Source organism: Coregonus clupeaformis, chromosome 20, assembly GCF_020615455.1.
Source record: "Coregonus clupeaformis isolate EN_2021a chromosome 20, ASM2061545v1, whole genome shotgun sequence".
In the NCBI taxonomy this organism is placed as follows: Eukaryota; Metazoa; Chordata; class Actinopteri; order Salmoniformes; family Salmonidae; genus Coregonus; species Coregonus clupeaformis.
In genome coordinates, this window is record NC_059211.1 from 20,980,161 (window position 1) to 21,088,842 (window position 108,682).

At 44.4% G+C, this 108,682-nt stretch overlaps 3 protein-coding genes across 9 annotated transcripts; 1 reads left to right on the forward strand and 2 right to left on the reverse strand.

The window, feature by feature from the left end:
- Nucleotides 1-2,455: 2,455 nt before the first annotated feature.
- On the reverse strand, nucleotides 2,456-18,123 carry abhd8b (abhydrolase domain containing 8b). Of its 3 annotated transcripts, none has more exons than XM_041840545.2 (5): nucleotides 17,759-18,123; nucleotides 9,371-10,160; nucleotides 8,523-8,693; nucleotides 3,610-3,826; nucleotides 2,456-3,506 (listed from the first exon to the last, which is right to left on the reverse strand). In XM_041840545.2, the coding sequence occupies exons 2-5, from the start codon at nucleotides 10,156-10,158 to the stop codon at nucleotides 3,276-3,278; spliced, it is 1,407 nt and encodes a 468-aa protein (XP_041696479.1). In that variant the 5' UTR covers nucleotides 10,159-10,160; nucleotides 17,759-18,123; the 3' UTR covers nucleotides 2,456-3,275. The 3 variants fall into 3 exon arrangements, with proteins under 3 accessions (XP_041696479.1, XP_041696476.1, XP_041696478.1); XM_041840542.2 differs by having other exon boundaries at nucleotides 9,371-10,165; XM_041840544.2 differs by lacking the exon at nucleotides 17,759-18,123 and having other exon boundaries at nucleotides 9,371-10,264.
- Nucleotides 18,124-19,799: 1,676 nt separating this feature from the next.
- On the forward strand, nucleotides 19,800-22,565 carry dda1 (DET1 and DDB1 associated 1). Of its 2 annotated transcripts, XM_041840547.2 has the most exons (5): nucleotides 19,800-20,167; nucleotides 20,849-20,929; nucleotides 21,038-21,089; nucleotides 21,246-21,307; nucleotides 21,503-22,565. In XM_041840547.2, the coding sequence occupies exons 1-5, from the start codon at nucleotides 20,159-20,161 to the stop codon at nucleotides 21,605-21,607; spliced, it is 309 nt and encodes a 102-aa protein (XP_041696481.1). In that variant the 5' UTR covers nucleotides 19,800-20,158; the 3' UTR covers nucleotides 21,608-22,565. The 2 variants fall into 2 exon arrangements, with proteins under 2 accessions (XP_041696481.1, XP_041696480.1); XM_041840546.2 differs by lacking the exon at nucleotides 19,800-20,167 and having other exon boundaries at nucleotides 20,611-20,929.
- A 3,618-nt stretch (nucleotides 22,566-26,183) lies between these two features.
- On the reverse strand, nucleotides 26,184-104,646 carry ano8b (anoctamin 8b). 4 transcript variants are annotated; one of them, XM_041840551.2, is made up of 21 exons: nucleotides 104,216-104,646; nucleotides 56,350-56,460; nucleotides 55,649-55,781; nucleotides 50,531-50,669; nucleotides 49,950-50,046; nucleotides 48,067-48,183; nucleotides 47,246-47,373; nucleotides 46,638-46,799; nucleotides 46,055-46,207; nucleotides 44,087-44,213; nucleotides 43,368-43,423; nucleotides 43,187-43,261; nucleotides 42,789-42,923; nucleotides 42,243-42,281; nucleotides 41,336-41,583; nucleotides 36,316-36,847; nucleotides 35,623-35,814; nucleotides 35,155-35,286; nucleotides 29,450-29,560; nucleotides 29,242-29,326; nucleotides 28,883-29,041 (listed from the first exon to the last, which is right to left on the reverse strand). In XM_041840551.2, the coding sequence occupies exons 1-21, from the start codon at nucleotides 104,385-104,387 to the stop codon at nucleotides 28,926-28,928; spliced, it is 3,060 nt and encodes a 1,019-aa protein (XP_041696485.1). In that variant the 5' UTR covers nucleotides 104,388-104,646; the 3' UTR covers nucleotides 28,883-28,925. The 4 variants fall into 4 exon arrangements, with proteins under 4 accessions (XP_041696482.2, XP_041696483.2, XP_041696484.2 ...); XM_041840548.2 differs by lacking the exon at nucleotides 29,242-29,326 and having other exon boundaries at nucleotides 26,184-29,041; XM_041840549.2 differs by lacking the exons at nucleotides 29,242-29,326; nucleotides 42,243-42,281 and having other exon boundaries at nucleotides 26,184-29,041; nucleotides 104,216-104,645.
- Between the last annotated feature and the right edge of the window lie 4,036 nt (nucleotides 104,647-108,682).

Consider the following 108,682-nt stretch of genomic DNA (forward strand, 5'->3'; position numbering starts at 1 on the left):
TGCCAAATACTCGCTACTTGTAGCTTGGCAAATACTCACTACTTGTAGCTTGACAAATACTCGCTTAACAAACACTCACTACTTCTAGCTTGACAAATACTCACTACTTGTAGCTTGACAAATACTCACTACTTGTAGCTTGAAACGGCATGTGATTCTAACACAGAAAATACATTTGTAACACCTGGCTTTTAAACATTTAAAATGATTACATGGTGTAATATTCCTCTGATTTTATTTTGGTGAACTGAACATTCTTTCAGCACTCCATTTCTGAAATCAATATCAAAAGCGAACACAGTAACACATTTAAAGACGCACATGTGCACAAATGGGATACTGATAGTCTACACAGATTCAGAACCATTCATGATTTCAATTCTGAGTCGAGTTCCAATGAGAACATAACTGAGGATCATAAAGCTAAACACATTTGACTAGCGAGAACTCAATTCTCAATTTGATTCATTCACTCCTGTTCACTCATTTTCAGCATCAAGACATATATAATCATCATTATTTGCAAGTAAAAGTTGCATATTGTATAAATATTATACTCACGGCCCAGTGAAGCGTTTATGTTTTCAAAATGCATATTGCTGTTTTTGGGTGACCTACTGACCACAGGAGGTTGGTGGCACCTTAAATGGGGACGACGGGCTCGTGGTTTCCATGTGTTTGATGCCGTTCCATTCGCTCCGTTCCAGACATTATTATGAGCCGTCCTCCCCTCAGCAGCCTCCACTGCTACTGACTGTTCTATAACCAACAGTAACAGAGGGCTTTACACTGCTACTGACTGTTTTATAACCAACAGTAACAGAGGGCTTTACACTGCTACTGACTGTTCTATAACCAACAGTAACAGAGGGCTTTACACTGCTACATTACAGGGGTCGACAAACGGAAATGGGTGATTGTTTTGAAGCAACTGGACTGTTGCAGTGGTAAGACCAGAGTTAAACCAAATAGTTTCAGTAACAGTCTTATTGGACAGGACAGCATCCTGACACCACCTGTCCTGTGGAATACAGGTGGAGGTCATCATTCAGAGGAGGTTGGTGGCACCTTAATTGGGGAGGACAGGCTCGTGGTAATGGCTGGAGCGGAATAAGTGGAATGGTATCAAATACATCAAACACAGGGTTTCCATGGTTTCCATTTGTTTGATGCCATTCCATTCGCTCCTTTCCAGCCATTCTTATGAGCCGTCCTCCCCTCAGCAGCCTCCACTGGTGCACACCTAGCTAAAGAGTAAGGGGTTGATTCAATCCGTAGCGCTGAAGATCCGCACTGTAGCTCAATTTAAATGTAAAGCTAATTTTCAATTGAGCCGACATATGCAGCGTTTACCATGAATGCAGCCTCCGCGAATGCGGGAACATTGCCTTTAAATTTCTAGAGCGCTGTAGCGCGGATCTTCAGTGCTACGGATTGATTCAAGGCCTAAAGCTATACAGTATTTTATACACTGATGTTATTCAATGCAGTCTTTGTGACACTTATCAGACACAAAACAGCGCTTCTCCTGACATGTTCATCCACCAAGGGATGCTAGTTACACGACAGAGAGAACTTGCTATGTGGCACTGAAGAATTCTCAGATTGTAAGCAATTTTTGGTGTACCATATCATTTTCATAGCTTATATTACTTTTACCTGGAAAACAGGCAAACAATCATCATTGTTTAGCATAGTTTTGGTGAGAAATATAATGCTAGGATTCAGTATAATTCTCCTTCTTAAAGGGCCAAAACACACATCTGCCCCTGTGTGTTTCCCAGGTAACCAGCAGCCAATAAGAAACATATTTGTTTCCCCATAAAATACAGAAGGAGTCTTTGTAGGACAGTCAAACATTGGTCTTTCTCCGGTCCCTCAAAGTTGTTACTCTGCATCTTTAGATAAAGCAAAACATAGTTTGCTTTTCCATTGTAATCATTCTGACAGGGAAGTGCTTTTAAAAACTGTATGAATGCTGCATAAATAAATTGTAGTAGGCTAGTTCTCAAAAAAGCAGCATTGATCGTCATACATAATTTTAAATGGTCTCATTCAACTTCAGTCACAATGTTGTGAAGTTTTAAATATTTAACCCCCCATGTGCAGAAGTACTGTAAGGAAACAGAAGTTGGTTCTGGGGTTTCTGTGTTGCTTGTCACAACCATTGGATCCCCTTTGGCATGAGTAGTCTAAGGGCTAGATTCAATCAGTTCTGCCTTAACCCGCGATAACCAACAAACTGCATAGCAGTTGCATTGTTTTTAATTTAGGCGATGTCGGAGGTGTAACTGCGTTGGAGCTGTCAAATCAGCAAGCGGCTCCTGGCGTTATACCCATCGTGGACATCGCCATTGGATGTGCCGAGTAGCATTAGTAATAACCCCATGCAGCCCTGTTACAAGTTGGAACACTGGGATGAGATGTAATCTACACCTCTAAGACTGATAGAAATCCTCATTATTTCTGAACATCTAATGTGGGTGGGATTTAAGAATGTGTGTGGTTTTGTGACAATGACGACAAGAGCAGCCGCTCACAGATTTGACAGCTCCAACGCAGCTACACCTCTGACATCGCCTAAACAAAGACAATGAAACAGCTACGCAGCAGTTGTCAGTTATCGCGGGTTAGCCCTGGAACTGACTGAATCTGGGCCTAACAAGCAGTCTTCTTGGCTAGTTATTTTCCTGTGTCAGTTGATCCCTTCCAATACATTATTTTTCGCTCTCTGATCCACCCATGTTCTGACATTCCCACTGGTTGGGCAACTGACAAGCCATCGCAGGGGAGAGAGTCTACACCTGGGTCCTGGTACCACACAGCGGCAACACACAAAACCAATACCATTACCGGATTGACCATGACCATCCTCCCCAACTCAGCACCTCTTCAGAGCTGTCTCCAGCCCCAGTCAGGGACCAGTCACTCAATCAGAACAGGACCAGGAACAATACAATAGTTCCTGGTCCTGTTGTCCTCATTTACGTCCCTCTGTCCATCCATACCTGCCAGCCCTCCTGTCCTTCCTCTCTGTTGTGGCGCAGTGGCTCAGACCCAATATGGTCCCGTCTGACCCTGTGTGCTGTGTTCCACCTCCTCAAATCCCACCTCAAACCAACTCAGAACCGGTTCAAACCAGCTCAGAACCAGTTCAAACCAGCTCCCTGCACCTGAGGAGACATGCCTAGCACAACCAGCCATGGTCGACAGTCACACCACTGGCTGTGTCAGCTTTGACTGGAGTCAATAACACACATCCATCCCCCTCTGGGTTACTTGGTCTTGGCTTTGCTTTCTGGTGTTGCTCCCCCGTTGGATGCGGTGGGGATCTTGGCGGTTTCGGGTCTCTTGGCGGCGATTTCGGGGCGGGGTTTGGATTTGGGCGGGGAGTCAGGCTCCCAGAGGAAGAACTCGTGTAGGAGGGTGTTGACGCTCTCGGGACACTCCATCATCACCATGTGACTGCCCTCATTGATTATCTTCAGGAAGGCCAGCAACAGGATCTGAGTGGAGGCAGGGAGGTTAGATTAGGTTCAGGTTTTATGTTTAAACCTAGGCTTAGAGTTAGGTTTAAAGTTAGGGTTAGCGTTAAGGTTTTCCTCTCACCTCTGCCATTCGTTGATCCTCCTCCACGGGCACAAACTTGTCGTACATGCCGTGCACCAGCAGGATGGGCACTGTGATCTCTGCGTGGTACACCTCGTCGCCTTCAGGCCAGTACTGGCCACTCATCATGGCACGCAGCACGAAGGAAGACACGTTGAAAGCATTGTTGTCTTTCAACAGCTGCTTCTCCTTCGCACCCTGACGGGCAAACCCAGCCCTGAGGGAGGCAGAGGAGAGAGAGAGAGTGGAGGAGCGTAAGATATCATACTTGAGGAGTGAGAGAGAGTGGAGGAGCATAAGATATCATACTTGAGGAGAGAGAGTGGAGGAGCGTAAGATATCATACTTGAGGAGAGAGAGAGAGTGGAGGAGCGTAAGAATTCATACTTGAGGAGAGAGAGAGAGAGAGTGGAGGAGCGTAATATATCATACTTGAGGACAGAGAGATAGTGGAGGAGCGTAAGATATCATACTTGAGGAGAGAGAGTGAGTGGAGGAGCGTAAGATATCATACTTGAGGACAGAGAGAGTGGAGGAGCGTAAGATATCATACTTGAGGAGAGAGAGTGAGTGGAGGAGCGTAAGACATCATACTTGAGAGTGAGTGAGTGGAGGAGTATAAGATATCATTCTTGAGGAGAAAGAGTGAGTGGAGGAGCGTAAGATATCATACTTGAGAGAGAGTGAGTGGAGGAGTATAAGATATCATTCTTGAGGAGAGAGAGTGAGTGGAGGAGCGTAAGATATCATACTTGAGGAGAGAGAGAGAGTGGAGGAGCGTAAGTTATCATACTTGAGGAGAGAGAGAGTGGAGGAGAGTAATATATCATACTTGAGGAGAGAGAGAGAGAGTGGAGGAGCGTAAGATATCATACTTGAACAACATAGGCTGAAAGCTCTTTATACAGAAGTTTGACTGTATTGAAGTAGGCCTGGGCAGAGGCTCCTCAGAGGAGGAAGGGGAGCACCATCCTACTCAGGACATTTCCTTTTTTGTTTTTGTGAAACATTAACAAAAGTTATCCTTTTTAGATAAAACTATACAAAATATATGTCACCAAATAACTGATTAACACTGTTTTGCAATGGTCTACAGTAGCCTCAACAACACTCTATAGGGTAGCACCATGATGTAGCCGGAACACAGATATTTTCCGTCCTACATTGACTTCAATACAAAACCACGGCTCTCACCCCCTTCCATAGACTTACACAGTAATTATGACAACTTCCGGAGGACATCCTCCAACCTATCAGAGCTCTTGCAGTATGAACTGACATGTTGTCCACCCAATCAAAGGATCAGAGAATGAATCTGGTACTGAAAGCATAAGCTACAGCTAGCTAGCGCTGCGAAAGACAATAGTTGAACAGTTTTGAACAAATTAAGTTTGAGGGAGAGAGAGAGAGTTTTTGTATTTTTTCTTCTTCAGAGTTTACCTTTCACTTACTTAGCTAATGCAGCTAATTTAGCCTACTCAACAACCTGACTCAAACAGAGAGGAATGCTATTTATGTTAGCTAGCTGGCTAAGGCTATCCAACACTGCAACTCTTCCAAGTCAAGGTAAGCTTTCGGTTTTATAAAAGTATTGCCACCAGAGGCCCGCCGGGGTAACTGCTTGCTGTACACTGTACTGAGTGACTGTACACATAGATTAGATTGTGGGTTTACTAACGCGTTAGTTCTAGTTTGTTAACTATAACGTTAACATTGTGACAACGATGTAGGCTGTGTGTAGCCAACTCTCACGCATTGGCCATAAGACACACGCATTTGACCCTCTTCACATGCCACACCTCTTATATACTACATGACCAGAAGTATATGGACATCTCATTAGAAAATCATGGGCATTAATATAGAGTTGGTCCACCCTTTGCTGCTACAACAGCCTCCACTCTTCTGGGAAGGCTTTCCACTAGCTAACATGCTTCAATTCAGCCACAAGAGCATTAGTGAGGTCGGGCACTGATGTTGGGCGATTAGGCCTGGCTCGAAGTCGGCGTTCCAATTCATCCCAAAGGTGTTCGATGGGGTTGAGGTCAGGGCTCTGTGCAGGCCAGCCAAGTTCTTCCACGCCGATCTCAACAAACCATTTCTGTATGGACCTCGCTTTGTGCACGGGGGCATTGTCATGCTGAAACAGGAAAGGGCCTTCCCCAAGCTGTTGCCACAAAGTTGGAAGCACAGAATTGTCTATAATGTAATTGTATGCTGTAGCATTAAGATTTCCCTTCAACTAAGGGGCCTAGCCCGAACCATGAAAACCAGCCCCAAACCATTATTCCTCCTCCACCAAACTTTACAGTTGCCACTATGCATTCGGGCAGGTAACGTTCTCCTGACATCCGCCAAACCCAGAGTCGTCCGTCAGACTACCAGATGGTGAAGCGTGATTTATCACTCCAGAGAACGCGTTTCCACTGTTTCAGAGTCCAATGGCGGCGATCTTTACACAACTCCAGCCGACGCTTTGCATTGCACATGGTGATCTTAGGCTTGTGTGCAGCTGCTCGGCCATTGAAACAGTTCTTGTGCCGACGTTGCTTCCAGAGGCAGTTTGGAACTCGGTAGTGAGTGTTGCAACCGAGGACAGATGATTTTTACGCGGTCCCGTTCTGTGAGTTTGTGTGGCCTACCACTTCGCAGCGGAGCTGTTGTTGCTCCTAGAAGTTTCCACTTCACAATAACAGCACTTACAGTAGACCGGGGCAGCTCTAGCAGGTAGACCGGGGCAGCTCTGGCAGGGCAGAAATGTGATGAACTGACTTGTTGGTGACAGTGCCACGTTGAAAGTCTATGAGCTCTTCAGTAAGGCCATTCTACAGCCAATGTTAGCCTATGGAGATTGCATGGCTGTGTGCTCGATTTTATACACCTGTCAGCAACAGGTGTGGCTGAAATAGCTGAAACCACACATTTGAAGGGGTGTCGACATACTTTTGTGTATGAGTGTATCTCCCTCATTGAAAAGTACTGCTTTTATTGTCAGTGCATTAACTTTTCAACTGTGCTGCCTCCAAGTCGTTTTGAAATCGGAGCGTCTGAGCCTGCAATGTAACATCATGAGCGGAACCTGCTTCATTGTCCTGTCTTGTCACAGCACTGTGAACCGCGGCACATATGATTGGTCTAGTTATGTAAGGAATCAAGTGGATTGGATGCGCATTTGAAAGAAACACCCCTCGAGAGTAAAGTGGAGCTGAATGGAGAGAGAACGTTCTCCGCTGAGTTTATAAAACATTAAAAAGAGCAGCACGGTAGCGCTGTTTTATGTACAATGTTATAAACTAAATTAGGTTGCTGTTACTCCCGTCCCTATTGCAGAATGCAGCCATTTGATAGCATGTAGTAAGTCGATTTAATATACACTTGCATTAGTCCTCTCGTTTGGTGATTGGCATTAGGCTGTGACAATGAAAAGGCAGCAGACAGACCTACAGGATGTTTTAGCAGGGAAGTGTGGTAGGGTGACCTGACTTGTAACTATGACAATTATTTTGCCAAACAGATTGTGAACCCAAAAGTGTTTGATTCTAGAGGAGGGACAATAAATATATATTTTTAAATGGTTAGGGTGTAGGGGCAGATTTATGTCATCTAGTCTTCAGGAGATTTTAATATCTATTTACTTTATTTAGTCTGATCAGTGGAATTACAATTCTTAACAAGGGCTAAAATATTGGTTAATTAATGTGTGCTTGTCAGCAACAACACTACTGGTATTCACCAGACGTATTGTATTATTCCACTACTTCCCAATGTTGCCAGTGTAATCACATATTTGAAATCTGATATGCCTACTTGTGTCTTTGATAATGAATTATATGAGGCTATATATTTTTACAGCTATTCATGGACAGTTTTGAATAAGTCATACAAATAAGCATTGGATGTTAAATGCTCCCGGCCACAAATTTAATTTTTGACATTTTAGTTTGTGCACATGCTAGGCAGAGATGGTAGGGGGACTCCCAACTCATAAACGCATCACATTTTGATCACAAGATCAGTAGTCATAAACCATCTGCATATTGATCTATTCGATTTTTCTTGAAGGTTGGGTGATTTTGAGAAATGAACTGTTATAACAACAACATTTTTAAACATCCAGCACCTGGGAAACATAAAGAGAGAAATATTATTTTCCACCCTGGTTATAGGCCTAAGCCATGTCAAAATACATAAAATATAAGGAAATGAGCTTTAAAACAAGCGTTTTCCTGGAGGAGGACCCCAGACCTCCGTCTAGGGGTTGTGCCAGGAGGCAATGAAATTCACATAGCAAATCTCACTCCAAAATTTCTTCAAAAGTTGGCAGCCCTGGTTTAGCGGTTATGGTATGACGGTTTGGCTTGGAGAGGTTTTTGCTCCTGATCACAGACAGCTGATGTGTTGTGCACTGAAGTCCACAAGCGAAGGGAAAAGGTGAGAGGAGGAGAGCGCGTAGATGTGATGTTGCTGTATGTGGCTGCTATGAACGTGAACTGTGTGTGCGGGTGATCAGGGGTGTATTCATTCCGCCAATTCTGTTGCAAAACGTTTCTTAAATGGAAGCAAACGGAACGGGGAGGGACCTAACTGAAAAACAAATCGTTTTGCAACTGTTTGGACTAATGATTATACCCCAGATCAGCTAGATGCAGGCAAAAGTGTGCAGGGCAGTATTGAATGTGCCACTGTCTGTCACCTTAATTACCCCAATTTATCTCTCGAACTGTGCACCTACGTTATAAACTTTTATTTGTAGGCTAGGTTGTAGCAACCTCATGATGGGTATACAGCGAAACGTACCATGTAGCATTGAGCCGGGTGAATGGAATATGAATGACAGTCATCCAATATGCTGTAAAATGAAACGGCACTGACCCCCACTGGCTGGGAGGGAAGGCTCACACACTGTTTCTTACTTGAGGAAGCTCCATGCGAGGCAGGGGGAGAGACAGTGCAGGACACAGGTGGGCAGGTTAAAGATGGAACAGAGGCTGGGCTCCAGCGCTGTGGGACCTCCTCCGTTAATCATCACTACCTTGTGGACCTGGTCTGGGTACTCATGGGCCAGAAACGTACAGAACGACACACTGCAGACAGACAGACAGACAGACAGACAGACAGACAGACAGACAGACAGAAAGGGGGAGAGACAGAAAGGGGGAGAGACAGAAAGGGGGAGAGACAGAAAGGGGGAGAGACAAAGAGAGAGAAACAGAGAGAGAGAGACAGACAGACAGAAAGAGAGAGACAGAGAGACAGAGAGACAGAAAGAGAGAGACAGAGAGACAGAGAGACAGAAAGAGAGAGATAGTTGCTGTTAATGGTAATCCCATTTCCACTACTACTATTATTATTGCTGTTGGTCCTACCATTTTTGTTATATGTATACTTTGTTTTGTTCATTATGTAGTGTTCATTATGTCGTGTTCATTATGTCGTGTTCATTATGTAATGTTCATTATGTAGTGTTCATTATGTCGTGTTCATTATGTCGTGTTCATTATGTCGTGTTCATTATGTAATGTTCATTATGTAGTGTTCATTATGTCGTGTTCATTATGTCGTGTTCATTATGTCGTGTTCATTATGTCGTGTTCATTATGTCATGTTCATTATGTCGTGTTCATTATGTCGTGTTCATTATGTCGTGTTCATTATGTAATGTTCATTATGTAGTGTTCATTATGTCGTGTTCATTATGTCGTGTTCATTATGTCATGTTCATTATGTAGTGTCTGTAGCTAACACACTTCCGTCTTCTCACCCGTAGGAGTGTCCAATGAGGATATTCCTCTTCCGTGCGTATCTCTTAAAGATGGCCCTCATGTCCTCAGCCAGGGCGTAGAAAGTGTACGCTGCCGCGATCTGAGGCGCCGAGCTCGCCCCGTGACCCGCCAGGTCGGGCGCGATGACCTCATAGCCCAGACGGGAGAAGAAGTCCAGCTGGCTGCCCCAGATGTCGAGGGAACCGCCCACGCCGTGCACGAAGAACAGTGCCACGTCCGCATGTGTCCCCTTACACGACGTGATCTTCCTCTCGCTGTCAATCACCACTGTGCGTTTGGGCTTCCGCCGCCGCTTCTGGGGCTGCTGGGTCGGATCTGGGGCTGATCCGAGGGTCGGGGCTGGAGATGTCGCCGCTCCCCCTGTTCCAACCACTGACCCTGTCTTGTCCACTTTGGAGTCAGGGGTGGGAGTTGGATTGGAAGGTGGATCCGCGAGCTCCACCTCCACGGTACAGTTGCGTTCTGTTTCTCCGTTCTGGGCATGTAACAGCTCCTGTCTCACCGCGTCCCCCAGGTTCTCTATCAGTAGCTGTCCGTTACGGTACACTGTGATCTTTCTCTTACAGTGGACGCTTCCCCCCGGCCCGCTGGGCTCATCCACCACCTCCCGCTCTGGGATGATGTGTCGTACCCTCAGGACACGACCCGGTTTGACCTCCACGAACTCGTAGCCGTCGGCGGGTTCCGAGGTTTCTATGGGAACCACGACGTTGGCCGACTTCCCTGTCAGGCAGCAGAGGAGGCCGTCCATTAAGGTGGTCAACATGGCTGCCCTTGTAGGGAAACACACACACACCAACACACACACACACACAGACACACACAGACAAAAACATCTATTGCATATGACTCATGAGGGTAATAATGTCTGACCCTACACAGTCTGCTGTTTTACTACACACACAACATATGCTCACAAACCCACTCACAGCACGCACACACAAACACACGCTAGTAGGACGATCCCTATTCTAAATATAATAATAATAATAATAATATGCCATTTAGCAGACGCTTTTATCCAAAGCGACTTACAGTCATGCGTGCATACATTTTTACGTATGGGTGGTCCCGGCGATCGAACCCACTACCCTGGCGTTACAAGCGCCATGCTCAACCAATTGAGCTACAGAGGTAAGGTTAGTCATAGTGCCACAGAATAATGAGCACACAATATCTCAGCGATGGAAGAGTGACTCCTTAGACACGTCGGTGACTAGTTAAAGCTTGGCAACATTCCTTCAGACGTGGCTTATTAATAGGCTCTTATATGCAGCCTCTTCCTCTAGCAAGGCCTTATGGGTATTCATAGAAAATACTCTTCCTCTAGCAAGGCCTTATGGGTATTAATAGAAAAGCCTCTTCCTCCAGCAAGGCCTTATGGGTATTCATAGAAAAGCCTCTTCCTCTAGCAAGGCCTTATGGGTATTCATAGAAAAGCCTCTTCCTCTAGCAAGGCCTTATGGGTATTAATAGAAAAGCCTCTTCCTCTAGCAAGGCCTTATGGGTATTCATAGAAAAGCCTCTTCCTCTAGCAAGGCCTTATGGGTATTCATAGAAAAGCATCTTCCTCTAGCAAGGCCTTATGGGTATTCATAGAAAATGACAGTAATAGCCCATGGCTGAGTTAAAGACGGTTACAGTGTGACAATGGGTCCACTCGGTGTCTTCCAGAATCATTTTCGGGCTGTTACAATCTGATTATGGAAAAGTTTTTTTGGGGAGTGGGACTACTCTGAATGAAGCGAAGATTACATGCATTCACACACGCACATCACGCACACATAATCTGGCTCAGAACAGCCTCTGTAAGGGGATTGGGGTGTGGCTCTTCTTTAAGATCCATTTCTTTCAAATCAAATGACTTGAATGTCAAGTGTGTTTGAGGTGAAGATTCATTTAATTGAAGGTTTTATTGTGCTACTCTCGAGGGAGGAGCGTCAACGTTTTAAACATTGTCACAACCTACTGACAAAATGTTCCTGACAAAACAATCAAACCAAACCACATCGTTACAACTACTGACATATTTATTCACACGTTGTCCTCTCACTGATTCCCTAATGTATTGTTGTTTATCAGACTGGCAACAGCAGAGAGAGTCTGGGTCTGTTTCCTGTAGTATTAGTCTGCCTGCTGCTCTCCTCTCCTCTCTTTCCCGGGAAAGAGGGATTATACCTCTCTTTTTTTCTCTCCCTCCACTCCACACACACTGCAATCTGTTTCTCTGTGTCCTTCCTATAAATAAATGTCCTTCCTAGAAATAAAATAGAGTAGAATATAATAGAATCGAGTAGAATATAATATAATAGAACAGAGTAGAATGGAACAGAGTAGAATAGAGTGGAGTAGAACAGAGTAGAATAGAGTGGAGTAGAATAGAGTAGAATATAATAGGGTAGAATAGAGTAGAGTAGAATAGAACAGAGTAGAATAGAGTAGAGTAGAATAGAACAGAGTAGAATAGAGTAGAGTAGAATAGAACAGAGTAGAATAGAGCAGAGTAGAATAGAGTAGAGTAGAATAGAACAGAGTAGAATAGAGTAGAGTAGAATAGAGTAGAATATAATATGCTGGTGATGTCTTTTCATTTGAGGCTTGATGTTGGACCTAGCTACCCACTGGGCAAAAACTGGTTGAATCAACGTTGTTTCTACGTCATTTCAACCCCAAGAAAACCAATGTGATGACGTTGAATCAACGTGGAAAACTGATTGGATTTGCAAAAAAGTCATCAACATAAGGGCAATTAGTCGTTTTTAACCTAAATCCAATGACTTGGTGACATTTTTTGTTGAGCTCAAGTTGAATTGATGTTAGTTGACAACTCAACGACATGTAAATCAAAACTTGACATCTATGCCCAGTGGGTATGCTCTTTGTGCAAATGCAGACTGTTCAACCTCAGCCCTACTGGTCACTGTGATTGGATAAGGAGGATTATAGTAACACTTTCACACATCATTCCTCTCCTCTCTTTTACCCTCTCTTTTACCCTCTCCTTTACCCTCTCCTTTACCCTCTCTTCCCAGTGTTCTGCAGTGCTGTGTGTTTTGTGATATCTGTAGGCCTTGACGTCTGACACATCAGGTTTGAACATCCTAAATCCGGGACAAGGTTTGCCTTGATAGCAAACGTGTCCCTGGCCTTGACTACTGTGGTGTTGCCCTCCGTTTCCTCTCAGTGTAGGTTCAGAAAGGGGGCATCCCGTAAGGCCAGAACGTAAAGACCTGTACTGTGTTTAAGACGTAAATGTTGTTCTACTGTATCTTAGTCCATGCCGCTCTGACATCGATCGTCCATATATGTACATATTCTTAATTCATTCCTTACCTAGATTTGTGTGTATTGGGTATATGTTGGGAAATTGTTAGATATTACTTGTTAGATATTACTGCACTGTTGGAGCTAGAAACACAAGCATTTCGCTACAACCGCAATAACATCTGCTAAACATGTGTATGTGACCAATAAAATTTGATTTGATTTGAATTGAGTACATATATAATAGCTTATTTGTCATCTATCATGTCTACCACAGACCATACACCTTACTGTTAATAAGTAGTCATGCCAGGTCTAATTTGAGGTAGAATATACAGGGCCTTCAGAAAGTATTCATACCCCTTGACTTATTCCACATTTTGTTGTGTTACAGCCTGAATTCAAAATGGATTAAATTGATTTTTTTTCTCTCAACCATCTACACACAATACCCCATAATGACAAAGTGCAATTTTTTTTATTTATTATTGTTGCACATTTATTGAAATAAAATACAGAAATATCTCATTTACATAAGTATTCACACCCTTGAGTCAATACTTTGTAGAAGCACCTTTGGCAGCGATTACAGCTGTGAGCCTTTCTGGGTAAGTCTCTAAGAGCTTTCCACACCTGGATTGTGCAATATCTGCCCACTATTATTTTCTAAATTCTTCAAGCTCTGTCAAATTGGTTGTTGATCATTGCTAGACAACCATTTCCAGGTCTTGCCATAGATGTTCTAGTAGATTTAAGTCAAAACTGTAACTCGGCCACTCAGGAACATTCAATGTCATCTTGGTAAGCATCTCCAGTGTAGATTTGGCCTTGTGTTTTAGGTTATTGTCCTGCTAAAAGGTGAATTTATCTCTCAGTGTCTGGTGGAAAGCAGACTGAAACAGGTTTCCCTCTAGGATTCTGCCTATGCAAAGCTTCATTCCGTTTCTTTTTTATCCTGAAAAACTCCCCAGTCAATTACAAGCATACCCATAACATGATGCAGCCACCACTATGCTTGAAAATATGGGAGAGTGGTACTCAGTAATGTGTTGTATTGGATTTGCCCCAAACACTTTGCATTCAGGACAAAAAGTTAATTGCTTTGCCACATTATTTGCAGTATTACTTTAGTGCCTTGTTGCAAACAGGATGCATGTTTTGGAATATTTGTATTATGTACAGGCTTCCTTCTTTTCAGTCTGTCAATTAGGTTAGTATTGTGGAGTAACTACAATGTTGTTGATCCATCCTCAGTTTTCTCCTACCACAACTATTCAATTCTGTAACTGTTTCAAAGTTACCATTGGTGCCTCATAGTGAAATCTTTGTAATGACTGGGTGTATTGATACACCATCCAAAGTGTAATTAATAACCTCACCATGCTCAAAGGGATATTCAATGTCTTTTACCAATCTACCACTATGTGCCCTTCTTTGCGAGGCATTGGAAAAACTCCCTGGTCTTTGTGGTTGAATCTGTATTTGAAATTCACTGCTCGACTGACGGGTACAGAGATGAGGTGGTCATTCAAAAATCATGTTGCACACTATTATTGCACACAAAGTGAGTCCATGCAATTTATAATCCCGACTTGTTAAGCAAATTTGTACTCCTGAATTTATTTAGGCTTGCCATAACAAACGGGTTGAATACTCATCAACTCAAGACATTTCAGCTTTTAGTTGTAATTAATTTGTAAACATTTCTAAAAACATAATTCCACTTTGACATCCTGGGGTATTATGTGTAGACAGACCAGTGACTCATTTTTTTCCTCTCAATTTAATCAATTTAGGCTGTAACACTATTTTTTTTTTCTCCAATAAATCAAGGGGTGTGAATACTTTCTGAAGGCACTGTAGATAAACAGTGTCTTCCTGCCTAAAAGTATTTAAACCACACCTCCTTTTCCCAGCAGTCTCCCTCAGTGTTCATAATAACTGGGGTTAAAGATACTATGGCTCTAAATTATTCCGAATTCCAGTGGTGCCTGAAAACCCCTCAGACGTGTCTCGTCACAACACTCTGAATGACAAATCCCTGAGTGGGACCTCTTGCATTAATCCCACAGACAGCAACCGTGGGCTGTTTTGTGGTTTGGCAAACAATGATTTGACATCACTCATACTCCTACGCTGTGGATCTGTTCCCGATTTAATTCATTTTGCTGATGTTGACATCATTCATGTGGTCTTATCTGAATAATATGCCTACAGCAATGAGTGTTCAGAGAAACTGCCACCCAGTGTCTTGGCCAATAACGCTGTTATTATGATGTACTCAGCATACCATGCATGAAACTGGCCACGAATAGCAAAAATCCCACTGAAGTCCCACACACATTCTTATTGTACACACTCATTCAAATTACCCCACTGTCTACTTTCTGTCTACCCACTGAGGAACAAGAGCGTACACTTTTTGGCAACTCCAGACAATTTCCTTTGGGTCAAAATCTCAGTTTGATCCATCTGTGATATGCTAATCTTGTCACCCCTTCCAAAATCTCAGTTTGGTCCATCTGTGATATGCCAATGTTGTCACCGCTCCAAATTGGTCAGTAATATATGCAGGGCTAGCAGTAGCACTACACAGCATTCCTGCCAATGGCGTAGTTAAGACAGTGTTACATAAGCCCAGACCAAAGGGTAGTCATCCCTGCGTAGGGATTGGCGCCCAGAAAAGACCATACATCATCAGATGGATTAGAACTCACTATGGCCTCAGAGTGTTGACAGTCTCAGGCCTGCTAAGGGTCAACAAACACTAACAATAATCCCTCTCCTTCTGAGAGGTGTGACTTCAGGCATGCTTCTGTTCTGCAAGATGCATGGTAACCAGCCCAGCTGTCTCCATGGAGATGGCAGCGTCTATAACTACAACCATTTAGCAAGTCGGACATTTCTACGTTTCCTAGTTCCAACTAGCACGTCAACGCGGCAGCATCCTCAGAAGTTGGATCTGTCAACATCTTGTTATCAAGGATGCCACTTTGCTGTACAGAAATACCATGCATCTTGCAGAACAGAAGCATGCCTGTGTGGGAGCATACCATCTTTAGTAGCTGGGGAAGAATCAGCCTTTCAAAGCTCTTCACCACTAAAGGTTAAAGCTACAGGGCAGTAGTCATTGTTGCAGGAGGAGTTGCTCTTTTTAGGTACTGGGCTTATGGTGGACGATTTCCATATTATTGGGATGGAATGTTCTGCCAGAGAGCGGTTGAAGAGCTCACAGAAAACACCTGCCAGTTGCTTATGGCACACATTAAAGTAAGCGAACACTGATGTTGTCTGGCCCAGGTGCTTTGCCTTGTTTTGTCCTTTTAAAACATAGCTTCCACATCTTTTGGTTGCAGCTCGACAATTGTGTAACAGTGTGAGACATGTTAGATAGGTCAGAGATCAGCTTTTCCCTTTCAATTGCAAAGTCATGTGTGTCAAATCTACAATAAAAACTGTTAAGATTCTCTGCAGGTCAATAGTCTTTTTTTTTTTTTTGGAGCAGGGGACAGTTTGGGTGTTATTAAGGCCTGGCAGTGTTTTCACACCCCTCCAAGCCTCTTTATCCTCCTGAAAGAGCCTATCCATCTTCTCCTTGTACACTCTCTTGGCCTGTTTCATCTGCGTTTTTAATTTGGATTGAATTAGTTTACCCTCAACCTTGTTGCCAGTGGTAAATGCTATTTTCTTTTCATTTTAAGTTGTTTTCTGGTCCTTTGTGATCCAGGGTTTGTTGTTAGAAAATACATTTACAGTTTTGGAAGGAACAATAATCTCCTCACAGAAATGAATACAGTCAGTGATAGCTTCAGTGGCCTCCTCAAGGCTTGCTCCCTCTCTGAACACACTCCCGTCTGCAGAGTCAAAGCAGCCCGCCTGCAGAGTCAAAGCAGCCCGCCTGCCGAGTCAAAGCAGCCCGCCTGCAGAGTCAAAGCAGCCCGCCTGCAGAGTCAAAGCAGCCCGCCTGCAGAGTCAAAGCAGCCCGCCTGCAGAGTCAAAGCAGCCCGCCTGCAGAGTCAAAGCAGCCCTGTAAGGTATCATAGTCCCATTTTTTTCTGACCACTTTCTTAACCACACCTTGTAGTTTGGTGCGATAGACTGGCATTAAATAAGGTGTCGAAATCTGGAGTTCAGGCTGTAAATTCATGAACTGTAGGCAATAGGTTCTGTACTAAACCAGAGGCCAAGTTGACCAACCAAGAGAGAAGTCTATTTGGTACTAAAAACACACTAATTTCTAAATGCTGCTGAGAATTTGTTCCTTGTCCTCCAATGGACTGGTGTCTGCTGGAGGGTCCAATCAATACAAAGCAACACATCACTTGGCCTATCGCTGGTTGACATCTTCAAAACAATCCATAGGATAGGAGCTTTGTCTTGAATACAAATCATCTAAAAAGTAGGTCATAAAACCAATCAAACACAGTTGGTGTGACATTAAATACTACAAAAGACACCCTAAAGGTAGTCTGGAACATTATTTTAATGACTATGTATTCTTTATCTAGTTAGTATGAATGTATGCACTCACTAACTGTAAGTCGCTCTGGATAAGAGCGTCTGCTAAATGACTAAAATGTAAAATGTTATATAATTATTATTACAAATTACATTAAATATTTAGCATCCAAGCTTATTTTGAAAACCTCAACCAGGAATGTACAATATAATCTCAGGAAATACCATGCAATATGGCTGTGCAAAGAACAATTCTTGTCTTTACTATTCAATTTTCTAGGTCTCCATTCCACAGACAGAGCGTGCGCAGACTGCGCACTGCCGGTCTGAATGGGCAACTGAACCAGCGTCTGATGCGACAAATATACAGCGAATGCCAGAATGTTTTTCACCTTTTGTTCACCAGATTACAAGATACATTCGATCAGCCATGCCACTTTACACACATGTAATATCACATCCCCATTTTGGTATTTGATTTAGGCTAATTAAATTCTGAGAATTCGTTATGCAATTGGTTTAGCAGATCTGCCAATTTCCCAGTGCGTGTTCTTTTTGCCATTTGTTGACACAACATACCATCATAATCATACATCAAGCTTCATACCCATACATTCTCATTTCTCAATAACGAAGAATCTTACCTTATTTTTGTCGACGTCCACAGGAGTAAAATTATTGGATAATACGCTTCTTTCTCGTATACTGCGTCTTCGAAACAGGAGCTCTATAATCTGTTGCAGCCAATCCAATAAACTAATCTAATTGGAGTCTGCAGCACTGTTCTCAACCTCAACATTCTCACCCGCTAGTTTACATGGCTACTACAATTTAAAAGAAAGGTGCGTTTATCAATTCCATTGCATCTTGGACGTGCCTGTGGACGCATAGTAGACGCGCACGCCAGCTGTCTACATGTGCAAGTTTTTATCTATAAAGCGCACAGTTCACGCTTGTCCAACTGTTCCATACCCTCGTCCTGTATCCGTATCATGGAGCTGCCCCCTCCCGCTTGACTGACGTGCGAGAGAGCCAGCTCTAGACACAACAGCCACCACCAGCCGACCAATCACACATAGCCCCTGTTGCTACTAACAAGAGAAAATCTTTAATACATATTGGAATATGCAGCTTACTTTGCGAGCAGAACTCTACCAAAATCTACCCCTGCAAGACGCATATAATTAAGTATAATAATATAATTAAGTGTAGGACTAATATCCATTTCAAGGTCATATTCTCCCTACAGCGCTGCGTTGTGAAGTAACCAGCCCAGCTGTCTCCATGGAGATGGCAGCCTATACATGATACATTGGGAACAGTGTGTGCCACTTTGTTCACCTCCTAGCTGACACACTGCTGATACAGGGGGAATGTAATCTTTTGAAGTGATAATGCCCGAGAAGCCGGTGTTTGTTGGATATATTGGCACTGTCTCGCCCCGACTCCCGACACGTTCAATACTATGGGACAGCAGGAGGTCGAATTTGAATATTGAAACAATGTTGCAAATGTCGGAGAGACAGACAGCAAGGTTTCTACAAATCTCCACTGTTGAAAACGAAATGTTGGTCTAAAAGAAATGTGAGTTAATGTCTAAATGCTTTTTATAGTGGAGATCAAGTTCATAAAGTCCTGACTGGGTTGATGAGAAAGTGGATTGCGCAGTCTGATGGAACAGTGTAAATAGGCATTTTAACCTCATAGATTTAGCTGGAGGTAATAGACACCGGCTGGAATGCGGTTTCAACCAATCAGCTTTCAGGATTAGACCCACCCGTTGTATAATCATGGATAAACAGTCCCTGAAAAGTGCAATTTCAGTAAAAACAGTTTAGTTGTTTCTGTTTACACTAGAAAATATTTGAAATTGTAACTGATAAAGCCAATACATCCCATTGGTTTCCAAACAAGTGTATAGGGAAAATGCTAAATCTTTCCATAATCATAATACCACCCATCTTCCTCTCTAGTCATCCTCCTCTAGCTGACAACTGCTGCTGATGCAGTTGCTATTGGGTTTGTTGCTAAGGAACAGTTACCAGGGGTCCAGATGCCAGAGAGGCGAGACCAGGCAGACTTCCATACACCAGCAGTCACTCAGAGACAGAAGTATGATGCCCTGGTGACGGCCTATTCTCAGCCATGTTTCACACATAGGCCTACCACAGAAATAATCACAGACTAAGCAGCTACATAGGTCTCAAATAAAGTTTATACATTTGCTGCAATTGCATGTTATAGGCCTTACATCAATTTATTCAAAAAGTATTATGGGATAGCTGTATACCATGTTTATTAACCTATATGTGTAATTAAAGTAGGATATTCCAAGGCCTTTACACAATAGCAGTGAAGCAGAGTGCCAATAGAGAGCAGTTACCTACAAAGCAAACCCATGTCTCATTAAGGTCCAGTATCCTAGCACTAGTGAAGAAAACTGGACGGGTGAAAGCACATTCCATAGAGTCTGCATTTATATGTTAGATCAAGGAGAGAAAGGAATCTACTAGATGCATCACTTCCATTCTTCCCTGCCCTTATCTGTCAACCAAGCCCAAGTTTTTGGGTGGGGCTAAAAAATGATAGGCAGCTTTCTGTCCAATTACGATGCGATATATCGTGGTCTTAGACCACGTGGGATAGGTTGATAGCCAATGGATATGCTAGGGTTGGAGCTGTAAATGCAGCATTTAGCTACCATCATGCAAAAGAGTTAGCCACGAAGCTAAGCTGTTTACATGTATTTATGGCCATGAGCATGTGCCTCACTGTACTTTATACGGTGTTTACAGATTACAGGTGATGTAGTTGGACGCAAGAATGTTTACAACAGCGTGATTCCAATAACAAGTGAATGTGGAGGATTTCATAAACGTTGGCTAGGCTTAAGAGCAACTAGCTAGCTAACTATCCAGCTAACGACCGTTAGCTCGCTAAAACAGCTAGCTTTGGCTAGCTAACGTTAGCTACCTGCCACACTATCTATCCATCTGCAAGATATCAGTCGGCGTCTCGTCGTGGGACACTAAAAAGGGAACACCATGGATAAGGTAGCTAACTTAACAGCAAAACATTGTGTGAAGAGAAAGCCTATAGCTTGACAACTTAGTTATGGCAGTTTGGCTAGCTAGCTAGTTAGCCTAACGTTAGCTAATGTCAATGTAGTGATCTTATCATGTGGCTGTTTATCTGAGTTGTTTAATCGGATGATCTCAAGTAGTTATCTAGCTAGCAATCTGTCTTCTTGGTAACATTCATGTTTCCATTGAAGACTTGGCTAACTTGTATCTTAGCTAGCCAGATAGAATCCACCAAACAGACAGACAGACAGGAAACGCCCAGTGTCAGCCACCATGGATTAGCCCCCGGTTTCGAGCAGGGCAGGGGTGTACCCCACCCCACCCATGGCATGTTGTCCCCCACCCCACCCCACCCATGGCATGTTGTCCCCCACCCCACCCATGGCATGGTGTCTTGGAGGAGGGGACACGTACTCCAGAACGTTAGCAGTGTTCTTTGCTTCTCTCTTTGTCTAGTTTGAACCAAACGCTGTCAAATGGGCTATAGAGCATCCACATTTAGTTAGAGACCTACCTAGACATCCTGCAGGGCAGGATGCTTGGTCACCCCTGAGCTACAGGATGGAAGATGCTCTGCAAAATTGTCATTTTTGGATTCAGTCTACACCTTTACCCATACAACACAAACCGAATACTTTTCTTTTTCTAAAGGCGGATTTCTTAAAGGGTCTCCCCGTTTACAACAAGAGCAACTTCAGCCGGTTCCATGCAGACTCTGTGTGTAAAGCATCGGTAAGCACTGACTCTCAAATCTATCAGAACATTTTCCATGTAAAGTGAATGAGAGATTAACATCATCAGTCTTGCTCCATCTGAATATCTATGAATGACTTTTTACAGAACCGAAGACCGTCCGTGTACCTCCCGACATGCGAGTACCCCTCAGAACAGAGTAATTACCTCCATTCTTAGTAGAGAGAACAGACTTCATGGAAATTCTTTATTTAGTTTTTCTTGGGGAAAAATGTACTGCTAGAAATACATAAATATGTTTTGAGAGGGGGATGAAATCTGAGTTTTGAAATTGAAATTCTCTTTTACTTACCAGTTATTGTCACAGAGAAAACCAATATCCTCCTGCGCTACCTTCATCATCAGTGGGACAAAAAGGTGAGGTTTTGGAGGGGTTCTCAGTCCTGAATAAATAGATGCTATTCAGGTGTCATGCAGGAGTAACAGTTATAACCTGTCACAGACCAGGCACTGGGAAGCATGGTCAGCCATGCTCACTCTTAAACGGAACATCAACTTTGTGGAGCAGGTGTGTGTCCATGCTTTAAGTTTAGTTCCCTCTCTGTTGAACAGAACGCAGCGAAGAAGAGGGAACAGGAGCAAGGAGAGGGAGGGAGTCCAGCACCGCCACGCAAAATCGCCAGGACAGATAGCCAAGAGATGAACGAGGACTCTTAGGAGTGTGTGTGTGCATGGCTACGTGTGTGTGTGTGTATGTACGGATGCGTGCATCTGTGGAGGAAGCACACGGACAAGCCCACAACGACAGACATAAGAGGAGAGACGTGAAGACATACGAAACACGGACAAACAACCTGAGAACAAGTCCCCCCTGGTTTGGGAAAGACAAAACATTTTTTGTTGTTGTTGTTACCTTCTGCAAAGAGCTTCCTGCCAGGTCCAGTGCAGTTTTCAGCTTCACTGCCCAGCCTTGGCCACATGGGGGTGCTGCAACATCTTTCCACACAGTTTGCTTCGGCAGACACAAGTATACATTGTGATTGTGAACCGCTACCTGCCAAAACCCGGCCGCCACAACAGGGGAAGAAACTGCCCCCCCACCCCCCAGACTTGTGTTAATGTTCAATATGCATTATCTTCCATGATTCTGTTTTGAATTTGTGTGTGTTTGAAGTTTGTGCTGGCTTGTTTTACTGTACATTTTAGGACTGAACTCTTTCCTCATGTATTGCCCCCTACTGGTCAATAGGGATAACATGACAAGTGACTCAACAGTTTACTAGCTTAGTTTGAATGTTTGCAGCTTTCTTGCAATGTATCGCTGTTAAACAGGGTATTATAGAATGGCAAGCCAAATTGTTTTTTGTCACCAGGTGTTGACTATTCACTTTACCAGAATTGTTTGGAATTTGTTTACACTGCAATCGATGGACCCATTATGTATGTTTGTGAAGATCTCACCTTACCTGCACAACCAAGTGATAGCAGAGGTAGAGCAAAGAATAGTAGCCTATGTCAATATGATGGGTGGAGAGAGATTGTTGTATTCAGTATTAAGACCAATGAAAATACTATAGCCAGCTGTTAGATATTAAGGTCTCGGCTTTATATTTCTCAAAATAAATGACATTGCATCTGCCTTTTTGTAAAATAAATATATATGTAGCTACATGGATATTATACTAAGTCCTTTGTGTAAATGTTGAGAAGCACTGATACCCGATGGTTGTTATCTTGCCTTGCATGTCTGTTTTTGACAACTTCCCGGGCTGGGGGGCGTTGTGTGGAGAAGAGGATACAGGGATATATACCACAGGAGGTTTGTGGTACCTTAATTGGGGAGGACGGGCTCGAGGTAAAGGCTGGAGCGCAATCAGTGGAATGGTATCAAATACATGAAACCCATGGTTTCCATTTGTTTGATTCCATTCCAAATGCTCTGTTCCAGACATTATTATGAGCCGTCCTTCCCTCAGCAGTCTTCTGTGGTATCCAGTAACAGACCACCTGCCATGGAATGCATGAACAGCAAGGTGCAGTCACCATCCTGCCTTGTTCCAGAAATTCAACTTGTACTTGTGTTGTACTACTGTACAATACTACACTGAATTCTGGAGTTTATTTAGTGAGGTGAAACACTCAGAACGCTGCAAATAGAAATGTAATGAGCTGACATGAGTAGTATCTGCTCTATATTATATATTTCTATAAACTTTTTGTTATGTTGGACCCTTCTGAACAGGCCCCAGACCTTTAATGTTTACACTGCCCAACAAAGTCACAGCAAGTCTCTTTTCCGCTCAGCTCCAGATGCTGCAATCAATGTGTTTCCTACTGTACCTGCCATCCTCTGACTTTGAAGCGTAAAGACATGCTATGCTTCTGCTAGACTAGACTGTTCTGAATATCCACTCTATGCTTCTGCTAGACTAGACTGTTCTGAATATCCACTCTATGCTTCTGCTAGACTAGACTGTTCTGAATATCCACTCTATACTTCTGCTAGACTAGACTGTTCTGAATATCCACTCTATGCTTCTGCTAGACTAGACTGTTCTGAATAATCACTCTGTTTCTGCTAGACTAGACTGTTCTGAATATCCACTCTATGCTTCTGCTAGACTAGACTGTTCTGAATATCCACTCTACGCCTCACCCTGTTTTATTGTGTATTAGGTCAAACATTATTTTCAGCTTCGCTCAAATAAAAACAGTGATCAAAAAGTAATGTCCGTTGTCATGTTATTGAGACAATGTACACTACCGTTCAGAAGTTTGGGGTCACTTAGAAATGTCCTTGTTGTGGGTTCGATTACAGGCTCAAAATGGCCAGAAACAAATAACTTTCTTCTGAAACTCGTCAGTCTATTCTTGTTCTGAGAAATGAAGGCTATTCTATGCGAGAAATTGCCAAGAAACTGAAGATCTCGTACAACGCTGTGTACTACTCCCTTCACAGAACAGCGCAAACTGGCTCTAACCAGAATAGAAAGAGGAGTGGGAGGCCCCGGTGCACAACTGAGCAAGAGGACAAATACATTAGAGTGTCTAGTTTGAGAAACAGTGCTAACATAATTGCAAAAGGGTTTTCTAATGATCAACTAGCCTTTTAAAATGATAAACTTGGATTGGCAAACACAACGTGCCATTGGAACACAGGACTGATGGTTGCTGATAATGGGCCTCTCTACGCCTATGTAGATATTCCATAAAAAATCAGCAGTTTCCAGATACAATAGCCATTTACAACATTAACAATGTCTACACTGTATTTCTGATCAATTTGATGTTATTTTAATGGCCCAAAAAATGGCTTTTCTTTCGAAAACAAGGACATTTCTAAGTGACCCCACACTTTTTGAACGGTAGTGTAATTTGTACATTTGTTTCACACTTTTATATTTTGTGTGTGTAAACAAGAACACATTTCAATTTAAAAATGTTTTATTATCTATATTTCAGATCTTACAAAAATATGACAAAATAAATTAAAAGAAATAAATAATCCCATTTCCCAGTATCATATTTTTCTTGAAAAGATAATGTTTTTGTTTTGTTTTTTTGTACAGTGGTACATTGGAAGAGCACATGATGTCTGGTCAGTTAGTGAGGCTGTTATGAATATGTTTTTGTATTTAGTTAGGACAGCATAAAGGAAAAGGTTCTACATCCTGGTAGTAGGTGTACAGTACATCTCCCCTCATCCACTTTTACTGTCCAGTTCAATGATGACGCTGCAGTTACCCACTCCCCTGATAGGCTATCCCATCAAACCAATACAGTAAAGTATTTTACTGCTTTAGAGGCTGGATTTAGACAACTGTCCCAAACAATGTTTCATTAACAAACTTCACTCTGCTCTCGTCTCACAACCCTTCTAAGCATTCGTAACTAAGCAGTGCAATGATAGAGCATCAAAAGGTAAACTCGTTCAGAGAACTTCCTTACAGTTTGAAAATACATCGTTGCATTGATACTGACATGAGCCATTTCACTACCTCAAAGCAGCTCTGTCTGATAAAACCTAACCATAAGGGTCAACATGTGTCTAGTGAGGCCAAAGGTCATGGACCATGATGGCCGCTGACCCAACAAAGGCTGCATCTCAATAGTCTCACTAACGCCGTCTCCTTTCCTTCATCTGCACTGATCTGAGAAAGGAAGGACAGGTCAAAGCAACATGTTAGTTGCATGCTGGGAATTTGCTTTCACATGTCCAGTTCTTTTCGATCAGTGATGGGGAATAGAGGAAGCCATTCAGAACTATTAAGTTGTTAACCAAGCCAGTCTGCTCCAGAGCCATAGCAGGCAGGTGTACCATGGACGATTGGTACTGACAATGGCCTACCACAGATTATCTCATCAAACATTTGTCTGATTGAGCATCTGCTTCACTACAGTAAATGAGAAATGTCTCAATCATGGCCTAGTTATTAGGCATTATTCCCAAATGAATGATGATGATCGGAACCAAATGGTTTCCTTATTTGTACAGAATGACTTAATTGGCTGTAGAGGAAATGTGATGGTAAGGTTAGACGTCACTCACTCCCACACAAACTGCTATTTCTCTTTCCTTATTGCCTTGAAGTGCCTTTTCAGCTCAAATCCCATGTAACTACTACTACTACCACTACTAGTTCAGTCAGTCAGAGCCGTAACTAGTACTACTACCACTACTAGTTCAGTCAGTCAGAGCTGTAACTAGTACTACTACCACTACTAGTTCAGTCAGTCAGAGCCGTAACTAGTACTACTACCACTACTAGTTCAGTCAGTCAGAGCTGTAACTACTACTACTACCACTACTAGTTCAGTCAGTCAGAGCCGTAACTAGTACTACTACCACTACTAGTTCAGTCAGTCAGAGCTGTAACTAGTACTACTACCACTACTAGTTCAGTCAGTCAGAGCTGTAACTAGTACTACTACCACTACTAGTTCAGTCGGTCAGAGCTCAATACTTAGTGTTGCCACAATGTTCATGAAAAGTCTCATTGCAGAAGCATGAACCATGCCATTATGTTGTAGCTTGAAGTACATTATAGATAGGCAATCCATGCAAAATGAAAGAAGGTCATGTATGTTTTTGGCCAAAATGCATATTTGACAGGCATTTTAGGTAACCTCATCTCATATTTAAACACAGAGAGAGATGATCAGAGATGAAAAGTATAGTGTACCAGGAGCTTCCTAAGATTAGGTTTCCTATTTCAGACAGGAGAGGTGTGTGTGTGTGTGTGTGTGTGTGTGTGTGTGTGTGTGTGTGTGTGTGTGTGTGTGTGTGTGTGTGTGTGTGTGTGTGTGTGTGTGTGTGTGTGTGTGTGTGTGTGTGTGTGTGTGTGTGTGTGTGTGTGTGTGTGTTTCAGCCCAGATGGAGAGAGCAGTGATGAGATGTTCACTATTGATACCCACACTGAGAATCCAGGTCAGCTGGAGATCCCATTGGGTGGTGGAACGCAGTCTAAAGAGGTGGAGTACCAAGGCATGGACCAGTAAAGGACTAGTGTTGTGTCTGTGCCACTGTCCCTCCAACACTATATTATTGCAAAGATCTTAACCAGAGATGAAGTGGAGGTGCATAGTTAATGTTTCTGTCTCTCTAATGCTCCGCTGAATCTCTCTGCTGTGGAGTGCCGTGGATCTTCTTTTCAATGAAGACTGGATGTAATATGAGTTTATAAGCACAGATCTAACATCAGATTACCGTCCCCAAATCCTAATGTTAGCAATAGGGGTGGGGAACGCAAAACTGACCTTGGATCAGTATCCAGGGGCAACTTCCTCCTACTCTAAGTTAGACGTGTAAAGCACTCTCTTGTACTCTGGCACCATCCTCTGGCCACATTATAGAAAATAAAATGGTTGAATAATACCTGTGGACTTGCTTACAAAAGGAATTTAGAAATCTGTACTCTCTGGAAATGTAACTATGCTATCACTGCCAGTGTACTCAGAAAGGTGATGCTTTGGCAACAAATTGCATTGGAAATAAATACAATAAACAATATAAAATACATATCAGCTCTCAAATGAATGATTGGGACCAGCAGCCACCTGGATTTAGGAACTAGGGATGTCGGATGAAATGACAACAGCATCTACAGTATAAGATACTAGCGATAAAAAAAATCCAGCGTTTGCATATGTTATGTTGTGTTATGAGGCAGTCCGGTATAGTTCTTCCTTCCACCTGCAGTCAGAACAGGCCCCGCTGTCTCAGTGCAGAACGTCAGGGTTTAGTGCAAATCTTCTCTCTTTCCGTGTCTAGTCTACTCACTAATCTAGGTCAGATCTGTGTGTCGAAATGGAGTACCATTAGTATCCTGTGTAGAATGTGTCTTTGCAGGCATGCATGGGGACAGATTAGAATGGCACACAGTAAACTACAGTAAGCCAGACTCGCCATAGCACATACTGTGTACTGTATAGTCCACATAAATATCCACGTCAACACCCTGTTGCATTAGTCAAAACAGCTCTCTCTCTCTCTCTCTCTGATGCAAGACAGAGCCTGTCTTTTATCAAACGACTTTCAACTCTGCCTTTCACAACGTCAAACACAACATCCTGTTTCCCACACACTGTGTCAGACATACACTTCAGATATTGCCGTTGTTTTCATGGGAGGTACTGTATATACAAAGCTTTTTGCTTTGTAAATAAAGCTCATGACTCCTCACGTATGCCTTTAAATGGGAGTGTGGGTAAAAGAGAAAGAACTTGACGTGTTTTTTGCAGTACGGCTCAGATTTGAAACACTGATATTGATATTGCTCGGCTAGCACAGCCGATCGGCCGTCACAGTTAAAAATGAGTCTGATATCAGGCCACCATTGTGTGGTGACTATGAAAGGTCTCATTATGCTTTTGATTCACACACACACACCAATCGATTTTTTTCTTCTTACCCAAAACCAGGGTGTTTTGTTTCAGTGGCAAGATGCTTACAATTTTCAGAATAGAATAAATCAAGAAACACTGCTCTCCCTTTTTTAGAAAAGGCTCGGAAAGTATCAGAAATGCAGCTCATGCATCTCTATATGTATTGCAGACAAAAGGGGATTCTGTGTGTGTGTGTGTGTGTGTGTGTGTGTGTGTGTGTGTGTGTGTGTGTGTGTGTGTGTGTGTGTGTGCGTGCGTGACCACGGGTAAAAGGGTGGGCTATGTCTTCACCATTAAGCCTGAAAGTCTCTCAGCAACAGCAACAATGCAGACCCACACATCCCATCATCATTACCATTAGTCCTTTCCCCAACAGCCTCCAGGCAGCGTCTACATACACAACCTCAGACCCAGACAGCATGGAGAGGCATGACCTTTTCTCCTCCACACCTTTTTCCTTCTAGTAGATGTATTAAGTTAAGTTGTCTAGTAGATGTATTAAGTTAAGTTGTCTAGTAGATGTATTAAGTTAAGTTGTCACAGCAGTTCGTCATCTCCCTCTCCAAAGAGAGGCTAGACTTTAGGGTCTGAGGAGTCTGTGTGGTTCTCCTCCTCATCCTCTCCAGGCGAGGGGATCTCGTCCGGCACCCCGTTCAGGTCAGACTTAGTGGGCTGTTTGTCAGATCCCTGGGACCCCTCCCCTGGTCGGGGTAACTGGGACCCGTTCACACAGGAGCCCCCCTCTGACTTCCCAAAGTTAAACAGTTTCCCCGGGTTGAACGACTTGCTCGGCGACTGAGACCGCTCCTGGTTACCGCCGGGGGCGGTCGCGGTCGTCGTGGTATTTGTTGCCGTGGCTGCAGCGGCAGCAGCCGCCGCTTCCTTCTTATTCTCAGGCGACTTGAGGAACTTGAAGCTGAGGAACCCGGGGAGCTTGGGTTCGTTTCCGGTGGGAGACTGAGGGGAGCGCGCGCTGCCGGAGGAGAACTTGCTCTGTAAGGGTGTGATCAGTTTGAGCTTCATCACGTTGTTGTTGGCCAGGAGGGAGCTGGGCCTCTTGGGCTTGTCCCCCCCACCACCCCCCCCAGTGCGGGACTTCCCCCCGTGGCTCTTGTCGTGGTGGTGGTCTCCCCCGGAGGAGTCCTTCCCCTCATCTCTCTCCCTCTCCCTGCGAGCCTGGTGCTCCGCCTGCCTCTGCCTCTCCTCCTCCTCTCTCTTCCTCCTCTGTAGCTGTTGATAGTGCTGCTGCGCCTGCCGCTCGTGTTTCTGTAGGGAGATTAACAACCGTTACAGCAACTCACGCAATCACAGTCTGACAAACATGTGCACACTCTGAACCGTGAAACTATCTGGCCTTGATGGTCATATTCAATCTTAACCTCTACCAGGTACAGCCAGAAGAGGATGAGCCAGCCCTCTGAGCCGGGTTCCTCTCTAGGTTTCTTCCTCCTGGAGAGTTTTCCTACCCAATGTGCTTCTGCTTCTGCTTGCTCTTTGAGGTCTAGGCCGGCTTACTGTTTCACTTTGGGTTACTGGGTCACTTTGTAACAACTGGTGATGTAAAAAGGGCTTTATAAATCAATTTGATTGATTATTGCTCAATTGATAGAATGAACTGCTCACAACACCAATGTGATTCAGGCATTGACCAAATAAGCCATTGAAACAATTTACCTTAAAAGCCTCCCTGCGTTGGTACTCCAGTTTGGCCATCTCCTCCCCGACCCAGCTGGGGATGTCTGGGATCGCTACGTGAATGATATACTTCAGCAGGATGGCAAAGTGCTGTGAGAGAGAGACAGAAAGAGAGAGGGGACGGAGGGAGGGAGAGAGAGGGGGAGGGAAAGAGAAAGGGGGAGAGAGAGAGTGAGAGGGGCGGGGGAGAGGAGATATACAGTATATATACTGTACAGTCGTGGTCAAAAGTTTTGAGAATGACAATAAATACTAATTTTCACAAAGTCTGCAGCCTCAGGTTTGATGATTGCAATTTGCATATACTCCAGAATGTCATGAAGAGTGATCAGATGAATTGCAATTAATTGCAAAGTCCCTCTTTGCCATGAAAATGAACTTAAAAAAACATTTCCACTGCATTTCAGCCCTGCCACAAAAGGACCAGCTGCCATCATGTCAGTGATTCTCTCGTTAACACAGGTGAGAGTGTTGATGAGGACAAGGCTGGAGATCACTCTGTCATGCTGATTGAGTTAGAATAACAGACTGGAAGCTTTAAAAGGAGGGTGGTGCTTGAAATCATTGTTCTTCCTCTGTTAACCATGGTTACCTGCAAGGAAACCACGTGCCGTCATCATTGCTTTGCACAAAAAGGGCTTCACAGGCAAGGATATTGCTGCTAGTAAGATTGCACCTAAATCAACCATTTATTGGATCATCAAGAACTTCAAGGAGAGAGGTTCAATTGTTGTGAAGAAGGCATCAGGGCGCCCAAGAACGTCCAGCAAGCGCCAGGACCATCTCCTAAAGTTGATTCAGCTTCGGGATCGGGGCACCACCAGTGCAGAGCTTGCTCAAGAATGGCAGCAGGCAGGTGTGAGTGCATCTGCACGCACAGTGAGGCAAAGACTTTTGGAGGATGGCCTGGTGTCAAGAAGGGCAGCAAAGAAGCCACTTCTCTCCAGGAAAAACATCAGGGACAAACTGATATTCTGCAAAAGGTACAGGGATTGGACTGCTGAGGACTGGGGTAAAGTCATTTTCTCTGATGAATCCCCTTTCCGATTGTTTGGGGCATCCGGAAAACACCTTGTCCGGAGAAGACAAGGTGAGCGCTACCATCAGTCCTGTGTCATGCCAACAGTAAAGCATCCTGAGACCATTCATGTGTGGGGTTGCTTCTCAGCCAAGGGAGTGGGCTCACTCACAATTTTGCCTAAGAACACAGCCATGAATAAAGAATGGTACCAACACATCCTCCGAGAGCAACTTCTCCCAACCATCCAAGAACAGTTTGGTGACGACTGATGCCTTTTCCAGCATGATGGAGCACCTTGCCATAAGGCAAAAGTGATAACTAAGTGGCTCTGGGAACAAAACATCAACATTTTGGGTCCATGGCCAGGAAACTCCCAAACGTTAATCCCATTGAGAACTTGTGGTCAATCCTCAAGAGGCGGGTGGACAAACAAAAACCCACAAATTCTGACAAACTCCAAGCATTGATTATGCAAGAATGGTGTGCCATCAGTCAGGATGTGGCCCAGAAGTTAATTGACAGCATGCCAGGGCAGATTGCAGAGGTCTTGAAAAAGAAGGGTCAACACTGCAAATATTGACTCTTTGCATAAACTTAATGTAATTGTCAATAAAAGCCTTTGACACTTATGGAATGCTTGTAATTATATTTCAGTACACCATAGTAACATCTGACAAAAATATCTCATAACACTGAAGCAGCGAACTTTGTGAAGACCAATACTCCGACTTGAAGATCACTGACATCATGAGTCAACCTTGTTTTTTTTAAAAGTTCCCAGTTGTCTTGAAAGCACCATAAATCCAGAGAATGACAGACTTTGATGACAAAGTTTGATGACAAAATTAGTTTTGGCATGTCGGTTAGGACATCTACTTCGTGCATGACACAACAATTGTTTACAGACAGATTTCACTTATAATTCACTGTATCACAATTCCAGTGGGTCAGGCTTTAGAAGCTTCTGATAGGCTAATTGACATAATTTGAGTCAATTGGAGGTGTAGCTGTGGATGTATTTCAAGGCCTACCTTCAAACTCAGTGCCTCTTTGCTTGACATCATGGGAAAATCAAAAGAAATCAGCCAAGACCTCAGAAAAACTATTGTAGACCTCCACAAGTCTGGTTCATCCTTGGGAGCAATTTCCAAACACCTGAAGGTACCACGTTCATCTGTACAAACAATAGTACGCAAGTATAAACACCATGGGACCACGCAGCCGTCATACCGCTCAGGAAGGAGACGCATTCTGTCTCCTAGAGATTAACATACTTTGGTGCGAAAAGTGCAAATCAATCCCAGAACAACAGCAAAGGACCTTGTGAAGATGCTGGAGGAAACAGGTAAAAAAGTATTTATATCCACTGTAAAACGAGTCCCATATCGACATAACCTGAAAGGCTGCTCAGCAAGGAAGAAGCCACTGCTCCAAAACCGCCATAAAAATGCCAGACTACGGTTTGCAACTGCACGTGGGGACAAAGATCGTACTTTTTGGAGAAATGTCGTCTGGTCTGATGAAACAAAAATAGAACTGTTTGGCCATAATGACCATCGTTATGTTTGGAGGAAAAAGGGGGTTGCTTGCAAGCCGAAGAACACCATCCCAACCGTGAAGCACGGGGGTGGCAGCATCATGCTGTGGGGTTGCTTTGCTGCAGGAGGGACTGGTGCACTTCACAAAATAGATGTCATCATGAGGAAGGAAAATTATGTGGATATATTGAAGCAACATCTCAAGACATCAGTCAGGAAGTTAAAGCTTGGTCGCAAATGGGTCTTCCAAATGGACAATGACCCCAAGTATACTTCCAAAGTTGTGGCAAAATGGCTTAAGGACAACAAAGTCAAGGTATTGGAGTAGCCATCACAAAGCCCTGACCTCAATCCTATAGAAAATGTGTGGGCAGAACTGAAAAATTGTGTGCGAGCAAGGAGGCCTACAAACCTGACTCAGTTACACCAGCTCTGTCAGGAGGAATGGGCCAAAATTCACCCAACTTATTGTGGGAAGCTTGTGGAAGGCTACCCGAAACGTTTGACCCATGTTAAACAATTTAAAGGCAATGCTACCAAATACAAATTGAGTGTATGTAAACTTCTGACCCACTGGGAATGTTATGAAAGAAATAAAAGCTGAAATAAATCATTCTCTCTACTATTATTGTGACATTTCACATTCTTAAAATAAAGTGGTGATCCTAACTGACCTAAGACAGGGAATATTTACTAGGATTAAATGTCAGGAATAGTGAAAGAATGTATTTGGCTAAGGTGTATGTAAACTTCCGACTTCAACTGTATATGCTGTGTACACAAAACTTTAGGAAAACATTTGCTAAAAAACTGTTTTTGCTTTGTCATTATGGAGTATTGTGTGTAGATTGATGAGGGAAAAAAACAATTTAATCAATTTTAGAATAATGCTGTAACGTAACAAAATGTGGATAAAGTCAAGGGGTCTGAATAATTTCCGAATGCACTGTATATATATATATATATATATATATATATATATATATATATATATATATATATATATATATATATATACTGTGTAAAACGTTGTAGCATTGAAAATAAATGTCTGCTCTCTCTCAAGTGCGCGGCCTTCTTTGAGTCAGTGATAAGCCTACTGCACTCTGACCTCTGCTGCCCTGGAAGCAAGAGGACACAACAGCAGCTGTGAGCTGTTTACTGGCTGCATCGCTGTGCTGTGTTGATTTAGTATGTTGAGACCCACTGGTAGTGTGACAGAGTGGTGGGGATGTCCAGAGATCGTGTAACACTTGACACTTGACCTTTCCTACAGGTACATACAGTCACTGGCTGAGACTAGGGTCCACTTCACTCACCACCCATCTGCCTTATCAACACCCACAGAAATACCCAGGAGTGAACCACCTCATATCAAACTACATAATTTTTTACTGCTATGGGCACTTAGTTGTAGAGTTGAAAGCCGCCTCAGAAAAGGATCCATTTCATTGAGGTAGCTGTGGTTTGCTTCAACATAGTCACGCCTGTTTCTAGGCTTTCATAGACACCTGCTGCTGTCTGGTGAGCAAGACTATCCCTTCTCTGGGATATAAAAACAACTTTGACATCTTTACATAATAAATATTTAGGAAGTTAATGTGAAATTGCAAACAACATGCAATAGGACAGCAGATATATGGCATATTATGATGACTTAATCTCATCTGAAAGCCTGCTAGTAGAGTGCACACTGAGGACAGCTTGACGCCCAAACACATTGGTGCAGGTCATAATACACTTTTGAAATATGTATTTTGGAAGACAGTATGATGACCATAGCTCACTGAGGTGACTTCTAAACAAACAAGTCCATAAGGGCTGCTGGGTTGCTGTCGGTTTGTGAGGTTGAGCTGCTCTGAGATCAGTCTTCCAGCCATATATCTTCACCTCAACTATTAGAGGATGTCATTCAAATCTGATTCTGGACCAGTGCTGAGTGTTAGTCTACCACAAAATCCCTTTTTAACCCTGCCAACACTGAAACAGTGTGAGACTGAGAGACTAACTCATAAAAACATGGGTCTATGCAACTCAAAACCCCATCAGCCCACCGAGCTAAAGCCTAGGCATTACAGTGCCATCAGAAAGTATTCACACCCCTTGACTTTTTCCACATTTTGTTGTGTTACAAGGTGGGATTAAAATTTATTTAATTTGAATTTTTTGTCAACGGTCTACACAAAATACTCTGTAATGTCAAAGTGGAAGAACAATTCTAACGTGTAAAGAAATATATATATGAAAAATAAAACACTAATATTTTGTATCTTGATTACATAATGTAAATATTCAATCCCCTGAGTCAATACATGTTAGAATAACTTTTGGCAGCGATTACAGCTGTAAGTCTTTCTGGGTTTTACTTTAGTGTTCCTTATTGCAAACAGGATGCATGTTTTGGAATATTTTTATTCTGTACAGGCTTCCTTCTTTTCACTCTGTCATTTAGGTTAGTATTGTGGAGTAACTACAATGTTGTTGATCCATCCTCAGTGTTCTCCTATCACAGCCATTCAACTATGTAACTGTTTTAAAGTCACCATTGGCCTCATAGTGAAGTCCTTTAGCGGTTTCCTTCCTCTCCGGCAACTGAGTTAGGAAGGACACCTGTATCTTTGTAGTGACTGGGTGTATTGATACACCATCCAACGTGTAATTATGTTTACCCATCTACCAATAGGTGCACTTCTTTGCGAGGCATTGGAAAACCTACCTGGTCTTTGTGGTTGAATCTGTGTTTGAAATTCACTGCTCGACTGATAATTTACAGATAATTTTATGTGTGGGGTTAAAAAATCCATGGAACTTATTATGTGACTTGTTAAGCACATTTTTACTCCTGAACTTATTTAGGCTTGCCATAACAAAGGGCTTAAATACTTATTGACTCAAGACATTTGAACATCTCATTTTTAATTAATTAGTAAAAATGTCTAAAAACATAATTCCACTTTGACATTATGGGGTATTGTGTGTAGGCCTGTGACCCAAAAATATCTCAATTTAATACATTTTAAATTCAGGCCGTAAGACAACAAAATGTGGAATAAGTCAAGGTGTGTGAATCCTTTCTGAAAGCCCAGTATCTGATGCCAGGTCAGTGATGCTAACAGAGGATGTACCTCGAGGATGATGATGGAAATGATGGCCATCTCAGGGCTGAGCCAGGGGAAGAGGCGCTGCAGCTGACCACACTGACCAATCAGGTAACAGTTGACTATGATGGCGATCAGACCCATGGCCTCCATCGCCGTCTGCAGAGGGAGACACACACCACAGAAAGGTTTACTGTATGTTCAATTCATGATTAGGCTTATATGAAAGGACAGGTCTCTGTTTATGGAATATTAGTGCTGGGCTGCAACAAAAGCCTGTGGCCTTCCATAACCACAGTTCCCCATTCCCACCCCCCATTCCCACCCCTTTGACTGACCTACCTGTCCCTCAGTCCTACCTGTCCCTCAGTCCTACCTGTCCCTCAGTCCTACCTGTCCCTCAGTCCTACCTGTCCCTCAGTCCTGCCTGTCCCTCAGTCCTACCTGTCCCTCAGTCCTACCTGTCCCTCAGTCCTACCTGGCCCTCAGTCATACCTGCCACTGTCCGATGCTCTCCACTCTCTGGCCGAAGGGCCTCTGTAGGCCGGTACAGAGCTTGAAGGCGTCGCTGCGGATCTCGATGATGTTGTTGATGAGGGCACACATGGCTGCCAGGGGGAAGGCTGAGGAGAAGAGGACCACGTAGCCGAACTGGACAAACATCTCCTGGTAGTCCTGGAAGGTGTCCTGGAAGGGATAAAAAAAACACAATGGATAGTCAGCACTGTCTATGACATGAATAGATGATAATCACAACGTTTAATATCTTTATTGTTCCAGTAAGGGCCGGAACAAAAGTTGTGTAAATGTAGTTGTACGTGTATGGGAAGCTAGACTCATGGATAACTTAGCTTTGCACAGTGACGTCAAGAGACCCCCTAACCTAAATGTCAGTGTGTTTATGGTTTAGTGGTACTGACAGTTGATTCTGAATGCATAGTGCCAGACACAGATACGATGTATTTACAGTTCTTGGTGGTATTCCCTAAATACACAGTAATTACATTCAAGTTAGCAAAGTAGTCAATAGAATAACTAGAAGTGTTCTCCAGAAGGTAACCTCAAAACCCATCCATGCCATCCCAAATATCAATCAACAGTTTACTTAGAGTTGGCGTTGTTGACATAGTTCACATAGTGAGTGAGCCTGCTCATTAGTTAGTTTCTGTGTGTGTTCTGTCTTCCTACCTCATATGTCTGCATGCAGCTCTCTATCTCAGCCTGTGTCAGACTCGTACTCTCCTGCTCCTCTGGAGGGTCGATCCATGACTCCCGCTTGGTCTTAGAGTCCACCCTCTCCAAACTCCTCTGCCTTCTGCGATGACGCACCGTCACCGTGCTCTCCGGCCCAGAAGGCAGCGGGGCAGCCGCCATACTCTCATTGGTCGAACCTCCCGTGTCCTTTGTCTCAGTGACGCCATTGTCATCGTCATCATCATAGGTCTCGAACACCGATGCCGGGTCCATCCCCTTCTCCACCATAGTGGGGCTGCCGTCCTCCAGGAAACTGTCCTCCATTGTGGGGACGCAGCCCCCTCCTGACGACTTCCTGTCCACCTTCTCTATGAAGCTGACCTTCCTCAGCTTGAGGCCACAGTCTATCAGACTCTCAGACGATACCTCATTCTCTCCCTCACTGAACCTCCCACTGTCCCCCTCCTCCCTCTCTCCCTCCTCCTCCTCAGGCACCCCACATCCCCCGTTCAGACACTTCTTCTCCCTGCAGAACAGAGGAAAGAAAGGCTGCTGCTTACTGTAGTCTAATCATATACCATCTATAACACTATTGTAGTTGGGTTAGTAATGTAATAATCTGAACATCCTCAAACAAATCTATATATACAGTGCATTCAGAAAGTATTCAGACCCCTTGACTTTATCCACGTTTTGTTACGTTACAGCCTTATTCTAAAATTGATGCAGTTGTTTTTTTTCCCTCATCAATCTACACACAATACCCCATAATGATCAGCTTTAATATTGCAGATAGATTGTAACTTCCATCAATGTAATTGTCTGCATCACTTCCAATCCCCCATATGTTTTTTTTCTCTCACAAATACATATAAACATACACACATATAAATACATATAAATACATATATATATATACAGTTGAAGTCAGAAATGTACATACACCTTAGCCAAATACATTTAAACTCAGTTTTTCACAATTCCTGACATTTAATTCCCTGTCTTAGGTCAGTTAGGATCACCACTTTATTTTAAGAATGTGAAATGTCAGAATAATAGTAGAGAGCTTTTATTTCTTTCATCACATTCCCAGTGGGTCAGAAGTTTACATACACTCAATTAGTATTTGGTAGCATTGCCTTTAAATTGTTTAACTTGGGTCAAACGTTTCGGGTAGCCTTCCACAAGCTTCCCACAATAAATTGGGTGAATTTTGGCCCATTCCTCCTGACAGAGCTGGTGTAACTGAGTCAGGTTTGTAGGCCTCAGTTCTGCCCAAAAATCTTCTATAGGATTGAGGTCAGGGCTTTGTAATGGCCACTCCAATACCTTGACTTTGTTGTCCTTAAGCCATTTTGCCACAACTTTGGAAGTATGATTGGGGTCATTGTCCGTTTGGAAGACCCATTTGCGACCAAGCTTTAACTTCCTGACTGATGTCTTGAGATGTTGATTCAATATATCCACATAATTTTCCTTCCTCATGATGCCATCTATTTTGTGAAGTGCACCAGTCCCTCCTGCAGCAAAGCACCCCCACAGCATGATGCTGCCACACCCGTGCTTCAAGGTTGGGATGGTGTTCTTCGGCTTGCAATCAACCCCCTTTTTTCCAAACATAACGATGGTCATTATGGCCAAACAGTTCTATTTTTGTTTCATCAGACCAGAGGACATTTCTCCAAAAAGTACGATATTTGTCCCCATGTGCAGTTGCAAACCGTAGTCTGGCTTTTTTATGTCGGTTTTGGAGCAGTGGCTTCTTCCTTACTGAGAGGCCTTTCAGGTTATGTCGATATAGGACTCGTTTTACTGTGGATATAGATAATTTTGTACCTGTTTCCTCCAGCATCTCCACAAGGTCCTTTGCTGTTGTTCTGGGATTGATTTGTACTTTTCGCACCAAAGTACGTTCATCTCTAGGAGACAGAACGCGTCTCCTTCCTGAGCGGTATGACGGCTGCGTGGTCCCATGGTGTTTATACTTGCATACTATTGTTTGTACAGATGAACGTGGTACCTTCAGGCGTTTGGAAATTGCTCCCAAGGATGAACCAGACTTGTGGAGGTCTACAATTGTTTTTCTGAGGTCTTGGCTGATTTCTTTTGATTTTCCCATGATTTCAAGCAAAGAGGCACTGAGTTTGAAGGTAGGCCTTGAAATACATCCACAGGTACACCTCCAATTGACTCAAATTATGTCAATTAGCCTATCAGAAGCTTCTAAAGCCATGACATAATTTTCTGGAATTTTCCAAGCTGTTTAAAGGCACAGTGAACTTAGTGTATGTAAACTTCTGACCCACTGGAATTGTGATACAGTGAATTATAAGTGAAATAATCTGTCTGTAAACAATTGTTGGATAAATTACTTGTGTCATGCACAAAGTAGATGTCCTAACCGACTTCCCAAAACTATAGTTTGTTAACAATACATTTGTGGAGTGGTTGAAAAACGAGTTTGAATGACTCCAACCTAAGTGTACGTAAATTTCCGACTTCAACTGTACATATCCTTTTTTAAAATATATTTCCCTTTATTACTTTCCAACCCCACCACCCCTTCCCTAATTGGAGTAAACTAGTGAACAACAATGCTTAGGCCTCTACTTCCAGCTTATACATACTATAAACATTTTATGGACACAGTCAATTTTACAATAATTCAATTTGGTTTGTTTTTACTCCTGAACTTTCTCTACCCTCAACCTCTACAATCATTTTCATGATGTCCATCCGGTTTGCTTCTATATGCCATATCTTTCTAGCTGTTCCTCTTTGCCTCGATCCTGACCAGTCTCCCAGTCCCTGCCGCTGAAAAACATCCCTACAGCATGATTGTGACACCACCATGCTTCACCATAAGGATGGTGCCAGGTTTCCTCCAGACATGACGCTTGGCATTCAGGCCAAAGAGTTCAATCTTGGTTTCATCAGACCAGAGAATCTTGTTTCTCATGGTCTGAGAGTCTTTAGGTGCCTTTTGGCAAAACTCCAAGCGGGCTGTCATGTGCATTTTACTGAGGAGTGGCTTTCGTCTGGCCACTCTACCATAAAGGCCTGATTGGTGGAGTGCTGCAGAGATGGTTGTCCTTCTGGAATGTTCTCCCATCTCCACAGAGAAATTCTAGAACTCTGTCAGAGTGACCATCGGGTTCTTGGTCACCTCCCTGACCAAGGCCCTTCTCCCCCGATTACTTAGTTTGGCCGGGCAGACAGCTCTAGAAAGAGTCTTGGTGGTTCCAAACTTCTTCCATTTAAGAATGATGGAGGCCACTGTGTTCTTGGGGACCTTCAATGCTGCAGAAATGTTTTGGTACCCTTCCCCAGATCTGTGCCTCGACACAATCCTGTCTCAGAGCTCTCCGGACAATTCCTTCGACCTCATGGCTTGGTTTTTGCTCTGACATGCACTGTCAACTGTCGGACCTTAGATAAACAGTTGTGTGCCTTTCCAAATCATGTCCAATCAATTGAATTTACCGCAGGTGGACTCCAGTCAAGTTGTAGAAACATCTCAAGGATGATCAATTGAAACAGGATGCACCTGAGCTCAATTTCGAGTCTCATAGCAAAGGGTCTGAATACTTATGTAAATAAGGTATTTCTGTATTTTCTTTTTAATACATTTGCTTACATTTCTACAAACATGTTTTCGCTTTGTCATTATGGGGTATTGTGTGTAGATTGCTGAGGATTTTGTTATTTATTTAATCCATTTTAGAATAAGGCTGTAACGTAACAACATTTTGAAAAGGTCAAAGGGTCTGAATACTTTCCGAAGACACTGTAGGCTTGTCTACACTCAAAGGGTCTGAATACTTTCCGAAGACACTGTAGGCTTGTCTACACTCAAAGGGTCTGAATACTTTCCGAAGACACTGTAGGCTTGTCTACACTCAAAGGGTCTGAATACTTTCCGAAGACACTGTAGGCTTGTCTACACTCAAAGGGTCTGAATACTTTCCGAAGACGCTGTAGGCTTGTCTACACTCAAAGGGTCTGAATACTTTCCGAAGACACTGTAGGCTTGTCTACACTCAAAGGGTCTGAATACTTTCCGAAGACACTGTAGGCTTGTCTACACTCAAAGGGTCTGAATACTTTCCGAAGACACTGTAGGCTTGTCTACACTCAAAGGGTCTGAATACTTTCCGAAGACACTGTAGGCTTGTCTACACTCAAAGGGTCTGAATACTTTCCGAAGACACTGTAAGCTTGTCTACACTCAAAGTGTCTGAATACTTTCCGAAGACACTGTAGGCTTGTCTACACTCAAAGGGTCTGAATACTTTCCAAAGACACTGTAGGCTTGTCTACACTCAAAGGGTCTGAATACTTTCCGAAGACACTGTAGGCTTGTCTACACTCAAAGGGTCTGAATACTTTCCGAAGACACTGTAGGCTTGTCTACACTCAAAGGGTCTGAATACTTTCAGAAGACACTGTAGGCTTGTCTACACTCAAAGGGTCTGAATACTTTCCGAAGACACTGTAGGCTTGTCTACACTCAAAGGGTCTGAATACTTTCCGAAGACACTGTAGGCTTGTCTACACTCAAAGGGTCTGAATACTTTCCGAAGACACTGTAGGCTTGTCTACACTCAAAGGGTCTGAATACTTTCTGAAGACACTGTAGGCTTGTCTACACTCAAAGGGTCTGAATACTTTCCGAAGACACTGTAGGCTTGTCTACACTCAAAGGGTCTGAATACTTTCTGAAGACACTGTAGGCTTGTCTACACTCAAAGGGTCTGAATACTTTCCGAAGACACTGTAGGCTTGTCTACACTCAAAGGGTCTGAATACTTTCCGAAGACACTGTAGGCTTGGGTCTGAATACTTTCTGAAGACACTGTAGGCTTGGGTCTGAATACTTTCTGAAGACACTGTAGGCTTGGGTCTGAATACTTTCTGAAGACACTGTAGGCTTGTCTACACTCAAAGAAACATGTCTGAAAATGGAAGCTCTCATGTCACTTATTCATGGATGAAGTCGTTGTGTCAACATTACCTGCGGTCAGGCAGTCCCACCCCGGGTTTGGTTCCCCTCAGGCCAGGGCCCGGCATGGCCTGGTCGGCGGGTGAAGCCTGGGGCTTTCCTGCGGCCAGCCGGCAGTACTTGAGCAGGGCTGAGAGGAGCAGGTCCCAGACGCCGCGCAAGGTGAGCTCGCCCAGCTTGTGGCGCTCGTACAGGTAAGGCTGCATCACCTCCTTCACGTTCTGGACAAACTGACGGATGATCAGCAGGGTGGCCAGCATCTGATACACACAGGAAATAGAGGACAGGATCAAGGGTTAAAGGTCAGGGATGTCATGATCTGTCACAGGGTTTAATACCATGCATAGAGATTTCGATAAGTAATCATTAGGGCACCACAGTAAACAAATCAAGTCGTAAAAAATCAAGATATAATATTCCTTTGCAAAAATAAAATATTCAATGAGTACTAAACACAATGGACTGAAAACAACTGTATATTTAAACCGCAAGCAGTTCACTCCCATTCAAATACACACGCTGCTCTGGATCTACTGCCTGGTCAAATGTGCAACATCAAAACCATGACATGAGTTTTGAGTTGAGACCTAGGACACAGAGACACACACATATTGTCCTTTCACTGCAAACCATGACCAAGTCAAAGCACGAAGCACATTTACACACAGTCCACAGTCATCAGTCCAACAGTTCACACCAATGACCACTAGTGTTTATTAAATTCCTTAACACAAACAGAAAGTGACGTATATGAAAACATATGCTGGAACATTTTTGCCTTTCAGAAATCAACACAGAGTTAATAAACAATAAACACACAAGGGGACAGTTATTAGAGATGGACAGAGGGACGGAAAGAAGGACAGAAGGACAGAGTGACAGATTGACGTGCCAGGCATATGACTTTCCCGACACAAACCTTATAGAACAGACGTCCAAATCCACAGATAGCCAGACGCTACAAACCCAAAGCAGAACACTGCTTAACAGACATGTCAAATGCTTCAAAAGTTCCATCATATCCACGACTAACAAAGAAACCAACTGTGGAACATTCTATATGTGTTTTAAATCAACAAAGTATCCACACATACTAGCCTACTTCCTAGTAGGTAACTGGGTATGTGACAAGTTACCAACAGAATCCTATCCTTACAGAAACATGACTACATGTGCTAGCATGACTAGCAGGTTTATGCCAGCAGACAACCTACAACAGACACAAATGTAGCAATCCTGCATCTACCTGAACATGTAAATGCTTTCTATGCAATGCCAAAGATGCATACAGTAAAGGTGCTAAAACTACAAGCACACCAAAAGAACAGACTACAACTCTACAACTCTAAACAAATAAGGCACATGACGTTTAAAGGTCTAAGGTCATGCATGGGGCGCTGGGCAGGTAATGTCGAGATTACTTTGACCTCTAACCCCTAACCCATGGTGGGGGGCAAGGTCGTACTTTGGACCTGAAGGAGGCCTTGATGACCGAGGGGATGGTGACGACCAGCAGCTTGATCTTGAGGAAGAGAAAAGGCAGCATATTGTCCTTCAGCTGCCTGAGAAGACTCTGTCCCAGAGAGAACACCAGTAACAGCTAGGTCCGCACCATGGAACCAGCACCACGGAACCAGCACCACGGAACCAGCACCACGGAACCAGCACCACGGACCCAGCACCACGGACCCAGCACCAATGAACCCACACAACACAGAGACGGATGGAAAAATAGACAGAACGAAGAGAGAGCAACATGTGAAGGGGAGGGAGGGGTGAAGCAAGGAAGACCAGGAAGGTGAAAATGGTTTGGGTAACTTTTTGGAAGGAGTGGAAACATGGTGTGATTTCAGTGTCTCTTACCTCTTTCAGACGCTCCATGTCTTTGAGGTAGAATCCAATGTAGAAAAGGCTGAGATAAGAATTTACAAACTGAAACTGAGAGTAAAGAAAGAGAGAGGAAGTGTAAATTCTGTATTTCAATCATTTGTCTTGTGAAAAGTGAATCCAATTTCCATGTAATAAGGAAGATGACAGCACTCACAAGAACCAATTTAATGATGAGATGTTTCTCATAGGCACTCTGGAGTCTGTAGTTTTCTGTGCGGGAAGAAATATAATGTCAGAATTCACAGCAATAATCATCATCACCAGAATTCGACCCTACGATAGCCACTTCCACCGAGCCAGCTATGCTGCTGGCTTCAGAGCGAAGTGGTTTCCCATAACAAACCGCGTTAATTTTGAGTTTGCACAATTTCACACAAAAGAATGGAGTGGTGTCTAATTTACAAGCCACCTGTAATTGTTTGTGTCCGATTTCGAGGCTTGACACATGTAACAGATGAAATACCTCCCAAATTAAATGTTTAACTGTTACGGAGGTTTATATCTTGTAAAACGACACAGGGAATTTTTCTCATTCGAATTTCATGCTTGTTTTATTATTTAAATGTGAAACATGAATTGCATCATTCAAGTCACGAGTGTGTCCTGAAGTTGATGGGTGTATTTGTTCCCCTCTTGAAGTCACCCTCTGAGTTTCGTCAGCAACACGTGACAATGGAGGGCCCTCCGAGTGAGTAGGTAGGGGCGAGAGGTTGGTTTGGGATTCACGGTAGGTCTGTAGGTGGGTTTTAATTTTCCATGTTAATTACTCGTTCCCCTTTCAGATATACCAACATGCTGGTATAAAGATGCAGGCATGGTAAAATAGTGGGATGTTGGTCTGTGTATGAAAGGGATAAGTGTGGGTGTTCTCACCCATGTCGTTGAGCCAGCAGGCTATCTTCCTGTACACCTCGTCACAGGCTGTCACAGTGATGGCCAGCATAATCTTAGGGATGAACCGGGCCAGGCGAGGCACTTCTTTAATCCCCATAACAAACTCCTGCAAACACCACAACAACAACAACAACAACTTCCTTACTTACTACACACACTACAAACCTGTACAGTACCTATGTACAGTGAGGGAAAAAAGTATTTGATCCCCTGCTGATTTTGTACGTTTGCCCACTGACAAAGAAATGATTAGTCTATAATTTTAATGGTAGGTTTATTTGAACAGTGAGAGACAGAATAACAACAAAAAAATCCAGAAAAACGCATGTCAAAAATGTTATAAATTGATTTGCATTTTAATGAGGGAAATAAGTATTTGACCCCTCTGCAAAACATGACTTAGTACTTGGTGGCAAAACCCTTGTTGGCAATCACAGAGGTCAGACTTTTCTTGTAGTTGGCCACCAGGTTTGCACACATCTCAGGAGGGATTTTGTCCCACTCCTCTTTGCAGATCTTCTCCAAGTCATTAAGGTTTCGAGGCTGACGTTTGGCAACTTGAACTTTCAGCTCCCTCCACAGATTTTCTATGGGATTAAGGTCTGGAGACTGGCTAGGCCACTCCAGGACCTTAATGTGCTACTTCTTGAGCCACTCCTTTGTTACCTTGGCCGTGTGTTTTGGGTCATTGTCATGCTGGAATACCCATCCACGACCCATTTTCAATGCCCTGGCTGAGGGAAGGAGGTTCTCACCCAAGATTTGACGGTACATGACCCCATCCATCGTCCCTTTGATGCGGTGAAGTTGTCCTGTCCCCTTAGCAGAAAAACACCCCCAAAGCATAATGTTTCCACCTCCATGTTTGACGGTGGTGATGGTGTTCTTGGGGTCATAGGCAGCATTCCTCCTCCTCCAAACATGGCGAGTTGAGTTGATGCCAAAGAGCTCCATTTTGGTCTCATCTGACCACAACACTTTCACCCAGTTCTCCTCTGAATCATTCAGATGTTCATTGGCAAACTTCAGACAGGCCTGTATATGTGCTTTCTTGAGCAGGGGGACCTTGCGGGCGCTGCAGGATTTCAGTCCTTCACGGTGTAGTGTGTTACCAATTGTTTTCTTGGTGACTATGGTCCCAGCTGCCTTGAGATCATTGACAAGATCCTCCCGTGTAGTTCTGGGCTGATTCCTCACCGTTCTCATGATCATTGCAACTCCACGAGGTGAGATCTTGCATGGAGCCCCAGGCCGAGGGAGATTTACAGGTATTTTGTGTTTCTTCCATTTGCGAATAATCGCACCAACTGTTGTCACCTTCTCACCAAGCTGCTTGGCGATGGTCTTGTAGCCCATTCCAGCCTTGTGTTGGTCTACAATCTTGTCCCTGACATCCTTGGAGAGCTCTTTGGTCTTGGCCATGGTGGAGAGTTTGGAATCTGATTGATTGCTTCTGTGGACAGGTGTCTTTTATACAGGTAACAAACTGAGATTAATCTCAGCTCGTTACCTGTATAAAAGACACCTGGGAGCCAGAAATCTTTCTGATTGAGAGGGGGTCAAATACTTATTTCCCTCATTAAAATGCAAATCAATTTATACAATTTTTGACATGCGTTTTTCTGGATTTTTTTGTTGTTATTCTGTCTCTCACTGTTCAAATAAACCTACCATTAAAATTATAGACTGATCGTTTCTTTGTCAGTGGGCAAACGTACAAAATCAGCAGGGGATCAAATACTTTTTTCCCTCACTGTATATGGCTTCAATTATAAATATCTAACTATTCTGTATTACATGGCTACATAAACCTATAGAATGCACTGACAAGAACCACATCCATCTTGAAGGAATACATGTTTATGACCGATTCATAATCAAAAGCAAAGTACATCTCCAGTAAGGCCGTTTGACAGTGTTACTAGAAGCTGTGGATCATTCAGTGACCTGCAGCTCAAAGCAGAGGAGCATGGCCAGGAAGACGAAGCAGAGACACAGCATGCAGATGGGCAGGCTGACCAGCCACCTGAACACCCTCCTCCTCCATGGTGCGTAGTAAAACTCCTCACAGCCCGTTATGGGGCTGCACCGCTTCACACCCTGCATAGGGAAAGGGGAGGGGGGGGAGACGGGAGAGAGGGAGGGGAGAGAGGGGGGAGAGAGGGAGGAGAGAAGTGGAGGGAGGAGAGAGGTGGAGGGAGGAGAGAGGGAGGAGAGAGGTGGAGGGAGGAGAGAGGGAGGAGGGAGGAGGGAGGAGAGAGGTGGAGGGGGGAGAGAGGGAGGAGAGAGGGAGGAGAGAGGGAGGAGAGAGGTGGAGGGAGGAGAGAGGTGGAGGGAGGAGAGAGGTGGAGGGAGGAGAGAGGGAGGAGAGGTGGAGGGAGGAGAGAGGTGGAGGGAGGAGAGAGGGAGGAGAGAGGGAGAGAATAGGAATAAAAATGGTTTCCACCTGTTGTCCATCATTTTGTTGTAGCTCAGTGTTTTCCTTTATTCAGTATATTCAGAGATTGAAATGTTCTCATGTCCTCCTCACCCTAAACTGTGGCCGTGGTTCCTCTAGGGACTCGTTAGGGGTGTCCAGCGTACCCCACTTATAGGCTAGCTCCGCCCCCCTTCTCTTCCACCTCTCCAGGAAGAGCGTGGCCCACACCACGTTGAACAGGGCAAACACTACACAGCAGATATCACGACTCGTCTGAGGAGAAAGGAGAATACACAAGTGGACCTTTAAATGAAACATGTGACCTCAATAACACAATGACCAAAGGAGGACTGGAAAAGGATAAAGTATTCTATTCTATGAAAATAAATGAGATCATCATATCTGAGGATCCTTAGAAACACTGTTGCTACATTTTAAAATGTCAACGCAGTTCAATATCTCACTGTGATTCAGTTGAAAAGGCTAATGTTGTTAAAGAAGGGAATGCACTGTACTACAGAGCAGATTGTAGTGTATCACAGTGAATATATCTCTGTGTATCTGTCCTAAATGCGTTACAAACAGTAAGTTGTAAGTAAGTAAGCCTTGTCCGAGCCAAAACGACCCACAGGGCAGGAGCCTGTAGTGTGAGGCAGCCTGATGGACAGTACACCCCCTCCCTGGACAGGACACTTGAAAAAGCCCTGTGTAAAAGTCACCTGGTCAGACTCTGTGAGAACCCAGAGCACGAAGCCGATGACAGCAGGATACAGCATAGACGTGGTGTAGAACCCCAGCCAGGCAAAGTACATGGCTATCTTCACCCCAAAGTAGTCATGGATATCATCTAAAGCCAGCACAGACAGAGGGAGCGAGACCGTTAGCAATGAAACATTTATCATTCACTTCAACACTCAATTCAATGTGTGAAGAAAACTTTTGTGGTGGGTTTTGGCCTTGGTTGACCTTTGGTTTAAAGTCACGTGAACCTCATGAACCTCATGAACCACATGACCCACATGAACCTCATGAAAGAGTCACCCAGCACAGCCTGACTTACTGTAACTAACGATTCATCTCCAGCAAACATTATTCAGTACACAGACAGTTAGGGTAGACATAACGTGTGTGTGTGTGTGTGTGTGTGTGTGTGTGTGTGTGTGTGTGTGTGTGTGTGTGTGTGTGTGTGTGTGTGTGTGTGTGTGTGTGTGTGTGTCCGTGTGTGTGTCCGTGTGTGTGTCCGTGTGTGTCCGTGTGTGTGTGTGTGTGTGTGTTTGTCCGTGTGTGTGTGTGTGTGTGTGTGTGTGTGTGTGTGTGTGTGTGTGTGTGTGTGTGTGTGTGTGTGTGTGTGTGTGTGTGTATTTGTCCGTGTGTGTGTCCGTGTGTGTGTCCGTGTGTGTCCGTGTGTGTGTGTGTGTGTGTGTGTGTGTGTTTGTCCGTGTGTGTTTGTCCGTGTGTGTGTGTGTGTGTGTGTGTGTGTGTGTGTGTGTGTCCGTGTGTGTGTGTGTGTGTGTGTGTGTGTGTGTGTGTGTGCACTGACCTAGCGGCTGTTTCTCACACACGGCCTGCACCCAGGACTTCATCAGCTGACTGAGGATCCTCTGCTCATGGAGCGGAAACACCTGCTGGATCACGCCCCGCCCACTCAGCTCTGGGACTGGTGGGACAGACAGATAAACATTAGCCCCGCCCACTCAGCTCTGGGACTGGTGGGACAGACAGATAAACATTAACCCCGCCCACTCAGTGACAGACGCATACAGAAGCAGGCACATACAGTGAGGGGGGAAAAAAGTATTTGATCCCCTGCTGATTTTGTACGTTTGCCCACTGACAAAGAAATGATCAGTCTATAATTTTAATGGTAGGTTTATTTGAACAGTGAGAGACAGAATAACAACAAAACAATCCAGAAAAACGCATGTCACAAAATGTTATAAATTGATTTGCATTTTAATGAGGGAAATAAGTATTTGACCCCCTCTCAATCAGAAAGATTTCTGGCTCCCAGGTGTCTTTTATACAGGTAACGAGCTGAGATTAGGAGCACACTCTTAAAGGGAGTGCTCCTGTTATCAGCTTGTTACCTGTATAAAAGACACCTGTCCACAGAAGCAATCAATCAATCAGATTCCAAACTCTCCACCATGGCCAAGACCAAAGAGCTCTCCAAGGATGTCAGGGACAAGATTTTAGACCTACACAAGGCTGGAATGGGCTACAAGACCATCGCCAAGCAGCTTGGTGAGAAGGTGACAACAGTTGGTGCGATTATTTGCAAATGGAAGAAACACAAAATAACTGTCAATCTCCCTCTGCCTGGGGCTCCATGCAAGATCTCACCTCGTGGAGTTGCAATGATCATGAGAACGGTGAGGAATCAGCCCAGAACTACAAGGGAGGATCTTGTCAATGATCTCAAGGCAGCTGGGACCATAGTCACCAAGAAAACAATTGGTAACACACTACGCCGTGAAGGACTGAAATCCTGCAGCAAAGCAAGGTCCCCCTGCTCAAGAAAGCACATATACAGGCCCATCTGAAGTTTGCCAATGAACATCTGAATGATTCAGAGGAGAACTGGGTGAAAGTGTTGTGGTCAGATGAGACCAAAATGGAGCTCTTTGGCATCAACTCAACTCGCCGTGTTTGGAGGAGGAGGAATGCTGCCTATGACCCCAAGAACACCATCCCCACCGTCAAACATGGAGGTGGAAACATTATGCTTTGGGGGTGTTTTTCTGCTAAAGGGACAGGACAACTTCACCGCATCAAAGGGACGATGGACGGGGCCATGTACCATCAAATCTTGGGTGAGAACCTCCTTCCCTCAGCCAGGGCATTGAAAATAGGTTGTAGATGGGTATTCCAGAATGACAATGACCCAAAACACACAGCCAAGGCAACAAAGGAGTGGCTCAAGAAGAAGCACATTAAGGTCCTGGAGTGGCCTAGCAAGTCTCCAGACCTTAATCCCATAGAAAATCTGTGGAGGGAGCTGAAGGTTCGAGTTGCCAAACGTCAGCCTCGAAACCTTAATGACTTGGAGAAGATCTGCAAAGAGTAGTGGGACAAAATCCCTCCTGAGATGTGTGCAAACCTGGTTGCCAACTACAAGAAAAGTCTGACAAGGGTTTTGCCACCAAGTACTAAGTCATGTTTTGCAGAGGGGTCAAATACTTATTTCCCTCATTAAAATACAAATCAATTTATAACATTTTTGACATGCGTTTTTCTGGATTTTTCTGTTGTTATTCTGTCTCTCCCTGTTCAAATAAACCTACCATTAAAATTATAGACTGATCATGTCTTTGTCAGCGGGAAAACGTACAAAATCAGCAGGGGATCAAATACTTTTTTCCCTCACTGTATCTTTTATTGGGATTAACAAAGTGCTGGAAATAAACAACAAATGCTGCTCACTGATTGGCTGTCCCTCCAGGAAGTGTATGTTGTGAAGAACCTCCCCCTGCTTGGCGCGTAGATTGTCGAGCCAGAACTTGATGATGCTCTGCCTCTCCTGAGGAGAGAGAGGGACAGGCTGGTCAGACAGAATCAAGTGTTTAGATTCTCAGGCAAGGTTATTAATCACATGAGTCTGTGTGTGAGTGTGTGTATGTGTGTGTGTGAGTGAGTGTGTGTGTATGTGTGTGTGGACGTGTGTGTGTGGACGTGTTTAACTATACTTGTGGGGACCAGAAGTCCCCACAAGAATGGTAAACAAACAAAATTTGACCAACTGGGGGCATTTGTTGGTCCCCACAAGGTAAAATGCTATTTCTAGGGGGTTTATGGTTAAGGTTAGAATTAGTGTTAGGGTTAGAATTAGGTTTAGGGTTAGGGTAATGAGCTAGGGTTAGGTTTAGGGTTAGGGTCAGGGTAAGGGTAAGGGTACAGATTAAGGGTTAGGGGTTAAGGAAAATAGGATTTTGAATGGGACTGAATTGTATGTCCCCACGAGGTTAGCTGCACAAGACTGTGTGTGTGTGTGTGTGTGTGCTGACCTGTGATGTGAAGAAGCATAGTTCACTCTCAATGTTCTCATAGATGTAGTCTTCTTCACAGGAGAAGCTGCGTGTTCCTCCCCCAAACTCTGGCTTCACTGACTTTCTCAGACTCATCTCCTCTGCCCCACGCAACAGACTGAGAGAGAGAGAGAGAGAGAGAGAGAGAGAGAGAGAGAGAGAGAGAGAGAGAGAGAGAGAGAGAGAGAGAGAGAGAGAGAGAGAGAGAGAGGGAGAGAGTAAGGGAAACACGCTTCCACAGGCCCACAAGGCAGGAGCAGAATTGGGTTGGAGAAACACTGTTCTGTTCTCTCTGTTCTGTTCTCTCTGTTCTGTTCCCCCTGTTCTGTTCCCCCTGTTCTGTTCTCCCTGTTCTGTTCTCTCTGTTCTGTTCTCCCTGTTCTGTTGTCTCTGTTCTGTTCTCCCTGTTCTGTTGTCTCTGTTCTCTCTGTTCTGTTCCCCCTGTTCTGTTGTCTCTGTTCTGTTCTCCCTGTTCTGTTGTCTCTGTTCTCTCTGTTCTGTTCCCCCTGTTCTGTTCCCCCTGTTCTGTTCTCCCTTTTCTGTTGTCTCTGTTCTTTTCCCCCTGTTCTGTTCTCCCTGTTCTGTTGTCTCTGTTCTGTTCTCTCTGTTCTGTTCTATCTGATCTCACTGTTCTGTTCTCACTGTTCTGTTCTCTCTGTTCTGTTCCCCCTGTTCTGTTCTCCCTGTTCTGTTCTCTCTGTTCTGTTCCCCCTGTTCTGTTCTCCCTGTTCTGTTGTCTCTGTTCTGTTCTCTCTGTTCTGTTCTATCTGATCTCACTGTTCTGTTCTCACTGTTCTGTTCTCTCTGTTCTGTTCTCTCTGTTCTGTTCTCCCTGTTCTGTTGTCTCTGTTCTGTTCTCTCTGTTCTGTTCTCTCTTTTCTGTTCTGATCTCTGTTATGTTCTCTCTGTTATGTTCTCACTGTTCTGTTCTCTCTGTTCTGTTCTCTGCAGAATGATAGATCCACCTCACACAGATACACGCAAACAAGCACGCCCAGCACATACACGCGTGCACATACACACACACACACAAATACAAACGGACACACACACACACACACATACAAACACACATCTATCATAATGTTATGGGCCTCTGGGGGCATGAATGAAACTGCTTTACAGTAAAGTCCATACTACTGAACTCAACAATTACTGGAACCGATCAACAAACTGACCATCTAAGAAGGATTATATCTATCTTTAGGTTAACACAGGCTGCATTAAACCCACTATTTATTCTCCAGACGAAGCCAACAGTATGTTTTAGAGACGTATCCTGCAATTGCCAAGACTCTTTACGAGGGGCCGTGACTGAACACGTCCAAGCTTCCAAGCTTCTATTGGATTAAAAGTTTATAGCTTATTTTATTTTCCTTTCAAATCAAGAGGTGTTTTCTTAGCGTGTAGTGTCCTGTTGTCATTGGCTGTTCCTAACCAGGGAGAAATAACCCAGTCCTATACTGCTGACAGCTCTAGCCTAGACAGCTGTCCTCTGAATGGCTCTATGCTCATTTAAACCATTATATATCTCCAGTAATGAAAAATTCAGTCGTGCTAGTGGGAATAAACAGCCAACTCAGACCTCTAGAAGAGTGAATGGATTAATGCCATTTCCGGTAGAAATTTTATTTTACCCTTCTATCACACGACATTCCATTCTAAAATCTCTTTAGTCAAAATTGGTTCCATATCACTTTAATGGTTCAACACACAGTTGGATCGTTCCAGCAGCATTAGAGGATATTACATACTTTATCTTTTCACATCATATGCAAATGTAGGTCATCCAATATACCTGAGAGTGAGCGTGCAAGTCTGTGTGACTGTGTGTGTAGTTGTGTGTGTGGTTGTCACTCACTCACACACACACACACAAACACACACACAATCACTCTCTCTCTCTCTCTCTCTCTCTCTCTCTCTCTCTCTCTCTCTCTCTCTCTCTCTCTCTCTCTCTCTCTCTCTCTCTCTCTCTCTCTCTCTCTCTCTCTCTCTCTCTCTCTCTCTCTCTCTCTCTCTCTCTCTCTCTCTCTCTCTCTCTCTCTCTCTCTCTCTCTCTCTCTCTCTCTCTCTCTCTCTCTCTCTCTCTCTCTCTCTCTCTCTCTCTCTCTCTCTCTCTCTCTCTCTCTCTCTCTTTCTACTATATGGTGACGTGTTGAGAGGTGAAAGCCACCGTTACTCTAAGGAGAGGATCGTCAAGAGCCCTTGAAAACTGCTCAGTCAGCACAGCAGACATAATTTAACTCCCAGTGAAGTGCATTGTGGGTAGTGCGCCTAGTGCCCTCTGCGCTCTTGCTTTGCGTTGTTGAGTATTTATGATTAAACTGACCCTGAGTCATCTGTAAATCCCCTGGGATGTATCCAGAGAGAGAAGATAGGCACCACAGCATAATCACTAGCTCGTGTACAGTACTGTGTTTAGAAACAGCCCTGGAACCTGTTCTAGAATTTAAGCCCTTCCAAAATTCTACAACAGACAGAACACTCAAAGGGCTACAGGCAGGGAAGCGATGGCCGATATACATTTCACAGTGGCAGCAGCGTTGCTAATCGCAATTTAGCAATTATGTGTTGGAAAAATGTGGATAAGTGTGCTATTTTGCCGATTACTGTAGTATGATAATGCACTGCTTTATTTAGAACAGCCAAAGGATATCAGAGCTTTTAGCCCTGAGCTTCATATGACCAAATGGAGTTACACTATACTGCACTGTTAGAGTAGCGTTTGACGGGGAACCAGCAGGAGCAGGACTTGAACCAACAGTTCCTACATCAACAGCAGAGCCCTTGAGCAAGGCACTTAACCCCAATCCAGTAAGTCGCTCTGGATAACAGCGTCTGCTAAATGACTAAAATGTAAATGTAAATGTCTGTATGTGTGTGTAGCTAGTTCCTGCACCTCTTTTACAGGGCCTTCAGAAAGTATTCATACCCCTCGACTTATTCCACATTGTGTTGTGTTTCAGCCTGATTCAAAATAGATGTTTTTTCCTCACCCATCTGCACACAATACCCCATAATGACAAAGTGAAAACATGTTTTTATACATTTTTACAAATGTGTTGAAAATGAAATACAGAAATATCTCATTTACATAAGTATTCATACCTCTGAGTCAATAATTTGTAGAAGCACCTTTCGCAGCGATTACAGCTGTGAATCTTTCTGGGTAAGTCTCTAAGAGCTTTCCACACATGGATAGTGCAACATTTGCCCATTATTCCTTTCAAAATACTTCAAGCTCTGTCAAGTTGGTTGTTGATCATTGCTAGACAACCATTTTCAAGTCTTGAAATAGATTTTCAAGCCGATTTAAGTCAAAACTAGGCCACTCAGGTACATTCAATGTCGTCTTGGTAAGTAACTCCAGTGTAGATTTGTCCTTTTAGGTTATTGTCCTGCTGAAAGGTGAATTCGTCTCCCAGTGTCTGGTGGAAAGCAGACTGAACCAGGTTTTCCTCTAGGATTTTGGATGTGCTTAGCTCTATTCTGTTTCCTTTTTATCCTTAACGATGACAAGCATACCCATAACATGATGCAGCCACCACTATGTTTGAAAATATGGAGAGTGGTACTCAGTAATGTGTTGTATTGGGTTTGCCCCAAACATAACACTTTGTAGTCAGGACAAAATTGTATTGCTTTGCCACATTCATTGCAGTATTACTTTAGTGCAAACAGGATGCATGTTTTAGAATATTTTTATTATGTACAGGCTTCCTTCTTTTCCCTCTGTCAATTAGGTTAGTATTGTGGAGTAACTACAATGTTGTTGATCCATCTTCAGTTTTCTCTTATCGCATCCATTAAACTCTAACTGTTTTACAGTCACCATTGGTCTCATGGTGAAATCTCTGAGCGGTTTCCTTCCTCTCCGACAACTGAGTTAGGAAGGACGCCTGCATCTTTGTAGTGACTGGGTGTATTGATACACCATCCAAAGTGTAATTAATAACTTCATCATGCTAAAAGGGATATTCAATTTTTTTTTTTTTTACCTATCTACCAATATGTGCCCTTCTTTGCGAGTCATTGGAAAACCTCCCTGGTCTTTGAATCTGTGTTTGAAATTCACTGCTCGACTGAGGGACCTTACAGGTAACTGTGTGTGTGGCGTACAGAGATGAAGTAGTCATTCAGAAATCATGTTAAACACTATTACTGCACACAGAGTGAGTCCATGCAACTTATTAAGCACATTTTGACATTGACATTTTAGTCATTTAGCAGACGCTCTTATCCAGAGCGACTTACAGTTAGTGAGTGCATACATTTTCATACTGGCCCCACGTGGGAATCGAACCCACAACCCTGGCGTTGCAAACGCCATGCTCTACCAACTGGGCTACACGGGACCTTTTTACTCCTGAACGTATTTAGGTTTGCCATAACAAAGGGGTTGAAAACTTATTGACCTTTTCATTAAATTTTTTGTTGTAAACATTTAGAAAATACTAATTCCACTTTGACATTATGGGGTATTGTGTGTAAGCCAGTGACACAACATATCTGTTTAATCCATTTTAAATTCAGGCTGTAACACAACAAACTGTGGAAAAAGTCAAGGGGTGTGAATAATTTCTGAAGGCACTGTAGTTTACTTTATGAGTCTGGCAGAGTTCCTGCACCTATATATAAACTGTACCGTCACCCAAAATGAGTACCGGCACTTATTTCTGTCCAAGTCAAGCACTGGCTTGAACATGTAGTTGGAGAACACACACTAATAACCTGCACCATAAAGGTCCAGACTGCTTAACAGTGGTTGTAGTACATTCACATACAGACATTTACATTTCAGTAATTTAGTGCCTTGCTCAAGTGCCTTGCTCAAGGGCGCTTCGGCAGATTTTTCACCTAGTCGGCTCTGCTGTTGATGTAGGAACAGTTTCATGTATGGTCAGTCAAAGCCTGACTCCCTTACGTGCCTTAGGGTGAGACAGTAACCAGATGCCTTGTCTGTAATTCAATCTACCCTCCAGGATCTATTTAGCTGGTAACTGTCATTGTCTATACATTAGCCAATAGATGGCCAATGCTAGTGTGGTGATGTTGTCATACCACACCCCTCCCCCCTCGGAGCGGGGTTCTTACTTCTCATATGTTGCCGTGACGAAGAAGGCGTGGACATGCGTGTGTTTGTGATGTCGGATCTGGATGATGAGTTCTGGAATGCCCAGGCGCATGTGGTTTAGTAGCCATAGCAACGTGTGGTCATCTGTCCGGTCTGTCACAGGAGAAGAAACAGACATGTTTAAACAAATATTTGATTTATTTTATATCAGTATATCAAGGTTTTAATGAAAATACCAACCTTCAAGACATTAGCAACAGTTTACAGTGAAATTGTTCCACATAAACCAAACACTGAAACACTGTTTTTAATTTAGAATCATATGTAGCATCATTATCTCAAAAGCAAGAGACATAAATAACCCATATTAGAATCATGACTTTTTCACTAGCCTGGAGCGATGACTGTGTGTTGTCTAATGAGCATTATGCTCCAGTGATGACTGAGCAGAGTAGCACAGACAAGCCATGTACTGGGATGGCTAATGTTGCAATGAAGTTATCACTATTCATGAAGTCAGGGAGACTAAAATGAAAAATTACTTCTGCTTTTCCTAGTGCATGGATGGCTGTACAAATGTATAGGTGAACAATAACGCTGAGTAGTGTGTGTGTGCGTGCGTGTGTGTGTGTGTCTCAGTGTTGGTGTGTGTGTGCATGCGTGTGTGTGTGTGTCTCAGTGTTGGTGTGTGTGTGCATGCGTGTGTGTTTTTGTGCATCACCTGAGAAAGTCATGAGGACGTCACAGTTCTCAGTGGGCACGGTCTTCATCCAGGACTTATGAGACATGATGTACCTCCCAGCCTGCAGCAGCCGCTTCCCAAATAACTTATCTAGAGAGGGAGGAGAGAGAGAGAGATAGAGGGGGGGTACATGGTCAGTTACCTTTCCATAGTGAAACAGATTGACAGACGAAGACATTTGTTGTAGAACTGTCAGTGCTTCCCTTCTCCCACACACACACGTCCCCTTTCCCTCTGCCAGAATAAAATGTCACCATCCTTCACTCTGCAACATGAGAGCGAGCAAGTTGGACTTAACCCCCACGTGTCAGGGACAGAGGGCGTTCATTGTCAATACTCTGTCTCTCTCTCTGTCTCTGTCTCTGTCTCTGTCTCTCTCTCTCTCTCTCTCTCTCTCTTACTGTATATACGTGCATGCATGTATTTATTCCTATAAGTGTGTCTGCATTTGTGTGTGTGACCACACAGTTCAGGCCAGTACACATACACACGTCAACAGTGTTTATATTTAGGTAGAGTGCAGTGAGTGCAGGGTCACGGACACTGGTATCATGTGATTCAAGAGACGTGGGGGTCAATTCCTCCTCACATCCTGACCTGTCCCTTTAGGATTTCACTTCAGCACGGGAAAATTCCTCAAATTCCTCAAATTGAGACGATTGTATTTATAAACCACTGATTTGAACCCGACTGTGAGCACACTACAGAAACCGAGGCACACAGGCAGTAGAGTAGAGACACGATTTCTACACCCAGGCATGTAGTGAATGAAAGACATCAGTGTCCAGCCAAGCATCAACAGAGAAGACAAGTACAGTCTGCAGCCTACAGGCTATTTAGGTGGCTACAGTACGCTACAGAATTGCATAATGTCAGCCTGCTAAGGGAAAGGAACACAACCACACACTGAGATCAGTGGAACTCTTTTAAAGGAGAAGTGAACCAAACGTCTTTGAACAAAGAAAATAAAAAGTACATCTTGTTGATCTCCTTTTCAACGGAGAGCTGGTCAAAGATGGCAGCAGGGGTCAATAGTTCAACAGGAAGTAGATTGTAAACATCATTGTTTTGAAGTGCAGCTCTCTAACCCTAAAGGCCTTGGCAAAGGGGTGAGATTAAAGGGACTTTTCTGACTAGCAAACCAACTAGCCAACATCTAAAACTGACCCTTACCTTTACCCTAACCTTAATCAAACCCTTAACTCTGACCCTAACCCTAATCTTAACTGTAACCTAATTTTAACCAATTCTGAAATGAAATACCTGTTTGCACGTCAGAAAAGTCCCTTTAGTCTGTCCTTTGGCAGAGTTGTCTGAGGACAGTTTGTGCTGTAGAGGACAGTTTGTGCTGTACACTGCTGGCTGAGTCCTGAACAATACTAGTGGGGGTGGCCAGAGAGAATGCCTGTCCCAAAACAGTTCTTTGCTCAGTGAGGCGTAGGTCCTCAGAGATGGGCAGAAAGTGGGCCACTTTCCAGAGATCTCAACTGGCCACAGTTTAAACACTGCAGCCTATAAAGGCACGCACAATCACTTGCTGCAGGAACAAAATGTTGTTTATTTTTAGATGAGATCGTGACACAGGAGGTAAATAATAATATACAATTGAAAAAATCTAATTCTTATTGATTTGAACATGAAGGACAAGATATAATGACAACACAGCAAGCAGGACCATATAAACAGATAAGGTAAGCATCATTAGGTAACAACCAACTCACAGACTAGGAGATGACAACACAGTGTTTTCACAAACCACACAGTGTCCCTACACACGGTGTATGTCCTACATACCCATCTCCTCTCTGTAAAGGCTCTATTACAACTTTGATATTTCCACCACGGCTGGTTAGCCAGAGACGTCAACTACTGAGCTAAATCTGACCTCATATCGGTTACTCACACACACACACACACACACACACAGACAGACACACACACACACACACACAGACAGACAAACACACACACACACACACACACAGACAGACACACACACACACATACTCTCACACACACATACACATACACTCACACATACACAGACACAATCACAGACACACACACACACACACACTCACACGGTGGTCACACACACAAGGTCAAAGTCAGTGTTATGGCATCAACAACCAGATGGTCACCCCACCAGATAGTCTCTTCTATAAATCATAGATCATGAGTTTAACTAGATACCACAGCCCTATAAACACCTGTCACATTTAAAACCCTTCTTCTCTGACCAGTCCTTGGTGACATTCAGCCATTCCACATATCTGATTTATACCAACTGAAGCACACCTTAGTCAACCAGTCAACTAAGCTAATCACCAAGCCCTTAACCAGTTGAATCAGTTGAATCAGATAAATCAGTTGAATCAGTTGAATCAGTGGAATCAGGTGAATCAGTTGAATCAGTTGAATCAGTTTAATCAGGTGTATCAAGTGGGCAATGTTGAAATAAGCTAGGGGTCTGCGTGGACTGGTTTGAGAGATACACTGTTCAGCTCTGTGTGGTTCTTCTTCCTGGAACATACTGATGATGAAAGAGGAGAATAGAACTAGCTACTTCATGGAACAGACTAATGATGAAAGAGGAGAGCAGAACTAGCTACTTCCTGGAACAGACTAATGATGAAAGAGGAGAATAGAACTAGCTACTTCCTGGAACAGACTAATGATGAAAGAGGAGAATAGAACTAGCTACTTCCTGGAACAGACTAATGATGAAAGAGGAGAGCAGAACTAGCTACTTCCTGGAAAGAACACCCAGGGACTGTTCCAGAGAAAAATAGCCCCATACTGTCTACTAACGTATGTCATGAGGTAAAATAAGGTTTGGATTGTTTATCTGTTATAGTCATAGATAACCTTCAGTTTACTCACCTTGCCACTATAGACAGTCTATTTATGGAAGGTTACATTTGGAGTACTTACAGAGAGAGTTAAGGAATTCCATCTTGTTTCAGGATGTTCTTCTATTGCAAATAGTAATTTGACAAATGTAAAAACAATATATTTCATTTTAATCTTAAGAGTTATTATTCACTGTACCCTAATTGGTCCTGTTCCCCATGCAGCTGTAATTTGGCTGAGAAAGACCAGACACCTGCCCCTGAGAAGCATTCTAATGAGGCCTGTATTCACTCCTCTTGGAAGCCAACACCTCCACAATACCTTGATTTATGAGCCTCATTGACAGGCAGATTGGTGTGCAGCTTACGTGTGTGTGTGTGTGTGTGTGTGTGTATGGTTCGTTGTGTGTGTGTGTCTTTGTGTTTGAGTAATACTCAGTGGGAAACCCATTGACATTGGGACACTGGTGGTGTCTCCATTTGGCCACACATTGCCCATTGGGGCTTATCGACAGACTAGGAGTAGCAGGTGTGTGTGTGTGTATTAGTGTGTCTGTGTGTGCACTCTGCTCAAGTGCACCTGACGCCATGCTGCTGAAGGGCCAGAGGACAATACGACCCCTTTCAACAGACCCAGGGTCAGCAGTCACAGACAGGTGTCCATTAACTCAAGCATTTTATTGGGAAATCGCTGTTCTAGGAAAAGGGCTAATTTAGCGGCAGCAGCTCTGTTATTAGTTCTCAGGCTCCACTGATCTATCACCACTCTGTAGAATAATAATAATACATGTAATACTTATAGATATACTGTATATATAGTAGATATGTATGATAATAGCAAAGCAATGCGTAGGACTATATGGAATATACTGTAATATGTAACTGTAAGGAAAGAGCTTGATGTATAACTTTTTTTCTGTGGTATTGTTGAAGAAAATGCAAACAAACGAATGTAAATGGACTAACCTTCCCCCTCCCACTGCTCTGCCACGTCAAATAATGGTTGCACAGCCTAAAGTAGTTTACCAGTCAAATGCTGAGGCCTACATGGTAACATTAGGGTAGTTTACATGCTAGCTTAGCATTGCGCAGTAACGTCAGCTAAAGTGATTCACTTTTCACTGTGACTTGAAGAACAATCACCCTCTGAGCACTACACCTCAGGTTACTGAGGTTAGCAGGATTACCAGACATTTTAGAGTATATTAAGTTGTTGTGTGTGTCATATTGAATCACGGGGGTCGACTCAGGGGATGGTCGGTACATATGAACAAGCTTTATTGTGTCCAGGCCACCCTTAAGAGGGTGGGGTGCTGTGCAAACATGTCACATTAAATCACAGTTCACACAGGACAACACAGCTGGGATGTCAACGGAACACACCTGGAACTAAACGCAACACATGTATAACAACATTCTGACTTCAACACTACCAGTGCGTTCATAAACCTGGAACTGTTCCGACATTGCTCGTCCTAATATTTATATTTAAATATTTCTTAATTCCATTATTTTACTTTTAGATTTGTGTATTGTTGTGAATTGTTAGATACTACTGCACTGTTGGTGCTAGGAACACAAGCATTTCATTTCACTCGCAATAACATCTGCTAAATATGTGTATGTGACCAATACAATTTGATTTGATTTGAACATGTTTTTTACACATTCATAACAGCATTCATAAACTACAAATAGGTCCTGCAGCCACTTTCTCCAGTATAGTTGATGTAGTGACCCACGGAAGGCATTCTCAGTCAGTCCATGGAATATTTATAAATACATCAATGGAGTCTTAATATAGGATTGATAAGCCTCACAGAAACACCTCCAGGGTGAGTTCCTGTTCTTTCTAAGCCCAATGTTCCGCCTAGCAACAGAGACTGCATTACCTCACAGGCAGACCAGGGGGAAGGGAGTGTGTAGAACTGCTTTGAGCAGTACGTGTTTCACATATCCCAAACCCCATGCTAAATCTAAATCCCCAAACCATCCCGTTAGGCACTATGCTGAAGATCTGGACAGCTGCCCATTGATTTGGGATTCAGCATTATTATTATTATTATTATTACTACTACACACACACACACATATCAGACACATACATATGCAAACATGTACACACACACACACACACACATATATACACACACACAAGCAAGCAGACACACAAACACACAAGCAAAAATACATCCATGCATATCCACAGACGGACATTAGACAAACCTGCCATACACCCTAGCTGTCGTATAACATGCAGACAGGGCATCAGTGTTTTTCTGAATCCCATTCCAAACAATCCCATCTAGTGAGGAAAAATGAAGCCAAATATCTGCATGACACATGCCTTGCAGAGATAACAATTCCGAACGGTGGCCCACCCTCTCCCCTTCTCTCTCTCTCTCTTGTTCTCTCTCTCACTTTCTCTCCCTCTCTCTCCTTTCTCCATCACCCAAACACTGATCTGCTTGATTTCTGGTCGCAATGGCCACCTCAGAGACCCCTCCCAAAGCACGCTAGCACACACACACACACACACAGTCTCAGTCTTCTCCTCAGGCAGCTGAATACCCAGACACTTCCAGTCTTCTCCTCAGGCAGCTGAATACCCAGACACTCCCAGTCTTCTCCTCAGGCAGCTGAATACCCAGACACTCCCAGTCTTCTCCTCAGGCAGCTGAATACCCAGACACTCCCAGTCTTCTCCTCAGGCAGCTGAATACAGACCTGTGAGTGGATGTAAAAGTCTCTCTCACACCTTCTTTACCTCTCTTTATCTGTCTCTCCCTCTCTCGCTCACCCCCTCTCTGTCTTTGCATTCCCTCTCTCTCCCATGTTCCCATCCTCTCTTCCCTCCTCTTCCTATCCTCCTTCTCTGTCTCCTTCACTCCCCATCACCTTGTATCTGTGGGGCTCCTGTGGGCACTCCCAGTGCTCTGCTGGGCAGAGAGAAGACGGGCTGGATTGGAAAAGGGTGCCCAGTACAATAATAATAAATAGTGTTCTTTGAATAAGTAAAACATGATAAAAGTAACTAAGACACCATATTCACCAGCCCATAATAGTCATTATAACAGTCTGATGGTCACATGGTGCATTTTCCTCACTAGGATTGTGATACTAGGGTAGACCAGTCATGACTGGTGAGATGACCAGCGGGGCGGCAGGTAGCTTAGTGGTTAAGAGTGTTGTGCCAGTAACCGAAAGGTCGCTGGTTCTAATCCCCGAGCCGACTAGGTGAAAAATCTGTCGATGTGCCCTTGAGCAAGGCACTTAACCCTAATTGCTCATGTAAGTCGCTCTGGATAAGAGTGTCTGCTAAATGACTGCAATGCAAAATGTGTAGTGTTATTTTTTTAGGTGAGGGAGCGCAAAATAAAAATGTAAATGACGTCATCATTTCCTCAAAGTTTGTGCCGACAGATGTAGCCTATTGAATATATAGTTCTATACAATATCATTCTATATCATTATAGAATATGCATAAAATACATCCTCCAATAGCAACGTCTGCCTATACCCACACTGTCTAAAAAATATACATCTATATTTTTAATACCCTCAAACACCAAGTTAGGCCGTACCACATATCAAAATAGGCCTTCATCCCTGTCAATCGTGAATAATAATTATTTACCAGTAAAACGTCCAAACTGCCTCTCCATGATCTTAATTAGTTTCATTGGGAATATGCATTTAGATCTTGAATTACTGTTTCGTGAGCGAATTAGAGCAGATGGTGTTAAACTATATAGCCTTCCTGTATTTTGTTTCAAGCGAAGCATATATCCTGCCCGCTCTGTTGAGTTTTGGCGATTTATTTTTTATTTTATTTTTACTATTGAGCTTCAGCTAACCATCCAGAAATGTCATTAGAAATGAGGAGGTGTTTTTGGTGTAACAGTAATGTTACAGGCTGTCACGTTCGTTGATTGACGGGTCAGACCAAGGCGCAGCGTGATATGCATACATGTTTATTTGAACCGAATAAACAACGACAAAACAACAAACGAAACAAAACGTGAAGTCCAGGGTACACAACCAACATATCTCACACGGAACAAGATCCCACAACCCACTAGTGCCAATAGGCTGCCTAAGTATGGTCCCCAATCAGAGACAATGAGCGACAGCTGCCTCTGATTGGGAACCACACCGGCCAACATAGATCTAGACATACTAGATCCAAACATAGAAAATACAACATAGAAAATCACACCCTGACTCAACAAATAAGAGTCCCCAGAGTCAGGGCGTGACAGTACCCCCCCTCCCCAAAGGTGCGGACTCCAACCGCACAACATAAACATAACAGGGTAGGGGCCGGGTGGGCATTCCGCCTCGGAGGCGGATCCGGCTCAGGGCGTGACGACCTCTCACTCGTCGCCTCCCTGTTGCGCCCCTGGTCTGGTCTGGACCTCGGCGCGCTGCTTCCCCTCTCCTTCCTCCCACTATACTCCAAGCCCTGTCTGGACCCTGGTGTGAGAGACCCCGAACCTGGAGAGGGGCTGACGTCTGGGTCTGGACTGGAGCCGCTGACCGGAGCTGGACTGGGCACCGGTGGAGCGGACTGCTCTGGCTCCGGAGTGGAGCCGCTGACCGGATCTGGACTAGACCCCGGTGGAGCAGACTGCTTTGGCTCCGGAGTGGTGCCGCTGACCGGAGCTGGACTACCCCGGTGGAGCGGACTGCTCTGGCTCCGGAGTGGAGCCGCTGACCGAGCTGGATCAGGCACCGGTGGAGCGGACTGCTCTGGCTCCGGAGTGGAGCCGCTGACCGGAGCTGTACTGGACCCCGGTGGAGTGAACTGCTCTGGCTCCGGAGTGGAGCAGCTGACCGGAGCTGGATCAGGCACCGGTGGAGCGGACTGCTCCGGACTGGAGCAGATGACCGGAGCTGGATCAGGCACCGGTGGAGCGGACTGCTCTGGCTCCGGACTGGAGCTGCTGAATGGTGCCGGACCAGGCACCGGTGGAACGGGCACGGGCCGTGCCGGACTGGACACACTCACCACTGGTCTGGTGCGAGGAGCAGGCACGGGCCGAACCGGACTAGGAACATGCACCACTGGCTTAGTGCGGGAAGCAGGAACGAGCCGGACCGGACTGGCGACACGCGCCACTGCTGCCTAACCAGCTCCTCTCGCTGTGCCTCTACTCTTTCCTTCTCCCTTTTAGCCTCCTGTAGCGCCTCCCTCTGACCGAATAACTCCTGCTCCCTCTGAACCAATAGCCCCCGTAACATGGTGGCCTCCTCTCCTAACCTGCAGATTCGCCCTTCCACGGCCTCCTGCTGCCTCGTCGTCCCACACCGTGCCCCCAAAAAAATTATTGGGGTTGCCTCTCGGGTCTCCGTCGTCGGCACTGTTGGCGCTGTTTCTCCTCTCTATACCGGGCCTCCACTGTCTCCTCCCAAGGACGGCGATCCATCCCAGCCTGAATCTCCTCCCAAGTCCAGGACCCCTTACCGTCCAGGATCTCCTCCCAGGTCCAGGCTGTCTGCTCCTGGACACGCTGCTTGGTCCTCGTTTGGTGGGATCTTCTGTCACGTTCGTTGATTGACGGGTCAGACCAAGGCGCAGCGTGATATGCATACATGTTTATTTGAACTGAATAAACAACGACAAAACAACAAACTAAACTAAACGTGAAGTCCAAGGTACACAACCAACATACCTCACACGAAACAAGATCCCACAACCCACTAGTGCCAATAGGCTGCCTAAGTATGGCTCCCAATCAGAGACAACGAGCGACAGCTGCCTCTGATTGGGAACCACACCGGCCAACATAGATCTAGACATACTAGATCCAAACATAGAAAATACACATTGAAAATCACACCCTGACTCAACAAATAAGAGTCCCCAGAGTCAGGGGTCGGTTCATCGTTATGTGATCTTGCAAGACATTGTTTCAGCTTTGATCTAACTTTACTAAACGGGCACCATTGTGAGAACTATCTATCCCAGTTGCTTTAACCAGCAGAATATCTATTGGCAAAATAAATATATTGCCATTGCTGAATTGCTGTAGGTCAATGCTTCCCATGGCTCCCCCTTTTGGCTATTGGGATGACATTCATAGTGCGGTTTAAAAATGTATTTGGCAAGGTAAACGATCCCGGATAAAATTAATACATTTACAAAGAGAGAAAGACGTAGGACGACTATCCGTCCCAAACTTTAAATTGTATTTCCAGGCTCTAGTATTTCGCCCCATCCTAAATTGGTTTAGACTAGGGGTGTGGCGATCTCGTCATACTCGTAGTAAATTGGTTTAGACTAGGGGTGTGGCGATCTCATCATACTCGTAATCGAATCCGCTTTATCACTCTTGATACTCGTAATCAGATTTACTCGTGATCAGAAAACCCGGAAGTGCGCTTTAAATGCCGGTAAACCCTATACCTTAAGTGCACATTACCGTGCTATCACTCAGATCACATCATTATGTTCCTTCATTACTGTGCTATCACTCAGATCACATCATTATGTTCCTTCATTACTGTGCTATCACTCAGATCACATCATTATGTTCCTTCATTACCGTGCTATCACTCAGATCACATCATTATGTTCCTCCTTCATTACCGTGCTATCACTCAGATCACATCATTATGTTCCTTCATTACTGTGCTATCACTCAGATCACATCATTATGTTCCTTCATTACCGTGCTATCACTCAGATCACATCATTATGTTCCTTCATTACTGTGCTATCACACAGATCACATCATTATGTTCCTTCATTACCGTGCTATCACTCAGATCACATCATTATGTTCCTTCATTACTGTGCTATCACTCAGATCACATCATTATGTTCCTTCATTACTGTGCTATCACTCAGATCACATCATTATGTTCCTTCATTACTATGCTATCACTCAGATCACATCATTATGTTCCTTCATTACCGTGCTATCACTCAGATCACATCATTATGTTCCTTCATTACTGTGCTATCACTCAGATCACATCATTATGTTCCTTCATTACTGTGCTATCACTCAGATCACATCATTATGTTCCTTCATTACTGTGCTATCACTCAGATCACATCATTATGTTCCTTCATTACCGTGCTATCACTCAGATCACATCATTATGTTCCTTCATTACCGTGCTATCACTCAGATCACATCATTATGTTCCTTCATTACTGTGCTATCACTCAGATCACATCATTATGTTCCTTCATTACTGTGCTATCACTCAGATCACATCATTATGTTCCTTCATTACTGTGCTATCACTCAGATCACATCATTATGTTCCTTCATTACTGTGCTATCACTCAGATCACATCATTATGTTCCTTCATTACTGTGCTATCACTCAGATCACATCATTATGTTCCTTCATTACTGTGCTATCACTCAGATCACATCATTATGTCCCTTCATTACTGTGCTATCACTCAGATCACATCATTATGTTCCTTCATTACTGTGCTATCACTCAGATCACATCATTATGTTCCTTCATTACTGTGCTATCACTCAGATCACATCATTATGTCCCTTCATTACTGTGATATCACTCAGATCACATCATTATGTTCCTTCATTACCGTGCTATCACTCAGATCACATCATTATGTTCCTTCATTACTGTGCTATCACTCAGATCACATCATTATGTTCCTTCATTACCGTGCTATCACTCAGATCACATCATTATGTTCCTTCATTACTGTGCTATCACTCAGATCACATCATTATGTTCCTTCATTACTGTGCTATCACTCAGATCACATCATTATGTTCCTTCATTACTGTGCTATCACTCAGATCACATCATTATGTTCCTTCATTACTGTGCTATCACTCAGATCACATCATTATGTTCCTTCATTACTGTGCTATCACTCAGATCACATCATTATGTTCCTTCATTACTGTGCTATCACTCAGATCACATCATTATGTTCCTTCATTACTGTGCTATCACTCAGATCACATCATTATGTCCCTTCATTACTGTGCTATCACTCAGATCACATCATTATGTTCCTTCATTACCGTGCTATCACTCAGATCACATCATGATGTTCCTTCATTACTGTGCTATCACTCAGATCACATCATTATGTTCCTTCATTACCGTGCATATCACTCAGATCACATCATTATGTTCCTTCATTACCGTGCTATCACTCAGATCACATCATTATGTTCCTTCATTACCGTGCTATCACTCAGATCACATCATTATGTTCCTCCTTCATTACTGTGCTATCACTCAGATCACATCATTATGTTCCTTCATTACCGTGCTATCACTCAGATCACATCATTATGTTCCTTCATTACCGTGCTATCACTCAGATCACATCATTATGTTCCTCCTTCATTACCGTGCTATCACTCAGATCACATCATTATGTTCCTTCATTACCGTGCTATCACTCAGATCACATCATTATGTTCCTTCATTACCGTGCTATCACTCAGATCACATCATTATGTTCCTCCTTCATTACTGTGCTATCACTCAGATCACATCATTATGTTCCTTCATTACTGTGCTATCACTCAGATCACATCATTATGTTCCTTCATTACCGTGCTATCACTCAGATCACATCATTATGTTCCTCCTTCATTACTGTGCTATTACTCAGATCACATCATTATGTTCCTTCATTACTGTGCTATCACTCAGATCACATCATTATGTTCCTTCATTACCGTACTATCACTCAGATCACATCATTATGTTCCTTCATTACCGTGCTATCACTCAGATCACATCATTATGTTCCTTCATTACCGTGCTATCACTCAGATCACATCATTATGTTCCTTCATTACTGTGCTATCACTCAGATCACATCATTATGTTCCTTCATTACTGTGCTATCACTCAGATCACATCATTATGTTCCTTCATTACTATGCTATCACTCAGATCACATCATTATGTTCCTTCATTACTATGCTATCACTCAGATCACATCATTATGTTCCTTCATTACTGTGCTATCACTCAGATCACATCACTAGAGCCACTAGAGATCCTGGTTCGAGTCCAGGCTCTGTCGCAGCCGGCCGCGACCGGGAGACCCATGGGCGGCGCACAATTGGTCCAGCGTCGTCCAGGGTAGGGGAGGGTTTGGCCGGTAGGGATGTGGGTTCGTTTCCCACAGGGAATAATAAATAAATAAATAAAATAAAATAAAAATAAAACAAAAAAACATGTATTCATTCACTAACTGTAAGTCACTCTGGATAAGAGCGTCTGCTAAATGACTAAAATAAATAAATAAATAAATAATAAAAATAATTATGTTCCTTCATTACCGTGCTATCACTCAGATCACATCATTATGTTCCTTCATTACTGTGCTATCACTCAGATCACATTATCCAGGCTCTGTCGTAGCCGGCCGCGACCGGGAGACCCATGGGGCGGCGCACAATTGGCCCAGCGTCGTCCAGGGTAGGGGAGGGAATGGCCGGCAGGGATGTAGCTCAGTTGGTAGAGCACGGCGTTTGCAACGCCAGGGTTGTGGGTTTGATTCCCATGGGGGCCAGTATAAAAATAAAAATAAATGATGTATGCACTCTGGATATGAGTGTCTGCTAAATGACTAAAATGTAAATGTAAAATGTAATCATTATGTTCCTTCATTACTGTGCAATCATTCAGATCACATCATTGTGGTCCTCTGTAGCTCAGCTGGTAGAGCACGGCGCTTGTAACGCCAAGGTAGTGGGTTTGATCCCCGGGACCACCCATACACAAAAATGTATGCACGCATGACTGTAAGTCGCTTTGGATAAAAGCGTCTGCTAAATGGCATATTATTATTATTATTATGTTCCTTCATTACTGTGCTATCACTCAGATCACATCATTATGTTCCTTCATTACCGTGCTATCACTCAGATCACATCATTATGTTCCTTCATTACCGTGCTATCACTCAGATCACATCATTATGTTCCTCCTTCATTACCGTGCTATCACTCAGCTCACATCATTATGTTCCTTCATTACCGTGCTATCACTCCAGATCACATCATTATGTTCCTTCATTACCGTGCTATCACTCAGATCACATCATTATGTTCCTCCTTCATTACTGTGCTATCACTCAGATCACATCATTATGTTCCTTCATTACTGTGCTATCACTCAGATCACATCATTATGTTCCTTCATTACCGTGCTATCACTCAGATCACATCATTATGTTCCTCCTTCATTACTGTGCTATCACTCAGATCACATCATTATGTTCCTTCATTACTGTGCTATCACTCAGATCACATCATTATGTTCCTTCATTACCGTGCTATCACTCAGATCACATCATTATGTTCCTTCATTACCGTGCTATCACTCCAGATCACATCATTATGTTCCTTCATTACTGTGCTATCACTCAGATCACATCATTATGTTCCTTCATTACCGTGCTATCACTCAGATCACATCATTATGTTCCTTCATTACTGTGCTATCACTCAGATCACATCATTATGTTCCTTCATTACCGTGCTATCACTCAGATCACATCATTATGTTCCTTCATTACTGTGCTATCACTCAGATCACATCACTAGAGCCACTAGAGATCCTGGTTCGAGTCCAGGCTCTGTCGCAGCCGGCCGCGACCGGGAGACCCATGGGCGGCGCACAATTGGTCCAGCGTCGTCCAGGGTAGGGGAGGGTTTGGCCGGTAGGGATGTGGGTTCGTTTCCCACAGGGAATAATAAATAAATAAATAAAATAAAATAAAAATAAAACAAAAAAACATGTATGCATTCACTAACTGTAAGTCACTCTGGATAAGAGCGTCTGCTAAATGACTAAAATAAATAAATAAATAATAAAAATAATTATGTTCCTTCATTACCGTGCTATCACTCAGATCACATCATTATGTTCCTTCATTACTGTGCTATCACTCAGATCACATTATCCAGGCTCTGTCGTAGCCGGCCGCGACCGGGAGACCCATGGGGCGGCGCACAATTGGCCCAGCGTCGTCCAGGGTAGGGGAGGGAATGGCCGGCAGGGATGTAGCTCAGTTGGTAGAGCACGGCGTTTGCAACGCCAGGGTTGTGGGTTCGATTCCCATGGGGGGCCAGTATAAAAATAAAAATAAATGATGTATGCACTCTGGATATGAGTGTCTGCTAAATGACTAAAATGTAAATGTAAAATGTAATCATTATGTTCCTTCATTACTGTGCTATCATTCAGATCACATCATTGTGGTCCTCTGTAGCTCAGCTGGTAGAGCACGGCGCTTGTAACGCCAAGGTAGTGGGTTTGATCCCCGGGACCACCCATACACAAAAATGTATGCACGCATGACTGTAAGTCGCTTTGGATAAAAGCGTCTGCTAAATGGCATATTATTATTATTATTATGTTCCTTCATTACTGTGCTATCACTCAGATCACATCATTATGTTCCTTCATTACTGTGCTATCACTCAGATCACATCATTATGTTCCTTCATTACTGTGCTATCACTCAGATCACATCATTATGTTCCTTCATTACTGTGCTATCACTCAGATCACATCATTATGTTCCTTCATTACTGTGCTATCACTCAGATCACATCATTATGTTCCTTCATTACTGTGCTATCACTCAGATCACATCATTATGTTCCTTCATTACTGTGCTATCACTCAGATCACATCATTATGTTCCTTCATTACTGTGCTATCACTCAGATCACATCATTATGTTCCTTCATTACTGTGCTATCACTCAGATCACATCATTATGTTCCTTCACTCATTCACACACATTGTTCAAAGGTAAACGACCCTGACAGATGAAAATGCTCATTAGGGCCATTTACTTCCTTAGTCCTATTCACTTATCAACGAAATAGGCTAATTCATGTATATATAATATTGTTTCACTTTCGAGAGGAGCAAAAGTTCTCTCCCAACACTTATGCCACAACATTTGTACAATCAAAATAAACTATCTACATTTGTAATTGTATTTTCTAATGTCGCTCGGTAAACACACCTGGGCCAGAATAAATAATAATAGCAAGCAGCATGGGCTTGGATCATGACATCATACGGACAGACAAAGTAGGCCGACTAAACAACGCCAAGTAGAGACTAAAACAACCATATGGCCTCAGCCAAGTAGAGACTAAAACAACCATATGGCCTCAGCCAAGTAGAGACTAAAACAACCATATGGCCTCAGCCAAGTAGAGACTAAAACAACCATATGGCCTCAGCCAAGTAGAGACTAAAACAACCATATGGTCTCAGCCAAGTAGAGACTAAAACAACCATATGGCCTCAGCCAAGTAGAGACTAAAACAACCATATGACCTCAGCCAAGTAGAGACTAAAACAAACATATGGTCTCAGCCAAGTAGACAGACTAAAACAACCATATGGCCTCAGCCAAGTAGAGACTAAAACAACCATATGGCCTCAGCCAAGTAGAGACTAAAACAACCATATGGCCTCAGCCAAGTAGAGACTAAAACAACCATATGGCCTCAGCCAAGTAGAGACTAAAACAACCATATGGTCTCAGCCAAGTAGAGAATAAAACAACCATATGGTCTCAGCCAAGTAGAGACTAAAACAACCATATGGCCTCAGCCAAGTAGAGACTAAAACAACCATATTGTAATGACGCTCCAGGAGAGTGAGGATCCATTTGCAGTTTTATTACAATCTGGGTCGTACAAACAGGGTCAATCGCCAGCAGACACAACAGTAGGGATAAGGCAACTCGTAATCCAGGTACAGGCATAAGGTCAGGGCAGGCAGCAAGCTTACAAAAATCAGTCCAGTAAAGAATATAGTCCAGGGCAGGCAGCAAAGAATCAAGGAGGGAAAACAGTCCAGAGTAAATCCACGGGCAGACAGACACAGGCGAAAACGCTCAGAAATGATCACCAGGGTAAACAAGACTTCGCAAAGAGAGAGAGTTTGAGAGCACCTAAATAGTCTACTGATGGGAGTCAGGTGCAACGGTAATCAGAGCCAGGTATGTGGGAAATGTAGTTCAGGGGTTTTAATACTCAGGAGAGGTTCCCTCTGGTGGTGAGCAGGAGGAACAGCGGGAGTCTCGTTTGTGACAGAGCCCCCCTGCGAGCGGCTCCTGACGCGAAGAGGCGAACGACGCCGGGGGTCTTCCTCGAGGTCGGGGGCCCGGTTTCTCCGGGTGCGTCCTATGGAACTCAGTCATGAGTGCGGGGTCGAGTATGTCCTCTGTATTAACCCAGGATCGCTCTTCCGGTCCGTACCCCTCCCAATCCACCAGATATTGGAGGAGCCTGCCCCGCGTCTGGAATCGAGTAGATCTCGAACCTGATATGCCTCCTCGCCGTCCACCAAGATGGGTGGGGGGCCCTGATCACTGGTCTGCTCCTCCTCCTCCGCTCTCGGACCACCAGCGGGTTTGAGAAGTGATACATGAAAAGTGGGAGAGATACGATAATTAGAGGGTAATGCCAAACGGAAGGAAACTGGTGTAATCTGTTTAACAATTTGGAAGGGACCTACATACCTGGGACTGAGTTTCTTGCAAGGAAGTCTGAGGCGTAGGTCTCGAGTGGATAGCCAGACCCATTGACCTGGAGTATATTCGGGATTGAGGCGACGGTGACGATTGGCCTGCAACTTCTGTTTCCTGACAGCACGTAGCAAGTGGGTGTGAGCCTGACTCCAGATGTCCTCGCTTCTCTGGAGCCAGTCGTTGACAGAGGGTACCTCGGTGGGTTCCCCTGACCATGGAAATAGGGGAGGTTGGAAGCCCATGACACATTGGAATGGAGTTAGACCGGTGGAGGGTTTCTGGAGTGAGTTCTGTGCATACTCCGCCCACATGAGGAATCGACTCCAGTCTGCTTGGTTCTGATGACAGTAGGCTCTGAGAAACCGGGTGATCTCCTGATTGAGGCGTTCTGTCTGACCATTAGATTGTGGGTGATATCCTGAAGTGAGGCTAATGTTGATGTTGAGTTGTTGGAAGAATGCTGACCATACTCTGGATGTGAATTGGGGCCCCGGTCCGACACGATGTCCTCAGGCAGGCCATAGGCGAAACACAAGGTTGCACATGAGTTCGGCTGTTTCCAATGCTGTGGGCAGTTTGGGAAGTGGAATCAACCGGCAGGCCTTGGAGAAGCGATCTATGACAGTGAGTATTGTGGTGTTCCCATTGGACTTGGGAAGATCGGTAATAAAGTCTATGGCAAGATGGGACCATGGTCGGTGGGGAACTGGCAGTGGTTGCAGTAGGCCCGATGGTAGTTGTCTGAGATGTTTGCTTGTGTTACAGGTGGTGCATTCGTTAATGAATTTTATTGTGTCTGCCCGCAAGGTTGGCCACCAAAAGCTGTTCTGAAGCAGGTGAACAGTGGCAGCGATTCCAGGATGACCGGAGCTGAGTACGGAGTGAACTTGCTGTAGCACTTTCTGACAGAGATCCTGAGGTACAAAAAGTTTTGTTAGGGGGCATTCGGGAGGAGGGGTCTTTTGTGAATTGGCCTGGGTGAGCTCTGTCATGATGTCCCACTGAATAGGGGCCACGATTAATGACTCAGGAAGCAGGGTTTCCTTGGATTCAGTGGGAACTACACCGTCGTGTTGGCGTGATAATGCGTCTGCTTTGGTGTTCTTTGAACCGGGACGATAGGTAACGGTGAAGTCAAATCGTGTAAAGAAGAGAGCCCACCTCGCTTGTCTGGGATTCAGTCTCTTGGCAGATCGCAAGTATTCCAGATTCTTGTGGTCAGTTAGAATCACAAACGGGTGTTTAGCTCCCTCCAGCCAATGACGCCACTCCTCCATAGCTGCTTTCATGGCCAACAGTTCTCGGTTTCCGACGTCATAGTTCTGTTCGGCTGGACTAAGTTTGCGGGAGTAATAGGCGCACGGATAGAGCTTGAGTGGGGATCCGTGCCGCTGTGAGAGGATGGCTCCAATGCCCGTATTAGAAGCGTCCCACCTCAACTGTAAACGGGATTTCAGGATTAGGGTGGTGGAGGATGGGGGCAGATGTGAAACGTGACTTGAGTTCTGCGAAAGCCTCCTGTGCTGTAGTTGACCAGGTGAGGTGTGGTGCATTTCTCTTAGTCATAGAGGTTAAGGGAGAGGCTACCGAGCTGAAATTCCTGATGAAGCGTCGGTAGAAGTTCGCAAATCCCAAGAAGCGTTGTAACTCCTTTAAGGTTACTGGCAGTGGCCAGTCTAGAACGGCCTTGACCTTCTTCTCGTCCATGGCGACTCCCTCCTGGTTGATGATGTAGCCCAAGAAAGACGTGGAAGTCTGGTGAAATTCGCACTTCTCTGCTTTGGCGTATAATTGGTGATCAATGAGTCGTTGTAATACTGTTCTCACGTGTTGCACGTGTTCCTCATAGGTGTTGGAATAGACGAGAATGTCATCGATGTAAACAATTACCCAACGATTAAGCATGTCCCGAAAGACGTCATTGATAACGACTGAAATACGAGACGGACTATTGGACAGCCCGAAAGGCATCACCAAATACTCATAGTGCCCAGTGCTGGTAGAGAAGGCTGTCTTCCATTCATCACCGTCCCGGATGCGAATGAGATTGTAGGCGCTGCGGAGGTCCAGTTTGGAGAAGTACTTGGCTTTGCGGAGTTGTTCTAGGGCAGCTGGTACCAGCGGTAAAGGATATCGAAACTTGACGGTGATGTCGTTGAGACCCCGGTAGTCGATACAGGGGCGTAGGCCACCGTCTTTTTTTAACAAAGAAGAAGCCAGAGGCTGCAGGTGATGTCGACGTTCTAATGAACCCCTTCGAAAGTTCCTCCTCGATGTAGTTGTTCATGGCTTCTGATTCGGGTTGTGATAGGGGAAGATTCGGCCCTTAGGTGGTGTTGTGCCTGGTAATAGTTCGATGGAACAGTCGCTTGATCGGTGGAGGGGGAGTTCCATCGCCTTGGTCTTGCTAAAAGCTTCGATGAGGTCAGAGTATTCAATGGGAAGAGTGGGGGAAAAGGACCGCTCGTCCTTTAGCGTGACGGTCTGAATGGAGAGTGAAGGGCTGCCAGTTAAGCAGTTGGAGTGACATGACGGGTCCCATTTGATGATACGACCCTCCCTCCATGAGATGAGGGGATTATGTTGACGTAGCCAGGGGAGTCCAAGAATAACCGGGTTATGAGGTGATGAGATGACGTAGAAACGAATTACCTCAGTGTGAAGGGTACCGGTCTGTAGTTGAAGGTCCACGGTGGTGTGCAGGACCCTCCCATCGCCGAGAGGCCGTCCATCTAGCGCCTCCACTGCTAATTGAGAGTTACAGGAGATTAATGGGAGTTGTTGTTGTTGGGCAAACTCGTGAGACATAAAGTTCCCGGCTGCTCCTGAGTCTAATAGAGCTGATGTGGATATATGATTGCCCTCTAGAGATAATACTATAGGTACTTTGATGCAAGAACTGGAATGATGTGCTTGAACACAAGGACTCACCGAAGAGGGATTACGAGGAGGTGGTCTTGTGGGGCAAAACGCCCTCAGATGGCCCGGTTGACCACAATAGAGGCAGAGATGTTGACGTATGCGGCGTTCTCCGTTCTTCCGGAGTCAGGTGAGTATATCCGAGCTGCATGGGTTCAGTTTGAGACAGAGTGACTGGGTATTGTGTGCTGGTGGGTACCGTTCTGAGTGGACGACGTGAACGAATCAGATTGTCAATCTGAATGGTTAGTTCGATGAATTGATTCAGCGATTTCCCTTCATCTCGGCAGGCCAGTTCGGATTGCAACTCCAAGCTGAGTCCCCTTGCGAAAAGAGCAGTTTAAGTGTGCTCTCCACCCAGTCGGTTTGAGCTGCTAGAGTGCGAAATGTCAAAGCATATTCTGCTGCGGTATTCCTGCCCTGGCTCAACGCAAGTAGCTCGGTCATCAGCTCTCATACCTCCCCTCCGGGTGTTCAAATATTTCCCGAAGCGTTGAAGAAAGGTACCAAACGATGGAAAAGCAGTGCCATCCTCTCTCCAAACCGCCGTCACCCACTCTAACGCCTTGTCAGCGAGGAGTGAGCATACCAAGGAAATCTTGCTGGCATCGGTGACATACATAGCTGGTTGTTGATCAATGAATAATGAACATTGCAGTAGAAATCCCTTACTTTTAGTTGGGTTGCCGTCGAACTTATCAGGGAGAGCCAGACGTGGGTTAACTGTGAGTGACGGTGGTGGAGAAGCGCCCACACTCGCGTTCGGTGGAGGAGGGGCTGGGTTCGTTAGCGACACCGGCAACCTCTGTAGCGTCCTGACGAGTTCCTCTGTAACTGTAGTTAAATGGGTTAGCTGCTGTTGATGAATGGCGAGTTGGTGAGCTTGAGTGGAGATCTCCGTGGACATCTGAACCAGAGCTGCTGGATCGTGTGTTGGCGAAGTCTTCTGTAATGACGCTCCAGGAGAGTGAGGATCCATTTGCAGTTTTATTACAATCTGGGTCGTACAAACAGGGTCAATCGCCAGCAGACACAACAGTAGGGATAAGGCAACTCGTAATCCAGGTACAGGCATAAGGTCAGGGCAGGCAGCAAGCTTACAAAAATCAGTCCAGTAAAGAATATAGTCCAGGGCAGGCAGCAAAGAATCAAGGAGGGAAAACAGTCCAGAGTAAATCCACGGGCAGACAGACACAGGCGAAAACACTCAGAAATGATCACCAGGGTAAACAAGACTTCGCAAAGAGAGAGAGTTTGAGAGCACCTAAATAGTCTACTGATGGGAGTCAGGTGCAACGGTAATCAGAGCCAGGTATGTGGGAAATGTAGTTCAGGGGTTTAATACTCAGGAGAGGGTTCCCTCTGGTGGTGAGCAGGAGGAACAGCGGGAGTCTCGTTTGTGACACATATGGCCTCAGCCAAGTAGAGACTAAAACAACCATATGGTCTCAGCCAAGTAGACAGACTAAAACAACCATATGACCTCAGCCAAGTAGAGACTAAAACAACCATATGGCCTCAGCCAAGTAGAGACTAAAACAACCATATGGCCTCAGCCAAGTAGAGACTAAAACAACCATATGGCCTCAGCCAAGTAGAGACTAAAACAACCATATGGCCTCAGCCAAGTAGAGACTAAAACAACCATAGTGACCTCAGCCAAGTAGAGACTAAAACAACCATATGACCTCAGCCAAGTAGACAGACTAAAACAACCATATGGCCTCAGCCAAGTAGAGACTAAAACAACCATATGGCCTCAGCCAAGTAGAGACTAAAACAACCATATGGCCTCAGCCAAGTAGAGACTAAAACAACCATATGGCCTCAGCCAAGTAGAGACTAAAACAACCATATGACCTCAGCCAAGTAGAGACTAAAACAACCATATGACCTCAGCCAAGTAGAGACTAAAACAACCATATGGTCTCAGCCAAGTAGACAGACTAAAACAACCATATGGCCTCAGCCAAGTAGAGACTAAAACAACCATATGACCTCAGCCAAGTAGAGACTAAAACAACCATATGGTCTCAGCCAAGTAGACAGACTAAAACAACCATATGGCCTCAGCCAAGTAGAGACTAAAACAACCATATGGTCTCAGCCAAGTAGAGACTAAAACAACCATATGGCCTCAGCCAAGTAGAGACTAAAACAACCATATGGCCTCAGCCAAGTAGAGACTAAAACAACCATATGGTCTCAGCCAAGTAGAGACTAAAACAACCATATGGCCTCAGCCAAGTAGAGACTAAAACAACCATATGGCCTCAGCCAAGTAGTGACTAAAACAACCATATGGTCTCAGCCAAGTAGACAGACTAAAACAACCATATGACCTCAGCCAAGTAGAGACTAAAACAACCATATGGCCTCAGCCAAGTAGAGACTAAAACAACCATATGACCTCAGCCAAGTAGAGACTAAAACAACCATATGGCCTCAGCCAAGTAGAGACTAAAACAACCATATGGCCTCAGCCAAGTAGAGACTAAAACAACCATATGACCTCAGCCAAGTAGAGACTAAAACAACCATATGACCTCAGCCAAGTAGACAGACTAAAACAACCATATGACCTCAGCCAAGTAGAGACTAAAACAACCATATGACCTCAGCCAAGTAGAGACTAAAACAACCATATGGCCTCAGCCAAGTAGAGACTAAAACAACCATATGGCCTCAGCCAAGTAGAGACTAAAACAACCATATGGCCTCAGCCAAGTAGAGACTAAAACAACCATATGACCTCAGCCAAGTAGAGACTAAAACATCCATATGACCTCAGCCAAGTAGACAGACTAAAACAACCATATGGTCTCAGCCAAGTAGACAGAGTAGAACAACCATATGACCTCAGCCAAGTAGAGACTAAAACAACCATATGGTCTCAGCCAAGTAGAGACTAAAACAACCATATGGTCTCAGCCAAGTAGAGACTAAAACAACCATATGACCTCAGCCAAGTAGACAGACTAAAACAACCATATGACCTCAGCCAAGTAGAGACTAAAACAACCATATGACCTCAGCCAAGTAGACAGACTAAAACAACCATATGGCCTCAGCCAAGCAGGAGACTAAAACAACCATATGGTCTCAGCCAAGTAGAGACTAAAACAACCATATGACCTCAGCCAAGTAGACAGACTAAAACAACCATATGGCCTCAGCCAAGTAGAGACTAATACAACCATATGACCTCAGCCAAGTAGAGACTAAAACAACCATATGACCTCAGCCAAGTAGACAGACTAAAACAACCATATGGTCTCAGCCAAGTAGAGACTAAAACAACCATATGACCTCATTCAAGTAGACAGACTAAAACAACCATATGACCTCAGCCAAGTAGAGACTAAAACAACCATATGGCCTCAGCCAAGTAGAGACTAAAACAACCATATGACCTCAGCCAAGTAGACAGACTAAAACAACCATATGGCCTCAGCCAAGTAGAGACTAAAACAACCATATGGCCTCAGCCAAGTAGACAGACTAAAACAACCATATGGCCTCAGCCAAGTAGAGACTAAAACAACCATATGGCCTCAGCTAAGTAGAGACTAAAACAACCATATGGCCTCAGCCAAGTAGACAGACTAAAACAACCATATGGCCTCAGCCAAGTAGAGACTAAAACAACCATATGGCCTCAGCCAAGTAGACAGACTAAAACAACCATATGGCCTCAGCCAAGTAGACAGACTAAAACAACCATATGACCTCCCAGCCAAGTAGAGACTAAAACAACCATATGGCCCTCAGCCAAGTAGAGACTAAAACAACCATATGGCCTCAGCCAAGTAGAGACTAAAACAACCATTGGCCTCAGCCAAGTAGAGACTAAAACATCCTGGCCTCAGCCAGGTAGAGACTAAAACAACCATATGGTCTCAGCCAAGTGAGAGACTAAAACAACCATATGGCCTCAGCCAAGTAGAGACTAAAACAACCATATGGCCTCAGCCAAGTAGACAGACTAAAACAACCATATGGCCTCAGCCAAGTAGAGACTAAAACAACCATATGGCCTCAGCCAAGTAGACAGACTAAAAACAACCCATATGGCCTCAGCCAAGTAGAGACTAAAACAACCATATGGCCTCAGCCAAGTAGACAGACTAAAACAACCATATGGCCTCAGCCAAGTAGAGACTAAAACAACCATATGGCCTCAGCCAAGTAGACAGACTAAAACAACCATAGTCATAGGCAGAACGGTGCCGCCGTAACCAAGTGGTCACATATCGTTCTAGGTTGCACTGCGCAAGAGGGGGTCTGTGGAGTTTTATGAACATCAAGGCAGACACACAGTGAATTTGGATCCTACAGTTGAAGTCGGAGGTTTACATACACTTAGGTTGGAGTCATTAAAACTTGTTTTTCAACCACTCCACACATTTCTTGTTAACAAACTATAGTTTTGGAAAGTCGGTTAGGACATCTACTTTGTGCATGACACAAGTAATTTTTCCAACAATTGTTTACAGACAAATAATTTCACTTATAATTCACTGTATCACAATTCCAGTGGGTCAGAAGTTTACATACACTAAGTTGACTGTGCCTTTAAACAGCTTGGAAAATTCCAGAAAATGATGTTATGGCTTTAGAAGCTTCTGATAGGCTAATTGACATCATTTGAGTCAATTGGAGGTGTACCTGTGGATGTATTTCAAGGCCTACATTCAAACTCAGTGCCTCTTTGCTTGACATCATGGGAAAATCAAAAGAAATCAGCCAAGATCTCAGAAAAGAAATTGTAGACCTCCACAAGTCTGGTTCATCCTTGGGAGCAATTTCCAAACGCCTGAAGGTACCACGTTCATCTGTACAAACAATAGTACGCAAGTATAAACACCACGGGACCACGCAGCCGTCATACCGCTCAGGAAGGAGACGCGTTCTGTCTCCTAGAGACAACAGCAAAGGACCTTGTGAAGATGCTGGAGAAAACATCTATATCCACAGTAAAACGAGTCCTATATCGACATAACCTGAAAGGCCACTCAGCAAGGAAGAAGCCACTGCTCCAAAACCGCCATAAAAAAGCCAGACTACGGTTTGCAACTGCACATGAGGACAAAGATCAGACTTTTTGGAGAAATGTCCTCTGGTCTGATGAAACAAAAATAGAACTGTTTGGCCATAATGACCATCGTTATGTTTGGAGGAAAAAGGGGGTTGCTTGCAAGCCGAAGAACACCATTCCAATCGTGAAGCACGGATGTGGCAGCATCATGCTGTGGGGGTGCTTTGCTGCAGGAGAGACTGGTGCACTTCACAAAATAGATGGCATCATGAGGAAGGAAAATTATGTGGATCTATTGAAGCAACATCTCAAGACCAAAATTCACCCAACTTATTGTGGGAAGCTTGTGGAAGGCTACCCGAAACGTTTGACCCAAGTTAAAACAATTTAAAGGCAATGCTACCAAATACTAATTGAGTGTATGTAAACTTCTGACCCACTGGGAATGTGATGAAATAAATAAAAGCTGAAATAAGTCACTCTCTCTACTATATTTCTGACATTTCACATTCTTAAAATAAAGTGGTGATCCTAACTGACCCAAGACAGGGAATATTTACTAGGATTAAATGTCAGGAATTGTGAAAAACTGAGTTTAAATGTATTTGGCTGAGGTGTATGTAAACTTCCGACTTCAACTGTATATAAGCTGTTATATAAAACGTTCTAGGTTCCACTGAGCAAGCGGGGGTCTGTGGAGTTTTATGAACATCAAGGGAGACACACAGTGAATTTGGATCCTAGATCTCGTTGGTGTGATGATAAGGTGCTAAACCCCCTATCACACTCCGCTGAGCTGCAGGGAACAGCGCTCGACTTGGACTGACATAGGTTCCGGCAGGGGCGCTACTGTCACTGGGGACAGGGGGGACACCCCACATTCTGAAATTGCATTTTTGTCCCCCCCCAGTTTTATCATTGGAATGACTGGATAAAAAAATATATATAATAATCCAAATTATGTCCCCTCCACTAAAACCAAAATTGCGCACCTGGGTTCCGGTACTCATTTTGGGTGCCGATACTGTTTATATTTAGATGCAGGACCTACACAATACTTTTGAGCTAATATTATATAAGAGGAACAGGAGCTCAAGCAGTAGAACATTTGAGGTGCTCAGCTCCGGTGAGCTCCTGCCCAAGTCAAGAGCTGGAGATATCTACAGTTAAGCAGCGGTCTCAGCTCTCAGCTCACATGGCACCTGTTCTCCCCTACTGTGAACAAAGTCCGTAAAGCCATTGATGGTGGAGGCGCACGGGAGGGAGAAGCGTTGGCAAAGGGATGCAAACGTCTTCTTCCTCGAATCCCAGACGGAGAGGCTCTGGCCAGCTCTCTCTCTCTCTCTCCCGGATGTTTGCCTGACGTGTCAGGTGTGTGTACTCGGACTGCACAGCCTGGTCCACTGTGATGTGCCTTTAAAGCTCGTGGTTTTTGTGAACAGGCGGCTTCTCATGTTGTTTATTATGCTCTATAGGAACTGCTGGTGATTCTTTTTCAACGTTCTGATTGGCCAAAGTGGTCAAGCCTCTGCCTCTACAGTGTCCACATGTAGCATACAGTCGTTCATCATTCTGGCCACCGCCAGAGAGAAGACAGCGAAGAAACCACCATGTACCCCTAGGCTGCTATACAGATTGATTTGGTTTAATAATAAATAATAATAATAATAATATATGCCATTTAGCAGACGCTTTTATCCGGCGACTTACAGTCATCGCGTGCATACATTTTTGTGTAAGGGTGGTCCCGGGATCGAACCCACTACCCTGGCGTTCAGCGCCGTGCTCTACCAGCTGAGCTACATAGGACCAGGTTTGTCATTCTATCGATTTTTCATGGAATTTTTGTGGTAATTAAAAATAATTTATTTATAATTAATTTCCCAGTAATAGTTTTCCCAGCTCTGTGTATTCTCAAACTGCTCCCCCGATCTCTGGCAGCACTACAGACAACCCTGGAGATGACAGACAGTCTAGTAGTGACTTAATCCAGATTAGAAATAGCTTCTCTTTCTACATCTGAGAGAAGAGAGAACGTGTCACCTTCACTATCCCGATGAATGGCTATTGAGGACTGGTCTGTTACGTTTTAACAATGACTTTATGTGACAACAAAAACCAGTAGCCGAGAGCTAGAGAGAGACAAGGCCAAATGATAGAGATAGAGATAGCGAGAGGAGATTGAACAGTAACGTAGGCTAATTTATGTGTAAGATGTGGGTCATTTTTTAAAAAGGTATTAAAGCCTTTCACTTTATTTGAGCTAGTTTAACAACAGTATATTTTGTCCCAAAGAAATGGAGGTTCAAGAACTAAGCAAGTGAGTGTGATATCCTCAGGCTTGTACACAACACTGTATATAAAGAAAAGTGGGCTAGATCAGACAGGGAAGAGCTGCAGTAGAAGGTGCAGTCTGAACGGTAAAGTGACAGAGCTACAATGCCTCAGGTAATGATGAAAGAGTGCCAGTGTGGAGCCCCTTTCATACAACTCCATACAGACATACCTTTCCCAGATCCACAGACTGCTGGTTATCTTACCGGCTGAATTGGCCATTGTGATGAAGGGGGGGATTACAAATTATGAATAAGCGAGTGGCTCTGAATACAGTTAATGAATAGCAGCTTTTGTGTGTCCAATTCCAACGGACAGCCTTGTTCCATAGGGTTCACAGCGAAAGCACCAAAACACAATAATCTAATGACCACAGCAACAAAGGGATACAGGATTCTCCAGATCAACAGTACAAAACATGACCATGCCACGCCAGGCCGTTTGGGCATTGCAAGGTATAGCGCAATTTTCTTTTTACGTTGTGCCGTCTAGACAAATCATTGGGGGGCGATAACCAAATGGATGGGGTCTGAGCTACTCAGTCTGATCTGCGTTGACCCTAACAGGGGATTTACACAAGGGAAAAGAAGGGAAGGTGTAACACAAGGGAAAAGAAGGGAAGGTGTAACACAAGGGAAAAGAAGGGAAGGTGTAACACAAGGGAAAAGAAGGGAAGGTGTAACACAAGGGAAAAGAAGGGAAGGTGTAACACAAGGGAAAAGAAGGGAAGGTGTAACACAAGGGAAAAGAAGGGAAAGTGTACAGGTGAAAAAAATGTCCATAAAAAGGAGATCGAGGTTTTTGGCGTGTTTTCAAAAACACAAACTTATAAGGAAACCCGACCAGGGGTACCGAAGGAGGTGAGCAGGACTTCCTAAATCCAGCAGTCTTTCAGTAACAGAGTCTCGTGAATGTTTAAAGGGCTTAGAGAGAGAGGAGAGACGGCATTAGCGTTGGAGGCACTGACCCACTTCAGACTGACAATATTAGCCAGGACCAGCCATTTCAGAAAAGAAGGGATTTAAAGCCATTTCCTTTTAAGGGGCAAAGAGCTAAACCTGTATTATCTGTATAAAGGATTGAAAAACTCAAGTCCATTTATTTCGCTATCTCTATTTTTAGGTTACAGCGAGTGAGTAGAAAACACAATGATAATGCATCGTCCTTTATTATCCCTCTCAGTTCTCATGTTTCCTTTTCACGAGGTCTATAAGGAATCACATAACTCTTATTACTGCAATATGGCATATTTATAGACTTTCCTGTGCATGTACTGCATATTCATATGTATGTATAGCCCGTGGCTCTAGAAGTCATATCACACTGGGCTTTTTTCTCATTAGAATGTAATACTATGGTAGACCAGTGATGAGCGGTGAGATGACAGACTGGTAGACCAGTGATGAGCGGTGAGATGACAGACTGGTAGACCAGTGATGAGCGGTGAGATGACAGACTGGTAGACCAGTGATGAGCGGTGAGATGACAGACTGGTTGACCAGTGATGAGCGGTGAGATGACAGACTGGTTGACCAGTGATGGCGGTGAGATGACAGACTGGTTGACCAGTGATGAGCGGTGAGATGACAGACTGGTAGACCAGTGATGAGCGGTGAGATGACAGACTGGTAGACCAGTGATGAGCGGTGAGATGACAGACTGGTTGACCAGTGATGAGCGGTGAGATGACAGACTGGTAGAACAGTGATGAGCAGTGAGATGACAGACTGGTAGACCAGTGATGAGCGGTGAGATGACAGACTGGTAGACCAGTGATGAGCGGTGAGATGACAGTCTGGTTGACCAGTGATGAGCGGTGAGATGACAGAGATGACAGACTGGAAGAACAGTGATGAACAGTGAGATGACAGACTGGTAGACCAGTGATGAGCGGTGAGATGACAGACTGTCTAGCAGTGACTTCATCCAGATTAGGAATAGCTTCTCTTTCTACGTCTGAGAGAAGAGAGAACGTGTCAGAGATGGCCAAACTGCTGCAGTGCTCTGAGCAACACTACTCTCCCTGCTGTACAACCACACCGATGATAATAGACTAGCTATTTATAGACAGTCATTCTAGGTCTAATTTCCCCTTTAACTCGCACACACTGCACTACACATACTACAGTGACACATAGTCACCTACTGTATGTCTTGCACCCCCCCCGCTAACCCTCCTATCAGCGCTGAAACTGATGCCCTATACTGTAGTATTGATATGTATGATGTCGGTGAGGATGGGGATGTCAATAATAATGGATCTGGGTCCATACTGTAGGAGGGTCCTGTTCTAGTGGTCGATGAGGTACATGAACATGGAGGGTTCCTTCCGCAGGAAGTTGGTGGCACCTTCATTGGGGAGGACGGGCTCATGGTAATGGCTGGAGCGGAATCGGTTGAATGGTATCAGATACATCAAATACACCGTTTTTTGATGCCATTCCATTGGCTCCGTTCCGGTCATTATTATGAGCCATCCTCCCCTCAGCAGCCTCCTGTGGTTCCGATGTAAAGACTAGAGACTATAATATAGATTCACTTCCTGTCTCACTCAACAACTCAATGAGACCAAGTCATCAATGTCATGACTTTCATAAACTTAGTTAGGAAATATCTATACAGCTAGAACAGTGGAGGCTGCTGAGGGGAGGACGGCTCATAATAATGGCCGGAATGGAGCAAATGGAATGGCATCAAACACCTGGAAACCATGGAAACCATGTGTTTGATGTATTTGATACCATTCCACGATTCCGCTCCAGTCATTACCACGAGCCCGTTCTCCCCAATTAAGGTGCCACCAACCTCCTTTGAGCTAGAATAATGCAATACTGTATGTTCTAACACTTGTTATTAAGCTGTAGGTTACTTATTATACTTACAGTATGCAAATTAAGTATTAACAGCATTGATTAAATATAAAGTATCTATATTGCTACATATCAGACATGTAGCTACAATTTACAGTCTTCCAGCTACTGAAAGATACAGCGGTAGTTATGTTGGGAGCAAGCATCACTTCTACTACAGTGCATGAGAGAGTATTTGAGTCTTAGGTTTACAATAATTTAATTAAATCGGACCAATTGAAGTTAATTCAAGCCTCAGCGGTTGAGTCACAGCAGTCAAACTCAAGGGCCTGTTAACGTAGTACCTCCAGTGTTTCCCCTAGATCATTTCCCTGGCGAAGCGCAAAGGCGGGATGATTTTTTTATCAACCAAATAAGCGGTGCAGAGGTAATTGTGTGTGCAAGAGCAATTCTTCTGAGGACATCAACATGAAACACAAAAAAAAACGGAGATACATTTCTAAAGTGGAAATGTAGGGTGCAGGATCAGGGTGGGTATAGAGATGGTGTTACAATGCATTTTCCTGACAGCCTATTTGTGAGAGGCTCTCATGCAACGCTGCACAGTGGCAGGCAACCCTCCTGTAGTATTTCTGCAGAGGGGACAAAAGTGGCACAAGAACCAGAAAGGGACACAGCGAGAGGAGTTTGGTTAACAACAGTATTTTAATCACGTTGCCCATGCACCGAACGGTAAACTAATAGGATAGTGTGTTTATGTTATTATAGACCGTAACTAGGGTCCAGAAATGTTGATGTGTCCGAATGAAAAGAGATGAGAATAAAGTCTCTTTGCCCAGCTATTTGGTTTGTATCTCCACAAATATATATTTAAAAACATATTCAGAACGTATCTAGGGAGCATGGCGTTTGCAACGCCAGGGTTGTGGGTTCGATTCCCACGGGGGGCCAGTATGAAAAAATAAAAAAATAATGTATACACTCACTAACTGTAAGTCGCCCTGGATAAGAACGTCTGCTAAATGACTAAAATGTAAAATGTAAAAATGTATCTATTTTTGTAATAACCAATTAGGTAAAGAGGAGAGCCAGTGATGCGCTGGTGCTGGAATACTCATGTCTGAAATGGACCAGAAAGTGTTCCTCTCCCCTGTAGATTACCTGAGAGCCATTCCGCAGAGGTAGAGGGTAGAGTAGAGGGTAGAGTCGAGTAGAGGGTAGAGTAGAGGGTAGAGTAGAGGGTAGAGTAGAGGGTAGAGTCGAGTAGAGGGTAGAGTAGAGGGTAGAGGGTAGAGGGTAGAGTAGAGGGTAGAGTAGAGGGTAGTGGTAGAGGGTAGAGTAGAGGGTAGAGTAGAGGGTAGAGTAGAGGGTAGTGGTAGAGGGTAGAGTAGAGGGTAGTGGTAGAGGGTAGAGTAGAGGGTAGAGTAGAGGGTAGTGGTAGAGGGTAGAGTAGAGGGTAGAGTAGAGGGTAGAGTCGAGTAGAGGGTAGAGTAGAGGGTAGAGTAGAGGGTAGAGGGTAGAGGGTAGAGGGTAGAGTAGAGTAGAGGGGTAGAGGGTAGAGGGTAGAGTGGGGGTAGAGTAGAGGGTAGAGTCGAGTAGAGGGTAGAGTAGAGGGTAGAGTAGAGGGTAGAGGGTAGAGGGTAGAGTAGAGGGTAGAGTAGAGGGTAGAGTCGAGTAGAGGGTAGAGTAGAGGGTAGAGTAGAGGGTAGAGTAGAGGGTAGTGGTAGAGGGTAGAGTGAGAGGGTAGAGTAGAGGGTAGTGTTAGAGGGTAGAGTAGAGGGTAGAGTGGAGGGTAGAGTAGAGGGTAGTGGTAGAGGGTAGAGTAGAGGGGTAGAGTAGAGGGTAGAGGGTGAGAGGGTAGAGTAGAGGGTAGAGTAGAGGGTAGTGTTAGAGGGTAGAGTAGAGGGTAGAGTAGAGGGTAGAGTCGAGTAGAGGGTAGAGTAGAGGGTAGAGTAGAGGGTAGAGTAGAGGGTAGAGGGTAGAGGGTAGAGTAGAGGGTAGAGTAGAGGGTAGTGGTAGAGGGTAGAGTAGAGGGTAGAGTAGAGGGTAGTGGTAGAGGGTAGAGTAGAGGGTAGAGTAGAGGGTAGAGTAGAGGGTAGTGGTAGAGGGTAGAGTAGAGGGTAGTGGTAGAGGGTAGAGTAGAGGGTAGAGTAGAGGGTAGTGGTAGAGGGTAGAGTAGAGGGTAGAGTAGAGGGTAGAGTCGAGTAGAGGGTAGAGGGTAGAGTAGAGGGTAGAGTCGAGTAGAGGGTAGAGTAGAGGGTAGAGTAGAGGGTAGAGTAGAGTAGAGGGTAGAGGGTAGAGTAGAGGGTAGAGTAGAGGGTAGAGTAGAGGGTAGTGGTAGAGGGTAGAGTAGAGGGTAGAGGGTAGAGTAGAGGGTAGAGAGTAGAGTAGAGGGTAGAGTAGAGGGTAGAGTAGAGGGTAGAGGGTAGAGTAGAGGGTAGAGGGTAGAGTAGAGGGTAGAGAGTAGAGGGTAGAGGGTAGAGTAGAGGGTAGAGAGTAGAGTAGAGGGTAGAGAGTAGAGGGTAGAGGATAGATTAGAGGGTAGAGAGTAGAGTAGAGGGTAGAGTAGAGGGTAGAGTAGAGGGTAGAGTAGAGGGTAGAGGGTAGAGGGTAGAGTAGAGGGTAGAGAGTAGAGTAGAGGGTAGAGTAGAGGGTAGAGTCGAGTAGAGGGTAGAGTAGAGGGTAGAGTCGAGTAGAGGGTAGTGGTAGAGGGTAGAGTAGAGGGTAGAGTAGAGGGTAGAGTCGAGTAGAGGGTAGAGTAGAGGGTAGAGTAGAGGGTAGAGGGTAGAGGGTAGAGTAGAGGGTAGAGTAGAGGGTAGTGTTAGAGGGTAGAGTAGAGGGTAGAGTAGAGGGTAGAGTCGAGTAGAGGGTAGAGTAGAGGGTAGAGTAGAGGGTAGTGGTAGAGGGTAGAGTAGAGGGTAGAGTAGAGGGTAGTGTTAGAGGGTAGAGTAGAGGGTAGAGTAGAGGGTAGAGTAGAGGGTAGAGTAGAGGGTAGTGGTAGAGGGTAGAGTAGAGGGTAGAGTAGAGGGTAGTGGTAGAGGGTAGAGTAGAGGGTAGAGTAGAGGGTAGAGTCGAGTAGAGGGTAGAGTAGAGGGTAGAGTAGAGGGTAGAGTAGAGTAGAGGGTAGAGTAGAGGGTAGAGTAGAGGGTAGAGTAGAGGGTAGTGGTAGAGGGTAGAGTAGAGGGTAGAGTCGAGTAGAGGGTAGAGTAGAGGGTAGAGTAGAGGGTAGAGTAGAGGGTAGAGTAGAGGGTAGAGAGTAGAGTAGAGGGTAGAGTAGAGGGTAGAGAGTAGAGTAGAGGGTAGAGTAGAGGGTAGAGAGTAGAGTAGAGGGTAGAGTAGAGGGTAGAGGGTAGAGTAGAGGGTAGAGAGTAGAGGGTAGAGGATAGATTAGAGGGTAGAGTAGAGGGTAGAGAGTAGAGTAGAGGGTAGAGTAGAGGGTAGAGTAGAGGGTAGAGGGTAGAGGGTAGAGTAGAGGGTAGAGAGTAGAGTAGAGGGTAGAGTAGAGGGTAGAGTAGAGGGTAGAGTAGAGGGTAGAGGGTAGAGGGTAGAGTAGAGGGTAGAGAGTAGAGTAGAGGGTAGAGTAGAGGGTAGAGTAGAGGGTAGAGTAGAGGGTAGAGGGTAGAGGGTAGAGTAGAGGGTAGAGAGTAGAGTAGAGGGTAGAGTAGAGGGTAGAGTAGAGGGTAGAGTAGAGGGTAGAGGGTAGAGGGTAGAGTAGAGGGTAGAGAGTAGAGTAGAGGGTAGAGTAGAGGGTAGAGAGTAGAGTAGAGGGTAGAGTAGAGGGTAGAGTAGAGGGTAGAGAGTAGAGTAGAGGGTAGAGTAGAGGGTAGAGAGTAGAGTAGAGGGTAGAGGGTAGAGTAGAGGGTAGAGTAGAGGGTACAGTAGAGGGTAGAGGGTAGAGGGTAGAGTAGAGGGTAGAGTAGAGGGTAGTGGTAGAGGGTAGAGTAGAGGGTAGAGGGTAGAGTAGAGGGTAGAGTAGAGGGTAGAGTAGAGAGAAGAGGATAAAGTAGAGGGTAGAGTAGAGGGTAGAGGGTAGAGTAGAGGGTAGAGTAGAGGGTAGAGTAGAGGGAAGAGAGTAGAGTAGAGGGTAGAGTAGAGGGTAGAGTAGAGGGTAGAGGGTAGAGTAGAGGGTAGAGAGTAGAGGGTAGAGGATAGATTAGAGGGTAGAGTAGAGGGTAGAGTAGAGGGTAGAGTAGAGTGTAGAGCAGAGAGTAGAGTACAGGGCAGAGGGTAGAGGGTAGAGAGTAGAGGGTAGAGTAGAGGATAGAGTAGAGGGTAGAGTAGAGGGTAGAGGGTAGAGGGTAGAGTAGAGGGTAGAGGGTAGAGTAGAGGGTAGAGTAGAGGGTAGAGTAGAGGGTAGAGTAGAGGGTAGAGGGTAGAGGGTAGAGTAGAGGGTATAGGATAGTGTAGAGGGTAGAGTAGAGGGTAGAGGGTAGAGGGTAGAGTAGAGAGTAGAGGGTAGAGGGTAGGGTAGAGGGTAGAGTAGAGGATAGAGTAGAGGGTAGAGTAGAGGGTAGAGGGTAGGGTAGAGGATAGTGTAGAGGGTAGGGTAGAGGGTAGAGGGTAGAGGGTAGAGTAGAGGGTAGAGTAGAGGGTAGAGGGTAGAGGGTAGAGGGTAGAGGGTAGAGGGTAGAGTAGAGAGTAGAGTAGAGTAGGGAGTAGAGGATAGATTAGAGGGTAGAGTAGAGGGTAGAGTAGAGGGTAGAGTAGAGTAGGGAGTAGAGTAGAGGGTAGAGGGTAGAGTAGAGGGTAGAGCAGAGGGTAGTGGTAGAGGGTAGAGTAGAGGGTATAGGGTAGGGTATAGGGTAGAGGGTAGAGTAGAGGGTAGAGTAGAGGTTGAATAGAGGGTAGAGTAGAGTAGAGAGTAGAGGGTAGAGGGTAGAGTAGAGGGTAGAGGGTAGAGGGTAGAGTAGAGGGTAGGGTAGAGGGTACGGTAGAGGGTAGAGTAGAGGGTAGGGTAGAGGGTAGAGTAGAGGGTAGAGGGTAGGGTATAGGGTAGGGTAGAGGGTAGAGTAGAGGGTAGAGTAGAGGGTACGGTAGAGGGTAGAGTACAGGGTAGAGAAGAACCGATCCGGTGCTATTCCCCATGTCATGACTGAGGTTAAAAACAGCCTTCCTCTCCATAGTTCTATAGCCATTGTACTTCTACTGGCCTTGCTTTGCAACTACAAAAACTCCCCCCTAAAGACGTCCGCAGGCTTCCCTGCCGAAACGATACGGAAGACTTCGTGCATACAGTGCCTTCGGAAAGTATTCAGACCCCTTGACTTTTTTCACATTTTGTTACGTTACAGCTTTATTCTAAAATTGATTTAATTTATTTTTTATGTCATCAATCTACACACAATACCCCATAATGACAAAGCAAAAACTGCTTTTTAGAAAGGTTTGTGATTTATTAAAAATAAAAAAACGGAAATATGACATTTACATAAGTATTCAGACCCTTTACTTAGTACTTTGTTGAAGCACCTTTGGCAGCGATTACAGCATCGAGTCTTCTTGGGTCTGACACTACAATCTTGGCACACCTGTATCTGGGGAGCTTCTCCCATTCTTCTCTGCAGATCCTCTCAAGATCTGTCAGGTTGGATGGGGAGCATCACTGCACAGGTATTTTCAGGTCTCTCCAGAGATGTTTGACCGGGCTCTGGCTGGGCCACTCAAGGACATTCAGAAACTTGTCCCCGAAGCCACTCCTGCATTGTCTTGGCTGTGTGCTTAGGGTTGTTATCCTGTTGGAAGGTGAACCTTCGCCCCAGTCTGAGGTCCTGAGCGCTCTGGAGCAGGTTTTCATCAAGGATCTCTCTATACTTTGCTACGTTCATCTTTCCCTCGATCCTGACTAGTCTCCCAGTCCCTGCCGCTGAAAAACACCTCCACAGCATGATGCTGCCACCACCATGCTTCACCGTAGGGATGGTGCCAGGTTTCCTCCAGACGTGACGCTTGGCATTCAGGCCAAAGAGTTCAATCTGGGTTTCATCAGACCAGATAATCTTGTTTCTCATGTTCTGAGAGTCTTTAGGTGCCTTTTGGCAAACGCCAAGTGGACTGTCATGTGCCTTTTACTGAGGAGTGGCTTCCGTCTGGCCACTCTACCATAAAGGTCTGATTGGTGGAGTGCTGCAGAGATGGTTGTCCTTCTGGAAGGTTCTCCCATCTCCACAGAGGAAGTGCTCTGTCAGAGTGGCCATTGGGTTCTTGGTCACCTCCCTGACCAAGGCCCTTCTCACCCGATTGCTCAGTTCGGTCTGGCAGCCAGCTCTAGGAAGAGCTTTGGTGGTTCCAAACTTCTTCCATTTAAGAATGATGGAGGCCACTGTGTTCTTGGGGACTTCAATGCTGCATAATTTTTTGGGTACCCTTCCCCAGATCTGTGCCTCGAAACAATCCTGTCTCGGAGCTCTACGGACAATTCCTTCGACCTTATGGCTTGGTTTTTTCTCTGTCAACTGTGGGACCTTATATAGACAGGTGTGTGCCTTTCCAAATCATGTCCAATCAATTGAATTGACCACAGGTGGACTCCAATCAAGTTGTAGAAACATCTCAAGGATAATCAATGGAAACAGGATGCACCTGAGCTCAATTTCGAGTCTCATAGCAAAAGGTCTGAATACTTATGTAAATAAGGTATTTCTGTTTTTTATTTGTAATAATATTTATTTTAGAATAAGGCTGTAACGTAACAAAATGTGGGAAAAGTCAAGGGGTCTGAATACTTTCCGAAGGCACTGTATATTATGAAGACATTTTTTCAAGAGGCAAGCTGAAATTCGGAGCCGAAGTCTACGCCCCCTTAGTCGGTGATTGGTTAACAGTAGGGATTCTTCAATAAAGTATTTGTTGTCATTTAATGACTCGTTTTCATGCAGATTCTTTCATTGAGAAATACTGCACCAAACATCTTAGTTAGATGTAAAATTGTGCGACAAAGATCTCCTCGGCAAAAACTTCAAAATGAATGACAGATTTCTTGAGTTATCTTAGATTCATTCTGACTATTTTGAGGAAGTGTATACTAGCTACGGCGCCTCAAAATGGACAAACAGTACTATTGCGTTTTTTTCTCGTTTTTTCAAGCGAAGTAGGGTTGGTGTTGTGGCAGGCTGACTAGACTTCACCCTCAGACAGACAACATCAATGTATGACTAGTGCCACTCTTGCATTGCTCATCTCTGGAAGAACATTTAGTAACACAAGACAGCAACCTGAGACAGAGAATGGGTATGGTAGTCCAGATACTGCTAGAGGACTCCACTAGCTTGCTCACAGATACTCCCATCATCCCTTATATGGCCCTTAGACTGCACAGCAACTGCTATCTTTAATCCAGCCAGTCTTTAGCAATATTCTCCATTTCCTCTGTGAAACCATTTGGTCACTGTCATGTCTTGATATGAACACTCAAGGCTACAGGACCGTCCATGTTAGTTAGTTTGTTCATATAGACAGAGGCTATTTCATTTTGGCACCAACATACAGTATGATACAAAATAACAAAATAAAAATGCTGCTCCCTTTCCTGAACGACAAAAAGAGTGAAGCATATCAAAGTTGACTGGAAGCATGATAGACCTATTAGGAGGTGAAATGAAATCCCAGTCAGCCGTCCCTGCGGCGTGTGGTGCGGTTATGGAAGACTCAGCATCAGTCAGGTCAGGACAGAACAGCATTGGTCATATATTACGGTTACAGCTCAGACAACTATCTGATTACTGGCAGCAAGGTCACCCCACACTTAGCCGTTTCTCAGTTTACTAATACTGATAATGTGCAGCTCAGCAGTATCCTGGAAGAGGATGGAGGACACGAGGAGGAAGATGTCTCAACCTAATACAGGCTCTGCTCTGAGACGGCAGGAAAAGCCATTAGGCAGGAAATCGTTAGGGAACATTCTATCCTGTACCGTATTCTATTCTTATGGAGCTATGAGAGAAGAAGTATGCAAGAATATAATATAATTGGATCAGATAGAATAGAACAGAATATAATTGGATCAGATAGAATAGAATAGAATAGAATTGGATCAGATCAGATAGAATAGAATAGAATAGAATTGGATCAGATCAGATAGAATAGAATATAATAGAATTGGATCAGATCAGATAGAATAGGATCAGATAGAATAGAACATATTAGGATCAGATAGAATATAATTTAATAGAATAGAATAGGATCAGATAGAATAGAACATACTGTAATAGGATCAGATAGAATAGAACATACTGTAATAGGATCAGATAGAATAGAACATACTGTAATAGGATCAGATAGAATAGAACATACTGTAATAGGATCAGATAGAATAGAATTGAATAGAATAGAATAGAATGTCTACTGCAATGTCTGCTGTAAGACGTGTAGCTTTGTCAGGACTTCGGCCGAGGCTGCCTCCCCTCCTTGTTCGGGCAGGCTTCGGCGTTCGTCGTCCCCAGAGTACTAACCACTGCCGCCCCAATCATCATCACAATTGTCTTGTCTCGTTATCACACACACCTGGTTCGAATCCCCTAATTAGTCAGTGTATAAGTGTTCCCTCTGCCCCCTTGTCCTTGTGGGTGATTGTTTATTGTGAAGGTTAGTGAAGCTCGGCGGAGCTCGTGTATTTTGCCTTGTATTTTCCAGTGCACCTGTTCTGTGCCCTGGAGTGTGTTTGACGCATTTCTGCGTAACCCTGTATTTTTGCGGATTAAAGCCAGTTATTCTGTGATTTACCCTCCTGCGCCTGACTCCTTCAACACCACCTCATCACAAGCTTCCTGCTTCTACAAGTGTGGTGGTGAGTTTGATGCTTTTGAATAATTTGCTTTGCTTTTCCGTGCTGTCGCAGAGGATATATGTATTTAAAACAACCTGTGTGACATTGGACCTGTCTAAATCTGCTCAGAAGCAGATCGGAGGGGTAAAGGGAGACACACAGAGAAAGTGGAATCCCTGCCAGCGCCGAGGCTGGGTGGGTGATGTGTGCTGAGTCAGAGTGCTTTAAAACATTTCACTCATGCATTATTGCACAAGGAGAAGTACCTTTATTAATGCTGAGCTCTAAAGAATGAAACTGTATGTTTTCCCTAAAAATGGATCCCTCTAAACCTCCTATCTCACCAAGATCCCAGAATAGATCTGGTGCCACTTTCTGAGGATGTTCGAGTCGGCAGAGTGAAAACAATTCTCATGATCTGATCGTTTTAGACAGGAGGGGTGTTTCTCAATATGCTCCACAGTCTCATGCTCAGAGTTTGTTCTCCAACAGCATTCTCTTGGGTTTAGACTTTACCTGGGGACTGATAACGCTAAGATCAGTTCTTCACTTGATCTATAGAGAGAGAGAGAGAGTAAAACCAATGATAATTGGGAAATATACTTGTTATAAGCACAGACCAAGACCACATTTAGAAGAGTAACCCTCTTAACAACCAATACCTCTTCTATCATGTTAGGGAAACTCAAAACAAACCCCTCTGATGTTCTCGTTGAATGAGTGTCCACCATGAAATCCAAACCCCTCATCTCCCTAATGTAACGGCTCTAAAGCAGTCTGCAGAAAGACACAGTCAGTAATTGGCTGAAACGAAGTACCCTATTCTCTATGTAGTGCACTACTTTGGACAAGGGCCCATTGGGGCTAAGATGACTGTGTTCTATGATGGACGTATAATTAATGTGGAGGACGAGGGAAGGGACCGTGAGGGCTAAGATGACTGTGTTCTATGATGGACGTATAATTAATGTGGAGGACGAGGGAAGGGACCGTGAGGGCTAAGATGACTGTGTTCTATGATGGACGTATAATTAATGTGGGGGACGAGGGAAGGGACCGTGAGGGCTAAGATGACTGTGTTCTATGATGGACGTATAATTAATGTGGGGGACGAGGGAAGGGACCGTGAGGGCTAAGATGACTGTGTTCTATGATGGACGTATAATTAATGTGGAGGACGAGGGAAGGGACCGTGAGGGCTAAGATGACTGTGTTCTATGATGGACGTATAATTAATGTGGAGGACGAGGGAAGGGACCGTGAGGGCTAAGATGACTGTGTTCTATGATGGACGTATAATTAATGTGGAGGACGAGGGAAGGGACCGTGAGGGCTAAGATGACTGTGTTCTATGATGGGACGTATAATTAATGTGGAGGACGAGGGAAAGGGACCGTGAGGGCTAAGATGACTGTGTTCTATGATGGACGTATAATTAATGTGGAGGACGAGGGAAGGGACCGTGAGGGCTAAGATGACTGTGTTCTATGATGGACGTATAATTAATGTGGAGGAGCGAGGGAAGGGACCGTGAGGGCTAAGATGACTGTGTTCTATGATGGACGTATAATTAATGTGGGGGACGAGGAAGGGACCGTGAGGGCTAAGATGACTGTGTTCTATGATGGACGTATAATTAATGTGGGGGGACGAGGAAGGGACCGTGAGGGCTAAGATGACTGTGTTCTATGATGGACGTATAATTAATGTGGGGGATGAGGGAAGGGACCGTGAGGGCTAAGATGACTGTGTTCTATGATGGACGTATAATTAATGTGGAGGACGAGGGAAGGGACCGTGAGGGCTAAGATGACTGTGTTCTATGATGGACGTATAATTAATGTGGGGGACGAGGGAAGGGACCGTGAGGGCTAAGATGACTGTGTTCTATGATGGACGTATAATTAATGTGGGGGACGAGGGAAGGGACCGTGAGGGCTAAGATGACTGTGTTCTATGATGGACGTATAATTAATGTGGAGGACGAGGGAAGGGACCGTGAGGGCTAAGATGACTGTGTTCTATGATGGACGTATAATTAATGTGGGGGACGAGGGAAGGGACAGTGAGGGCTGAGGGGTGAAGTCACAAAGGACAGTGGCTGAATGGATCAAAGTTACTTTAGACTAAACCGAAAGGGATTAGGACGACATGGTGAAGACATGGAGAAGAAACATCCAATCATCCAATGAAACGGAGAGCAGGGCTGAGGGGGAATCAGGCATCAGGACTCAACACACTGTGTGGGGTTGTGCGGCGCTGACAGAGACTGACACGTGAGAAGGCAGTTATGTGATATCATGTTAATCCTGACTAAACTAAGTCCCCACTTCTTCCCAGCTCCAATCTTTCTTCTCCCCCATGAACCAACTGGGAAATACAGCCCATTATAATATACAGACTACACTAATGCTTACAGAGAGAAATCTGTGCAGGATTAATGTTATTAGTAGGCTACAGTGAAGTCAGTCCCCCCATACTAACCCAAATATAGCTACACTCACAGCTCATAATATCTATAGTTACTTTATCATGGAATGCCAAAGACCAGCCCTGCCCAAGTGAAGAGCCACTCTCTTTCACCAACTGTTTGTAGGCTAGTTACCCTGACAAAATATGATCACCTCTCCTAATATTATTGGGGTGGGGGGACGGACGGACGGACTCAGTCAAGGTCTCAACTTACTGTTGAGAGTTAGAAAAGTAGAATACAATAAGGTGCACTTTAGAAATTTGGTTGTGCATCAGCAGTTTCTCTATTGTTATGTCAGTCACTGACAGTCACTCAATTAGCCATGTCAGCTAACAATATTTAGATTGGTAAATTAGTCTAGCCAGCTATCTAAACTTGTAGTAATCATGGCCGAATAGCGAACGGGCACGCAAGGCATGTGCGCTGGAGCCCTGACTTCCAGGGGGGCCCCATTGCTTTTGTTAGTCACTCTCACTTAGATATCATTAACACGGCATAACCATGTTATAGTTATCTTCCCTAGTTATCTTCTGATTATCTCATTTTGCTATTTTGTAGCTTTGTCAAGTATCCTAGTTCACTCCTCTCCCTGTATGTTTTACAGATGCTCCCCACCCCGTGGCTGCAACCCTTCTAATTTGCGCTCACAGCCCATGTGGAATTCCTAGTCTCCGGCAGTGTTTGGAACTGTGATCTGCGGTCAGTATTGCCGAGTTCATCTCAGCCTATGCTGCCCTTTAGTCCCTAAAATCTTTGGCCCGGATGGAGACATGGATCACCTCAGAGAACACTGCTACTCCAGCTTCTCTCTCATCATCTGACTGTGTGTTCTCTCATCGTCCGAGAGCATCTGGTCGTTGCGCTGGTGGCACAGGGCTGCTAATTTCTCCTAAATTGAGATGTTGTGTTTTCCCCTTCTCTCACCTGCCTATATCCTCATTTGAATTCCATGCGGTGAGTGTCACTTGTCAATTCATTTCTTTCCACCTCTTACTTTCTACTCCTTTCCTCTTTTGACCTCACCTTTCCCAGTCACCTCCCACTCACAAGGCAGGCAATACGCTTGACCTCATCTTCACTAGAGGCTGTTCACCTACTAATCTCACTGCAATCCCCCTCCAGGTCTCTGATCACTACTTTGTTTATTTTTCTCTCCATCTCTCCTCGAACCCTATCCACTCAGCCCCTACCCAGATGGTCATACGCCGCCGCAATCTTCGCTATCTCTCTCTCCCACTACTCTCTCCTCTTCTATTCAATCCTCTCTCCCTTCAGCTAGAGGCAGAGTCTCCTGACTCTGCCTCTTCGACCCTTCTCTCCTCCCTTTCCGCATCCTTTGGCTTTCACGGTCCCATTTCCTGGTTGAGCGACTCACTGCGAGCTTAGAGAACAGGGCTGCCGGCAGCTGAGCGGAAATGGAAAAAAGCTAAACTTCCGGAGGACCTATCATCCTTCCATTCCTTCCTGTCTACCTTCTCAGCCTCTGTATTCGCTGCTAAAGCCGCTTTCTATCACTCAAAATGTAAACCCTGAGAAACTCTTCTCCTCCCTTCTTAATCCTCCACCTCCTCCCTCTCCCTCTCCACCCTCTGCAGATTACTTTGTCAACCATTAAAAAAGGTTGACGACATCCGCTCCTTATTCACTCAGCCTACTGAGCCCACTGATCCCACTCAAACAGAACTACCCTACGCCTTGACCTCTTTCTCCCCTCTCTCTCCAGATGAAATCCTGCGACTAGTGATGTCTGGCTGCCCGACAACCTGCCCACTTAACCCCATCCCCTTCTCCCTTCTCCAGACCATCTCTGGAGACCTCCCATTCCTCACTTCCCTCATCAACTCATCCCTGACTACTGGCTGGATCCCCTCTGACTTCAAGATGGCCAGGGCTCAAGAAACCAACACTCGACCCATCTGACGTCAAAAACTACAGACCAGTGTCCCTTCTTTAATTTCTTTCCAAAACACTTGAACGTGCTGTCTCTGACCAACCCTTTCCTTATCTCATTCAGGCTTCAAGGCGGCTCACTCAACACTGTATCACAGAGGCTCTCCACACTGCCAAAGCTGACTCTCTCTCCTCTGTTCTCATCCTCCTAGATCTATCCGCTGCCTTTGACACCGTGAACCATCAGATCCTCCTCTCCACCCTCTCAGGGCTGGGCGTCTCAGGCTCTAAACACTCCTGGATTGCATCCTACCTGGCAGGCCGCTCCTACCAGGTGATCTAGAGAGGATCTGTGTCTTCACTACGTACTCTCACTACTGGTGTCCCCCAGGGCTTGGTTCTAGGCCCTCTTTTCTCTATACACCAAGTCACTCTGCTCCATCATATCCTCACATGGTCTCTCCTATCATTGCTATGCGGACGACACTCAATTACTTTTCTCCTTCCCCCTTCTGACACCCAGGTGGCGACACGTATCTCTGCATGCTTGGCAGACATCTCAGCTTGGATGACAGCCCACAACCTCAAGCTCACCCTCGACAACACGGAGATGCTCTTCCTCCCGGGGAAGGCAGCCCACTCCAAGACCTTTCCATCACGGTTGACAACTCCACAGTGTCCTACTCCCAGAGTGCAAAGAACCTTGGCGTGACCCTGGACAACACCCTGTCGTTCTCTGCTAACACCAAAGCTGTGACTCGCTCCTGCAGGTTCATGCTCTACAACTTCCGTAGAGTACGACCTTTCCGCACACAGGAAGTGGCGCAGGTCCTAATTCCAGGCACTTGTCATCTCTCGTCTGTACTACTGCAACTCTCTGTTGGCTGGGCTCCCGGTTTGTGCGATCAAACCCCTGAAACTTATCCAGAACGTCACAGCCCGCTTGGTGTTTAACCTTCCTAAGTTCTCCCATGTCACCCCGCTCCTCCGCACACTCTACTGGCTTCCAGTCGAAGCTTGCATCATCTTCGAGACACTGGTGCTTGCCTATGGAGCAGCAAGGGGAACTGCCCCTCCTTACCTTCAGGCTATGCTCAAACCCTACATCCCAAGACGAGCACTCCATTCCGCCACCTCTGGTCTCTTGGCCCTACCACCCCTACAAGAGGGCAGCTCCCACTCAGCCCAGTCCAAGCTCTTCTCTGTCCTGGCACCCCAATGGGAGGGCAGCTCCCACTCAGCCCAGTCCAAGCTCTTCTCTGTCCTGGCACCCCAATGGGAGGGCAGCTCCCACTCAGCCCAGTCAAAGCTCTTCTCTGTCCTGGCACCCCAATGGGAGGGCAGCTCCCACTCAGCCCAGTCAAAGCTCTTCTCTGTTCTGGCACCCCAATGGGAGGGCAGCTCCCACTCAGCCCAGTCCAAGCTCTTCTCTGTCCTGGCACCCCAAAGGTGGAACAAGCTTCCCCCTAAAGTCAGGACAGCGGAGTCCCTGCCCATCTTCCGAAAACATCTGAAACCCATACCTCTTTGAAGAAACTCTCACGGCGCACACCCTACCACCCATGGTTTAGTGATAATTCTTTAGGTGCTGGAGCGCAATTAAAAATGTAAATGACGTCATCATTTCCTCAAAGTTTGTACCGACAGATGTAGCCTATTGAATATATAGTTCTATACAATATCATTCTATATCATTATAGAATATGCATAAAATACATCCTCCAATAGCAACGTCTGCCTATACCCACACTGTCTAAAAAATATACATCTATATTTTTAATACCCTCAATCACCAAGTTAGCCATACCCAATTTCAAAATAGGCCGTCATCCCTGTCAATCGTGAATAATAATTATTTACGTTTTATGGCGAAACGTCCAAACTGCATCTCCATGCCAGTCATTGGATCTCAATCAGTTTCATTGGGAATATGGATTTAGATCTTCTTGAATTACTGTTGTGTGAGCAAATTAGAGCAGATGGTGTTAACAAACTACACACTGAGTGTACAAAACATTTAAGAGCACCTTCCTAATACACACGGGAAACTGTTGAGCGTGAAAAACACAGCAGCGTTGCAGTTCTTGACACAAACCGGTGCGCCATGGCACCGACTACCATGCACCGTTCAAAGGCACTTAATAAATATTTGTTATTGTCCATTCACCCTATTGAACGGCACACATACACAATCCATGTTTAACATGTCTCCTCCCTTTCATCTACAGTGATTTGAAGTGGATTTAACAAGCAACGTCAATAAGGGATCATAGCTTTCACCTGGATTCACCTGGTCAGTCTGTCATAGAAAGAGCAGGTGTTCTTAATGTTTTGTCCACTCAGTGTTTAGCCTTCCTGTATTTTGTTTCAATCAAAGTACATTCTGCTTAGAGGGGTGCGCTGTTTAGTTTTTTTGTGACTATTCAGCTAACCCATCCTAAAATCTCATAAGAAATTACGTGGTGTTTTTGGTGTAACAGTTACATTATACTGTGCTATTATATACCTGGAATAGTATAAAGTAATCCTTCTTCCCCCACCCCCCATTAAAAAAATTCACCAATTTGTAAGTCGCTCTGGATAAGAGCGTCTGCTAAATGATGTAAATGTATATTTGGTTATGTTTGTTTGTTTGTTTGTTTTTTTATACTGGCCCCCCGTGGGAAACATCCCACATCCCTGCCGGCCAAACCCTCCCCTACCTTGGACGACGCTGGACCAATTGTGCGCCACCCATGGGTCTCCCGGTCGCGGCCGGCTGCGACAGAGCCTGGACTCGAACCAGGATCTCTAGTGGCACAGCTAGCGCCACTGGTAGCTCCAGTGCGCTCCGGCAGAACTACACCCCTGCTCCCGCTGCACTGAACCAGCTAATTAAAGCTTACCTAGAAACGAAACATTGGCCTACGTCTCGTCTTCCGCTACACAGAATATCAGATCTCAACAACGATTGGATAAGTTTTTTTAAATCACCAGTATCACATCCTTATGATATACACTACCATTCAAAAGTTTGAGGTCACTTAGAAATGTCCTTGTTTTCGAAAGAAAAGCAATTTTTTGTCCATTAAAATAACATCAAATTGATCAGAAATACAGTGTAGACATTGTTAATGTTGTAAATGGCTATTGTAGCTGGAAACGGCTGATTTTTAATGGAATATCTACATAGGCGTACCGAGGCCCATTATCAGCAACCATCAGTCCGGTGTTCCAATGGCACGTTGTGTTTGCTAATCCAAGTTTATCATTTTAAAAGGCTAATTGATCATTAGAAAACACTTTTGCAATTATATTAGCACAGCTGAAAACTGTTGTGCTGATTAAAGAAGCAATAAAACTGGCCTTGTTGAGACTATTTGAGTATCTGGAGCATCAGCAATTGTGGGTTCGATTACAGGCTCAAAATGGCCAGAAACAAATAACTTAATTCTGAAACTCGTCAGTCTATTCTTGTTCTGAGAAATGAAGGCTATTCCATGTGAGAAATTGCCAAGAAACTGAAGATCTCGTACAATGCTGTGTACTACTCCCTTCACAGAACAGCGCAAACTGGCTCTAATCAGAATAGTGAAGAGGCAACTCCGGGATGCTGACCTTCTAGGCAGAGTTGCAAAGAAAAAGCCATATCTCAGACTATCCAATAAAAATAAAAGATTAAGATGGGCAGTCTGAGATATGGCTTTTTCTTTGCAACTCTGCCTAGAAGGTCAGCATCCCGGAGTCGCCTCTTCACTGTTGACGTTGAGACTGGTGTTTTGCGGGTACTATTTAATGAAGCTGCCAGTTGAGGACCTGTTTCTCAAACTAGACACTCTAATGTATTTGTCCTCTTGCTCAGTTGTGCACCGGGGCCTCCCACTCCTCTTTCTTCTGAAACTCGTCAGTCTATTCTTGTTCTGAGAAATTAAGGCTATTCCATGCGAGAAATTGCCAAGAAACTGAAGATCTCGTACAACGCTGTGTACTACTCCCTTCACAGAACAGGGACACATATGGAAAATCTATTTCAATACTCCCATCTTACAAGGAAAATTTATGTTTTTTTATATATATATAATAAACAAACATGGAAAGATACCGTTTCTGGAACAAAAAATACAAAAAAACGGCATGTTTTTTTGTTTGTATTATCTTTTACCAGATCTAATGTGTTATATTCTCCTACATTCATTTCACATTTCCACAAAATTCAAAGTGTTTCCTTTCAAATGGTATCAAGAATATGCATATCCTTGCTTCAGGTCCTGAGCTACAGGCAGTTAGATTTGGGTATGTCATTTTAGGCGAAAATTGGAAAAAAGGGTCCGATCCTTAAGTGGTTCAGGCCCCCAAAAGGCTAGGGCCGACCCTGATGACTATTCTTAGGTTACCTTACCTAGTCTGGCTGACTATGGCCCCTCTCCAGACAGCCAGGACACACACTGCATCATTTTGCAGCAGGCAGCAGCACAACTCATCGGAAGCATGCTGCCTGTGCTCTCTCTGCCGGCTCTTCAGCCCTGACATGAAAACAACCACACGCAGCTGCTGCGGTTCCCCGAAATCCCGGCTCCGGTTTTCACATGAAGCCTGGACCGTATCCCAAAAATAACACAGGCCCCGGGACCGTATCCCAAAAATAACAATATGACCGATGTTTCTTATTCAAATAAACGGGTCCGAATTCATAAGCCCAGTGATAGAAGACGGGGCACAATGCCACCAAGATGCTTCCCATAATACATAATTTAAATAACAAAACATTCATCTGTCAATTGTACGAAATGCGTTTCGGTTTGAACAGGCTGTGTAGTGTAGTATAATGTAAGGTTTTCGTGGCCAACGATCAAAACCCGGACCGTTTGAAAGCTCAGAATACAGTAGCCTAATATTTCCGTGACATTAAAAGGTTAATTTGTCAAGAAGCTGGCAACTGGGACGTTGCTGCATATTACAGGCTAACCTACCACATGTCAGTGGGATGTTAGTAGCCTAGTGACAGCGACGAAGATACAGTGACCTTTGAGGACAAATAGATAATTTTACAAACAAGATAAGATGTTGAATGTTTTTCTAAGGGCCCGGTGCATAAAGACAAAAAGGACGGTGCGGTGGCAGTAGGCTATTGGCTATATTGTGATGCTCTGCTCATCTCGTTTTCCTGCCACATCCACCTGTCCTGTCGCTCCAATTCTACATTCAATTTCCGTCCCCGGCCCAATCCAAACCGACCCTTTGAAAGACGCACTCACCCAGTACTCCGGAGGACGTTTGCTGCGAGGAGGCAGCACTTTGATCTGTCTTTTCCCCTTCGCCTTGTGATCGGTGTCTGTGCCGCGAGCTCTCGGTGCCACCGCTGCAGTCGGAAGAGCTGCTACCGGCAGCTGCAGCGGCTGCTGCTCCCGCCACCCCCTTCTCTGGCATGGTCTTTCAGTGGGGAGTAACGGACGATATTCTCCGGGAAAAGGGAGAGCGAAATCGCATCTCAAGCAGGCAAAGCATGGACCGCGGCTGGTCGTTGTGTCAGAAAGAGAGGGGTTAAATGAACGTGAAAGTGAAGTGAAGGTTGTTGTGGTGGTGGCTCATCCTGGTTTGCAGCAGGATGCGAGCAGATTGATAGCGCTCCGTTGATTCTTACTATGGAGGAGGGACAAAGAGAGAAGGGGGGACGACATACGTAGGCTACAGACAGCCTCACTCACACACATACACGCGCACACACGCACGCACGAACACACACATACACACACACACATGCACGCTGGAAATAAAATATCATGATTCTCCTCCTCGCCCTCCAAGAGAGAATTGCAATAAATGCACCTTTCACTTTCCCTGACCTCTGCAAGCCGCTAGAGAACAAATTGTTCCTTTTTATAGAACCAAGCCCCGGTGCAAAGGCGCTACCACCAGCTATGATATCACTGAAAATATGAAACGTTTTATATTTCATGTTCAATTCCATGCCATTGGGAAAAGCATGCCACCACCAGTCATGCCAGTCACCCATGATGCCACTCCATAACATACACAATTATAAGACACAACATACATTTATGTTCCTATAAAGCAAGGTTTATGTACTTACTGTTTATTAGTAGAGTAGCTGTCATAGAGTAGCCTATGTTGTGGCAGGTGCTTGAGCAGTCCAGCAGACAGACAGGCAGGCAGGTGAAGCTCATCTCCTCGGATGTGAAAGGCACAACAAAGCTCCCAGCCTGTCTGGTTAGGATTAAGTACATAATGATTTATTTATCAATGCAAAAAATATCTTCACAGATAAACATTTTTGTGAGGCTCAGGTCTGGGCAAGACAGATAATCTGCTTCCTCTCTAGCCCACATTGGAGTCATCCCCATTTAACTTCTGCACAGCAGAATAGACATACCGTAGCCTAACATATGCTTTCCAATATTCCTGGATGACAGGTCCACTTACAGTAGCCTCTGATACATGTTTGTTCTGTTTTCATACTCTCCCATGTTTAGAACACTGTCGTAAACAGTATTCTCTTTCTCAAAACCACAATTTCTTTACTTTGTAAATAGCCTAGAGAAGGTGAACCGAGACCTCATTTATTTACTTTGTCAAACCGTCAAAACACAGGAACAGAAGGGGCACACTGTCCACATAGACTCAGTTTGAATATACGTATTCTGTAGACAGAGAATGCCAAGTCTTCTTCAAAACTAAAATTGATGTTAGCCTACGTAACAGTCTCCACACATGACAAACTCCCCAACCTATTATCAGTTTAGTGTGTGCGTATGTAAGGCGTGTGACCGTCCCCTGTGCCAAGAGAACTACATTAGGACTGCTTTTACCACACATACAGCCAGAGGAAAGGAAGAAGACAAAACCTTGGTGCTGATGGTTCAAGGAAGGTGCCAGCTGTCCTCTATGGAGCCCCACTGAATAATTCAGATCACAGGTTAAAGAGTGTCCCTCAGACACTAGGCTCTGACTGCCTAAGTACCCTGCCTATAAACAGTAGTCTAACGTGGCTTCCTCTCCTCGTCTAGTCTCCTTCATCTGCACTGATCTAAAAAGAAACAGGAGCTGACGGCAATAATGACAGGATACACACAGAGGATATGCTGTCACCTGTCCAGTCCTGTTAGATTAGTGCTAATCTCTCGTAAACATAACTGAGCATCTGACCAAATTACACAAGATTTTAGTTCTGGGTTAACCAAGATTAGATCAGTCCTGATGAAGGAGAAGAGACGAGAGAGGAGGGATTGTTGAGACTATTGAGATACACCCTCAGAGTCTTCTCCTGTTCTCCACCCCCCCTGGCCACCGTCTGCCGTGGAGCCCAGCCCTCCCACCTAAGCCCTCCCAGCCCATCCCTCCCACCCCTCCTAGCCCTCCCATCCAGCCCAGCCCAGCACTCCCCTCGGTGGAGCTCAGAGGTAGCTAGTACCACCAGCATAAATTCTGCTTACTCGCCATCATCTGACAGCTGCAAAGATCTGCAGTGGGCTCCTCAGTGCACATATACACTGAGTGTACCAAACATTAGGAACACCTTCCTAACATTGTGTATGGATTGTGTATGTGTGCCATTCAGAGGGTGAATGTGCAAGACAAAATATTTAAGTGCCTTTGAACGGGGTATGTTAGTAGGTGCCAAGCGCACCGGTTTGTGTCAAGAACTGCAACGCTGCTGTGTTTTTCATGCTTAACAGTTTTTCGTGTGTATCAAGAATGGTCCACCACCCAAAGGACATCCAGCCAACTTGACACAACTGTGGGAAGCATTGGAATCAACATGGGCCAGCATCCTTGTGGAATGCTTTCGACACATTTTAGAGTCCCTCCCCCAACAAATTGAGGCTGTTCTGAGGGCAAAGGGGTGTGCAACTGAATATTAGGAAGGTGTTCCTAATGTTTTGTACACTCAGTGTATATGTGCACTGGGGAGCCCCACTGCAGATATTTGCAGCTGTCAGATGACAGAGAGCATGGCGAGTATTCAAACTAGGCTACAAAACAAATTGCATTTATGGGACTTGTCCATGCACTGACCCCACGGCATTAGGGTAGGAGAGCCGTGAGATCTGTTGTGAAGCTTTGAAAGGTAATCCTCAAATCATCCAAAAGAGACTGGATTATTATTTTTAACTAAATCAAAACACTTATGGCTTGTATGATAATAAAAATATAATATTGTATCTTCTCAATCACATAATTGGATCCCTTACCCCTTTAAGAATGAGAAATAATCCGAATTTAAATCATAAGGTAAATGAAAATTACAGTTTATATGGGATTTATTTCAGTGATCAAAGTACTAGGACTAGACTGAAACTGAGCTGACAGAAACAGCTTCACTTCAAGGCAAGTAAGGATATGGCCAGATGGTGACATCATCACAGTGACAGTTTATCATGTGTTTCACAGAGAGAAAAAACTTTACTGTAGATAGGCATGTTACATAATGTATTTACTGCAAGTGCTCAAAGAAAATATGGCAGGTTTCTATCATGAAGATTATTCAAAAAATATATATATTTTAAACGTTTTTTAAAAATATATATGCTTTCTAAAACATCCTTAAATGTAACAGAAAACTACATTGAAAATCTATAGGCATGCACATTATCAAAGAGTATGATATTAAAGCTGCAATATGTAACTTTTTGGGTGACCCCACCAAATTCCCATAGAAATGTGCGTTATAGATCTGTCATTCTCATTTAAAGCAAGCAGTAGATCTGTTCTATGTCCACAATTTCTATGTTTCTCATTAAAGTTTAGTTTTTGCATCTTTTACTTTCAGTTTTGTACACCAGCTTCAAACAGCTGAAATTACAATATTTTTGGTCGTGGAAAATATATTTCACAGCGGTTTAGATGATACAATGATTCTATACACTGTACTTGCTTGTTTTGTCCCATAAACTGAAATTAGGCGAACTATTAGAATTTTAGCAACCAGGAAATGGCGGAGTGATTTCTGCATAGTGCACCTTTAAGGTTTCCCGGTTCATAATGTGCCTAATACCTCGAACAGTAAGTAGGATACTACAGCTTCATTAACATAGAATACAACCAGAGAGGAAGAGGCAAAGCGAGAGGTTTCACTCTCGCCAAAGTATGTCCAAAATAAACCCAATGCGTTACTATGGGCTTATTTTGGACCTAAGCTTGTCGCCTGCCTTCCCGCGTTTGGGACAACGACCACCATTGTTAGGGCGGAGACATGAACATCTCGTCATTATATAAAGATCTCTGCTACAACGTTGAACAAAACGATACAAACGCTTCGAACACACCGACTGTGCTTGCGTTTTGGTACACCAAAAGTACATTCATTTCCAATGGAACGCTGCGTTTGCCTTGCAGCATTGCGTTAAAGAGGCAGTTGTAGTACGTTCTGTGTGGTGCATACGTTAGATTTATTTGGATTTATCGAACATATGCGTCAAACTGTGTGGGTAACGGGTTGACAGAAGTGGTAGCAGAAGGTGAATGTTGAACTTTTGTTGCACATGTATCTAGATGATGCTTCTAGATGATGCTTCAAACTATTTTGCGCAAACACAGTTGGTGTGTTCAAAGCAATTAGGGTGCGTTCGTAAATTCGCTCTGGCTATCTACTCCGATCAACACTACTCCTCGGCCAGAGCAGTCAGTGTACGCTCTGAGAGCGAAAAGCTCTGAATTTATGAAAGGACATTCTGACAAGGCTCTGAATTTACGAACGCCCAGAG

What these genes read in the sequence shown, in the direction of transcription:
- ano8b (XM_041840548.2), bottom strand. Translation starts at nt 104,387, where the DNA reads ATGCCAGAGAAGGGGGTGGCGGGAGCAGCAGCCGCTGCAGCTGCCGGT. An exon ending in TATGCTTCTTCACATCACAG is followed by an intron (nt 50,047 to 50,530) that starts GTCAGCACACAC and finishes CTCTCTCCTCAG; the next exon opens with GAGAGGCAGAGCATCATCAA. An exon ending in TTTCCATCATCATCCTCGAG is followed by an intron (nt 29,561 to 35,154) that starts GTACATCCTCTG and finishes TCTCTCTCACAG; the next exon opens with CACTTTGCCATCCTGCTGAA.
- abhd8b (XM_041840545.2), bottom strand. Translation starts at nt 10,158, where the DNA reads ATGTTGACCACCTTAATGGACGGCCTCCTCTGCTGCCTGACAGGGAAG. An exon ending in CTCATTGGACACTCCTACGG is followed by an intron (nt 8,694 to 9,370) that starts GTGAGAAGACGG and finishes GTCTGTCTGCAG; the next exon opens with TGTGTCGTTCTGTACGTTTC. An exon ending in CTCGCATGGAGCTTCCTCAA is followed by an intron (nt 3,827 to 8,522) that starts GTAAGAAACAGT and finishes TGCCTCCCTCAG; the next exon opens with GGCTGGGTTTGCCCGTCAGG.
- dda1 (XM_041840546.2), top strand. Translation starts at nt 20,759, where the DNA reads ATGGAAGATGCTCTGCAAAATTGTCATTTTTGGATTCAGTCTACACCT. An exon ending in ACTCTGTGTGTAAAGCATCG is followed by an intron (nt 20,930 to 21,037) that starts GTAAGCACTGAC and finishes GACTTTTTACAG; the next exon opens with AACCGAAGACCGTCCGTGTA. An exon ending in CGAGTACCCCTCAGAACAGA is followed by an intron (nt 21,090 to 21,245) that starts GTAATTACCTCC and finishes TTTACTTACCAG; the next exon opens with TTATTGTCACAGAGAAAACC.